At 37.9% G+C, this 129,292-nt stretch overlaps 1 protein-coding gene and 1 pseudogene across 2 annotated transcripts; both read right to left on the reverse strand.

The window, feature by feature from the left end:
• Positions 1 to 45,834: 45,834 nt before the first annotated feature.
• On the reverse strand, positions 45,835 to 46,828 carry LOC141495121 (putative E3 ubiquitin-protein ligase TRIML1; annotated as a pseudogene).
• A 6,499-nt stretch (positions 46,829 to 53,327) lies between these two features.
• Positions 53,328 to 112,694, reverse strand: TEKT5 (tektin 5). 2 transcript variants are annotated; one of them, XM_074195927.1, is made up of 7 exons: positions 112,084 to 112,694; positions 108,818 to 108,901; positions 105,977 to 106,047; positions 102,825 to 102,968; positions 94,177 to 94,399; positions 57,720 to 57,814; positions 53,328 to 53,743 (listed from the first exon to the last, which is right to left on the reverse strand). In XM_074195927.1, exons 1-7 carry the CDS (start codon positions 112,648 to 112,650, stop codon positions 53,527 to 53,529), a joined length of 1,401 nt encoding a protein of 466 aa, XP_074052028.1. In that variant the 5' UTR covers positions 112,651 to 112,694; the 3' UTR covers positions 53,328 to 53,526. The 2 variants fall into 2 exon arrangements, with proteins under 2 accessions (XP_074052028.1, XP_074052027.1); XM_074195926.1 differs by having other exon boundaries at positions 57,660 to 57,814.
• Positions 112,695 to 129,292: the final 16,598 nt, after the last annotated feature.

Genomic DNA, 129,292 nt, shown 5'->3' on the forward strand with positions numbered 1-129,292 from the left:
GTCCGTGTTACCTTACAGAAGAGAACACTAGTAGCTGGGAAACAAGGTAAAATCTAATGCAAAAGATGGTGTTTAAGCAGAGACTTGCAGAAAGACAGAGATTCCAGAAGGTGGGAAGTGACAGAAGAGGATTTCAGACATGGAGAAAAGCCTGTACCTTCTTGATTTTCACAAAAGGAAAGAGACCTAATTGCAAACTATAGGCCAATAAGCTTTCATTAAAGGGATAACTAGTGCACAACTTAAATAGGAAGCAGTAATCATAAATAACCAGTATGTCTTCATCAAGTTAGGCTAACTTTATTTCCTCTTCCGACAATGGCATTTGGCTAGCCAAGAACAGAACCTGGGTCACTTCATCAGAGATCTCTCCACTGCTAGCAACCAAGGTGGTAATAGAGCATTTTGTTTGAGGAGCAACAAGTAGACAGTATGGACAGATTAGGGGGAGTGTAGAAAGGAGTAGTATATAAAACTAGGAAGACAGGAAGGAGCCAGATTGTGAAAAAAAACCAAAGTTGTGGAATACATTGTTATATGAAGAGAGTATATACCAGAGATGTTGTGGAGACAGAAATGACAAGATCGGACAAATATGAGATGATAGAAAATCACCAAGACTGTGAACATGGGTTACTAGAAAGATTATAATGCCTTCAACAGAAGTAGAATAATTTGGAAGATGGGTGAGTTTGGGGGGGGAAGAAAATGAATTCTAATTTGACTTACTGAGCTTGAGGATGCCTATGGAGCATCTGTGTTGAGATGTCTAAATTTCATAATTTGGGACTGAAACCTCAGGAGAGAGAGCAGGGCTAGATATATAGATATTGGAGTGATCTACATAAAAATGACATATAACTGAGCCCATAGGTTCTGATTAGGTCACCAAACAAGAGAATATAAAGAAGCAGGTATAGAACAAGGACTTGGGATATAGTGACAATTAATGAGCATGGCATGGATCCATCAAAAGAAACTTAAAAGATATAGTCAGGAAAGTAGGAAGATGATCCACCAGACAGCAGTGTCACAAAAAGCTATAGAGAAGAAAATACTCCCTAGGCATTTCTTCTTAATACAGCATAATATCTGATTGTTACTTTTTGCATTATCATACATAATGCATAATGACCTTGCACTCCACTAAAATCTCAAGATGACAGCTGGTCTATGCCTACCTCATCTTGTATTTGTAAGGCTGACTTTTTAAACCCAAGTGTAAGATTTTGTTTCCCCTGCCAATTTCATCTTGTTAGATTAGTCCAACAGTTAAGAAAATTGATGTCAGCAGAGACTGAGTGACTTAAACAGAGGCTAGATTTGAACTTAAGTTTTCCTAACTCTGGGTCCATCTCTCTCCTGGACAGTGATTGGTTCAACTTTTATATCTATTTGTTCTTTCAGTACCCAATTTGCCAGGGCTTGGTGAATTGAACTCACTAAAGGCAGCTGGATTTTTTTAATGCTATCTTTTTATCTATTATCAAGTCAGACTCTTATGTCTCAATAGTTGCTTGTTGGGGCAAGAAAATTGGATCACTTACTCCTTTTTGAATGTCAACCTAATATGAGGACTGCTCTATAGCTGTATTCACACCCTGGCCCAAACCTCTGATAACTATAAAGTCTCAGATTATGGGATCTTTATCAGCTGGATGGCATCTGGAGGCAGTGGGGTGTGGTAGTGAATCCTCAAGGAATGCCAGGGAAATTTTCTGTTGACAGGCAAAGTTCCAAAAAAGGTAACAACCAATATCTATACCTTCTTAACTCCTAACTCCTCTTCTACAACCCCTGAAGGGCTAGGGGTAACCTCCAAAGTTGAGTTCAAATATTTATCTGAAGGGATGGGATGTCTGGGTTGGAATGCAAAGGTAGGTATAGCAAGTGGTGTCTGGGTAGGGACCTCAGGAATGCCACTTGCATGAGTTGTCTCCTATAGTGCCACACATAAGAGACACATAAGTTAATGCTGAATAAATGAATGATCAAGGCTCCTGGGACACATAGTCTACACAGGACAAAGTTCTGTTGCTTTTTCTTTCCTTTGACAGGCATCTGTTTTCCTTGCTCCAACCACACAGAACTGAGGGTCTACCTATACTCCCTATCCTAGCACCACATAGCTTGCCATCCAGTCTGGCTCCAGGCTTCATGACTACATTGTTCCAATACCTGGGAGTCTTGGAATTTCTCCCTTAGGAATGTGTTTACTCTCAACACTGTTTACTTTCTGTGCTGAGGTAGGGGCTCAACTCAGAATAATTCCTGAGAGTAATTCCTGTTAGACTGGAGCTAAGTGAGAAGGCAACAGAGGTGAGAAAAGCAGGGAGTATCCATGTTCTATATTCAGTGTCTTCCAAAGTGGGAACTTGGAACAGAAAAAATAGGGTGTTTGGCCATCACCACAGTGCCCAAATGGAATAGGGCTTGGTAAAGTCAGTTTCCCAGAGACCAGGTGAGAGTTGCCTTAGCATCTCTCAAGTCTGGGATGCAGCAAAACCATTAATCATTTAGAAGCCTGCAGAAACGCCCTGGGAAGAGAAAGTTTTTCAATTCCTACCCACTTGGAGCTGCATTCTGTGGGCCTGCAGCCCATCTTTCTCTCTGGTAAACTTTGTGGAACTGCCAGGAAATGAGAGGCAGCCAAATGTGTAATTCAATAAAATACTTATTAAATACTGCTAATACTAAGGGCAAAGTCAGTCATTTGATCAGTCAACCCACATTTATTAACCACTTACTATATGCTAAGTACTTGCTAATTGCTATAGGATTATAGAGTGTTGTAAGTGCCATAGAATTATAGGATAATAGATTTAGGACTAGAAGTGATGTTCAAGGCCACTTAATCCAGCCTCATGTGCAGATGAGGAAATTAAGACAAAGAGAAATTAGACAACCTGTTCAAAGTCACATAGATTACCAAATGGCAGAAGTATGAACCAAGATACTATCATTCTAAAATCTAGGGCTCAATATGGCTATTGTCTTCATTGAACTTATTATATTCTGGGGGGGATTCATACAAAAATAAATATGATACAAATTATAACCTAATAAGAACAGAAAAAGTGCAGTGTGAAGTTCTTAGAAGAAAAGTTCATTTTTTCTTTGGGGTGGGGGAAACTCAAAGAAGGTTTCGTGGAGGAGGTGATATTTGGATTGGACTGCCAAGGATATGTAGGTGTAGGTGACAGAAGAATGAATTGAATTTGAGTGATTGGCAGGATATAAAACTAGCTAGACCATCCAGAAAACAGTCACACAAGGGAGGTGGCATGGGAGGCTCCTTTAGAAAGTAGAAAGGTAAGTACTTAGGAGGAAACTGTCACCTTGGGTACAATCCAAAAGAGGATGGAGCAGCAATGTATCTTGAGCCTATTGTTTTCCCTTGGTATGGCTTCTTACAAACAGACCAAAAAGCTCTAGGGAGGGCCAGTTTTATTTCCTATTGCCAACACCCACAGCCAGTCCTACTCAATGCAACATCTGCCAGGGAACTTAGTTCCTCACCTGAGGCCATCCACATACTGTCTTGGCACAGGCCCTAGTTTCATATGTTGGTCCCTTTGATACTCCAGACTGGCAGGAATGGAGGAGGAAGGATAAATTGGAAAGAGTCCTTTGAATTCTGGAAGCCAGGCTAGAGAGATTGGCCACAAGAATCCAGGCTTGCACAGGACTTGAAAATAGCGCATCCATCCCCACCCCAAAAAATATCAGTCCTGTTTGGGGTATCAGGAATGGGTGGGTTTGGTGAAGGGAACAACAGCAGTTGGAGAGAAAACACCAGACTTGAAGTCAGGAAGATCAAGTTCTAGTCTTACCTCAGATATATACTGCCTGTTCATCCCTGAGCAAATTATTTTTCCTCTCAGATTCAGTTTCTTCATCTGTAAAATGGGGAAAATGATAACATCTACTTCCCAAGAGTTGTGAGAATAAAATCTGATGATGTTCATAAAGCTCTTTGCAAACCATAAAAGGGTATATAAATAGCAGCTATAATCTTCAAGCCCATATGTTGTTTTATTAAGTCTCTGGAGAACTTAAAACTTGTGGCAGTAAATTGAAGAGGGAAAGACTAGAGAAGAGAGAATCCTCTAGATATTGTAAGATCAGGCTAGATCCTCACACAGGAGGACAATAAAACTCTGATTGTGATAGGGAAATTTGTCTAATCCGGTCTTTCTTGGAAGAGGGGTAGAAAGTAACAATGTAATGGCTAAGAAAGAACTCCTGACCTTTAACTCAAGAAACCTAGACACTGCAACAAGGAATGTGTGTATCTCAGTCAAGGGTACAAAACAGAGTTCCTACACCACTGTCTGCAGGAGCTTTAGAGTATTTGCTATAAGGCATTTATGATGTGTCACAATATAAATACCTGCAGGCCAAGAAGGGCAACATTTTCTGGAGTTGAAAACATGTACATTTATAAAAAGTCATATTTAGATATGTCCTATATGGCATCTGACCATGTTCTGGGCTCTGCTTGTTTATTCCTAGTCCCTAATCTGTTCTTGGACCTGTGGCTGGTTTGGTTTAAGAAGGCTGCCCCACCCCATTTGGAGGCAGTTAAACAAAGAAATGTAGTTAGTGGGTGGGGGAGAAGAGGGAGCAATAGCTTCTATGTAGGAAGAGTCAATGTGGTGTCTAGGAAAAAGCAACATGTAACTCATAATTTTTTTTAAAGGAAAAGGATAATGCTATACTTGGGGTTTGAATCCCTGGGTTCCAGTACCAACTTTCCCACATACTAAGAATGTGAACTTTTCAATTTACTATACTTCTCTGGACCTCAATTTCTTTCCTGTAAAATGAGATCTCAGTGCTCTCACTCTGACTCTGTCTGGCTCTTTCTCTGTCTCTCTGTCTCTCTCTATCTCTCTGTGTCTCTGTCTGTCTCTTTGTTTCTGTCTGTCTGTCTATCTCTCTTTCTCTCTCTAGTTCTGATTTGATATTTCATAGACAATTCTATGCTCCCTAGGATGGACTTCTAGGAGGCTGGAAATGATCTTTGGGTTATGACAGAGAGGAATTTCCTCTAGAACATAAGGAGTCATGTCTTGACAATCAGTCAATTGATTAAAAAATATTCATCAGGTATTATGTGCCAGGCACTATGCATGGTTCTGGGGATAAAAAAACCCAGCAAACCAACAAACAAAAAAAAATAGTCTCTGACTTCAAGGAATTTGCATTCTGTTGGGGGATTTAGCTGAGACAATATGTGTTTACATATAAATGAATATAAATAGATGCATAAATATATACATATATTTAGTTAATACATGATTTTTTATTGATAGGAGGACAACCATAGCAATGGTTCTACAATCATGTAGAAGATGGCTTTGAACTTAGTGTTAAAGAAAATCAGGGATTCTAGTAGATGGAGGAGAGGAGAGGAGAGTACATTCTAGGCTTGGGAGATGGTCAGTGCCAAAATGCAGAAATGAGACAAGGATACAAACTTTTGATTCTGGATTAGCATTTCCAAAGAGACTTTATTACCTTTAATTAAACAAATAACTCTTTGTTTTCTACAATTACTTCCCTCTCTGTCTTTACTATAAGACTGCTTGAGTGAGATGCATACATAAACCTAGGAAAACTGAGAGAGAGGAGGAGCTGAGGGTAAAATGGGAATTAAGAGAGAGTCAACCTTAATGACATCTTCAGATCTTCTCCTTCATTGCTGTGCCCAGGGAGTGACTCTTTGGCATGAGAGAGATCACATCCACCTCACATTGACTCTGAACCTCTCGATCAAGAAGCATTAATATGCATAATAGCTGCAGTCATTCATGTTTGGGGGATTACTGAATGTTGGACTAAGTATACCAGGAAGTTTGATATTTGGGTAAAACACAATCTCACCCTCCAGAAACTTCCAATCCACAGATTGTCACCCTCTTGTATATCTGGCAACTCTTCTTTATAAATGCTACATATCTTATTCAGGTACTAATAATCTGTTTGCTTGTCTTGTCTACCCTATTCAGGATTGGGGCATGCTGAAAAATTAACTATCTGTGAGGCTATATTAATGGCATCACAAATTCAGTGACTTTCCATGAGAAGAGTGATGAAAGGAGGTGCCTTGGCTTGTCTTTGGGGAGAAAGGAATATTACTGGAAAAAAGAGAAAAAGTATTCACCTGATGTAAATGGGAGACCTGGCTGGAAAGGCAATGTCTATTCTCATGAGTGTGTTTGTGTGTGTGTGTGTGTCTGTGTGTGTGTGTGTGACTTCAAATAGAATCCCTAAAGTTGAAAGAAAGAAGCTCTGTGGAGAGTTGCCCCCCCACCTACCAACCCTGCCTCACCCAAACCTGTCTGGCAGGTGTGGAAACAGGTTCCTCACCAAAGATTGCCTGTAGCTGCAGGTGGAAGGTGGAGCCAATGGGGAAGGGAAGGGAAGGGTGGGGTAAAGAAATTGGGTGGGCAGTGGCAGTTTGAGGCTCATCCAAATAGGACTGCCTGCAGGGAAGAAAGGAGAGCCTTTCATTTGGGGGCAGAATTCTGGGGGCTCAAGGTACCTGCTACAGATATTTGGGGACTCTGGGAAGCTCTACATATGTCAGCATTAATTGCAATCACTAGGAAAAAAAACATTCTGTACATAGAGATTTCTCCAAGTTTTATAGTAATTAGGGATGAAGACTAGACCTGTGATTTCACTGATAAAAGGAAACCCTTGGTGAAGAAATCCTCTTTACCAATGCAGGTCAGCACATTCTTTGCTTGGGGGCACAGAAAGATTATGTAACTTGCTCGGGATCACATAGCCACTTAGTGACAGAGGCAGGACTTATGTCAGAGGCAGCCTCCCTCTGCCACTAAATTGTTGGTTTGAACTTGGGGAAGGGAAAAAAAACACAATGAAACAAAATGTGTTTTTATGTACATGTGTATGTATACATATATATGCATATGTATATACATAAATATATGAATCTATAGATAAGGATGTGAGCTAGAAGTAAGCTAAATAATCTTTACCTGAGCATATATATATTCCACACATAACTGGCTGAATTATATTCACTATATGATCATTTATAATAAAAGTCTATTAAATGTCAATTAAAATAAATCATAAAATGAGAAAAACTTTAACAACAACAAAAGGTTTTACTGGTCCTGAGACCATTTCTGTATCTTTTATGCTATAACATCTCTCATTCTAGTAACTAGAAAGAACTAAATCTGACTTTTTAAACTGACAGTCCCCTTCCCCTATTTGAGCTTCAGTTCCCCAACAATAAAATAAAATGAAATGACCAGATGATCTTGTGTTACAATATACTTCCCCTTCTGAGTTCATTTGACTCTATGTTTATAAAAGATCATTGAATAAAATGTATTCCAGTAGTTTCTAAACAATGTCCTATAGATAATTTTAGTTTTAGGGAATCCACAACAGTCCTCAGCTGGGATTCAGGGTCACTCTGACCTCCAAATGCTCAGCCAGTCTTTCTTATACTGTAAGAAGTTCAACTAAAAATTTAACTCATTCTCACTGTGCCAACTATGTATAAGATGTGGTGCTAGACACAAAAACCAAAAATGGTGAGGACCTCTTTGTCAAGGATTTCACATTCTATTGGAACCAGGGCAATTGGGGTGGGGGAGAGAAGGAAGGGAAGAGGGAAAGAAGGAGGGGAGAGGAAGTTAAGGAAGTAATTTAAGGATAGTGAAGACTAAAGGGAATCATTAAAAAAAAAGTTTTCATGGAAGAGGATATTCTTCAACTCAGTCTCAAAGGAAAACAGGAATTCAGAGGGATGGAGATATAGAGGGAGCAAATGGCAGGCATTGGTGTGAAGTGGGGTAGCTTGTTCAAATACCCCCACATAATCATAAAACTAAAAGGGGTTCTTCGAGATCACTAATATCAACCTCATTTTAAGGGTAAAGGAAAGAGACCCACCAGGTTCAGTTACTTGTCCAGTGTTCTGAAACTGAATCAAAGCTAGCATTTGAACACCATTCCCAATTTTAAAACTTAGGCTTTTTCTAGGATGCTTACCCATGCAATGTAAATTCCAAACTAATGAACACTGAAGAATGAAATTAATGTAACATCTCGATAAATCCCATTTGGATTTAAACTAGGACCCCTCTGGGAGCCCATCTTTAAAGAAAGTAATAGGAAGGAATCTTCCAGCTTAGTGTGTGTGTGTGTGTGTGTGTGTGTGTGTGTGTGTGTGTGTGTAGTGAGGAGGAGACACCCAGGGGAAACATGAAAAGAAAGCATTAAGGTCTCTCTTTGGTGTGGGCAGGATGTTGCTGCCCTCTGAAATGTCTATGCTAAACAACTGTTTGCAAAGTAATTGTTAAGGGTAATAGGTAAGTGCCAGTTGGAGAGACTGAATGGCTCCAAGTTCCAGGTGTACAATAGATAAAAGGAGAACCCAGGCATCTGGGTGGGAGGGAGAAGACTATAAGTAGAGTAGAGGGGGAAGAGTAGTTCTTTAGGATCTGGAAACTAGGAGAGAGCTGGGGAGGAAGGAAAGGTCAATGGAGTTAGGTCAAGGGTACAGTTTGGCCCAAGTCCCAGACCAGGTAAAACCTATTCCTTCTGAACCAAAGGAGCTCAGTGAAAGCTCTGTTTCACCTGGATAGAAGTTAGGTAACACTTGAAGGAGAATTAGAGAGAATTAGAGAGAAGGAACTAGGCTAGAAAAAATAGAACTCAGGAGTATAAATAAAATATCCAGAACTGAGTGATGTCTAAGACATATCTTGAATGAGACAGAGCAACTCTTGATATTGCTAACCCAGATCAAATTTGGATGGTTGAAATGCCCTTCCTTCAAGAGGAAAGAAGTAACATGTGTTAAATTAGTTTTTGCCATGTCCAAATGTAATGGTAGCTGAACCTCTAACCAGGTCAAATATTAAGACGTGTTAACACTTGATGTAAGTATAATGAACTCAGAGTTACATTTCCAAGTTCCCCAAGACATGCCATTATAGAATAGATTAGAAGTTAGGTTACATAGTGCCCTGCTATATCACTACATGGTTCACCCCATTTTCTACTCTACTCTTTTTTCCGGTCCACTTCATCCTTACTCAAACAAAGATTCACTCTCTTTCTACAATTAGGAAACATAGAATCACAGAATTTGAGTTAATAGGAATCTCCAAGACCATTTGGTCTGACACATACATGGACAAGAATTCCTTCTCCAATGTACTTTCTGAATGGTCACCAAGCTTCTACCTAAAGACCTCTACTGAGGAGAAACCTACTCCTTATGAACTTAACCCATTCCACTATGGAATATTTCTACTTAGTTGAAAGCATTCCACAAAATAAGCATAATTTTTCCTCTTTGTGACTTCTATTCACTGTTTCTAGCTCAAAACTCCTAAATCAAACAAACATTTTTAAAAAGTCACAAAACACATCATCCCTCTTTTGGGTGACAAACTTTAAATGCTTTAAGAAAATCATCTTTTGCTTGCATATCTTCATTTCTTCAGGACAAATATACCTAATTCTTCCAGTTAGCCTTCTTATGAAGGGGTCTCTTGAAACTAAATCAGTCATCTTTTGTGAGGACCTTTTCAGATTCTTCATTGCCCACCTCTGGAAAGTCTACCATTTATAAACAATTTTCCACAAAAGGGTCACAGTGCTGAATACGATGCTTTTGATGTGGTCTGGCTCCGGAAAAGTAGACAGGAGCTCATTTCCCTAATCTTAGACACTATGCTTTTCTTAATTTTGCTTTCACAAAGTATAAAAGGTCACCAAGCTTCAATGAGTATAGGGATTTTGAAGGAAGGGAAAGTCCTTAGACATCATTGGACCCTACATTTTGAGGAATCTGAGAGCAGGACAAGGGAAATGGTATATCCAAGCTTCCACTGTACATAATGGACAGATCTGTATCTTTTTTGGCCCACTACACTGACCTGTCTTCTAGGCTATCTTCAGTAGCCTACATTTTATTCAATTCAATGGATATTTATTTATTGAACACCTGCCAAGTATAAAACTCTTTAACAGGTGCTCTGAGGAATACAAAAATGCCCTCAAGGAGTCAGTGGGTACTCATAGACACGACTCTTGAAACATAAGTTTATGGGATCAATGAGAAATGCCTTAGATAGATGCTAATTTTTTTTACTAAATTGTTGAGTGTACAATTTAAGGTTTCAAAGGAATTATTCTTATTTAGCATGGAGAATGGTTAGAAGTCAATTATTATTAAAGTTGCAAGTTTAATGAGGGGAAAACAGTATGTGAAGAGTAGGGACAGGGTTGGCCCTGGAGGTGAGTGACCACCCATCTCATACTGTGACTTCAGAGACTGGGGAGTTAGTTCCCTATTGCTTTCAGATACCTTGAGTAGTCAAAGTAGGAAGACAGTGGTTGCTGCCAGAATAATTCCTAAGGAGAGTACCAGTTTCTTTCCAATTCTTAGTTTGTAAAATAAGAGTTAACCTAAAAGTGTAAGGCTTGAATAAGGGAAAAAGCTGTATTTAGAGATGATGTTTAAAATAAAAATTTCCCCTGGGAGAAGGAATACAGTGACTTGAATTTGTGTTAAGATGTAAATGACTGACCTTAGGATCTTTCCTAAAAGATTTTCTTATGGATAAGGGGATGGACAGAAGATGGAGGAGCTCTGGGACCAACATTGGATGTGGAGGGGACAGAAGAAAGGCAGAAATGACGAAAATGAAATGAAAGAGAACAAAAAGCAGGTAGGAGATGCCAAAGTCAAGCCTAAAGAAAGAAAAGAGGTCAATAAAGTCATCTGCTTTTCTTGGATGGGAATAATTTAAAAATGTTTTTCTCCTTGGTTAAGAACACTTACGACCTTACTCCCCCTCCCTGTCTGTGGATTGTTTTTTGAATCCAAACATCTCCGAGACCAGGCTTCCCTCCTTAACTGGCTATGTGCCTTTGAGAGATGTTGAAACTTTCCCTGGCCTACATCCCCTCAGAGAGTAAACAGAGCAGAATTCAGACCAGAAAACATCAAATCCTGGACAGCAGGATTTGACTCAGCATAGTTACAAACCTGCCCCCAACCTTAATGAAAAAAAAATTAGACTACTTACTTTTGCATCTTGTAAAACTATGTAGTGCTCAGTGAAGGAGGGAAATATTGCAGACATTCCCTTAAATGACTCTTGATTATTTTACTGTTTGTGGTAATGAAAGGAGTTTGTCCTACCAAATCATACTCCTTCTCCATCCAAACTCCCTTCCTTTTGCATCTCCAAGTCTAGACCTTTGTTTCCATCAACTCCTTAAGAATTCCCAATCCCCATCTCAACCTCCATATACCCATGCTCCCACACATTCACCTTCTTTCCCTCACATGCCACAATCTCACTTCTTCTTCCTCTCCCTTTAAGGTCCATCTTGAATTTTCCCACCAAGACAGACCCTTCTCTGACCTCTCAAATCACAGTATTTGTTCCTTCCATCATGGAAAAGCACTGCTTAGAAAGGTGGATCCTAATCCTGACTCTGTAATGTATAATCATATGACCTTAGACCATCAGTTTCCCTCTGTGGCCCTCATTTTCCTCATCTTTAAAATGAAGGAGCTGAATTAGATAATGTCTAGATACCCTTGAACTCAGAAATTCTATTAACTCTATAGGTGGTGGGCAACTGGACCATAATCTTCATTTGAATTAAGTTGTTGATTGACTCTCTTCATGTAAATTTTTAAATGATTTTTTTTATTTTTTTGATATCTTTTATTTTTATATTGCCCAGATTTCCCAACTATATCTCCTCCTACCCCATTCCAGCTGTCCAAGACTGAGAGAGAGAGAGAGAGAAAAGAGGAAGGAGAGGGAAAAATTCAACAAAATAAGAAAAATCCTGATATTTTATGCAATATTGGGCATTCAGTCTCTGCCCCTCCCCCCCACACAAAGGAACTGGGTAAGGTGCCAAGCTTTTTAAAAAATGTTTCCTAGCAATTATTTTAGAATATTTTGTGATTGTTTATATTTTTCCCCATTTACATTGTTGTAGACATTGTATACATTGCTTTCCTGGATCTGCTTATTCTGTTTTTTACAAGGGAATTTCTAATGTTTACTTCCTAGCAACAAGGCCTTGGTCCCTTGGACATTCCACCCCTAAGCTCCTTTCTGTCCTGGCTCTATATGCTCTGTGCCTATTACAATAGAATCAGTTACTTCTTAATTCCAAATTCAAGAGTCCCTGGGACATACAGTATATCTTCCTACCTCCACATCTTTACTTTTTTTTGTTGAGGTTATGTGTGACTTGCCTAGGGTCACACAGCTAGTAAGTGTCTGAGGCCGTATTTGAACTCAGGTCCTCTGTACTCTAGGGCTGGTACTCTATCCACTGTACCCTCTAGCTTTCCCCCTCACATCTTTACATTTGCAAGACTCTGCCTAAACTGTCCTCCTCAAATTATATGTATTTAAATCCTATCCATCCTTCAAGTCCTACCTTGGAACTCTATCTGTGATTTATTTGATACTTAGTGATATTTAAGTTTGTAATTGATAGACTTACCATACTCATAACATACTATGTTAGTTATTGCCTGTCTATATCAATGTCCAGGGATCACTGATTGCCATGGGTTCTATACACACACACACACACACACACACACACACACACACTCAGAAAAATAGAGAAAGGCTTTGGAAGGTACCTGGTGATGACCTTGTTACATAAAAACATTGGTGCCCTGTCCTTTAGTGTATTCAATGCTTAAGCTGTCATACAGCTACAGAACAGCCCTGATCCCTTGGAAACTAAAGACATAGGCTCAAGGAACAACAGCACAAGGACTCTGATTCCTCAGGACACTGATCTACCATCAAGAGTTTTGCTTGACTTTCCTGCTCTCCTTCCTCTCATCTGTGTGTTTTACAGACATAGTACAATGGCCAGCTTTAAGAGTGCCAGCCCAGAGGCCAAGGTTGTCTCTAATTTTATAGGGCTCAGAATGATAGAGTACCTGGTAAGCTCATTGGAACTCCTAGCAGCATCTTTTCACCACCTACTCACATAGATCAACTGACATATTTCCCAGATGGTGATAGTAGAATGCAGTTCTCTTCTCCTTTCTCTTCCCAGGGAAAGTACAGAGAAAAGTAATGCAATTTCTATCAGTAATGTGAAAATTACTTTTATGAAGCAAAATATTAAATGTATTGACATAAGTCAAACCTTAAAATAGTTTCCATTTTTTCTTTTTTTAAAATTTATTTATTTTTATTTTTGTACAAATGATGTTTTTATATATTACTAAAATATTCTTGTTTAAGAGTAAGCATAATACCCCTCCCCCAAAAAAATATAGACCCACATGAGCGATAAAGTAAAGGAAAAAGAAAAAAATTAAAATAAAAAATAATAATAATAATAATAATAATAATAGGTGCAGCCAGGTGGCGCAGCAGACAGAGCACCAGCCCTGGAGCCAGAAGCATTCGGGTCCAAATCCAGCCACAGACTAACAATCACCCAGCTGTGCAGCCCCAGGAAAGCCACACAGCCCCATGTACCCTGCAACCCCCAAAATAATAATAATGATAATAATAATAATAATAATAATAATAATAATAATAATAAATGTGCTTCAGTCTGTGTTCCAACACCTCCAGCTCTGTCATGGGTGGATCATATTCTTTATGATAAGTCCATCACAAAAGCTACTTCCATATTTTTCCACTGTTGCCATTGCTGATCATAACTCCCTCCAGTCGTACTTCCCCACTACCATGTATTATATTTTCTCTCTCTCCTTTCACTCTGTCCCTCTTCTTAAATGTGCTGTAGGGTCACTGAGTGGTGCAGCACACAGATCCCTGGCCCTGGGGCCAAGAGGCCCCAAGCCCACATACCACCCCTTAGGCCCAGCATCTACCTGGCCCTATGGTCCTGAACAGGTCATCCAATCCCAGCCCCTTGCAAGAAGTAAAAAAGAAAATGTGTTATATCTGACCACTCTCCCCCACCCCATGGTCCATCCTCTTCTCCATCACTCACATCCCCACCCCTTCCCCCTGTCCCCATTCTCTCCTTCTTACTCCAGATGTCTATACCCCATTGAGTACTTATGCTGTTTCCTCTCCTAGCCACCTCTGATGAGAGTGAAGGTTCCCTCATCCCCCCTTGCCTTCCCTCCTTCCATATCATTGTAATAGCTCACTGTAATTAAAAAAACTTATTATATGAAATATCTTAGCCTACTCTACTTCTCCTTTTTCTTTCTCCCATTACATTTCCGTTTTGGCCACTGACTCCATTTTTATACTATATTATATCTTCAAATTCAACTCTCTCCTGTGCTTCATCTATAAAAGCTCCTTCTACCTGCTCTATTAAATGAGAAGGTTCATATGAGTATTATCAGTATCATTTTTCTTTGTAGGAATACATGTAGTTCATCATCATTAAGTCCCTTATATTTTACCCTTCTTCTCTACTCTCTATGCTTCACCTGAGTCCTGTATTTGAAGATCAAACTTTCTGTTCAGCTCTGGCCATTCCAACAAGAACATTTGAAATTGCCCTGTTCATATTTTTCCCTGGAAGAGGACATTCAGTTATGCTGTGTAGTTGATTCTTGGTTGCATTCTGAGCTCTTTTGCCTTCTGGAATATTATATTCCAAGCCCTACGAGCCTTTAATGTAGTTGCTGCTAAGTCCTGTGTGATCCTGACTGCAGCTCCATATTTCAATTGTGTCCTTTTGGCTGCTTGTAATATTTTCTCTTTGATTTGGGAGTTCTGGAACTTGCCTATAATATTCCTGGGGGCTTGTGTTTTTTTGGATCTCTTTCTCAGGGAGATTGGTGGATTCTCTCAATTTCTAATTTGCCCTCTGCTTCTAGGATATTAGGGCAATTTTCCTGTAGTAATTCTTTGAAAATGATGTCCAGGCTCCTTACCTGATCATGATTTTCAGGTACTCCAATAATTTTTAAATTATCTTTCCTAAATCTGCTTTCCATATCAGTTGATTTTTCAATGACATGTTTCATATTTTCTTCTAATTTTTCATTCTTCTGGTTTTGAAGTATTGTATCTTGATTTCTCATAAAATTAGCAGCTTCCCTCAGTTCCATTCTATATCTGAAGGCTTTGTTTTCTTCAGAGAACTTTCTTATTTCTTTTTCCATCTGGCCAATTCTTCTTTTTAAAGCATTCTTCTCCTTAATAACTTTTTGAACTGTTTTATCCATTTGTTGAACTGTTTTATCCATTTGACCTATGCTGGTTTTTAAAATGTTATTTTCTTCAGTATTTTTTTGATCTCCTTGACTAAGCTACTGACTTCATTTTCATGTTTTTCTTGCATCTCTCTCTCTCTCTCTCTCTCTCTCTCTCTCTCTCTCTCTCTCTCTCTCATTTCTTTTCCCAATTTTTCTTCTATCTCCCTCACTTGATTTTCAAAGTCTTTTTTGAGCTCTGTCATAGCCTGAGCCCAATTTCTATTTTTCCTGGAGTCTTTAGATGCAGGAGTTTGTACTTCCTCATCTTCAGATTGAGTTATTTTCATCCTTCTTGGGATCACAGGCAAAGTATTTCTCAATGGTGTTCCTCTTTTTTCTCTGCTTATTCATTTCTCCAGCCTGTGCCTAGTTTTGGGGTGCTTCTTGAGATTTTTGAGTATTATTGGGAACCCCCACAAGAATCTCTGTGTGTGAGGCTCTGTCTTCCCTCCTGGTCTGTGAATGACCACAAGCGCACCCCTCTGCCATGGGACTGTGGGAAGGGCCCTGCTGTTCTATGGGGGGCCTAGACTGCAATCAGGATCTGAATGTGGTCAGAGCCCCAGAGTCCTGTTCCAGGTACAGAGGACAGACCTCGGCAGTCTCCACTCCCCCACCTAGGCTCAGCACTCATACCTGGGGGCTCCTGCTTTCTGGCTCTGACTGCTTCCAGTTCCTGATCTGGGCTGCCAGGGCCACACTGCTCACTGAGTGCCATGAGGACTGGGCTTCAGGTGTTGGCTTTGGCAGAGGTCCCTGGCTGATCATCCAAGTTATGCCCGGGGGGGGGGTCCCTGGGGTGTAGGTCAGGAAACTGCCCCTTCTGCCATGAACCATGGCTCCCAGCATCCTGGGGCTGCCTCTGGGAGGCTGAAGTTCCTTCACTCTGGCGGGTCACCCCTCCAACCCCATAGAGCAGAGCCTTTCTGCTCTTTTCCAGGTTACCTTGGGCTAGAGAATTGCCTCACTGGATCCCTCTGTAAGTTCTATCTCTTGAAGATTCAGTTAGAGTCCTTATTTTATAAGTTTAGAAATATCAGAGAGAGAGCACCTAAGAGAGGATCCTCTCCTGTCGTCATCTTGGCTCTGCCCCCCCCATAGTTTCCATTTTTGAAAACTTTCAATATATAATTTGTCCTTTTGCTACAATTTGACACTGTTTGCAAGATTTTGACACAATTTTTTGATACTTCATTATGAAACTACATTTTCATTACATTGAATATGAAATGAACCTTTGAAGAATAGCTCATTAAAATCAACTGAGTTTTCAGACCATTGAAATATGTTTGTCTCAGGGGGCGGCTAAGTGGCGTAGTGGATAAAGCACCGGTCTTGGAATCAGGAGTACCTGGGTTCAAATCTGGTCTCAAACACTTAATAATTGCCTAACTATGTGGCCTTGGGCAAGCCACTTAACCCCATTGCCCTGCAAAAACCTAAAAAAATATATATATGTTTGTCTCTATCTCTTGAATAAATTTCTTAGCCTTTTATAACCAGTAACAAAGTTCAAGATCATGCTTAAGTATTTTATCCTGATTTTGGAACTTATGTGATTGTGGAAAAATATTTTCCTTTTAGATTTATCAAAACTGATCATTACGTCAATGGAGACAAGATGCCCAAACCTACTGGAAGTAGAAACAATCTCCAAATTCTTTTCAATGGATGTTTTGAAATCTAATAAAGATGCCTAGATACTAAAGGCTAATCTGAACTCCCGAAAACAACTTTGAATGAAAAAGTTTTTTCAACCTTCAGTTCTGTAACCTTTGTACTGTCTTGTCTATGACAAATAGTTCTTCCCATAGAATTGATTAGCATTTGATTTCTTCTTGTTATTATTGTTGTTTCACTTTTCATTATTCCTCCAACTTCAAGAAGTCAACATTTCACTAAGAAATCAATAAATACCTTTCTGACTGCCAAGTCCCTCTGTTAATATTTATTTTCTGAAAATTAATTAGACTGTTTTGCAGCAATCACTTTACAGTTCTTAGCATTTAAAAAATTTTGACTACATTTATTTTGTTGAGATTAGTCCTGCTTCATTATGAATACCTGCTGCAGTATCTCTAACAGTTACAGATACTGCAGCAGGTATTCATAATGAAGCAGGACTACATTTATTTTGTTGAGATTAGTCCTGCTAATAAATAAATATACATTTATACAACAATGAAATGTATGTGGGAGGCATAAAATCTAGCAGTCAACTGACAGAACTAATCACCTGATCAAGGTCAGATTTCAGTATCGGGTATCAATAGCATCACATACATAACCTTACTGACACAAAATGAAACCATACCAAAATTACTGCTGTTTCCAAGTAATTTGCATTCCTCTAAGACCTAGAGGCAGTCAAGTGGCACAGGAATGGGCAATGAGCCTAGAATCATGGAGGTCAAATCTGGCTTCAGAACCTTACTAGCTATAAGATCTTGAATAAATCCACTTAATGGCTACCTGCCTCAGTTTCAACTGTAAAACAGGAGTGATAATAACACCTACCTCCCCAGATTGTTATGCAGATTAAAAGAAATAATGTGTTTCTTCTTTCCTTCTTTCCCTCCCTCCCTCCTTTCTTTCTTTCCCTTCCTCCCTCCTTTCTTTCCCTCCCTCCTTTCTCTCTCTCTCTCTCTCTCTCTCTCTCTCTCTCTCTCTCTCTCTCTCTCTCTCTCTCTCTCTCTCTCTCTTCTTCCTTCTTTCTTCTTTCTTTCTTTCCTTCCACTTTTGAGAATTGGCTTTTATCTGCTTGGACATTTTTCCTCTGCCATACAAAATGAACAACCAATGCAACAATGGTTATTGTTGATCCAACACTTACCAGCACTTGAGAATTCTACCATTTACCCATTTTGGCTATGTGACTTTAGGACAGAGATTTATTTATTTAGGTTTTTGCAAGGCAAACGGGGTTAACTGGCTTGCCCAAGGCCACACAACTAGGTAATTATTAAGTGTCTAAGACCGGATTTGAACCCAAGTACTCCTGATATCAGGGCAAGTGCTTTATCTACTACACCACCTAGCCGCCCCTTGGCTATGTGACTTTAGATAAATCAATTTAATTTTTCCAGGCTTCCATTTTATCAGCAAAATGAGAAGGATAACCTCTGAAGTTTCTTCCAACTTTAAAAATCTATGGTTCATATAAGAATCTATGGTTTATAGAATTTCATTTAATTACATTCCTAGCCATCATGTCATCCTTGACAAGTAATCATATAGTCTCCATTGCATCCTCAAATGACAAAAAAACTCTTCCAAGCAACCCATAATATTTTTGAACATCTCTAATTGAGCAACAAAGCCAAGTGCTATGGAGTTTAGAGTTACCAGATTGGGAGTCAGAAAGACTCATCTTCCTGAGTTCAAATATGGTCTTTGGGTAAGTCACTTAATCCTGTTTTCCTCAGTTCCCCACTTATAACATTAGCTGGAGCAGGAAATGACAAATCACTCCAGTAACTCTGCCAAGAAAACCCCCAAACTGGGTCATGAAAAGTCAAACATGACTTAAAACAACTAAACAAAATTATCCAAAAGCCTTTTTTTACATATGTTCAACTAAAGCTTCCTTCTCTACAAATTATGCTCATTTACCCCAGTTCTTCCCCTAGCCTGATTGGAACAAACCTAATATCTTTTCTGCATGACAACACTTCATATAATTTTAAGGCAATCATGTGGCTTCTATGTCTTTAACTTCCATTTCCTTTGGTCAATCATGAGATGACCCAGTAGCTCTCCCTCTGCAGCTTGGTAAATTTTGAATGAATTCAGCACAATTCAGTTATAGAATGAATTTTATTAAATGCTTACACATTGTATGTAAGACAGTGAGGATGGCTTTGGCGGTAAGGAGGGGGTTCATATCTGTGATTTTATTATTTCTGAGTATAAGAATTCCTCCAGTCCCTAAAGAATAGCAATTCACCTATACCTTATAATCAGAGAGTTAGCTGGTGACTGAGAGAAAGGTTAAATGATGTGCCCATTGTCAAATAGTCCTATTGTCAGTCAGGACTTGAACATAGATTTTTCTCATTCCAAGACCATCCAGAATTAAATACAAGATGATCAGATACAAATATGATCTAACCAAGTCAGGATACAGATGAACTATTACTTCCCTCATTTTAGTCAATATTTTTATTAAGCCTGAAGTAGAACTTGTTCTTTTGGGTTTCCACATTTATCAGACCACTGATTCATAATGAGTTTGTTGTCCACCAGCATTCAAGATCAGTTTCCCAGGAAGTATATTCTAGTCAATCTCCCCATCTCCATTCCATTCCCAAACACCAACCTTAGAGCTAGGTACAGTGCCTAGTCAGACATGGAGTCAAAAAGAATCCTACCTCAGACATGTTCTGGTTGGGTGATTCCAAGCAGGTCACTTAAGCACAGTCAGCCTCAATTTTCCCATCTGTAAAATGGAGAAAATAATATCACCTATTTCACAGGGTCATTGTAAGGATTAAATGAGATAACATATGTAAATTGCTTTTCAAACCTTAAAACACTAGAAAAATACTTAGCTATTATTATTTAGACAAATAAAATAACAAGCATTTATTAAACACCTACCATATATCAATCATTGGGAAATAAATACAAAAGAACATCATTAAATTTATCTAAATCCTGAGAGGTTAAAAAAAAGAGGTTGAACCACATAATTGTTTTAAAAGTCCTTTCAATTCCAGAGCTAAAATCTCTAATGTGGCTGAACTAAAGGTAAAGATCCTAGGAACTGAGGAGGTTGATGAACTGAGGAGCAGGGTTGAAGGGACATCAAGAAGTAACTTAAAACCCTCAGGTATGAGGGTGGTATATACAAATATAGAATCCCCCAAGTTAAGAGAGACAGCATGGTTTAGTGACTAAAGAACTGGCCTCAAAACCAAGAGGACCTGCATTCTAATCTTGTCTGACACATGCCAGCTGTGTGACCCTAGGCAAATCTCTTAACTTCTCTGTTTTTCTCAGTTCCTCATCTATAACATTAGCTGGAGCAAACTCAGATAGAAAAAAGATTCCTGCAGGCCACATATATTGCTTTTTTATTTATTTTTGTTATTCATTTCCCAATGACATTTTAATCTGGTTCTGGCCCCTCCTGGCAGTTTTGCAAGTTGTGAATCTGTCAATTCTTTAAGGCTGCAGTTTGCAAAGAAGGGGGGCAACCCAAATTAGCAATTAGCCCTGACCCAGGAGCTCCTTATGCCAATGAAATCACAGGTGCAGTCCCTGTTGCTATCCCTAAGTATAAGGGTTAGAAAGGAAGCTTATAAACCTGAGTTCCTTAAGGGGAAAAAAAGGAGAAAAAGAAGAAAAAGAGAGAGGGGAAAAATCTAGGACCTGAGAGCAAATAGATAACAGGATCTGAGTAAATAATATATCAAGAAGGAGCAAACCTCAGCGGAGAGAAATAGGGGAGGGCCTAGAAATGAGGGAAAAGAAAATTCTGTTTGGTTTGTAGATTTTTTGAACCCATATCCTACAGTTTTACAATTTATCATTTCCATGTTGGGGGGTGGGTGTTAGGAGCACAGTGCCCCCTCCCAATCTGGAAAATTCATGTAAAAATTTTTGAACCTCCCTTCATACCAGAGAACAAATCTGAATTTTTTCCTTTTCTTTTATGGGGTGTTTACAGTACCTTCTTGTAAAATTTAGGTTGATATATAATACCATACACATATTTTATGTTCTGAGTTTCCAGATTTTTTCTGTGTATCTATTGGCCTTCATGTGTGTGTGGCTTTCACAAAACTCTTCAAAAATTCCCATTTAATTTTTTATGCTGATCAGTGATTTCTTGAAACCATGGTGGGAAAAGTCATGTTGTGGAAAGGAAAGCTGTATATTTACTTCCCCTTCATGACTTTCCCTTCTCTAGGAGAAGGGACTAGAGAAAAAGAAACTATGTCTTATATCATGGTGTTACCCATAATCTTGAACAGAGATGAGCATGAAATAAACCCTAGATGTCTATTGAATAAATGAATGAATTTGCCAAGTATCTACTCTGTGTCCAGCACTGTGTCATTGTACAATAAGGTGATAAGAAAAATAGGAGTTAGTTTGAATGATCAAGGAAGGATTAGTGAATAAGTTGGGACTTCCTGAAAAATTGGGAGGATTTTAATATTCTAATAATTGTAAACCTGTAAACAAGGCAACTTTCACTTGATGGTTTCTAAGGTCTATGTCAGCTCTAAATTTATGGTTCCCTCTCCCAGGTTCTATATTAGTTGAGATCTTTGCCTTTGGTCTCTCAGGGAAATACAAGGCTTCTTCCTCCCTCCTCCCCCATTCATTTTACTGATGAAGAAAAGGTGAGTGCCCCTACGTTCAATGACTTTCTGAGGGTCACTATCATGTTAGTGGCAGAGCTGGGAATGGAGTCCATTTTTCTTGATTCTGTTCCATTTATCTCCCACTACAGAAGCTGGCAGAGTTTATTTTGTTTTGTTTTTCTCATTATAAGACAAAATTCATTTCTACATTTTCCCAAGATGTGTTCCATCCTCAGAAGTCCTCCTTTAGGAAGTTGGGCTAGACATGATAAATCTTCCCCTTTGCTTGCTCTTCCTAGAAAAGTCAAGATGAGACCCAGATCTAGGGGAAGGAGGGGGCAGGAATGCTTCAAACTTGTTCATATGTGGGGTCTTTGGCTGGCTCTTGCTCACTTCCTTCCCTCCTACTCTCTTTGGCTACTATGGAGCTAAGGACTTCATGAAGAGGGACATAGCAGAGTTTGGGAAGGGGATGGGGGGAATGAAATGTATGTGGGAGGCATGAAATCTAGCAGTCAACTGACAGAACTAATCACCTGATCAAGGTCAGATTTCAGTGTCGGGTATCAATAGCATCACATACATAACCTTACTGACACAAAATGAATTAAGGATTCTGAGCCAGAGGCTCAGGATATAGGAGAGAGAGAGAGAAAGGGGACAAATCTCTCTCTCTCCCCTCTGCCAAGAACCCCACAATCTATTGCCAGCCACTGGTGGAAGAAACTGTTGTTTAATTTTTAGTGTCTGGAACCCAGCTGTGTGAGATGGAAGGGACTGCTCTTCATCTCTATGCTGGCACCTGGTCAACCACTTGGGAAAATTAAGAGCTGTATCTCTGACTAAGTCTCAGTAGTAGTTAAGAGCCCTCATCCTGCAAGAAGGGTTAAGGGAAAAGAGGAAGGAGATGTACTGGAACTGAAGGGAGTCCAAAGAAGTTAGAGGATCTGGATTTAAGGGTGTTCTCATTCAATAGGGTCTCAGCTACTGTCTACCTGTGTGCCCCTGGGCAAGATAAACATTACAGAGTACTGAAATTTTTCTATTTATGGATTAATAACCCCTCTTTCTATTTGAGTTTGACATCACTTGTCTGGTGGATAAGACTTCAATTCAGGAAGACATGGATTCAAGTCCTGACTTTGATACTAGCTATGCAACTCTGGTCAAATTACTTAACTTCTCAGTTTCAACTTTCTCCCCTATAAAATGAGAATAATAATAGGACCTACCTCACAAGGCTATTGTAAGCACAAATGAGATAACATATATCAAGTGAATCATAACTTCAAAGTATCATATAAATATTAGTTATTATTATATTAATACTACTTGTCTGCCTATTGAATGCGTTTTATCTCCTCAAAGTTATCTCCTTGGCACACCTCTAGCATTCAGAGGACTTGGCAATCTGTTTTGCTTTGTGATTGGCAAAGAGCAAAAGCAGCCCCTTCTGAAAGTTGTACTAGGAGGATTCCCATTCTAAGACACCTCCTAAGGGAATCATTGCACAAGACTCCTGGAATCCAAATTTGAATCCCTTCTCCAAATGGGTGTAAGACAAAGGAAACTCTTCCTGAAGCTACGTCTCTGAAGGGACTGCTTGGGTAGTGATAAGACACGATATTCAGAGGCTGAAGAATATAGTCACATCAAAGGTCATTTCAACTCAGCAAAAATATTATTTATATGTAACACTATACTAAGGAAAAACCAACCCCTCTTTCCCCCTCAAAAAAATGTTCCTACTCATGAAGTAGAAACTAAAGGGGGATACAACGTGCAAAAAAGACCCTGTAAGCAAGCTAGCAATAGGATAAATTAGGAGTGATTATAAGGAGAAGGGGGGCTGTGGAAAGCTTCTTGTAAAAGGTTGGACATTAGTTGAGACTTGTGGAAAACCAGGAATGAGTAAAGAGAACTTTTCAGGTGTGGAGAACAGTCAGTGAAAATATTCAAGTTTAAAAGGTGGGGGGCAGTGGTGGGGAAGCTAAGTGAAACAGTGTCTAGAGCACTGTATCAGGAGGATTGAGTTCAAATCCAACCTCAGACATTTAATACTTACTAGCTATGTGACCCTGGGCATGTCAATTAACCCCAATCCCCTCACCAAAAAAGAAAAAGAAAGAAAATATCTATAGTCCTGAGTATGTGTCTGAGAGAGAGAGAGAGAGAGAGAGAGAGAGAGAGATTGAAAGAGATTGAGAGAGTCATTTTAAAGGAATAGCATGGGAACTAGTATCATTGAACTGCAGAGTATGTCACAGAGAAAGAGGAGGGGAAATAAAGTTTAGGAGGACTGGAAAGGTAGGAAGGAAAGTGTCATGAAAAGCTTAAGTCAAACTGGAGGTTTGATATTGAGTATTAAAGATAATAGGGAGTCATTGGAATTGATTTAATAATAGGATGACATGGTCAGACTTGCTCTTTCAGAAGATCAATTTACAGCTGAGTAGAAGATTGGATAACAGTGGGTAGAGACCTGTAGTAGGGAGACCCACCAACTGTCTATAGCAATAGTCATGTAATGAGGAAATGAGGACCTGAGTCAGTTTGGCACCACTGTCAGAGGAGAAAAGAAGGGATGATGGATTATATACATGTGGTTATATGTCTATAGTTTGAGAGCTAGAAAGGACCTATAGTACTCTTCATTTTATTGATGAGAAAACCGAGACCCAGGAAGGTTGGAGGAGATAATCAGCATATAATCTGTCTGAAAATGTGGCTCAGAATCAAACTGTAAAGAATTTTAAATGCCAGACAAAAGTTTAAATTTTATTCTAAAGGAAATGGGGAACAATTGAAGTTCATTGAGTGATAGTGGGGTGAGGTGGGAAAGGAAAAGAGGTGTTGATATGGTTAGAGTTCATCTATGCAAAAAATCACTTTTGCAACTATGAAGAGGATAGACTAAAATGGAAAGAGGTTTAAGAAAGGGAGAACAAGTAAAAGACTGTTGCATTAACCCACATGAGAGGAAATGAGAGTTTTCAGTTAAGCAGAAAAAAAGTTTTGTGAATGCAGAGGAGGAGATGGATATGAGAGATGCTATTTGGGTCAGAGCAATGAAACTTAGCAACTGATTGCAGACAGAATAGGTGAGAGTGAAGTGAGTGTGACTCAGACATGGCAAGCTGGGTAAATGGAATGATGGTGGTGCTCTCAACAGAAATAAAGAGATTGGGGAAGAAAAGAGATTGAGAAAGAAAGAGATTGAGCTCTGTTTTAGAGAATTCAGGTTTGAGATGTCATAACTGAGATTTTAATTCCCCTCAGACAATAATTCTTTTTTTATCTTTTTATTTTATAGAAAGATTTTATTTTATTTTTGAATTTTATACTTTTTCCCCCATTCTTGCTTCCCTCCCCCCACCCACCCACTACAGAAGGCAGTCTGTTAGTCTTTACATTGTTTTCATGGTGTACAATGATCTTAGTTGAATGTGATGAGAGAGAAATCATATCCTTAAGGAAGAAAAATAAAGTATGAAAGATAACAAAATTACATAATAAGATAACAGGTTTTTTTCTAAATTGAAGGTAATAGTCTTTGGTCTTTGTTCAAACTCCACAATTCTTTTTTCTGGATATAGATGGTATTCCCCATCACAGATAGCCCAGAATTGTCCTGGATTGTTGCACTGATGGAATGAGCAAGTCTATCAAGGTTGATATCACCCCCATGTTGCTGTTAGGGTGTACAATGTTCTTCTGGTTCTGCTCATCTTGCTCAGCATCAGTTCATGCAAATCCTTCCATGCGTCCCTGAATTCCCATCCCTTCTGGTTTCTAATAAAATAGTTTGTTAAGCCATTCCTCAATTGAAGGACATTCACTTAATTTCCAATTCTTTGCCACCACAAACTGCTATGAATATTTTTGTACAAGTGATGTTTTTGTCCTTTTTCATAATCTCTTTAGGGTACAGACCCAGTAGTGGTATTATTGGATCAAAGGGTATGCACATTTTTGTTGCCCTTTGGGCATAATTCCAAATTGCTCTCCAGAAAGGTTGGATGAGTTCACAGCTCCACCAACAATGCATTAGTGTCCCAGATTTCCCACATTCCTTCCAACATTGATCATTGTCGTTTCTAGTCATATTGGCCAGTCTGAGAGATGTGAGATGGTATCTCAGAGATGCTTTAATTTGCATTTCTCTAATAAGTAATGATTTAGAGCAATTTTTCATGACTATGGATTGCTTTGATTTCCTCATCTGTAAATTGCCTTTGCATATCCTTTGACTATTTGGCAATTGAGGAATGGCTTGTTTTTTTTTTCAAAATTTGACTCAGTTCTCTGTATCTTTTAGAAATGATTAGACAAGTAATTCCAATGATGAAATTTCAGTCACTTTAGGAACCTGTTGAAGTTTCTGTTTCAGGAAAAGGAACCTTTCATAATTCTTCAATTCATACAAGATAGGTGGCTACTTACTGTCTATGCATGAGGCTGGCTCTGAGCTAAAAAATATACATGCATCCAAAAGGAATCAAAGACAGCAGGACAGCTTTAAAAGCCACATGTCAACTTATTAAACATTTTTTTAAAAGCAAGCTATATTTCATGTACAATCATATTTTTCTTCTATTATGTACAAATAAATGTTCATTTTAGTTGGGATGCATTAATGTCAGAATTTTTAAAAACACAAAGTATCAAAATCTAAGTACAATATATCTCTGAACAACACTGTGTTATTTCCCCCTATACATTCAGTTATCTTCCTCTTTGTCCACTCCTATCAGTTCTCTGGTGCCCCCAGGTGAGATGAGTGGAGATCATTAAACTTACACTTTAACCTAATTTCTTGTCCCTGAGAATGGTTAAGTTCTTGTTCTCTTGAACCAGTGCTAGGATAGACTACCTCAAACCAAAGTTCTTCTTTTCCCCTCCACCCTGCCCCGCTATCTACTGGGAAAAGTAGACTAAGAGGGCAGATTTCTTTCTCTCCCTCTCCTCTCCCCCATCAACTCTGGACAATTTTATCCTGTAACCTAGAAGCCCAAGTTGGCTTTCTACCAAAAGAGGAAGGGAGGGAGGGAGGAAGGAAGTAAGGATGCCAACTGGGAGAAGACATTGCAGGCACAAATGGTTGTTTACAAACAAAAGTCTCTCCTTCCTTGGCATCTAAAGTCATTTCCAAAAGAGTGAAATCATTCCTTAAAGTAGGTTCTACAGGACCTAAGTTAGCAAAAGCTGCAGGGGCAGCCAAGGATGGTCCCAAGAGGGCCTTTCCTGCTTTGCTCTCAGTGCCCACAAATAACCCTGAGCCTACCCTGTCCCTCCCACAGAGCAGGCAGAAAGCATACTGTGGAAGGGTGTAGGGTCAGGGGAGGTTTTTCTAACAAAGTTTGGTAGCTGTTGAAGGTCTGTTGACATTGGCAAGGTAGCCACTGAGGCTTTGAGTAGATATGCATAAGCCTATATCATTATGGCCTAGATTTTCCTTCAGGTTGGACTCTGTACCATTTTCTGTTTGAGCCTCACAAGGGTTAGAGAAGCCTCTGAAATAGGGTATTTCAAGGTCCTTAAACAGCTCTTTGTATACAAAGAGCCTTCAGAAATCCTTTAGCCCCCTCTGGTCAAACAGATCCATACCCTGCCACTTTTCCATGCTTGAAAAAAAAAGGAAGGAAGGAAGGAAGACTAGGAAAGTTTCCTGAAGGACAGATTGATAATAGTACTGCTTAACAAGAAGGCAGACGTGACTTCTGACTGAGTGATCTCTGAGCCTATGAGTAAATATGGGGAAACTGGAGAAACTGGAGAGAACAGGAGCTCAAGGGAGATGAGGCAAGAAAAGTCATGACATTTTAAATGTCTAACAGGAAATATCTCCATAGGAAAAGCTGCCCCCCACCCCCAACACATCCCTTGATTTTTAGTGCCTGAGCCTTCAAAAAGAGCATTATTTCTCACTTTTCATTTCTGGAGAAGACCAATGATATCACAGGATTGATGTCTTGACATGCATGAATTGGATTTAAGTGAAACAGAGTTGCACAAAGTCATCGATCCCACACTCCCAGAATCATCAAAGTCCAGTGGCAGGACAAAAATCAGGATGATAGTGATGGCCCAGGATGCAGAGGATGACCTTTGTGCCTTTGATATCTGACCAAACTTCAAGAGCTCCTCAGCACTTGCTTCAGCTACCTTAATGGCAGTTGGAACACATTGTTTTCATCTGTGTTTGAGGTACCCCTGCCTAATTCACTAATAGGTTAGAGACCTGTTGGTTTAGCCTATATAAGAGCAAATATATGCAAACTAGATTTTATAATAAATGCAAGGTAATTTTTCCAGGGAAGGAGGCACTGCCACAGCAATTGAGGAGAATTACGAAAGATGGATTTCCATAGAAGGTATCACTTAATGTAGAATTGGAAGGAAACAAGGAATTTTTAGAGGCAGGGGTGAAGGGTAATGCATTCTAAATCTAAGGAACAACCAGAGTTGAGTGGAAAGGTTCAGAAATATGTCAGAAAGACTATGCTAGCTGGATTATAGAGTGTGGGAAACAGAGTCAAGAATGTTAGAAGATTGGAAAGCTATATTGGAAAGTTGTATTTCCAAGCAAGCTTGGGAAGAGATTTAATAGCTAAACTGAATTTACTTTTGATCCTAGAGGCAATAGGGAGACATTGGATCTTATTAAGGGAGTAAAATGGTCAGATCTGAACTTAAGAGAGTGGAAGGAGTCAAAATGTTTACTGAGTCAATGAGGCTTTGCTGCAGGATGACAAAATTCCTTCCCTGCAACAGCCAACAGCCTCTCATGACAATCTACCTAACTGTACCACAGCTGTCACTGCACCCCTTTACTGAGATTTATCTTCTTCCCCAGTCTCAGCACAACTGTAGTTATAGCAATACATTCCCTTGGGACACTGATGCCCTACCCTCAAGTGATATTGTCCTAAGTATAATTTCTATTCATGACCCTGTGCCCACTTTCTTTGGTGCCCTCTGATGAGATATTTATAAAACCTTCAGAAGAGTAGGCTTTTAATATTTATTTCTTCCCTCCCTAAGTCTGTAGTCTTGTCCATAACTACTGAAAATGTGTCCTGTCCGGGATTTCAGAAAAGCCTGGAAAGCCTTGGATGAATTGATGCTGAATGAGATGAGCAGAACCAGAAGAACACTGTACACCCTAACAGCAACATGGGGTGGTGATCAACCTTGATGGACTTGCTCATTCCATCAGTGCAATAATCAAGGACTATTTTAGGGGATTTGTGATGGAGAATATCATCTGTATCCAGAGAAGGAACTGTGGAGATTAAACAAAGACTAAAGTTTATTATCTTCAATTGTTAAAAGTTGTCTTAGGTATTACATAATTTTTCTATCTCTAATTCTTTTCTTCCTTTTGGATCTGATTCTTCCCTCACAACACGTTCAATTTCTATATATGCTTATCATGGTTGCAAAATGTAAAACTTATTATCAGATTGCCTTCTGTTTGGGGGAGATAGGAGGGGAGGGAGGGAGAAAAAATTATAACTCATAACCTTGCAAAAAATGATTGGTGGAAATACCATTGCATGTAATTGAAAAAAAATTGAAATATTTGTATAATAAAAAAGTGTCCTGTCTCAGCTATGGGTCAGGTATATACTAGGGGGTAAGGTTAGAGGAGGAAGATAGGGAAGTATGGAAGTCAGTCCCATCTATTTTTCTATTCACAATCACCCATGAAAAAAAAACAGATTATGAACCTAGTTCCCACCTAGGATTATGGCTTTTATTGTCCTCTGAGGGCACTTGGGTTCTTCCTCCTCCACATACAAAAGTATCAATACTACCCTGTTTCTTAGAAGGGATGTTTTAGATGAGGAGAGTTGAGGAGTTAGAGTCTAAGGGAAGATGTAAGCCACTAGCATCTTTTGATAGATCCTGCAGTTAAACAGCCTGTTGTGAAAAAGATTTTGGGTAGGAGCCCAGAGAACAATCCTGTCACTATGGGCTGCAGCTCCCACACCCCTCCCACTCACTGTGTCCTCAGAACAGGGCCAGGCCTGTTTCCTTGAAAAGTGATTAACCCCTTAGGGTTCCACACTGCCTCTATCTGAACCTCCCCATCCCTTTCCTGAAGCCCATTCCATAGATGAGCAAAAGAAGGGGTTGGGACAAGGAGTCAATGTTAGGATAGAAAGTTGGTTGGGTTCTCCCTTGATTTCCTCCTTTCTCCTTGGAGCATAAAGAATAGAAGGGGAGTGAGGGTGGTAAAGGGGTAGAACAGAACCCTGGGCCTGAGTAGGGCAGACTCCACTTTGTAGCTGGAAGTGATAAAGCTTCAGGGTGGTTTGGGGGAATAAATGGGGGCTGCCTGGGGTTTGGCCAGGACTGCGAGTTCAGGCCTCAGCATGTGAGCTGTGTTAGTTTATGATCTGAGAGAGATATAGGGGGCCCTGGTGCTGGGAGGGGGTTAAGACAACTCTACACCCCCACTTTTTTTCCTCCTCTCCCCCCTTCCCCTCTTTTATGAGAAACTCAGGACTCTTGCCAAGCTCAGAATCCTGAGAAACAAGTAGCAGCCTGTCTTGGATCCAAGGTGCAATGATCCTGGGAATTGAGACTGTCTTGGGGCAAAAACCGCTTAACTTTGAGATGGACCTTTATCTCTCTGTGTCTTCTGTGTCATCCTTTGCTGTTCTAAGGCAAGAATAGAGGGAATGACAGTTGTGGGAAGTGGAGATGGATAAGGACCTAGAATGTGGGCTTGGGATTACTTGGTGCTATGGGAGAGTAGCCTTAGCAGGATCTTCAGTTACTCAACTACCCTTCCCACCCACTCCCACACCCAACTTTTGCTTCTATACTTTGTTTTCCCCATGTGTAGGGAATGTGATATAATGGCTAAATAGCTGACCTCTGAATCAGGAAGATATATCCCAAATCTGCCTGCTTAGTGGTTGTATGACCTTGGGCAAATAATTTAATCTTTTTGGTACCCCAGGCAACTCCCAAGGCCAAAAGAAGTTACTCAGCATTGATAAAGGGAATTCTTCCCCATTGGGAGCTCCCTGGTCAAGACCTGGTCAAAAATAATTAATAAAAATAATTAATAAAATTATTAATAATTAATAAATTATTAATAATTAATAAAAATTGGATACCTATGAAACCTCCTCTTCCTCTAACTTGGAGCCATATCCACCTTGCTTAGCAAAGTCCTTATTTGTTGCCTGCTTTGCCTCGGGGGTAAAGAACCCCCCTCAAGGAAGGGAGATGGAATTTGGATACTTTACAGCAGATCTTTAGGTTCTTAATATGGGGGAGGAGGTGGAGTCCATAAACCTAAAAAAAAATTCTGTTTCAATTCATAAAGATTGATTTCTTTTTTGTTAATTTTAGGTATTTTACTTATGTATTTAGAAATATTTTTTTCAGATGAAGGCATTAGATTCCTAAAGAGATGTATGACCCCCCCCCCAAAGTGGGGAGGTTGCTTTGAACATGTTTTCTGCCATAAAAAGAGTCTCTTCTGTTTGTACCTTCTGGATTTTGACCCAACAAATTCAACCAGGAGAAAAATCTAGTATAGGTCACCCAAATATCATTTAATATTTGGAATGGGAGGCTGGTGGGGGTAAGGAAGAGGCTAATCAAAACCCAGAATGATCCTTACCTCAGAGGAGATAAATTTCTCATTGATAAGGTCTCTAGCAGGAAATACAAGATGATACCTATAGTAGTAGTAAATTAATAAAATAATAGCATTTATAGAGTACTTAACTACGTGCTAAGTATTTAATAGTATCTCATTAGATCCTTACAACCCTGGGAGGTAGATACTATTATTAACAATTACAGGTGAGGAACCTGAGGCAACCAGCAGTTAAGGTATTTGCCCAAGGTCACATAGCTAATAAACTGAGGCTATATTTGAATTCAGGTCATCCTGACTCCAGTCTCATCCACTGTTCCACTTAGCTGCTTCTGTATAATACCTTTCCACTTTCCTCAGGATGGCCTGAATAAGTCCCCAATAACTCTACAAACTTATCATGCTTAACATTCCCTGTCCTGATCTTTCACTATGTAGAGAAAATGCAATAACTGCAAGACTCCTCCTGAAATTTTCTTGTATTTTAATCTATTTTGTACATATTTATCTTGTCTTCCCCATAGAAGGTAAACTCTTTGAAGATAAAGACATTTGTATCTCCAATGTCTGGCAATATTTGTTGATCAACTGATATGTTAAGGCACAGTCATCCTTCAAGATCCAGATTGAGTATCACCTCTTCCAGAAAGACTTCCTTCAGTCAACCCAATTCCACAGGTTGATAAAATTCCATCTCATAATGACTGACATGGTTCCATGTTTTCTTTTCTAAATAAGATTTCAAGCTGAGATCGGGGCCATCTCTTACAGTTCCCTATCCCATCAGCAGCCCCACAGTGCCAACACAATGCACCCAATAGTAGCTCAAGCTACTCTGGGGTGGGGGGAAGCTGGTTGGACTGAGGTTGAACATAGTTTAGAGCAGTGCATGGCCTCCCACCTCCACCCAAGGCTTAGACAGGAAACCCTGGGCAGGGTTTTGTTGTGTTTTCACTCTCAGTGCTGAGATCACCATCTTAAACACCTCATAATTCATAGCTGGGTTGGGAGCAGGAGCAGGATGGCAAAGATCTCCCCAGAATGCCAAAACCAGACCTGGTGTCCAATCTATGGGCATGCCAGAAAGCCTCGAGAGAAATTCCACTCTCAACCCATCTTCTTTCTTTCATTTCCCCATTTCCTTTCCCCTCCCCCAAACCAGACAGGCTCCAGCCCACCCAGTCACCTGTGACAAATCCTGGCGTGTGGTGCTGCCAGCCAGGGACATGAGGACTGCCAGAAATTCCAGACCCCTCACGTCTGCCTCTCGACCTAATTTCTTTACCAGATTTAGACCTACTTTTTCCACATTCTCTTAGCACTAGAGAGAGGAGTGAATGTGTATATAGGGGAAGAGGAATGATTCTTGGTATATAATGAACCAAACCCACTTTTTTATTTTAAATCAGGATTGGGAAGGGATTTAACACTGGATCTTCAATTACCTATGAATTGTAATCTTGCAACATCCTTGCAGCCAGTCAGAACTGATCACCAGTGCCAATTGAACAGAGGGCTGGCTGCCAACTCTGGAGCACCTGGTCAATGTTATCGGCATAGTAAGACAGCAGGCATTTTAGTTCTAAATCGCCAGGGCACAGGCAGGAGACTGATAAGCATTTTCTCCATAGACCAAGCCCATTTCAAATTGTAGGAGTGGGGGGAAAAAATCTGTATAATAAAAAACACTTGAAGTCAGAAGACCTGGGTTTGAGTTCTAGCCCTGCTGTTTACTAGCATAACATTTTTTTTACTTAACATTTACATAACATTTTTTTGACCTGGAAGTCTTCAGAGATGATCTAATCCAACTCTCTTATTTCAGATGAGGAAAATATTAGCTATTCCCTAATCATGCAACATTAGTAAGTCACCTAACCTCCACTGCAGTGCCCAAGGCAACATTCTAAAATGAATGATCCTACAAGTACCAATAAAGGCAGTTCCACACAGGGAGTTCCCCACACCAATAAAATCATAGGTCCAGAAACTTCCCTTCTCTCTCATTTCTTTCTCTTCCAAAAGACATCTCAGTTATTTCTGCTCCCTGCACTTCAATTTCTTTTTATGTAAAACAAAGGAATTAGGATACATAATTTATAAAGTCCCACAGAGTTTTAGTATTCTGTAATTTTAGATGGTGAGTTAGCAGTAAAAGACATGGAGCTCTAGGGACTGGCAATTTGTCCCATGTTGGTGCCCTCAATAGAAGGGAATCATTGTACATAGTATAGCAAAAAGAGCACTCAGTCAGAATACCTGCCTTCAAATCCATCTTTTTTTATTTTTAATTAATTAATTAATTAATTTTTGAATTTTGCAATTTTCCCCACCCCCACAGATGGCAATCTGGTTAGTCTTTATGTTGTTTCCATGCTACACTGATCTAATATGTTGAATGTGTTGAGAGAGAAATCATATTCTTAAGGAAAAAAATAAAATATAAGAGATAGCAAAATTACATAATAAGATTACATTTTTGAAAGTTAAAGGTAATAGTCTTTGGTATTTGTTCAAACTCCATGATTCTTTCTCTGGATACATATGATGTTATCCATCGCAGATACCTCAAAATTGTCCCTGATTGTTGCACTGATGGAATGATTGATCATCAACCCCATGTTGCTGTTATGGTGTAGGATGTTCTTCTGGTTCTATTTGTATCGCTCAGCATCAGTTCATGCAAATCCCTCCAGGCTTCTCTGAATTCCCATTCCTCCTGGTTTCTAATAGAACAATAGTGTTCCATAATGTACATATACCACAATTTATTCAGCCATTCCCCAATTGATGGACATTCACTCAATTTCCAATTCTTTGCCACCACAAACAGAGCTGCTATGAATATTTTTGTACAAGTGATGTTTTTTTATTTTTATTTTTTTGGAAGGCAGTGGGGTTAAGTGGCTTGCCCAAGGTCACACAGCTAGGTAATTATTAAGTGTCTGAGGCCACATTTGAACTCAGGTACTCCTGACTCCAGGGCCTGTGCTCTATCTACTGCACCACCTAGCTGCTCACAAAGTGATGTTTTTACCCTTTTTCATGATCTCTTCAGGGTATAGACCCAGTAGTGGGATTGCTGGATCAAAGGGTATGTACATTTTCATTGCCCTTTTGGTATAATTCCAAATTGCTCTCCAGAAAGGCTGGATGAGTTCACAGCTCCACCAACAATGTAATAGTGTCCCAGACTTCCCACATCCTTTCCAACATTAATCATTGTCCTTTCTGGTCATATTGGCCAGTCTGAGAGGTGTGAGGTGGTATCTCAGAGATGCTTTAATTTTCATTTCTCTAATAAGTAATGATTTAGAGCAATTTTTCATATGATTATGGATTGCTTTGATTTCCTCATCTGTAAATTGCCTTTGCATATCCTTTGACCATTTGTTAATAGGGGAATGGCTTATTTTTTTTTTATAAATTTGACTTATTTTTAGAAATGAGTCCTTTGTCAGAAATACTAGTTGTAAAAATTGTTTCCCAGTTTACTATATTTCTTTTGATCTTGGTTTCAGTTGTATTGTCTGTGCAAAAGCTTTTTTAATTTAATGTAATCAAAATTATCTAGTTTGTTTTTAATGATGTTCTCCATATCTTCTTGATCATAAACTGCTTCCTTTTCCATAGATCTGACAGGTAAACTATTCCTTGATCTCCTAGTTTGCTTATAATATTCTCTTTTATGTCTAAATCTTGTATCCATTTTGATCTTATCTTGGCATAGGGTATAAGGTGTTGGTCTAATCCAAGTTTCTGCTATGCTAACTTCCAATTTTCCCAACAGTTTTTATCGAAGAGAGTTTTTATTCCAGAAGCTGGACTCTCTATCAAACAGCAGATTACTACTCATTTGCTGCTATTGCACCTAGTCTATTCCACTGATCCACCACTCTATTCCTTAGCCAATACAAGACGGTTTTGATGACTGATGCTTTATAATTTTAGATCTGGTAGGGCTAAGCCACCTTCTTTTGCACTTTTTTTTTCATTAAATCCCTGGAAATTCTTGACTTTTTATTTCTCCATCAAATCCATCTAACTTGGTGGATCCCCAACCTCTCTTGGCAACCACCTACTCCCCCTAAACCCCATATACTTAATCTAAGATCCAGGACTACTGGCATCCTTGCTGTTTCTCATACAAGACACTACTTCATCTCTAGACCCTGGAATTTCCACCATCTCTCCCCCCTGTCTGGTGTACTCTCCCTCTTCTCCTTCCTGGCTTCTTTGACATCCTTCAAGTACCAGCTAAAATCCCACCAATATAAGGCTTTTCCTGATTCCCCCTTAATGCCAATGCCTTCCCTCCGTGATTTTTTTTCCAATTTGTGTTCATTGTTTAATCATTTCTAACTCATAACCCAATTTGGTGTTTTCTTGGCAAAGATACTAGTGTGGTTTGCCATTTCCTCCTCCAGATTATACATATGAGGAAACTGAGGCAAACAGAGTTAAGTGACTTGCCTAGAGTCACACAACTAGTTTGATGACAAATTTGAATTCAGGTCTTCCAGACTTCAGGCTCAGCACTATCCATTACACCACCTTCTGTTTTTGTACATAGTTGTTTATGTAGCATCTGTCCCATTAGATTGTGAGCTCCTTGAAAGCAGGGACTGTCTTTTGTCTTTATTTGTTTCTCCAGTGCTCAGCACAATGTCCAGCAAATAGTATATAGGCACTAGATAAATGCTGAATGGATTGACAGGGGTCACACTTAAGACTCTTCTTCCATAAACTAAATGAATTTCTTCACTGCTTAGATTGCAATCCTGGACAGAACTCTTAGGTGTGCAAAAGTCTAGTAACAAGAAAGAATTGTGGGGGAGTAAGGAAGAGAGGACTCTTCCTGGAATCTGGAGGCAGAGAAAGTAGGAGGTAGGAAACACAATTACTTTCCCCTGGGGGCAGCTGCAGAAAGGGAAAAGATGCCTTCTAGGAGGCTCTTTCTGGGAATAGTAACCTGACTTGGGATTTATGAGAAATGTGAATGTTGGGAATGGAATGAAGAATCCTGGTTCCCAGACAGTCCCATGTGTCAATACAAGCTTCCCATCTCCTGGAATTATTCTTTAAAAATAAGTTTTTAATATCTTTTGTTTTTATATTACCTTAATTTTCTCCCACATCCCTCTCATTCTCCTCTCCCAGAAAGCCATCCCTTATGTTTTTAAAAAGAAAACAATTCAGAAAAACTGTTCAATAAAGTGAAAATATCTGATAAAATGCTCCCTGTCTATGGACTGCCTAACTTTTGCTATGGGGGAAGAGACATCTCAGAGTTGATGAGATTTACTTATCCTCATCTACCACAAGAGATAGGAGATAGAATGAAAAGTTAGTTTTCCTCAATCAATTAATTCCCTCTTTCTAAACAGATGCTACACAATAACTGAATCTTGGAGCAAGAAGGTACTGGATGTAGAAACACTAGGTCATTATATTCTATTTCCTACCCACAGGTAAGAGTGCAAGGAATCCATCAATGGTTAATAGTTCTTAGTCCTAAATTCAAAAATTTTGTTGCTATCTTTTATTTTTATATAATTTTTAAAAGCATTTATTCAGGAATCACTATATGCAAGCTTTGTAATAGGTACTGAGACAAAGAAAAAAAAAGAATGGCACTTGCATTCTTTTTTCAACTTAGGATATATTTCTCCTTTTATCAGTCAGTGCATCATCTCCCACAACAGTGAATGACAAAGAACTAGAATTTGGGGGTGGGGGGAGAAGAGAAGTAATTCAAACTAATCAACACAGTAACTGAGTTAGACATTTTTCACTTCCATTTTTTTTTTAGGTTTTTGCAAGGCAAATGGGGTTAAGTGGCTTGCCCAAGGTCACACAGCTAGGTCATTATTAAGTGTCTGAGATCAGATTTGAACTCAGGGACTCCTGACTCCAGGGCTGGTGCTTTTATCCCCTAGGCCACCTAGCTTCCCCTTCACTTCCATTTTTAAAGACCTTCCAATCACCTCCATCTCCAAAGAGACAAATTTCATAGTCTTCCTGGTTCCAGTCCTCATCAGATTAAATCACTTGCCCAGGTTTAAACAGATGTGTTTGAGGACAGATTTGAACTCAGGTCCTGCTGACTCTAGGATTGGGGCTCTATCTGTTGTACAACTAACTTACAACTTGTCCTGCCTTGGTTTTTTGCCCCACCTCAGTAGGTTATTTTAAACTTTAAAGTACAAGACAGAATGGTCAAATTTTACAAATAAAGGACTAATGAACTTTCCTCTTTAAAGTTACCAGACATTGAATATATAAATCTTGCATGAACCTTTTTAAATATGACTCTCCCTCCCCCTCATTAGAATGTAAGTTTTTTGAGCACATGGACTACATTTGGTTGTTTTTTCTTTCTATACAATGCACACAGAATGAGGCCTGGCAGACAACAATAAATACTCATTAATGGACTAGTAGTTATGGACTATTTAAGAAGATGTTATCTAAGATACCAGGGCAGCTAAAGTAGTGGATAAGAGTACTCATCTTCCTGAGTTCAAAAGTAGTCTCAGTGTGACTCTGAGCAAGTCACTTAACTCTGCCTCAGTTTCCTCATCTGTTAAATGAGCTGGAGACATGACAAATCATTCACTGGAAGCTTTGCCAAGAAAAATAGCATGACCCAAATACAAAATGTCAGATACAACTTAACAACCAGCTCTCAGAGACCAGCTTCTTAAGAGATAAAGGTGGTTGGGATGGGGTGCTGTCAGAGAACAATGCCAAAAAGTGGGCAGATTAGAAAGGCTTTCATTACTTTTCTGACATCCATCCTCCCTCATTCCCTTCTCTGATGCTGTCTATGGCTTAATATCCCTAGAAATATTAATCCTGATCTTATGCAATCAGTCCCAGGGAAAAGGATCTCAGTCCTAAAGCCCAATTTGGGATGCAGCCTGTATGGGGTGAGGTTAGGCAGGTCACATGTTTTCCAGATGGAAGCTCCCCTTGCATACCCCACTCTAGACAACAGTCAGCCAGACAAGGAGCTCACGTGTGAGCGCCAGCCAGTGCCAACACCCTGAGTCGTTCTTTGGGAGGGGAGGGAATTCCAAGCAACTTGTTAGGGAGCAGTTTGACAGTACATAGAGGATTTTGTTCTTCTATCACAATCTGGGATGCATGACCCAAAGGGAGAGGGGACAGGCAAGAAAACAGGAGTGCTTGTGGGAGGGTCCCATAAAGCCCAATATAGAGAGATACCAACTCAGCTAAGGTCAAAGAATGTTCTGTATGTTTGGGGGGGGGCAGTCCTCAAAATAGTCGATTAGGAATTTTAATTGCATGTTTTGCACCTGCCTCTCCCATGCTCTTCAAGACATCCCTCCCTCCTGCCCCCCTCTCCTAACCCTTCCCCTCTCTCCTGCCTCTGTGTGTGAGGGGAGACTTGTTCAGCATGCTCTGGGAACGCATGAGAACAAACAGCCAGTACTTTGTTTGCTGTGGATGGGCTGACATTTCTGAGCAAGGCCAAAAATGCAGCCGTCTCATGCTGGACTTTCTGTCGCCCTGTCCTGGCTAGGCTGGAAAAGGAGGAGTTATTTTAGCTCAATGAGGCGGATACCCTAGCCCTGTCTACCCTTCCTCCCCCCCCCACCCCCGCCCTCCAGAGCCATTTCAATCAACATCTAAAAACAGCAGGAGACTCCCCACCTTTGAACTAACTTGGTGGGGGAGAGGGGGCAGTGGTATATGGTGGCAGGAAGAGAGGTGGAAAAATTACTCTTGAGCAAGGGCAGCCTAAATCTTGGCCCCCTCATGTGGCTGCAGGTCTTTTGAGGTGCCATCCCAACAAATTCTCCTGACTTCCCAGTCTACAACTTTCCATTATTTTTCTTCTTTCTTCCTCCTCTCCCTCCTCCTTTCTTCTTTTCCTCCTTTCTTCTTGTTATCATATATATTATTATTTCTTTTATTTCTTACTGCCTTATTCTCCTCCATAGCATTCTTTAGGAGAACTCATTTGGATAAAATTCAATTAAACAAAAATTGTGTTAAGTATTTACTATAGGATTGATACAATGAAGCACTAGGGTTATAAAAAAAAAGAAACAGTTCCTACCCTCCCAGGGCTAGGGGAGGGAAAGGAGTTAGACAATATGTGAAAAGATAAGCAAATACAAATAAACACAAAGTAAAGAAACTCAAATGCCATCTGGTCCAATCCCTTCATTCTGCAAATGGGGAAACTGAGATCTAGGAGTGACTTTTTCAAGGTCACACCAGCAGTAGGTAACAGCTGGAATTTGAACCATGTCTTGTGCTTTCAAGTTCAATACTCTTTTCACTGTACAGTGGTAGTAGAAAGATTAGGGGAGGAACCTCTCAAAATGATAGACTGTACCCCATAGAGGAAGTGTAGACAATGGGCTTTCCTCCTGGGCCCTTCCAGCTGGCCCTCAAAGGGAGCCATTATGAAACTCTAACTGAATGGAGAAGGCACTATACCATCTTCCCAATCTCTCAACCTCATCCTGGATTTCTCTCTCTCTCTCTCTCTCTCTCTCTCTCTCTCTCTCTCTCTCTCTCTCTCTCTCTCTCTCTCTCTCTCTCTCTCTGTCTCTCTCTCCCCCCTCCATCCCATATCCAAGTTGCTACCAAGACTTGTAGCATCTCTCAAATATTTCCCCCTTCCTCCTCTGACACTGCCATCCCTCTAGTGCAGACCCTCCTCATCTCAATTATTGCAATAGCATGCTGGTGGTGGGTCTAGCTGCCTCAAGTCTCTCTCCACTCCAATTCATCCTCCCTGTAGCCACTAAAGTACATTTCCTAAAATATAAGTCTGATCATGTCAATTCTCTACTCAGTCAACTCTAGTGGTTCCATATCATCTCCAGGAGCAAATACAAAAATATTCTGTTGGGTTTTCAAAGTCTTTCACAACGTAGCCCTTTTTTAATTTTTTCAGTCATCTTGCACCTTACACCCTAACATGTTCTCTTCTATCAGTGATATTGACCTGATTGTTCTATAACTCAGGCTCCATTCTCTCTGATTGTTTCCAATATCTGGAATGCTATCCTTTTCCACCTACTGACCTCCCTGACTTTTTGAAGTTCCAACTAAAACCTCAATTCCTTCCCTGACTCCACTTAATTCCATCACTTTCCTTTTTAAAAATTATTTCTCTTGTATATAGCCTGCTTTGTATATATTTGTTGTCATGTTGTTTTCCCCCATTAGATTATAAGTTCCTTGAAAGCAGGGACTAGATTTTTTCCCTTCTTTTTGTATTCCTAGTACTTAGTGCAGTTCCTAGCCCCTAGTAAGAACTTTAAATGTTTATTAAATTTAATTGAATTAATAAAGGGGAATCAGGAAAGGCTTATTGTATATTTGTACTTGCGGGTTTATATATGTATACACATTAAAACCCATATATTATAATGTACATATATGTTTATATGTGTGTGTATTCATCTTCCCTGTTAGAACAAGAATAAAGATTGTTTAATTCTTTGTATTTGTATCCCTAGTACCTAATATTGTAACTGTCAAACTGATTAAATGTAAATACTTGTTGACTGATGGATTGTGGGAGACGGCACTTGAGTTGAGCCTTGGTCCATATTAGATTTGCCAGGACATTGAATAGGTTAAAGTGCCATAATGGAGGAGAGTGAACTCTGGCTACAAATGGCTGCATGACTTTGGATAAGTCCCTTTTCCATCTCTGGGCCTAGTTTTCTCATCTGAAAAATGAAGAAATCATTTCAGAGGTTCTTAATTCTATGTGTGTATGTTTGTGTGTGATGGCTGCCTGTGTGTGTGTGAGTGTGTGTATTTATGTGTGTGTGTACACATGTGATGGTTGCCTGTGGCAGTCTGATGAAGCCTATAAAACTCTTCTCTGAAGAATGTTTTTGAATGTACAGAAGAAATAGGAATATAAAAAGGAAACCAAGCATATTAAAATATGATTATCAAAATATATTTAAGGAAAAGCATTTATATAGAGGCTATTATGTGCTAGGCCCTGTGCTAAGTTCTTTAAAAAACAAAAACAAACAAAAAGTCAAACATGATATAAATATAAGTATAATATATTATAATATTAAAAATTAAATATTATCAATAATTGTTGATCCTTACAAGTCTTCAAAGTAAATATTAGTATTATCCTTATTATCAATTGAGGAACTGAAGCAAAAAGGTTCAGAAATAGTAATAATGATAGTTAACATTATAGAATACCTACTATATGCCAGGCCCTGTGTTTAGTCCTTGACAATTATTATTTCATTTAATTCTTTTAGCAATCCTCCAAGATTGGTGCTCTTATTATCCCCATTTCATGATGAAGAAACTGAGTCAAACTTGTGTGTAAGTGTGCATGTGAGTGAGTGAGTGTGTGGTATGTATGTATGTATGTATGAATGTATGTGATCATGTATGTAAGTGAGTATATTGTGAGAGTATGTGTGGTAGTGTATTTGAGTGCATGTGATAGTGTGTCTGAATGTGGTGTATGTGAGTGATGCATGTATGATGTGCATGTGAGTGTGTGTGAATGTGTTGTGTAAGAGTGTATGTGAATAGTATGTATGTGGTAGAGTTGTGATGTGTGTGAGTGTAACTGAAAGGTTCTGTGAGTGTATGTGTATGTGTTTTGTGTGAGAGTGTGTGGTGTGTGAATGTGTGTGGTAGAATGTGTGAATATGGTGTATCTGAATGTGCTGAGTGGTCTGTATGTTTGTGTACATGCATTCAGTGGGGGTGTGTGAATGTAGTGTGTAAAATGCCATATATATGGCAGAGTGTGCATGATATGTGTGAGTGTGTGTATGTGTGTGCAAATGTGGTGTGTGTGTAATTGTGTGTTGTATGTTGAGTAGTATGTGGTAATGTACATGATGTGATTGTGAGTGTGTGTGGTATGTGGGTGTGTGAGATATGTGTGTGGTAGTGTATGGTATGTTGTAGCAGTGTGTTTGAGATAATGTGTAGGTGTTTGTGTGTGAGAGATGTGTGTGGTAATTATGTATGAGTGGTGTGTATGTGGTATTATGTCAGTGTGGGTGAATGTGAGTGTGACTGTGTGGTGTATGAGACTGTGTTTGTATGTGGTAGTGTGTGGTGTGTAGGAGTGTGATAGAATGTGATGAGTGTGTGGTAGTATGTGATGAATGTGTGGTGTGTGTGCATGTATGTGTGGTGTGTGGTGTATGTATGACAAATTATGTGGTTGTGTGTATGTCTGGTATATGTGAGTGTGTGTGGTAGTGTGTGTGATGAGTATGGGGTAGTGTGTGTGTGAGTTTATGTGAGTATATGTGGTATGGGTTAGTGTATGATATTGTGTATTTGTACTGTATTGAGTGTGTGTGTGTGTGTGTGTGTGTGTGTGTGTGTGAGAGAGAGAGAGAGAGAGAGAGAGAGAGAGGGAGAGAGAGAGAGAGAGAGTGATGTGTGTGTGGTTATGTATGTGGACCTGGACATGGACCTTTCCCCTTAGCCAAGCAGAAGCAACCAAAAGAGTCATAAACTCATGGACTGAGCCCCAATTCCCAATGTGTTTTCCATTAGCCTGAGTTGGTGACCCAACCCTAGCAAGCCCTGCCAGGCTATTTTCAGTGAGAATTCAACCTTCTCCCTTGAGCCAAGGTGCTCTGTGGCTGCTAGAATGCTCAGGCAGCCCATCACTCCACTAGTTCTGGGAACTTGGATCCTGGGAGATAGAGAATGTGAGATTTAGAAGAAATTTTAGAGATCATGTAATTCAATCCTATACATGAGGAAACTGAGGCCCTGAGGCATAAGGCGATTAGCCTTAGTTCATGCAGGACTCCTCTCCTCCCCTCTTCTCTCCTCCTCTCTTTGCTCTCCTTTTCTCTCCTTTATTCTCCTCTCTCCTTTTTCCCTCCAATTCCCTTCTTTTCTCTCCTTTCTGTTTGTCTGTCTCTTTTTCCTCTCTCCACCCCCGCCCCCCACTAACATCACCAGCCCTGGTATCAGGAACATACACATACAAATCCAGCCTCAGACACGTGACACTTAGTAGCTATGTGACCTTGGGAAAGTCATTTAACCCTGACTGCCTCATATCCAGGGGCATCTCCAGTCATCCTGATCCATATCGGCCAATGGACCCAAATAGCTCCAGAGAAGAAAGTGAATGACTTAGCACCACACTGCCTCACTCAAATCCAATTCATTTGTCTGTCATGGACTTCTTGAAGAATGAAGGACAAACATCAACATCATCATCATCATCATTGGTCACATCATTTCATATAGATTTTCACCCATAGGATTCCTATTTATCATTTTTATGACACTATAATATTCTGTTACATGAAAATATTATGCTTTAATGTTTTCAATTGTTTCAATTGTAATATATATCATACATGTATATTATTCCAGTTTTTAATGCTAAGATTTTTTGGAATTTTTTCAACAATTGTCAAAATTGGAAAGGAATTTCACGGAAGAAGAGAATCTCAAAGTTAGAAGAACCTCCTAGGTTATCTAGTCCAACTTGTATCTGAATCATTTAGATTCTGTGCTTTGTGCTGAAGTTACAAGTATAAAGAATAAAGCAATTCCTACTTGCAGGGAACATTTATTCTAATGGGAGAGACAACATCAACAATTACAATAGCTGGTATTTACTTTGGCATTTGTGTAACATTTTTTTTTAGGTTTTTGCAAGGCAAATGAGGTTAAGTGGCTTGCCCAAGGCCACACAGCTAGGTAATTTATTAAGTGTCCAAGACAGGATTTGAACCCAGGTACTCCTGACTCCAGGGCCTGTGCTTTATCCACTGCGCCACCTAGCCACCCCTATTTATGTAACATTTTAAGATTTGTAAATGGCTTTATATGTATTATCTCATTTAGTCTTCCTAGCAGCAGATGAGGAAACTCAGGCAAAGTGAGGTTAAGTGATTTGTCCCAGGATCACACAGCTAGTATGCATCCAAGGCAGGATTTGAATCCATCATCCTGATTCCCAAGTCCACCACTGTGCCATCTTGCTGCCCATTCTCATAATCACAATTATAATATCTAACAGAAAGCTGTAAGATTTTCAAGCTGGGGATAAAGCAAGTCAAAGAATGTAATAATCCATACTTCTAGAAGCTTACATTCTAATGGAAGGAGACAACAATAACAATAGCTGACACTTATGTAACACTTTAAGGTTCACAAAGTTATTTATTCACTCTCTCATTTGATCCTCACAAGTCTGGGAGATAGGAGCTACTTTTTATCCCCAGTTTACAGATGAGGAAACAGAGGCAGATTGAGATAGCTACTAAGTACCGCAGGCAAATTCAAATCTTACTGTCTCCAAATCTGACACTCTATCCACTAATGACTACTCATAAAAACTTATATAAAATAAATATTAAGTTAATAAAAAATAAAATCTACAAAGTTAATAAAAAATAAAATCTACAAACAAGCTAATTTGAAAGGATGGGCACTACCAGTGAGGGAAAACTAGAAAGGATTCAAGAAAAAAAAATTGTGCTTCAGCTGCAAACTAAAGGAAGAGAGGGACTCTATGGAGTAGAAAAAGGGGAAGTATAATATCTTGCACCTTTTACTTTTGTATGCTAAATCACATTTTTATTGGTTCTCAATTGCATAATTCAGAGAAATATTCTCATAGGAAAAGCAAATTTAACAGTCATCAAGATCCCAGAACATTTTTTTCCAAAATCATTAACATACCATTTTTAGATATAGCAGCTGATAAAATGTTCAGATAAAGAACAAAATGGTAAATTGTAGTATATCAAATAATAGATTGCACACCCACACAGTACAATTTGCTTAACAGATGCTTTTTCAGAGGTCCAATATGAAGATTTTTTATTCACAAACTCCAAAAGATTCCAGGAGGAATCAAGGTCTCTGAGATGGTTTTTGTCAGTCCTCAAATGGAAAAAAAACAGAAAGGTCTCAAGAGCTTCACCCTTTTATAAGACAACAGAATTGGATCTTCTGATAAATATCCATCCTTCTAAGAGTCAAAGTCAACTGTTTCAAGTGGGGGGTTGGAAGAAGCACCAGTCCACGAATCATCCCAATCTCCACAGCAAGGCTTCTAAATCTTTTTGTGTATTGGAACTCATTAGTCATAAACACTTCCTCAGAATGGACTGTATAATGCACAAATAGCATTTTAAGAAAATGAAATATATTAAAGTTATCAAAATATTAAAAAAGTTTACAGATACTAGAAATGTTCCAAATAAAAACTAAATTGATTAGAAAACTCCTTTCATCAGGAACAAAACTTTTACAGAAAGGCTCAATTCCTGATAAAATCGTGAATACTCAGCAAAGGGACTCTAGACCTAGTACTCTACCTAAGAACCCAAGATACTTTGAGATAAATAGAAATAAGCAATCCCTTGAGGAGGATGGGCCTGATTTCACTTAGTGAAGGTGGTTGCCAGTACTATATGAGGTTGAAGCAATTGTTAGAGTTTAAATAAGGTCTACTTCGACATTTAAATCTCAAGTTCTTTATGGGTCAATTCAGCTTAAGATTCCAATTTGTGGAAAGAAAATCATTTCACCACTTGTTTTCAGTTACCTGTAATTGAATCTCTTGGACAAATATTATCATCATTCTTAGCTCTTTGTTAGTCATAGGCCTTTAAATGAACCAGCCAAGAAATGGGGACACATGGGCAAATGACAAGAGATCTGGAGGTGTTATCTTCATTATAAAAACAGAAAGAGAAGACTAAAGAGGTCCTTTGAAGGCAATAGTTGACACTATAGATAAGCAATCCATCTGTTAACATTGTAAAATGATACAAGTTCACTTTCATAATCAAGGAAAATGCCAGTGTATTCTATGGGTTTCTCTATGTGAAAGTTATCTGTAATGTGTGAGATTTCAAGGCAGAAGTTATATCCAACTTTGAAAGTTTTCGGTTTAGTTACTAGTTAAGGTAATAATGAGGGGGTTCCCCTTCCTGCTAATAGAATACTTACTGATTCTCACTTCTCATTCAGTCATGCCTGCCACCTTCAGTAGGGCATATCTGATATGAAAACTTTGAACACTCAACACAGTGGCAGATTAATTAAATCTCTCTGAATGGTCTTGGGGTATACACTTGTGTTTCATGCTCTTCAGATCAAGATGCATAATGAGATAAGAATTGGCTATTTCAGGATCCAGTGTTATATCTCTCCAGAAGGTCATCATCATATCTCTCAGCTCAGTGATGTGGCATGCTTGTCCAATTGGGAAAATCATCTTATGGATAGTGAAGTAGTGTATCATTTTATTCAACTTATCTTTTACATCCAGGATCATTTTTAAATTTAGCTTTTTAAAATCCAGTCCTAATTGTATAGCCATCCTTTATAGGTATTGAACTAATCTTCTTTAATTTTCCCAAGTTTTTTCTTTCTTTCTTGTTCAGCCTTCTAAGGTACTGTAATTCTTCCTTCCTCAAGAACAGGTACAGTCTACTATATTTTGATACAACAACCTGTTTCATAATCTGCACATTTGCCTTATGCCATGCATATTTATCTTTCTCCTTAGTACAATTTCATTCTCATTTCCCCCCAAAATCATTTAACATTTTTTAACTTGTTCAGATCATTCTTAGTAGTCATTTCCAAGGGAAAGACTTAGTGTTCCATAAGTTCTAAGACTGAGAGATAGTTGCCAAAGACAGGACTGAGGTGGTCTGCACAGAACAAGTTGGTCACAGTTGGTCAGGCTTCTGATATGCTTCAAGAAAGGTGTTGTTCAATGCAGTTCTTGATCTTTTTTTTTTTAAATCAATTATCTGAAGCAAGCAAGGTACCTTACAACCTCCTAAGAAAGAGAGCTCACATCTCAAAACCAACTGTTTGCCTTTTAGGTCACTTAAATTATTAGAAAATTACATACAGAAAAATCCTTACATTTTTTCTCATCTTATCTCTCTGCAATTTCTAGGCATTGATCCCAGTTCTGACCTCTAGAGGCAAGAACAACAAATCAAATCTCTCTTCTATATGACAACCCTACAAATATATGAAGATAGTTATCATGTATGTCCCCAATAAGTCTTCTGCAGGCTAAAGATCTCTAATTCCTTCAGATCCTTGTATTGGATTGAGTGAAAATTCACCTAACCCATTATAGTTAATGCTTCATCTTCCAGCCACCTACCTACCAGGAAACCAGAGACTATCCAATGCAAGAATCTTCTCATTTTTCCTGCTTCAACCAACTCCAGTACTTTCCCTGACTCCCAGCTTTCCACAGCCTGTTCTTGCTCTGGGAATAGTAATCAAATCGATATTAGCATTGCTTTTAGAAAAGGTGTGAAGGAATGGTTGTTCCCACTCACAGGCCTAACAAAAGCCTTATATTTTCATGAAGACCTTCTTTGTGTCCATAGAGCAAAAGAGAAAACTTTGGTCTAATTTCATACTTAAGTCTAGGGCTATGAAAAAAAGTCCTGAAGAAAAGGGTTCATGGTTTTCTTTTGCCTTTCTTCAATTGCATGGTCAACTCCTTGATAGAAAAACTCTGGCAAAGAAAATCAGGTTATCCTCATCAGGAGAAAAAAATTCCATCATAAAAGCACAGAAGCAAATAAATCAGATTTAAGGGTAAATGATTCCAATTTGTCAAGCTGTGATGATACAGGATAGGGGAAGAATAACAAAGAAGCTACATTTTTCTGGTCCCAGTGCAGCAGCAAATTCTGGTAAGTCACATGTTAATGAATTGGGTTAATAAGCAACATAAATCTACATCTATTTATGATTACATTCAGTTCTTGACTTCTTGAAGCATTGGCCCCACAGGGCTCCAAAGTTACCCACTTTGATCATCATTGCTTCTATCTCCATGATCCTTTGTTCCTCTTCCAGGTCAGAAAAAACCTGTAAATCCCATCATATTAAAGGGGAATTATAGTTTTACATTTAATTTTTAAAGTTTTCCTAATTACATGCAAGAAAAAAATTTCATATTTTTTTTGAAATTTGAATTCCATAGTCTTTCCTCCTTCCCCTCTCTCCTTGAGAAGGCAATCAATGTGATATAGATTATACATGTGTAATCCTGAAAAACATTTTTATATTAGTCATATTGCTTCAAAAAAGAAGGAGGCAACTGGGTGGTGAAGTGGATAGAACACCGGCCTTGGAGTCAGGAAGATGTGAGTTCAAATCCAGTCTCATACACTTGATACTAGTTGTGAAATCTTGGGCAAGTCACTTAACCCTTTTGCCTTGGTCCCCCCACAAAAAAAGACATAAAAAACAAGAATACTAAGAAAAGCGGTTTTTTTTTAGATTTTTCAAGGCAATGGGGTTAAGTGGCTTGCCCATAGGCCACACGGCTAGGTAATTATTAAGTGTCTGAGGTCGGATTTGAACCCAGGTACTCCTGACTACAAGGCCGGTGCTCTATCCACTGTGCACCTAGCCACCCCACAGAAAAGCTTCTTAAAAGTGTATTTTGATCTATTTTTTTCTTATCAGTTCTTTCTCTGGAGGTGAAAAGCATTTTTCATCATAAATTCTTTGGAATTATGTGGTTGAGAATAGCTAAGTCATTCACAGTTGATCATCATACAATATTTCTATTACTGTCTACAGGGCCCTTTTGATTATCCTCATTTTACTTCAAATCAATTCAAATAAGTTTTCTCAGGTTTTCTGAGCATATTGCTCATCATGTCTTATAGCACAATAGGGTTCCATTACAATCATAATACCACAACTAGTTTAATCATTTCCCAATTGATGAGTATATGGAAATTACATTGTTTTCAGGGATATATACAAGCATATAAATGTAGCTCATTATTAATAAGTTAGATACCCTGTAATGGGTTATATTTGTATGCCTGTATATAGCAATAAAAACACGAAAAAATACTGCTTCTATGTCTATAAGGATATCATGAAAAATCACTAAATGCTCAAAATCTATATGTGCATTCAAACTACACATATACTTATATGCATTTATGTATATGCTTATATACATATATGTATGCATATGTGTATTGTATGTGTTTCTATATGTTTCATACATATACATACATGCATGCAACATAAAACACTCCCCTTGAATCCATCAGTCGAGGAAAGGAAGTCAATCTGGGTCTCTATAATTGTTTTTTAAAAATATTTTATTGATACCTTTTGTTTTTATATCAAAATCCTTTCTGTAGTTCTCCTGTCCACCTAACTTCCAGTTAAACTCTCTCTTGAAACAAAGAAAATGATATAATAACCACATCTAACAATATAAAGCTTAAAACTGCACGGTGACTTTGGGGATACCAAGTGTTCTTCTGTTTCTCTTCTGTAAAGAGGGAAGTATGTTTCATTATCCAGATTCTTTAATGATTTTTTCATTTATTCAGAGTTTGACTTCATTGGAGTGATATTTTCATTTTTTATTTGTTGCATATATCATTCTTTTTATTCTGTTTACTTCACTCTGAATCAGTTCATACAGATCTGATATTTCTCTGAGTTTCTATTTATTTTTACTACACATAATCATGTTCACAAGCTTTTGAAAAAGATCTTACATTTAATTTCTCCAGTCATCTTCCAAGTGATAGGTACCAATTTTATTTCATTCTTTGCTACCCCACAGGGTGATTCTATGAATATTTGTGTACAAATTTGACCTCTGTTTCTGTCTTTGATCTTGGTCAATTTTTAATTAGATTGATTGGACCAATCTGCAACTTCACCAACAATGTATCAGTTTGTCTTTCCATAACCCTTCCAATACTGATTTTTCCTGCTTTGTTTTATTTTGTTTTGTTATCATTGCCAATTTGTAGGGCAAAGAGTTGAAATTACATTGCATGACTTTTTCTTAATGAAGTAATGGTATCTTTTAGCAATCACCAAATCCTTTTCTAATTGTTAACAAATCATCCTTTTAATTATACAGTTTAGAATTTTGTTAAGAATTACAGCCAACATCAGCATCTTATGGTTTACTAATTCTTAACTCATTCCTTTTCTGAAAAATTAGCATGTTTGCCCACTTACAGTCTTATAGCAGTTCTTCTGTTCTTTGGAATTTTGAAGATCACCAGCCACAATGATCTTTGAGATAACTGCTAATCAGAATACTTAACTAGACATATTGACAACTCCTAACTCCTTAAATATTGTCATTATTCAAGATTTGCTATCATATCATAAACTGATTTTTACTATCATTGTTGACAATGATGTTATTGTTCAGTCTTTTTTCCCATTCTTTGTAACCCCATTTGAAGTTTCTTAGCAAAGCTAATGGAGTGGTTCACCATTTCCTTCTCCAGTTCATTTTACAGATGAGGAACAGAGGCAAACCAGGTTAAGTAACTTGTCTAGGATAACACAGTTATTAGGTGTCTAAGACCAGATTTGAACTCAGAAAGATGAATTTTCCTGACTCCTTAGCTGGAACTCTGACAAATTGTTAACTTCATTGCCAGTGGATGAACTTTATTGAATGAATATTCAAAAGGATTCAAAAGGAAAAGGAAATTTCTAAGTCACTCTTTTTGTCAAGAAAATTCCAAAGGGGTTCATAAAGAGTCTGAAGTAACTGAACAACAACAAATAAAAATCACTACTAAGTAAATATAAGGCAGCTTTAGTAGGGAGGCAATAACAGCAGGAAGGCTCCTGAAAGAACTCCCACAGGTTGAGTTAGTCAGAGGTGAGGAAGATAAGCATTTCAGGTATGAGGTACAGGCTGTGTAAAGACATGACAAGAGATGGAATGTCTCATATAAGAGAACCTAGAGGCCAGAAATGCTGCAACGCAGAGTTTGGGGGAGGGAGGAGAAATACATGATAAGCCTAGAAAGTTAAGACTAGAGTCAGATCATGGAGGACTCTCTTTAAATGTTAAACCAAAAAGGTTGACTTTTATTAAACCTTGGAATATTTTGAGCAAAAGAGTGACATGATATACCCCTATGCTTTAGGAATATCACTTGGGCAGTTAGGTACAGCAAGAATTTGGAGAGATATTGGAGAATTGTCCCAGAAAGACTCCCTTCCCTTTAACCAAGAAACAGCTTGGTCCCCAAAGCATGAGAGAAAGAATCTTAGTTGAGTCAAATGAGCAGTCAAGTCATCTGGGAAATTCTCCATTGTCTCCCCATTTATTTTCTGTCCTGGAAGTACAACAAAACTCGATTGTCTCTAGGATTTCCTTTTATCAACTTTTTCCCCTCTGAAAAGACAGAGGAGATTATAATGAGCATTCCATACCTCAAGGATTTCCTAAGAGGGAAGGTAGAGCATGAATATGTCCCAGACTGGAAATACAGAATAACTTCCCATCTCTGTTTCTTTCTTCCTTTGTTCCCAGACTTCTACTTCTCAGTTCCCCAAATTAGGGAATTATTTTCAATCCAATATTCCCTAAGGAAATAATCCCTTGAATTCAAATTCATTCAAATCCTGAAAGTGCTAACCCTAGGGGAAGTGGAGAGGATTATATTTGTGGGATACAGAAGAAATACAAAACACAGGCCTTAGCTTCCAAGAGTTTCATTACAGTTGGAAAATCAAGACTAACACACATCAAATAATAAAATTGAAAAACAAGTAAATATGAAATTAAGTGTCAGAATAGATGATATATTGTAGACAATAAAGGCTATTAGGAAAGGGTACAATGCTCTACTTTGGTCTCCCATCAGTTTCTCAAACCAGTCTGAAGAATTAACAAAAAGTCATGATGTCCCTTAGAACATCAGTGGGAATAGACCAGTGGGTCAACTTCTGATTCCATAATATTGGATAAATAAGCCTACAGCAAATACATACAGAGTTTGTTTAAGCTATTAAAGTTGAAAGCTGCACTAAGAGTTTGGGGATAATCTATTGCAAAACACTTTACATGTTATCTCATTTGATCTTCATACCAACTCTGTGAAGTAAGTACTAAGATTTCCCCCCTTTTTTTCAGATAAGCAAACTGAGTATAAGAGATATTGAAAGACTCACCCAAGGTCATAGGGCTGGTAAATGTCTAAAAGAAGATTCAGATTTCAGGTCTTCCTTTCTTCAGGTATGACTATGCACCTCACTGCCTCAAACTGAATATCTTTAATGGGTTTTGGGAAAAACTTACCAGTTTCTTTTCCCTAGTAACTCATGGCAGAATGTAGAATGCATCCATCCTACATCTGCAACAGATAAGGACAGGACCAATGCCAGCAAAACTGTGATATAGGTAACGTTTTTTTTTTTTTCTTTGCGTTGTCTCTAGGAAGCCATCTGGAAGATAGGGAAGGCTGACAACTACTTGAATTGTAGATTTCTAAGATGGAGTAGACCATTTTCATCTGAGGGTTATAATGAACTCCTGCTCAGAGACAATGGAATGTTCAGGATAATTTTTTACATTCTTTTTGTGATTAGGCTCTGTTTTTATTTTACTTGTCAATTAACTTATATTTTCTCTCCCACTTCCCTAACCATTGGGGAAGTAGGCAAAGAAGGAAAAAACAAAACTTTGTACCAACTTTGTATCAAGCAAAACAAATTTCCTCATTGACCCTTTCCTAAAATATATGTTCCACTCTGCATCTTGAGTCCATCCCTATGGATGATGGGATGAGGGAGGTTTGTATACTTCATCATTGTCCCTCTGAAAGTGTGATTGGTTCTTAAGTCTTCCAAAGTTGAATATTTTACAATCTCAGCGACTTTAATCCAAAGACTGAAGTCTATGCTAATTACTTTTTCAATGGATCACCATAGTATTTAGGATTTACTACCCCAAACTGACTTCAATTTAATTTCCAATCTGAGTCCATCCCCCACTTCTCTACATCACCTTCCATTCCAGGTCTAAACTCATCCTTTTCCTATCATCCTCCCCACCTCCACCCCAAGCATCCTTACAAATAAAAAACTTGTACTTTTCAAAACCCTGCCCCACCTCCCACATATCATTCCCTCTCTCCTTGTCCCCTTCTACCTGTAAACTGCTATGATTGATTATATGACTGAGGGAGGTCCCTTCTATCTTTGGAACTGTGCAAATCCTGACAAAATCTTTGTGGAGACATTGCCCTCTCTCTTGGCCTGCCAGGAAGCTGACTCTTTAGCAAGGAACAAACTCCAAAAATGTGGTTTTGGTATATTTATTTGACTCAATAAATATTTTTATAATGAGAAAAAAGGGAGTAAGTGAAGATTTCTTTTTTTTCTGATTTTCAATTTTATGTCACATCCTGACAAGGTGTAGCAAGGAGTGGAACACTATTCAGGTGCAGTAAGGAAGGGAGAAGGAAAATCAAATTAGGAGTACCGGTGGGCTCATAGATTCAAGAATAGCCTACCAGGCGAGGGGTGCTGGGAAAAGTCTTTCGCATTGTCATACATTTTTCCTTGTCAAGGAAGAGAGAATTGGCCTTGACAGAAAGGTCATGTTCCAACCGAGTCTTGGAAAGGACCAGAAGTTGCAGGGTGTCCTGTGCCTCACACAGTCGAAGCTTCAGAGTCTGCAAGGTGTCATCAATGGTGAATGATTCATTTACTAATCTATGGCAAGGAATAGAGAACAGGGAGTGAGTGAGCCAGGCAGTGTAGGGGGAGTGGAAAGAACATTGACTCAGGGTTCTTCTAATCTTGTTTGATATCTGTCATCTTGGACATCACACAATCTCCTTGCAACTTAATTAAGGCTCCACATTTGTAAAGCTGTAGGAGAGCATAAGTAAAAGAAAGAGTTGACTAGAGTCTTTGAGAATCACTTCCAACTCTAAATCTATTCTTCTATGAATCTGATGCTCTCCATCCCCCAGATAAGAGGAAAATATACTTATGGGGATTTGAGTTAATTTCTCCCCTGTGCCCCGATCATGTATCTCCATTGGAATGAGGTGACTGAGGCTGGGGATTCTCCAACCTTGTGAATCACTAAATACCTGGCAAAATTTTACCTATTGGGAATAGTTTGGACAAAATCTCATTTGGAGACTGGGGAATGAGCAAGGGTTGGGGAGTGGAGAGTGGGAACCTAAGATAAGGCACTATTGAGTTGGCATGGAATCATGGATCTAAGCCTCAGAATAGGGAAGACCTAGGTCTAAGTATCACCTCTGATACATCCTGGTAGAGTGACTATGAACAGTGTTTAACTTTCCCAGATCCTAACTTTAGAGCTATAGAGCAGATTTCAATCTACCTTGGTTCTGGGAGTTTCCCCATCAGTAGTTTTCTCTTATACCAGTGATAATACAAGAATGGTTCCCCCCAAAAGTGATAGGGGCTGATGCAGATGTCTGTGCAGTTTGACTGAGGTAAGTTGAGATGGAGGAAGAAAAGAAGGGTGGGAGTCCTGTGATGTTCATTCAAAACAAAATGGCAGGGGTGGCTAGGTGGCGCAGTGGATAAAGCACTGGCCCTGGAGTCAGGAGTACCTGGGTTCAAATCCAGTCTCAGACACTTAATAATTACCTAGCTGTGTGGCCTTGGGCAAGCCACTTAACCCCATTTGCCTTGCAAACACCTAAAAAAATGGCAAAAGACGGGAAGCAGAGTAAACCTTAACTCCTGGATGATACAAAGAATGATCAATTCAACTGATATATCATCTTGACTTTTGACCTCATCTGTCTCAGTCATATTGTATCCCATAAGGACACTGGTAACAGAAACTCTCCTCCACCCCCACCCCAGGAGTGTCCCATAGCAATTTCTATGTCCTAGAGTAGAATCCATCAGGGATTCCTGAAGCAAGGACTTTATTTTCTATCTTCTCCCCTTCCCCAGCTCTTGCTGCCCTCTACCCCCTTGTTTATATCTCTCCCATGTATCCAATCTTTTGTTAAAGTCTGTTGGTTTTACCTTTGCAATGGCTTTTAAATATACTGCCTTTCCTCTTCTGATATTGCCATCATTCTAGTACCATCACCTCAAGCCTGATTATTGCAATAGTCTGCTGGTGAATTGGTCTGTCTTAAATCTCTTCCCACTCCAATCTATTCTTCATTCGGTCATCATTTAGGAATTTCCTAAAACTCAAGTTTGATAGCCCCTATTCAATAAACTGTTGCCTACAGAAACAAATACAAAATGCTCAGTTTGGAATTCAAAGTCCTTCATAACCTAGCCCCCTCCAAACTTTCCAGTCTTTTTACACCTTCCTCCAGGACATGTACTCTTCAATTTAGTGACACTGGCCTCCTGGATGTTCCCTGAACCTGATACCTCATCTCTTGGTTCCAGAATTCTCTCTGGTTGTGTCCCATGTCTGGAAGGCTCTCCCTCCTCCTTTCTACCAATTGATCTTGCTGGCTCCCTTGAATCAGTCCCAACTAAAATCATACCTCCTATAGGAGACCTTATCCAATATCTCAATTCTACTGCCTTATTCTGTTAATTATTTCCTATTTATCCTACATATAGCTTGTTTTGAATATAAAATATCCATGTTGGCATGTTGTCTCTCCCCTTAGATTATAAACTCTTTGAGGGCAGGGACTATCTCCTCTTTCTGTCTCTCCAGTACTTAACACACAGAGTAGGTGTTTAATAAATGTTTACTGAATTGAATTGAATTCTGCACCCTCTAATAAACCATATAATGCTTGCCAAGTCTCTTTCCACAACTTCAATCGAGTCCTTCCTTTAATTTAACTAAATGTCCTCTGCCCATTTCCTTTTGGCCTATAATTGGCAAGCTTCAGAGATAGGAGAGTTCAGCCAATAGCAGCACTTCCTTTGGAACAAACAGCAGAAAAACTCTGATAAAATTTCTGTGAAAAACCTGCCAGCTGATCTACTATAGGAAATTTGTCCCAACCATCACTGAGACCCCCTACTCTATTTTCCTGCACAGTAGGCAGTGAACTATGCCCTCAGGCAACACAGTGGATTGCGGAAACAGATCATGAGACAATGGAAGAAAGCTCAGAGAGGGATTACATTCTTCCCTCTCACAAATTTACCCCTACATGGGTCTAATTTAAGAAGGGGTCCCCAGGGCACTTACCCTCAGAAGGCCAAACTGCTGACCCCTTCTAGACATGTCTGGGAAGGGCAGAGACCACTGAGGACAAATCAAACACTAATCAAAAAGGCCCTGTGGAGCCCTTTCATTAATGACTTTCCAGCTTTCCATCTGGGCAGGTACACACCACCACCCAAAATGTTAAGATTTTTCCATTTCCCACTGTGATTAAACCTTTGGCAGGAAATAGCCAAAACACTGCTAAGGATTATCTCTTCAGGCATCACTCCTATCAGGGCAGCACAAAGTATTTTCTTTTAGAATCTCTTTATGTGGCCCCATTTATTTCTCCATGACGCTCCCTGTTCTCTGACTCTCAAACTGCCTCATTCCTGCTACTCTTGCTCCTGTCCTGAAATCTACAGAATGAGGAAAAGAAATACAATGAATCTGATCTCCTGAGATCTGTGAGCTTATGAACAGTCCCTGTCTGGAAGGAAGATGATAGCTCTGAAGATAGGAGAGATGGAGGATTCCTTAGTCTAGTTCTAGACCGATCTCAAGAACCTGGGCTCTTTGTCCAAGTCTGACCCTAACTTAGTACTAGAATCCAGATCATAGACACAGAGCTGGAGTGGACCTTAGAGAATCCAATTCCCTCATACTATGGATGAGGAATACAAGATACAGTGTGATTAATCAATCAAAGACTACACAATCTATTTTTTTTTACAATACATAAAAAGAAATTGAAATGCAGGAGGGGAAGGATAAAGGTACCCCCAGGACCATCAGGTATTGTATGGATATTAAGGGGTAGTGGTTAGGATCTGAACCTAGATCCTGTGACTCCCAAAGCAGCATTCATTCCCCTGAAGTACTCTCAACATCTCTGGAAATCAATTTCTCCCAGAGACCCAAAATGGTAATATATGGATCTTCAAAGAGCTTAATGAAATTAATGTGTTATAGAACATTTCTTCTTTTTAAAATCAAAGCAATAGTCCTCCCCACTTTAGACCAACATGATTTACTTCAATCACTGAAGAAAAGAGAAGGATCTAGAAAAACTGACTTCTAGTTTCCTTTACTCCTATCTACTCTTCCCCACAACCCCACCTAGTTCTCTCAGTTCTGTTTTCAGGTTAGTAGCAACTGTTTTTAAAGTCCTTCCATCAATAAAAATAGTCTTTCTCTGGTAGGGAAAGGAGCACACCCATTGGGGAAATATTTGGATTATTTGAAGCACTCACAATTACAAACATCCACATTTTTGTGGATCTGAAAATTTTCAGCAGAAACCAGAGTTTAGTGAATAGATAACTGATCTCATCTGGAAGATTCTCACTTTCTATGAAGTTCCCAGGATTCACTACTACCTTGACAAGAGTTATTACCTACCTTTGTGTTGCCAAAAATTCTAGTAGTGCTTTTACCTTCCTAATGGTCATGTTCCTCTTCCCTCCATACAGTCAGTCCCCACAACCACCCATTGCCACTCACTTGAAATGAGCAATATCCCGGCAGTGTTCCACATTAGGGCGCCGTGTCCTGTGCTCTAACCTTGTCTGAGCCACCTTCAATGGACACTCCTTGGCCATGATGGCCCTCTCCAAAAGCATGATGGTGTTCTCTGTCTGGAAAATTTCCTGCATTGTCTGAACAACCAACAAAGACTCATTAGCACAAAGACTCATTAGCAACAGTGGTCTCCCCCCACTTTATCTTACTTCTATTATCACCTCTCCTTTGCCTCTAATCATGAAGTACATAATAAATAAAAAAAAACCTCATTTGTTTTTACACAACACATTTACTGTTAAATGTTTTTGTTTTGTTTCTTACACAACTAAAGATTTTATTTATTTCTTTTTTCTCCACTGGTCATTTCTTGATATACCCATCTTCTCACTCCTACCCCTCCCTCTGGGTGTCATCACCAGTCATCCTGACCTATGGCTTGCCTTTGGACCCCATGATTCTGGAGCAGAGAGTGAGACTGATGACTTTGCACATCTCTGTCTCACTTTAAATACAATTCCCTTGCAAATCAAGATATCACCCTCCTGATATTGGTCTCCTTCAAGAATGAAGAACAAACAACCCACCCTCTTTCCACAAATGCTCCTTTACTTGAAACAAAGGAAAACCATTATGCAAAACCAATTGACACATCACTTCTGTATGACCACATATGCAACATTCCTTACCCATAGGCCTCCATCTTTCCAACAAAAAGAGGGTGATACATTTCCTCTTTTCCTTCCCTAGGGCAAGATTAGTCATTATAATAGCACAACCATAGGACTTCGCTTAATTTTTTTCTTTTTATCTCCATTATTGAAATAATTCCATAGTTATTTTTGAAGCAGTTAACTAAGACTTAATTTTCTTCCCTAGGAGTAGTTACTTTGGACATTTGACTTGTGAGTCATTCTGCTATTTTGAAACAACACAGCTGAAGGCAAGGTGGTAATAGGATTATCTTCTCTTCACAGAAAAAGACACAAGACTCCATGGGGTAATTTCATTCCTCTGTGACCTTTATCCACCAAGCAGATCTCATTGAGATACATTTAAAAATAAAACAAGATTATAGTATCTAGTTTTTTTTGAAAAGGTGAAAATGCTATAAAAATGTGAAGTATTTAAGCAAAATATATTATTTATATCCACACCAAGAAATGCTTCATTTTCTTGGCCTGTTCCAGTTCAGACTTGGAACCTCTTGAGTCCTGAGCTAGAATTCCAAATGGCTTTATATTTTCCCTCTCTGATTACAGATCTTTCCCATCTGATGAGGATCTTTCTTGGTGAGGGTCAATCTGAGGAGATGAAGGGAAAAATTAGGAAGTTTCCTGGAAACAAACAACCATTGAGCTAATGTGAGAGAGAAATGTTTCCCAACACCATTTCAGGAGAATGATGAATGGAGGACTGAATTAGAGACCAAAAGTCAAGCTGTTAAAGATCTAACACAAAGGGTTTTTAGGGAAGAATTGATCAGAGGGGAAGCACAGACTGGCTTTGTCAATGAGTCAAAAAAGCAAAGATGCTGAATTCCAGCCCCAGGTCAACATAAAAGGCAAAATTGTTTCATTTATTCTCAATGGTCCCTGACTTTCTCCCCTTCCTCTTGCCTATGGTCCCTCCCAACAGACTCTTCAGCTGGGAACTGGTTGTTTGAGTCCCAAACCTTTCCTGGGTAATACTCTTTACCTCAGTTTCTTTCCCCTTCCTGTAACCATTAAAAATATCCTGTTTTAACTTTCATTTATTTGCCCTATTCTGGTCTTGAGTTTTCTCATCTATAAATTTAAGAGCTGGACTAGGGTAAGGGTACTTACCCTGTTGTCTATGAAATTTAAAAAAAAATTATATTTGAATTCTAATCTTATTGATTTCTTTTTGATAACACTGTAGTTTAATACATTTAAAAACCTTATTCAAAAAGGCTTCATTAGACTCTTGAAGGGGTTCAAGACAAAAGAAGTTTAAGGACTCCTAGCCTAGAAAATCTTTCCTGTCCCTTTCAGTTTTCTATCCCCTAAATAACAGAGAACTGAACTCAAGAGTCAGGAAGACTCAAATTCAAATCCCCTCTTATAGCTGGGAGAGCTTGGTTAAGTCATTGAAATGTCATCATCTCAGTTTCCTCATCTGTAAAATAAGAGTGTTGAACTCAATGGCCTTTCAGGTCTCTAAATCTATGACATTATGATAGCACAAAAAGATCTAATAAATTCATTCAACATAAAGTATCCTAATAAATTTCCCCTCCCCAGGGCACTTATATTTTAACAGTCCTAATACTTTATCAAATGAGTGAATCTTTTATAATGGAAGTTCAGGTTGTTAGGGAAAATGTCTCCTGAGTAAGGCACTTTTCCAGACTTCTTCAAATCATACCTGCATATATAGTTGGATATTCATTCAATTAAAATAACTTTACAAACCTTTACTGAGTACCTACTAGATGTTAGGTCATATAGCAGTCAGTGAAGGGGTCAGATGCAAGGGTCAAATGCAGAGATAAATAAGATAAAAAACAAGATAAGATGCCTATACTCAAAGGTCCTATAATCTAGTGGGGGCCAAAAAAAATCTGTACAAAAATAACTATAGTACCTGATAGAATGTGTTAAGTGTTTAAAAGAAGTATACAGTGCTAGGAGAAATTCCTTCTGTGCTAGTGGCACAGAAGCTAGACTTCTTGAAGGAGGTAGCATTTTATTAAATTCAAAAGCATTACAAATGTGGAACTGGTCAGGACCTCATCAAGTCCCACCTTTTCCTTTTATGATTATAGAACTAGAGACCAAGGGAGGTTAAGTAACTTGTCCAGATTCACACAGGGTATCTCAGTGATAAAACTAAGATTTGAACCTCATGTCCTTTGTCCACTGTACCATGATGAATAGATAAATGGATTTCAACCATCTTAGGAGAGGCATTCCTCAATACTTTAATTCAGGTTATTCATTAGAAGGTCAAATACTAAAGTGGGCTACATAATTAAATATGTGGGCAACATAATTAGAAGACAGAACTCATTGGGAAAGAGCCTGATGTTGGGAAAGATTGAGGATAAAAGGAAAAGAGGATGGTACAGGATGTGATAGATAGATAGTATCAAGGAAACAAGAAACATAAATTTGTATAGACTTCAATAGATAGTGGAGGATAGAAGGGCCTGACATGCTATGATTTGTGGGGTCACAAAGAATTGGACATGACTGAACAATTTAACAATAACAACAGAGGCATTCCTCCCTACTCAATAAACTCTCACGGTCCCTATCACCTCCAGAATCAAATAAAAAATTCTCTCTTTGATAGTCAAAGTCCTTCAAAACCAGTCTTTCCAGTCTTTACTACTCCAAGAACTCTGATCGAGCGACACTGTTCTACTTGCTATTCCTCACACAAAACTCCAAGGCATTTTCATTGTGTCTCCAGAATTGGAAAACTCTACCTCTTCATTTCCCCTATTGTACCTTCTACAGGAAGCTTTTCCCCAATTTCCTTAAGACTAGCATATTCCTTCTGTACTAACTTTCAATTTATCCTGAATGTGTCTTTGTTTACAAATAGTTGTTTGCATCTCATCTCCTCCATTAAACTATTGGTTCATTGAGAATAGGACCTGTCTTCTGTCTTTTTTTTGTATCCCTATGACTTAGCAAAGTGTGTGGCACATCATAGGCACTTAAAGATTTCTGAATGACTTTCTTTGGCAGAATGGGTAGGTAAGAAAAATTTGTTCCAACAGGTGCTATATCAAAAGCATAGAGCTTGGATATACATTGAGGATGCCAAGGTAATACAATGCATCCAGGTCATTGCCATTTGTTTTGACTTTTGTCTTTCTACTGGACTTCCATGACTCTGAAGGAGAGAGCCTGATAACCTCATAGATCTGCCTCACTTAAATCTAATTCATTTGCAAGTCAAGACATCACCATAATATGTCATTGGTCCTCTTTGAAATGAAGGATGAATGACAACTGACTGAATGCATTAATAAAATGATAAAATATAGTTTGACTAGATCATTAATAGGAAAAGAAACTTTAGGAGCAGGAGCACCTTTCAAAGAAATGATGAAGAGTTCCATTTTGGACATATATAAGTTTGAGATACTGGCAAAACATTCACGTACAAATGCTCAAAAGGAAAAAAAGAAATATAATCTTTAAAAGATTAACTTTTAGGGGTGGCTAGGTGGTGCAGTGGATAGAGCACCAGCCCTGGAGTCAGGGGTACCTGAGTTCAAATCCCGCCTCAGACACTTAATAATTACCTAGCTGTGTGGCCTTGGGCAAGACACTTAATCCCATTGCCTTGCAAAAACTAAAAGATTAACTTTTGATAACCTAGAGCACAAACAGAGGAAGATGACCAAAGCAGAAAGGAAATTCAAAACTATGTAATTTGTAGGAAACTAAGATTGTTCAGCCTAAAGAAGACTTAAATATGATAAATATCTGTAAAGCCTATTGTGTTGAAAGGTTGTTGTGATCTTTCTGATAACTGGAAGGTATGGGAAGTAAGACTGCTGGATCTGGGATCACAAAGATTTGAGTTCTAACCTGACCTCAAACACAGATTACATGACCCTGGATAAATCACTTCACCTCTATCTGCCTCAATTTCTTCATCTGTTAAATGACAATAATAATAGCACCCACTCCCCAAGATTGTTATGAAGATCAAATGAGATTCTGTAAAGTACCTTAAAAACCTTAAAATGATGCATAAATGTAGCTATCATCATCATTATTATGAAAATGTCAGCAAATTAGATTCCAACTCAATGTAAGGGAAGAACATCCCAACAGCAAGAACTGTTTCAATAATGTTTCAATAATAAATACCACTGTCTCATGCAGTAGTATTTACTAACATTGAAGATGTGGACCATTTATAAAGGATGATGTAGGTAGATTTATTGATCAAGGAAGATGATCTCTGAGATATCTTCTAATCCTAAAATTCTGTGCACATAGGACAGAGATTAAGGCTAGGAACAGGTGATAAATGAAACTGTAGGAGAGTATTTCATGAGAAGAAAAGAGGACCTAGAGCAGAACCTTGGAGAAATACTCACATATAAAGAATGAGATAAAGAAGAAAGGTTAGAGGAGTGTCAGAGAAAGATCAGGATTGCTCAGTGAGATGTGAGTTTGGTCCCTGTTTCTTGCTTTCTGTCTTCTCTTGATGCACAACCAACACACTCAAACATATGAGTTCCCCTTTGATGGGGGCCTCAGCTGCTCTGCATAGGGGAGGGGAGAAAAATCTCTAATAGTTTGGTTGTTTTTCATTGGAAAAACAACACAAAAACCACTGTCCCAGAGTCTAGGGGGAGAGGAGGTAAGGAGTGGTGGAGATGAGATTACACAGACCAACATCATTATTCATCCCAACTGGGAGGTAGTGGGTGGACTGTTCTCTTTCCTCTACCCATCCATTCCATGTCTGCCAGATCATAGTTCAGAAACTAGAACCTTTTCAGCTAGGTTGGAGGTATTTATACCTAATGTAAGATGGATACCTAATTGAAAGATGGGAGGTACTGGACATGCTAGTCAAGGGCTATGGGAATCAATCAATCAATTGACAATCATTTATCAATTCCCTAAGTGCTATACTAGTCATTGGGAATACAAAGGCAAAAATGAAATGACCCTTGCCCTCAAGGAGTTTGGGAATTTGGGGAAGACAGTCTATATAAATATTAGTATACATAAAAAGATACAAGAAAATATGAAGGGGGACACTAGTATTTGGAAAGATCAGTAAAAGATGGAGTTGAGCTAAATTTTGAAAGTAATTAGATATTCCAAGATGCACATGTGAGGAAAAGTAGATTACTGGCTTATAAAATGGTTAGTACAGCCACAGAGATGGAACATGTTATGAGGATTATCAAGAAAACCAGTCTGTCAAGTGCAGAAAGAGGAGTAATACATAAGTTTGGAAAGATGTGTCAAATTCGGGTTTTGAAGGGCTTTAAAAAACCAGAGAAGTTTACATTTGATTCTTATGTTAATAGTCATTAGAGTTTATTGAGTGAGGTAGTGGCATGGTCAAGAATAGAGCTTCAGGAAAATCACATTCGACACCTGTGTAGACAATGGATTGGAATGGAGTGAGACTTAAGGCAGGAAAGGCTATGAGGAAGCTATTGAATTAACCCAGGTATCTGATGAGTACCTGAACTGGGAATGGCATAAGAGAGTTTAGGGTGATTGGAAGGACAAGATTTTACTACTTGGATATGTGGGGTAAGGGAGAATGAGGAGTTAAAGATAATGTCAAGGTTGTGAATCAGCATGACTTGTAAGGATGCCTTTATCCTTAATTGAAATACATAAGTTCATAGGAGGGGCAGGTTCTGAGGCAAAGATCATGTAACCTCCTAAATCAAGGAAAGAGAAGGGATGGCAATGAGATACCTAAAATTGTTCACATGTCTTTACCCCAACATTACCTTTGAAGAGAAAGATCATTCTCCAATCAAGGCTGAAACCTGCAGCTAATTAAAGACCTTAGGATCCTAAGAGTTCAAGTCTTCTCCCAATATATAGATTGGCAAACAGGATTGGGAGGTGTAGAGAGGTGGGTGTGAATTACCCAAAATCATTGGAAGATCTAAGCCTAGAGAACCCAGGTCTCCTGATTCCCAGGGTAATATTCTTTCCACTTCACCATTTAAAGTAATTTATTTTCAGAGATCTCCCTGAAACTCTTCTGTACATTTCTTGCATACCGTTAGCCCACTTTTCTTGCATACCAAAGCCTTGTAAGGATGCCTTTATCCTTAATTGAAATACATAAGTTCATGGGAGGGGCAGGTTCTGAGGCAAAGATCGTGTAACCTCCTAAATCAAGGAAAGAGAAGGGATGACAATGAGATACCTAAAATTGTTCACATGTCTTTACCCCAACATTACCTTTGAAGAGAAAGATCATTCTCCAATCAAGGCTGAAACCTGCAGCTAATTAAAGACCTTAGGATCCTAAGAGTTCAAGTCTTCTCCCAATATATAGATTGGCAAACAGGATTGGGAGGTGTAGAGAGGTGGGTGTGAATTACCCAAAATCATTGGAAGATCTAAGCCTAGAGAACCCAGGTCTCCTGATTCCCAGGGTAATATTCTTTCTACTTCACCATTTAAAGTAGTTTATTTTCAGAGATCTCCCTGAAACTCTTCTGTACATTTCTTGCATGCTGTTAGCCCACTTTTCTTGCATACCAAAGCCCCTAGCACTCCTACAGCACTCACCCAGCCCTTCCTGGGTAATATTTGTTCTCTGAAAAATTCAGTCCTTGATCATAGGCATTGCTTATCTTTGTCAGATAGTCACTGAGGTTGGGGACCTAATCTTTGGCCACCTTTTATTATTTTCCAAATCACTGATCACTGACTGAATCTAAACTCAAAGCCCCTCTTGATCCTTCATTCTCCTTGGCTTCCTGGGTTTGGTGATTCACTACAAGAGAGTCTTTGTCTTTTTTTCCTCCATTATAACTTGATGCCTGAGCACAATCCAATAAAATAAAATAAATTATTAAATACTTATTATATATAAAAGGCATTAAAGAAACAAAGACAAAAAAAGACAGTTCTTGCCCTCTTACATTCTTTCCCAGGATATATATTATACACATAAATAAGTATATGGCTTTTTTTAAGGAGAGAAAAAGTACTTTCAAACCTGGGAGTATTAGAACAGGCTCCATGGAAAACAGTTAAGTCTTGAAGGAAGAACCCTCTTTCTCTCCTTACACTTGCATAATGCACACTGCAGGTTATCACAATAAGTTAGAAAACCTTCTGGTGATTTTTTTTATTTACAAAGGAAAGAAAGTCTAAATTTAGAAACATTACCCCAGGGTAAAATAATAAACCTTGTTTGATCTTCTCAGCAATGCTAGGAGTTAGATGCTGTTATTATTCCTATAATACAGTTAAGGAAACTGAGAAAGACAGAGGTTAAAGTGACTCACTCAGAGTCATATAGTTTGCATCTGAGCTGGTAATTGAACTTAGGTCTTTCTGATTTTAGGTCTAGAGCTTTATTGACTGTACACCTATTAGCTTCTAAATTAATTGATCAACTGGATAAAATTAATGCTATATTTCTCTTGAGGGCATTTATGTTTAAGAATGAGGCATCTGAAGAAAATGGATTTTCACAGAGAATCTGGGGGGCAGTGTGTGGGAAAAATTTTTTTCTTTGGGGTTAGAAGATGGGAGAGGTCTGTTTTATGGGCCCTTCAGATTATAATTGACCATTAGGATGGTGATTGAGTTCCTTTTATTCCACCATCGCACAAACAAGGTTGAACTCATGCCACTTGGAGCCTAGGCTGCTGGTTAAAGATTTCTCAGTCAAGAATGCTCATGTCAAGGATGCTAGGTGAATTGGCAAATACTTGGTGGGCACACCCTCACATTCCCCAGGAAGTCTCCCTAAAACAACTCTAGGTGAGGGGAGGGAGCATGAGGCTCATTCAGCAGAAAGCACTCCTCCCCAACAGCCCTAATATAGAAGAAATATGCATCTATCTGTGTGTTGCTGTCCAGTGTTTGTTCTGTCAATGGGCGGGCAAACCCTTGACTGAGCCATCAAAGTGGAAAAGAGAAAAATGATATTGACACCTTGAGGAAAAGCATCTTTGCTAAAGTACTGCTAAGGGTATGGCCCATGATAAGACTAGATTTGCTTCTCCCCACAGATGGGCAGGGTTGCCTGGGGAATCCCAGAGAACTCCAATTCCAAGAAGGGGATAAGGGAGGGGTGATCCAACAGCTGGGCCCTGAGCTCCTAAGGGAAATTAAGAGTCCCTCCTATCTTTTCTCAAATCAACAATCTTAATAAAAAATACTTATTAAAGACTTATTATACACCAGGCATATGTGCATAGAAATAAATAAAAACAAATACAGAGCAAAAGGAAAGTAATTTGGGGGCAGGGGCTATATGGGGATAGAGGCTATATGGGAATAGAGAGACAGATCTCTTTTCTTTCATTTCCTTTTTGTTTTCTTTTTGGTCTTAGTTCATCCAGCTTCAGGCTTGCTTTTTGACCTACTCAATTTTTGATTGCTCAGTTCCTTCAAGAGACTCTGAGGGGATAGATAGGTTAATGGTTTCATTGACAAGTTTTCAGTATCTAGACTCCAAAATAAGGCAGACAAGATGTCCCAAAGGTAAATATGGAACTGAGGATGACATTCATTCATTCATTCATTCACTCTATCATTAGAACCCAATCTATAGATAAGGCTTCAATGTTTCCAAAGCATGGTCATATAACTTACAATTATTATGAGATCTCATAGCACTCTGTATGCTTCTTATATAATTACAATTTTCTAAAATATATTATATTCATCTGAGGATATCTAATCAACCACATCAGATTAAGTTCAGCACAAGTGGTGCTTATAAATGTTAGGTAAGAAAATATGATCATCTCCATTTTATAGATAATGAAACAGGTTTAGAAAATCAAACTGATTCTCCTAGGTTTGCACAACCATCAAGAGATGGAGTTGGTTGTAAACCCAGGTTTCTTGATTCCTCTTCTTGTTCTTCCACTATACTATGGTGATGCCTACATTAAGATGCCCTCTTGGCTTGGATGGTTATCAGAATGACTCAATTTCAGTCTTTGGAACATTAAACAAGTACACATACCACTGATGCTCAGCTTCACCCCACCTTCTCATACTTTCTCTCCCTCCCTCCAATTCTTGCCAGTTTATTTATTCCCCTTGACTATGAATATTATGATTCAGTCCTTGGCAGTGTGTGGAATGCTGTTCCCAAGTTCTTGCCACACAGAGCCCAATGCAAGAGCTGTCCACTGATAATGGGTATGATGAGAAGACCTGGGAGGAGGAGGCGGCAGTATTTGATCTTGACTTGAAGGAGTAAAGAGTTAGTTCAATGGACACAAAAATTCCAAGCCCCAATCTGAAAAATCTTAAATTTTGATCTTGACAAACAACCCTTAGCAGAATCCTTCCCCTGAGTTCTTTGGGATCTAGTAGGTTTGAGTTGTGAGGTGGGTCTGAAAAGATATCTTTTTCCTTGATACTTTGATGACAAGAGCAACAATAAAATCTTGTAGGAAATTCTCATGCAATTTAGATCCAGGATAATGCACAAAATCATATATTTAGAGCTGGAAAAGTCCCTTAGAGGTCATGTTCAATGGCCTCACTTTACAGGTAAAGAAACTCAAATCAGAGAGCTGAACTTAAATGTCCAAAATCACACAGATTGCCAATAATAGAGCCAGAACTCAGTCCAGGTCATCCAGCTTCAAATTCACTTTTTTCATTATGTCAGACTAGGGAGATACTATATATAAGGCACAGTGAATGACACAGATCCTGCTATCACAGAACTTAAAATCTAATGGGGAAAAAGGACAAATTTTAAATCCTGCCTCAACTGATTAGGTTGTATGACCCTGAGTAATAAGAACAATTTTATTAATAATAATAGTTAGAATTTTATATAGCACTTTGAGGTTTACAAAGCACTTTACAAATATTATTTCATTACATTGTTACAACAGTTCTGGAAAGTAATTACTATTTATTATTCCTATTTAACAGATGAGGAAACTGAGTAATTTCCATATACCTTAAATTTTCTCGTCTGTAAAATGAGTTTCCTCAGATTCCCTCCAGTTATAACACAAGGGCAAGTAGGATAGGTTACAAAAAAAAATCAAGTCATTTCAATCACATCTGATTCTTTGTGACCCCGTTTGGGTTTTTCTTGACAAAGATACTGGAATGGTTTGACATTGCCTTCTACAATCCATTTTACAGATGAGGAAACTGAGGCAAACAGGATTAAGTGACTTCCCCAGGTCACACAGCTAATAAGTATATGAGGTCATATTCAAATGCAGGTCTTCCTGACTCCAGGGGCAGTTCTATCTATTGCATTACCTATATGTCTGTAATACAAAAAAAGGGAGGGAGACAGAGTGGAGAACAGAGAGAGAGAGAGAGAGAGAGAGAGAGAGAGAGAAGCAAAATGCTATGAAAAAAATGTAAATATGGAGAGATCACCAGATTTCAATTGATAGATTTTTATTTGGAGCTTACTTTATGAATAGCACTGTATTATGCATTAAGGAACTTGCAAAACAGAGTTTCAAAGAGGTTACTGGAAATGTGAGGCAATGTAGGATAATGGTCAAATGAAAGGCAGAGACAACAAATATGAGAGGAATTCAGAGTAGAGGGAGTTTACTTCCACTGAAGATGGTCAGGGGAAGCTTCATATAGTAACAATGTTTATTTATATACTGTTTTTTTAGGTTTTTGCAGGGCAAATGGGGTTAAGTGGCTTGCCCAAGGCCACAGAGCTACGTAATTATTAAGTGTCTGAGGCCGAATTTGAACTCAGGTACTCCTGACTCCAGGGCTGGTGCTCTATCCACCACGCCACCTATCCACCCCTATTTATATACTTTTTTAAGGTTTACAAAGTTCTTTATAAATATTACCTCATTTGGTCTTCACAACAACCCTGAGAAGTTAGTACTATTTCTCCTTATATGTATCAGAAAAGTGAATCGGGCTGAGGTTTTGTGACTAGCCCAAGGTCACACATCTGGCAAATGTTTGAGGTCAGATCTGAACTAAGTTTACCTGATTCCAGGACTAGCATCATCTGACTTAGAGCTGGCCATGAAAACCAGGTAGGATTTCAATAGGTAAAGAGAGGCATTCTGCAGGCAAAGGAAATAGGAATAGTTCAGGAACACATAACATATAAGGTGTGTTATGGGGATAGCTAATGAACTAGTTTATTTGGGGGAGTGGGGAGAGATAAAGTTGGAAAGATAAATTGAGGCTAGATTGAAGCTAAAGTCAGGTTAAGGATTTGGGGGCAGCTAGGTAGTACAGTGGATAGAACACTGGGTCTAGAGTCAGGAAGACTCATCTTCCTGAATTCAAATCTGGCCTCAGACACTTACTAGCTGTGTGACCTTGGGCAAGTCACATAACCTGTTTGCCCTAATTTCCCCATCTGTAAAATGAACTGGAGAGGAAAATGGCAAACCACTCCAGCACCTTTGTCAAGAAAGCTCTAAATGGGATCATGAAGAGTCAGATTGGACTGAACAGCAATAACAATGATTGGAGGTTTGTGCTATATTATAGTAATAGCTATATATTACAGTTATATATTTTACATATACATATATATTATAGTTATATATTATAGTGATAATACAATTGGATTTGGATTAAAACAGAGGTATCAACAACAGCTGCATTTATTTTACAACACTCCCTGCACAGGAATCAGATTAAAATGTAATTGGAAAATATTTGAATGAATTATAATTAAAACAAATAAAAACACAATAACAATATTAAGATAATGTTAGCAATATCAGTTGCAGAGATCTTCAGTTTTACACCACTGGATTATAAGACTTGGGTTCACCTTTCAGTTCTTCTACTTGCTACCTGTTTGATCTTAGGTAAGTTATTTTTACTCAATTTCCTTTTTTTGTAAAAAAGATGGAATTAGACTACTTGACCTCTGAGATCCCTTCCAGCTCTAAGTCTATGATATAAATAGATAATCTCTGAGGTCCCTTCCTAGACCTATGAGTCTGAGAGGGGGATAGAGGGGTGGAGTAAGGGAGAGGAACATCATCTTGAAAAAATTAGATTTGGTCATGAGAGGGTGATACAAGTAAACAGTTCAAACTAGAGAAGGTAAAACTTCAAAAGGGAGTAAAATGTGCAAAGTTATAGGGTTTTCTTACTGTACTAGTCAAAAAACCTTGAATCAGGGGAAAGCTTGTGGTGTCAAAGCATAGAAATCCTTTGCTAGTGCATCAGTTCCTAGGTCCTCCTTAGATGCCACTCAGGGTACTGTTCTCTGCCTCCTAATCAACCCTGGCTGCTCTGGGTTGTGCACAGAGAAATCTGAAGGGCTGTGGTTCCAGACAAGTGCCCACATGCCTGGCAAACCCACAAGCAGGTTCAGAACTGGGCTGTTTGCCTTCCTTTCTTCTATGTCCTTAATACACACACATTTGTCCCCATGGAGTTACACATCAATTCCAGTGTCTGCTCTGCCCCCAACAAAGCATGTACCCCCTTCAACACTGCTTCCTTCCATCTGAGAGCACCCCCATTTATCCTGTGTATCTCTTGCTTGATTGCATGTTGTCTCCCCATTAAATTCTGAGTTCTTTGAAGGCAAGGATCAATTACTGGACTTTATAAGCCCAGCACTTAGCTTCATGACACATAGTTATAGTTGAATAAATCCTTGCTGACTTCACACACACACACACACACACACACACACACACACAGACTTGTGTTTTTTACAACATACACACACATGACACACACAGAAACCTGTAATGTTTTTCACATGTGCACACACACATATCACACAGAGACCTGTGATGTTTTTCACAACACACACACACACACACACACACACACACACACACACACACATACACACCTTCTATTTTGTATAACCTACTGTCCCTGCTAGAATACAGGTTTCCACCTGGAAGCATGCAGCCCAGTCCTCCCCAGACCTCAGGTGATGTGTTTCCAGGGATGTGGTTAAGCTAATTCTGTAACTCCTGGCTCAGGTCCCCATGTCTTTCGAAACATTGTCTTTCAGAGACACACAAAGAAAATGAGAGTTTTTTAAAAAAAAAAAAGAAAGAAAAGTCTTGAGGGTAAGCACCTCGGGAAGCAAAGCAGAAACCTTTTTATAAGTCACTGGTTCCCCTGGCACGTGCTTCTTCCTTGCTGGCAGGGGCAGGGCCCTGCTGTGGTTGTTGGGCCTGGATTGGTAGAGGGGATCACCCGATGGGAGGAGCACTACCTTCACCCACACCAGACTCCTGCACAGACAGAGACCCAGGACCTGGCCTGGAGAAGTACTCACAGCGTGGAGGCCCTGGGCTCCTGGAACTGAGAGACAGGGACATCTGAGGGAGGCCTGTAGCCAACACTGGCAACCTGCCCTTCCAGGAAACAGACAGGAGTTTGTACAGCACAGTTTTCTCATTTGCCCTACCCAGCCCAAGCAGAGGGCATACTCAACTCCTGGAGAGGGTGGCCCACCAATCTTAACCCTTTCACTAGGATCAGGTCACATTGTATTAAAATAAACCTCTGTAACTGCTTAAAATTTTTCCCCCATTTTTTTCTGCGAATTTAACCTTTTTTTTTCTCATGCACAATGCTCCTTCCCCTAGCAAATAGCCAACCTGCCTTAAAATAAACAGCATCTCCCTCCATCCCACCCCCAAGGATAGTTTGTGAGAGGCAAGCTCTTTTGCACTGATCAGACACCCAAAGGTCTGAGACCACCAGTTTGCCCCTTTTGGGGAGAAATTGTTTTCTATTCTTTCTCCCTAATTCATTGTGTGTTTGAAGCTGAAGATCTATGAGCTCAACGGATTGTAGAGACTGCATCTTGGAAAAAAATCATAATCACTCACCAGCATAACGTAGTGCTGAGGTTAAGGCTCTTTGATTTGGGGTTTGTTAATTTATATTTTAATAAATGTTATTTCAATTGAACAGTTTTCTTTTATAATCTTATGCACTTTATATTATAAATTGAAAGATATCATTCTGAGAAGAGATCCATTGGCTTCCCCAGGCTCCCAAAGGGTCCATTACCCTAAAAAGGTTAAAACCCATTGGTCTGGTGTTGGGATAAATTTATGTAGAGAGGGCATTTTTTCCTTTTTTCAAGTCTACCCAGCTTGTGCCTTGCAAGTAAATGCATTTTCTTGTATTTCAGCCTTGTACCAGCTGCCACAAAAAAGGTTCAGAAACCAGTGCTGTCACCAGAATCAATTCATAAGCAATGATTTTGCCTTTCTTTGTATTTCTAGCACTTAGCCCATACCTGGTTTATATTCCTAAATAAATAAATGCTTGCTGATTGATGAACATTTATTAAATGCCTATTCTATATAGCTAGATAGATAGAAAGATAGATAGATAGATAGATAGATAGATAGATAGATAGATAGATAGATAGAAAAATCAGGCATTTTGCCCCAGGATAGGAATACAAAGACAAGAATGAAAAATTCTCACATTCTATGGGGGGTGAGGGTGGGAATAGATACAATTTGTTATTGGAAAATACACAGTATGAGGGTACTAGTACCTAGAGAAATCAAGAAAGGCAGATTAAAGGAGGGAGAGGCACTTGAGCTGAACTCTGAAGGAAACCAGAGTCTGAGAAACTGAGGTGAACAGGGAGCCTGGGCAAAGGCAGGAGACAGAAGATCCTCTCAGGAAATAGCAGGTCAGCCAGCTTGGCTGGTACATAGGAGTGCGTGAGGTAGATTAATGCATCATCAGATTGTAAAGATAGGCTAGAGTCAGATTGTGAATGGTTTTAAATGTCAGTCAGAAGAGTCTGAGTTTTCTCCTAAGGGCAATGGAGTAACCCTGAAGATCCTTGGGGAAGTGAGTGATTGGTCAGATCTATGCTTTAAAGCTATCAATTTGAGAACGGTTTGAAGGGGGAAAGAGAAAACACCTCATCTGTAAGGGGCACTAAGTCTCCTTTTTTAAGTATCAGGTGAGGTTCAGTAATGTTCCTCACATACAGATAAGGGAAGTGTTCAGTATCTTCCCTGCCTATGTGTCAAATTTGATAAGAAGGAAAAAGTTTGTAACCCTCACTTTCTTTTGACTTAAAAAAAACCCCACACATTTATTAAATACTTCTTGCTACAGAGTACTGGAAAAAATACAAATTTAGAGAAAACACAGTCCTGGTCTTCATAGAAATCATTGTCGGGAAAGAAAATAAAACCCAAATACAGATAATTGTAATGCGTAATATAACATGCTAAATGTTAATTTATATTTTAATAAATGTTATTTCAATTGAACAGTTTTCTTTTATAATCTTATGCACTTTATATTATGAATTGAAAGATATCATTCTGAGAAGAGATCCATTGGCTTCCCCAGGCTCCCAAAGGGTCCATTACCCTAAAAAGGTTAAAACCCATTGTTCTGGTGTTGGGATAAATTTATGTAGAGAGGGCATGTTTTTCCTTTTTTCAAGTCTACCCAGCTTGTGCCTTGCAAGTAAATGCATTTTCTTGTATTTCAGCCTTGTACCAGTGAAAGTAAGTAGAGAGGTGAAATAACAAAACATTATGTGAGGTTTGGATGGGAAAGTTTATCACCACATGGGTTTGGGAGGAGGAATCAAAGACTTTATAGGAGTTGAGAGCATTTGAGTTGAGTTTTAAGGCTAGATATCAACACAAAAAAGGAAAGGGGCATTTCCAGTATGGATAATCTTAGCATGTCATTTTTTAAAGGTTACCAAATTCTGTTACAGCTAAAGAATATAGTGGCTACATGTGATAGTACAATTCATCTCTATTAGACATTGTAAAAAGCTGGAGGAGGGTAATTCATTCTTAGTAATGGAACACGGAGCATGGAGAAATTCTTTAGAGTGATGATTAAGGCTAAGGAGAGATGAAGGAAGGTTGCCAGATTATGACATGGCAAAATTATGAGAATTAGCATAGAATCTCAAAGAGATGATCTTCAGTAAAGCTTAGGCAAGATATAGTTAAATCCTGAAAGTGCTGCAAAAGTAATTCCAATACTGTAACATTTAAAGTACCATGGAGCTGGACCATACTTTAACCTTTTTTCTTGTCCATGTGTTTTTTTCTTAAAGGATCTTATTTCCCATTTTTTTATAACAGATGTCAGGGGAAAAAATAGGATGAATTTTACAGAAATCTACTCTGCATCCAACTCTGTTGAAATAAGTAAATTCCATGAGGCAAGAATAAAATCCTTAGGTCTAAAATTCTTCCCTATCAAACTCAAAACTCATTCAGCATTTAGCCCAGCACATAGTAAATAATTCATAAATATTAACTGACTCAGCTGCAAATACGGGAGTTGTAGGCAGGATAGTACTAATGTTAAAAGTAGTCAAATCATTTCTGGTCCTGCTCCAACCTGGTACTAGACCCCAAGTGTCAAGTTAGGAAAGGTTGCCTAGACCCTATGTTTGGCTTCTCCACATCCAGTTGAAGAGAGGGATGGGGGGGGCAGCTCTTGCCAGACTCCAACAATGTAAGATGACCACTTTTGGCAATAAAGTGCAGAAAAGCAGCAAATCCTCATGTAGCCATGTCTCATAAGATGCTTTCTTCTGCATTTATAAACCAATACTTCTCCATCAAAAGGACAAAGTCATGCATGCATGACTGTCCATTTCCCAAAGACAGTATTAATCCTTGCCCTCCTCTGAGTTCTGATGTCTTTCAACATTGTCTTCCTTTATACTATCTGGGTGATTGTACATAACATCTTCCTAAGTCTGCTCCTTTCACTCTAGATTATATTATCTTCCCAAATCCTTCATTGACATAAGATTTAAAGTCAAAAGAGACTTACAGTGAAATTTCACTTTAGAGATGAGAAGACTGAAGCCAGATAGACTGAATGATTTGCATAAGATCACACAGGTAGTAAATGACAGAACTCAATTTGAATCCAGATCCTCTGACTCCATTAACTATTGTTGTTTTCAGTGAAATATTGCATTGAATTCATATACATCAATTTGTTTGACCATTCCCCAATCAATGAACAACTACATTATTTTCAAGTCTAGCAGAAAAAGTACTGCTCTAAATATTTTTGTTTATACAGGACCTTTATGTCTTTGACCTCCTTGGTGTATGTGCCAAAAGTTTTAAGTGGGTCAAAGAGAATATGCAGTTTGCTGACTTTTTAAAATATAATTTGCAATTGTTTTCTGGTCCAATTCTCTTCTTTTTAAATAATGCATTAGAATGCCTGCATTCTGACAGCTTCTTCTACATTTACCATCTTTACCTCTTGATATCTTTGCTAATTTGACTCTTTTTTTATTTATATATCTCTTAAGTTTTAGTAATTTAGAGGATTCTTTTAAATGGTTGTAACTTAATTGTATTTCTTCATTTGAAAAGTTCATAACTGATGCTGAATGAAGTGAGAACTAGGAGAACATTGTACACATTAATAGTAATGCTGTGTGGTTATCACCTATAATAGATATAGCTCCTCTCAGTTATTCAGTGAGAAAGACAATTCTAAAAGACTTGTAATGGAAAATAATATTCACATTCAAAGAAAGAAGTATGGAGTCTGAATGCAAACCAAAGCATACTATTTTCATTTTTTAAAATTTGCTTTATTTTTTTCATTTTTCATAGCTTTTCCCCCCTTTAGTTCTGATTCTACTTTCACAACATGATTAATATGGAAATATGTTTAACATGATTATACATGTGTAGCCCATATTAAATTACTCGCTTTCATGGGGAGGGGGGGAGGGAAAGAAGGGAGGTGGAAAAATGTGGAACTCAAAATCTTACAAAAAAATGAATGCTGAAGACTATCTTTATGTGTAATTGGAAAAATAAAATAAAAATAAAATAATTTGTAAAAAATAAAATTTTAAAAAAGATTACTTATCCCCCAAAGAGAAAAGTATAATTTTTAAGGAATGAATCATTCCTATTTCATGTTTTTATATAATTAAAATTATCTATACTAGATTTTATGATCATCTTTCCCCTTTTTTAGTTAAAACCTTTTCCCCTTAGACAACACTTCTTAGGAATGAATGAAGGAAATGAGCATTTCTCATATATATGCTAGGCCCTGTACTTAGGACTTTACAAGTACAGTTGATTCTTGTCATTCATGGTAGTTGTTTTCTATAAAGCCAAATGAACAACGTTTCAGTGGATGCTGTATCACTACTCCTTGGGGAAATACAGGTTTAGGTTCTTATGGTCCTCTGTTCACATTTACTTTAGCTCTTCCCACAATGGCCTCCTATTCAGTTAGGTAGATTTCTTCTCCCTTTTTTCTGGATGTACCATATTGTTGGTTCATTAACGCTGATTTTACAGTCAACAGAATTGAAACTCATACCTGAAAGAAGTTTATTTAACACATATATTTTCTCTGTAATGCATATCACTGCCTTCTTGGGCATGTCCAGAATTAGCTAGGTGGAACAATGTGTGGAATATTGGACTTGGAGTCAGGAAGACTTGAATTCAAATTATGCCATGTATATTTGCTAGATGTGTGACCCTGGGCAAGTCATTTAACTCTTCTAGTCTTAGTTTCCTTATCTGAAAAATGGGGATAATAATAAAACCTAACTCATACTGTTGTTAGGGGGCTCAATAAGATAATAAATGCAAAGCACTTTGCAAACTTTAAAGTACTATATAAATTCTAATTTACATTACCTATTTGATCTTCACAACAACCTTGTGAGAGAGTGTCTATAATTATTCCCATTTTATAAATGAGAAAATGAGGTCTGAGATGCTATGTACAACAATAGAAAAATATTCTTATCAATGAGATCATAGATCCATCAAAATATCATAGAATTATAGACCTATTATTATCTCATTATTTTATAGAAGTAAATTTCCAGGGAAGTTAAACAATTCTCCAGAGTAACAACAAACTTTAGAGGTAGGCTTCAAACTCAGAGCATTTAACTCCAAAGAAAGTGCTCTTCCCCCACTGCCATTTAATAAGAAAAATATCATGGATTTATGAAGCCATCTAGGTGCCAATGACCCTAGGGTTGTGATTCTGGCAGATAATCTATCAATTATCATACTCCAGAAGTATGCTAAGCTTGATCAGGTCATTAATGTACTAAATAACTTTGGACAAATCACTCTCATATCTGTTACCTTCTTTCTAAAATGGGCATAGCACAGTATTCTCTCATATGAATATATTACAAAATGTTTCATAGATACCTAATATTTCACTTGAACCTCACAACCATACTATGAGATATATAATGCAATATTATTACCTCCAATTTATGGATGAAGAAATTAAGAAACAGAGAGAGTCAGTGACTTCTCAGAGATCACATAGTTAATAAAAACTTGTACTGAAACCCTGGTCTTCTCAGTCTAGAGGTATTCCTACTGAAACAGGTCTGAGTACTTCTTTACCTGGTCTAACTTATAGAGTGATGCTCTGAGGACTGAATTAAGTTAATGGATATGAACATACTTTGAAAAGGAGAAAGTGCTATATAAACATATGGAATGATTATTTCTGTTAGCATTAAAAGGGACAAAAGCATAACTGACTGTACATTAGGGCTAAATCCAGAGTCGATCAGTAATATTTGGTATTTTTCAGTCACCCCTAGGACAGATAGGGAGGTTCCAGAGCAGAGATATACTCTGTGTACATGTAAAGATCATAGAATCACAGAAGGGATCTTGGACATAATTTGATCCAATCTTCTAATTTTACAGGTGAAGAAACTGAAGCCTAGAGAGACAGAGTGACTTTCCCAACATCACACAAGTAGTAATTGGCAACCAAGTGTCTGTTGAAGAGCATCATGGTGGTTCTCCAAGAGAATTTCAACTTCCCATCATTTTTTGTGCCAATCTTTCTTTGAGGCCATCAGCTAACAATAAACATTACTTTGGGAAAATCCAAATATAAACAATCTAAACTATAAGCCACAAGCAATTAGAGAAGGTTTTTTTTTTTTTGTTTAGGAAATGACAGTTTCAAAAAAGCAGTTTTCCCCATAGTCGTATTCCTATACATCATTAATTGCTGCATTGAATAGCTAGCAATTGGTATATATTTGTTAATGGATTTCTTGACTAAGATAGGAGAAACTTTAAGCTCAAGAATTAAGAGCCAGGAGTAATTAAAGACCGATCAGTGATGAATCATAATATTCTCTGTAACACTTTAAGGTCTACAAAAGCTTTTTTTCATAATAATCCTGTGTACAAATAATAAACCCATTACAGTTAAGGGTTCTGAGGTTCAGAAGTATGAGTTGGGGGGCTTACCCAGAGTCACCAAGCTAGGAAGTGTTGGGGACAGGAATTAAGTCCAGGTCCTTCACCCCCAATGGTTGTATTCAAATATATTAGGAAAGAGAACCAAGATCAATGGGAAAATATTCTAAAGTCATAGTTGAGAATCTTATAGACTGAAAGGAACATTAGAGATTATCTTATTTATTATTCAATACTTCATTATCTCATTATCACCATTACCATAAAAGTAAGAAACTTCAAACTATGAGAATTATAAAAAATTGACTTCCCTTCAACTTTTCAGGATATCTACTTTGAAAAATGAATAATAATTCTAATGACTAACATTTCCATAGCTGTTGAAAGCTTACAAAGTTCCTTTCCTCAGAATAGCAGGTAATATATTATTTTACCTCTTTTTATAGATTAGTAAACTAGGGTTCATAAATGTCAAATGAATTAATTGGGATCACACAGTGTCAAAGAGAATACTTGAATCCAGATTTGTCCAGACTTCAAATCTGACACAATCTATGAGCCGTATTATAAAAAGTACCTTTATATACCTATAAATTACTTGGGATCATTTTTTAAATGGACTATAACTGTCTACTAGATTTATTATGGAGGATGGCCAACCAACAAACTGAGTTGAAATGAAAGATAGGGTTTAAATCTGTTTTTATAACCCCACTCCATTCTCCTTTTGACCTGACAGGTTCTTAGTAGGGTCAGGACTGAAGGAGACATGGTAAATTTTCCTCTTCCTACCTTCCAATATCTAATACAGTCTGCAGTAATAACTCATTTAGTCCCTGACTAGGTAACCATCCTAGTCACCCCCACCCCAAGGTAGAACAAGGCCTTTGTAAGCTCCCCATCTGATCAGACCCCATGCATCTAATCCTAAAATGGGCAATTTCTTTTTGCCAGAAGAAATTTCCCTTCTGTGAATCAAAGGCCTAGCTCTGAAACTGTGTGACTGTGACTGTTTTAAAAATGCTTAATTTTGATTATATCTTTTTTCATATCACCTTTATTTCTGAATATATCCCTCCCCCTCTCTTTGCTTACTGAGTAATTATTTATAATAATTTTTAAATGAGGAAAAACAAATCATTTTTTACAAAAGTAACTTATCATTGAAGTCTAACAATATAGGTGATAAAACATTCTCACATCTGTATTCTTCACCTTTGCAAAGAAAGGCAAGATTCATCTCTTTTTCAAAGATGAATTATATTTGGTAAGTATAATTTCTTGTATTCCTATTCCTTCTCTTCCTCTTTCTCATCCTCTACAGCTTCTTAGCTTTCCAGTTTTTAAAAATGCATTTTCATTTCATTAATTCCTTTTCTATTTGACTAACATTCATTTATAGAGATAGGATTTTTCTTCAGAGGACTGCCTTAGCTGCATCTCAGAAATTTTGTTATGTTGCTTCATTATTATTATTATTATTTTCTTATACACAATTACTGTTTCAATGATTTACTCTTTGACTCAGTCCTTAAGTAGGATTTTTTTTGTTAAAGTCTCTACTTGGGTGTTTGTCCTTTTTTGTGTGTTCTTCAGTAACTTTTAAATCATAAAGCCTGTCTCCCTACACAGAAATGCTTTCAAAGACAAATTTAAAAGCATTCTACAGATGTCAGAGGTCATTCTACTCATTCCCACTATAAGAAACACATCACCATTGTCCAATGAGGTAACTTGGTTGTACTGTAGTGGAGGTGGAATTTTTTTCTCCCATGAGGCATTCAGCCTGTGAATCTTCAATTTGATAGGAGCTCTCTGTCTCCATTTCAGAAAAATATTGTTTTGATCTTGGAGAGGCAATAGACTATTACAATAAGAGATACAGTTATAATTCCCCTGAAGCAGGCTCATCTCACACAAGCCAGATGCTCTTCAGCGATCTATAGCATAGGAAGAGGAGGGAAGAGTTAACTGTGTGCGGGATTGGGGGTTTGGATCTCTTAACATGAGATCCATAGGCTTCCAGGGAGTCTGTGGATGTATTTTAAGACAGTGTTGAACTTAAAACGGGGGAAAAAAGACATCTTTATCTTGACATAGTAGATTTTCTATGCAATTCAATGTATTTTATTTTTTGCATTTAAAGAATCTGCTGAGAAGAGGTCCATAGGCTTCACCAAGATACTAAAAGGGTCCACGACACAAACAAGTTTAAAAACCCTTAGTGTAGGGGGGGAAAATGAAAGGAAAGAAGTAGGAAAGAAGAGAGATGACTCTATTCAGTCTGACCAGAAGTTACTGGGGTTTTGGCAGCATATTCTTGAGAGTCTTCATCGTAGTAAAAAAATCTCAAAGATTGTTTTTTATTGTTCAAGTTGTTTCAGACTCTTCATGACCCAATTGGGTTTTCTTGGCAAGCATGCTGAAGTGGTTTGCGATTTTATTCTCCAGCTCATTTTAGAGCTGAGGAAATTGAGGCAAAAAAGATCAGATGATAGCTATTAAGTGTTTGAGGTCTAATCTGAATTCTTGACTCTAAGATGGGCATTCTATGCCATCTACCAGTCGATAAGTAGAGAGATAAGGAGAGAGAGAGAGAGAGAGAGAGAGAGAGAGAGAGAGAGAGAGAGAGAGAGAGAGAGAAGGAGGGAGGGAGAGAGAGAGAAAGAAAGAGAAATGAAAAGGAAAAAAGAAAAAATCTGATCCCCCCAAAAAACCCAAGATGACTCCAAGAATTTTAGAGAGATAGAAGGAATTCAGAGATCATTCTCTTATCCAAGAATTAAGGCAACTTTTTTCTTCTGATCTGAACGAACCTTAAAGGTAAATTTTAGTCAATGGGTTGATTTCACTTATTTCACTTCCTAAGAAGCTGAAATTCTTGTTAACTTTCTCAAGAATTGAGCTCCCTGAAGTCATGGGCTTCTTCTTGTGTTATTCCTTCTCCCTCTTTCTCCTCCTCCTCCTTTTCTTCCCTCCTCTCTTCTTCTGCCTCCATCTCTTTCCCTCAACAGAGCCCAGTCCAGACTCTGTACACATTAGTGGTACAAGAATGGGTGATGACTGCCCAGCAAACTGCTTCAATTGTCTGTGGGTTTCACAGTGATTTTTTTAAAAGTCAAAATCTTTTCTGAATCAATGGTTCTCGCAGCAGCTGATTAACAGAGAACAAACCCATACCTCCTGGGGAAAGGATAAGCCAAGCCAGAAAGTCAGGGCTGTGAAGTGTCTGTCTACTCTGCACCCGCTGACATATGGGGGAAAAGAAGGAGGGGAGAGGAAAGAGAGGGAAGCAATTTCCAGATTTGCTTCAGATGAAATTAATCTCAGCTCAGCAAAAAAGATCTTTGCATATTCCAGATCATTGCTTGGATGGAATAGAAATTAGCCTAAAGGTTTTATAAGGAAAAATGTGCTGGCAGAGTTATCTGCCCTGTAAAACAATCTGCCTACGTGTTGTCTTGTGACTAAAGATTGAGAGCCCTTAATGCCGCTGAATTATTTTTGATGTGGAAAAAAGGACAGAGTGGTGCCAGCGGGGTTTAGACTTCTGGATTCTTTGTGCAAACTTGCATATTTATTGTTTTCCAAAAATGCATAAAGCCAAGAGGTTTCCAAGGAGATGCCTGGCTCAGCATCACTTTCCCGGGAGCTTCTTTGATGTCCAAAAAAGACCAGTTGGAAGTCTAAGTTCTTTTTAGTGGATCAAATGCTAAGGGACTATGTAGTATCAAAAGACTATAAGTATAGGTGTAGGTCTAGAGACAGTTGGGAAACAGAGCTTCAGAGAAGGTGGAGAAGAATAGCCAGAGATATTTCACCAAAGAGTTAGAAAACTAAGTTAGAACTTCTGGTCAAATGCCAAGTGACAAATGCAAATGAGGATCATCAAGCTCAGCTCTAGATGGTTCCTCCTCAGAATTGTCCCAGCTGTCTCCAGAGATGAAGTCTTCAGGGTCATGGTTGCCTGAGGAAGTCCTTTCCCTGACTTCTCAAATGCATTGATTGTCTAGGATAGGAAATATGTACTCTAGATTTGAAAGCAGGTACTTCTCTCCTCCCAGACACTGAGCATTGGGAATAATTTGGGTTCAAGAAGGATCCTTAGAAGTCACCAAGCTACTCATTTCACAGATAATAAAGGAAGCAGAGGGGTTAGCCCAGGCTAGTAAGCAAAGCCAAGATTTGAAATCCAAACTAGTGCTTTTTCTGTTACACTGTTGTGAAAGAGTGGTAGAGAAGGGAAAGAACCTAAGAGAGCAAACTGATACCCTTTGCTTGCCTTTCTATGACTGTTAACACCAAACCATGAATGTTGATGAATTATAGAGCCTGAGCAGGAAACTGAGACCCAAAGAACTTTTGAATATGCCAAAATTAGGATCAACTCAAGACTAGTGAACAGGTTGACAAACTCAGCCAGATGTGTTCAGATGTAAATATGAATTAAATGGCAAGATGGAAAGGGGAATCAGAAAATAGGCAGCACATAAAGTCAGGATAGATATGGGATAACTGGGGGTTATGATTGCATCAGAAACCAAGATAGTGTACAGTAAGATTATCCAAGAGAAGACAAGATATAGGCAATGACCAAAGGTCAGTCAAGGGAATAAGGAACCAGGAGAGAGAAAGGATAGCAAAAAATGGGTGGAGTATGTTTAAGACATCAGCCTCAGAGAGATTTTAATCCCAAGGCAATCTTCTGCCATAGAACCCCAGAATCTCAGAGCTGGAAGGAAACATTAGAGGCCACCTAATACATACATACATACATATATATATATATATATATATATATATATGTATGTATGTATGTATATATATGACAGTCAAGAAAACACTGGATTTGAAATCTAAAGGCCTAAATCCTAGCTCTGCTACTTTAGGCAAGTCTCTTATGGCTAGACTTTGTTTCCTCCTTTGTGAAATGAAAGTGATAATACTTGAACTTCCTTTAGCATTGTTGTAAGGAAAAAATTTTAAGCTTTAAAGCACTCCACCATAAATGTGAATTCATATTGCTCTCTGATCCAACCAATAACTGAACAGGAATTTCTTTTTATGGCATCTATGCTAAGCAGTCAACCAGTCCAGAGAGTGTAAGTAAAAAAGTGGTGTAGTAGAAAGAGCAATTAGCCTGGAGTCAAGATGACTTGAGTTCAAATGTGTCTTCAGGTACTTATTAGCTATGTGACCCTGTACAAGTCATTTAACATGTGTTGACCTCAGTTTCTTCATTTCTAAAGTGAGTATAATAATTCCATTTTTGAAGAGTAACAATTGATAAAAAGTTTTTTCTTATATTGAACTAAAGTATACCTTACTATTTACCCCCCTCCCTACCCAGATTACTTTAATTCTGAGGTCATGTAGAACAAAATCCAACTACTTCTACTTGACAATACTTTGAATAATTGATGACAGTGGTAATTTCTGGTCCTTTTCCTGGTCTTCTTTTCTCCAAGCTAAATATCCTATGTTCTTAAATGGATTATCCTATTGGATAATCAAGACCCCTTATCATTTTAGTTCTCCTCTTCTGGACAGTGTCCTGCTGGTGAATGCCCCTTGTAAAATGTGGCATCCAGAAACTAGGTATAATATTCTGGATGGAATTTGGCTAGGACAGATTACTTTGAAAATATTGACTCTTTTAATCTATACATTCTGTTTCTATTCTTGTAGTCTTTTTGTTTTTTTGGCTGCTACATCACACTGTTGACTTAGATTAAATTTGTGGTCTATACTCTCCCCTCTACCAGGTCTTTTATACATTGACTGCTACTGGCTAAATCATTTCTACCCTTTATTGAAATGGTTTTATTAGGATCCCAAGCCTATAATAGAGGTTCACTTAAGAAGGTCAACCAGGAAAATCTCAAAAGGTGCTGACAATGACTAAGCACCACTGGTCATTTGACGTGTATTTGCCACAACCACATTTTTAGAGGTTCATTGCACCCAGAATTTTAGGCAGCTCAGTTAATACAAGACTTCTGTAGTGCCACATGTAATACAAGGAATACAGGGGAAACAGTCCAGTCCCTGATTTCTCCCATGTCTGAATTATTTTGCTAGGAAGAAGTCTCATCTGGTTTACAACCTCACTGCCCTTGCAAGACAATTAGCATTACAATAGTGGTATAACAAAAAGTAATTCTTAGCATGGGTCTCTCCATGATTTCTGGTCTAGACTTAAAAAGTGATAGAAGAAATCTCAATAATAATGCAGATTAAACTTAAAAGTATATTTGTTGTACATGCCTTTATCCTCCTCAGAAACCTGATTGTTAAACATTCACCAGTGCATTGCTGTCTCTAAGGTGCCTGACAGTGCTAGGATTTGACTATTTTTTGGACCATTCCAGATTTTATTGGCATAAAGGAACTGGTGAAGAGGAATTCCCTCTACCAGTTGAGGTCAATATACTTGCTCTGCGCTTGGGGCTTAAAGAGTTACCTAGGGCACTGTTCAAAGTTAAGTGACTTAGCCAAGGTCACATAGTCTAACCTAGACTTCAAGACCAACTTGGTAACCACTACCCCAAAACTGCCTTTCTATAATATTATAAATAGATTGTTCAGAGAAGACTTCTTATATGGATACCAAATGGGAGAAAAGGTAAGGACATTCCAAATGGAAGACAGAACAAGGATTTGTCCTGGTGAAGAGGAGCCAGTTTTGTATGGAGGAAGGATGTTGATTAATTTTCATTGAAAAAAAAAAAAAAGAAAAGTTAAATTGGTGAACTGGGAACAAGTAACCAAAATGGTGAATCATTTGGAGAGCCTTCAATCTCATATAGGCCATAGGCTTAAGAACACTTAGAAAACATATCTATATATATATATATATATATATATATAGATATATATATATATATAGAGAGAGAGAGAGAGAGAGAGAGAGAGAGAGAGAATTTAAATCAGCCAAGCAAGTGCTCTCATTTGGTCTTCCCCATAATACTGTGAGATAAGCATTTTTACTACCTCTTTTACAAATGAGGAAATTGAGGCTCATACAGTAAAGTTTCTTATTGAGGGTCACACTAAGAATGAGTATCTTAGGTAGAATTTGAATCCAGGTTCTCTTGACTCTAAGTCCACACCATTCTAAATATAAATGAGAGGTAATAAAGTAAAAGAGTGCTCAGAGCAGGATAGGGAGATCTTAGGGATAGCAACTGATACTTGGAGACAAGATAGAGATAGAGAAGGGAGGAAGGGGATACACTTAGCTGAGAAAAGAGCCAAAAGATAATGATACTTAATTGGGATGAAGATCAGGGTAGGGAACAGCTTAGGTGCTTCAAAGAATAGAGTGCTGGGCCTGGAGTCAGGAAAACCGAAACCAAATCTGATCTCAGATACCTACTAGCCATGTGATCCTGACCAAGTCACTTAAGCTCTGTTTCTTTGATCCACTGGAGAAGGAAATGTCAAATCACTCCAGGATCTTTCCCAAGAAAACCCGATGTACAATAAGGTTCATGGAGTCACAAAAAGTCAGACACAACTGAACAATAAAACAAGGGAAGATACCTACTATGGGGGAATACCAGACTCAAACACTCAGTTAAACCCTTGTTAACATTGTCCAAGGCTCATCAGAAGCAGAAACTGAACTCTTTGGGTTGAAATGGTATTTTAAAAAGAACTAAACAAGGATAGGAATGGTGAAGAAGAGATTATCTACCCAGGAGAAGAGACTGGATGAAGAAAACTTTTTATTTTTTCAGGATGTGACTGTTCTCATGTCAAACTGAATGCTCACATGAATAAATTAATCTATCTGACACTTGAAACAATATGAAAGACCCTAGTAGCAGGATATCCCCCAATCCTCTTTCCCAGGAGTTACTTCTTGTGCCTTTGTCTATATCCCCTAGGAGGGGATATGTCATTTTTAGAAAGAGTGGTTGAAATGAATTGGTTATACTCATGTTGTTCTGGAAGAAATCTGGCTGCTTTCAGAGCAGAAAAGACTTTCTCATTCAGAAATAGGTTCCAGACTGAGTTAAATAAATAGCCTGTGTTGGCTTTGAGAGAACAAACTGAATCTGAGGACCAGGGCCCCTCGCCCTCTCAGGCATTTTGCCTGGTTAATTATGGAGGAATTTGGCCTTCACAGGAAAGTGAAATTTTTCCTGGTGTTGATGGTCATTTGAAAATCAAAAGCTAAAATGAGCCTCCAAATAAAAAGCCTCCTTTTAAGGTTAGAATTCATGCCCTTTTGAACTCTGGATCTCATTTAGGAACTCTTAAAACTTTCTTTCCACTCCTAATTTTAAATGTTATGTTCTCCATTAATCTGTAAATCCATCCATAGTCTTAATTTGTTTATCAATATCATCAATATCATTTAGATTTTAATTTATTATTTTATTTATATTCCCTCTTCCAGGAACTTTCCTTTACTAATCAAGCAATGGGTGTTATACCTAATGTGCATTTACAGTCATATTTCATAGGATTTAACATTATATATATATAGCTAATTTTAGCCTTAATAAAGAATTAATATTGCCTAGATAATATATATATATGCAATTCAATGGGCAACCTACTGAATTAATCCTTCAGTACAAACATTATTGATAGATGATAAACTGGGACCATAAAGGAATAGAAACAGAGTGGACTGCATTACATTGGTGAATTTCTGAATTTTCAATTATCTTAAACTGCTGCTGACAAAAAAAAAGAAGAAAAGTATCATTTTAACACCAACATTCTCCTGGTTATTTGATATAACTGCTAATTATGGAATACTACACTCTCCAAAGAATTAAGGTTGTGAGTCATTCAAAAGGCAACAGAAAGATATGTGGTGGGAGGTAGAAGACAGTAACATATCATCATTTGCCAAATTTTCCTCCACTTTAGTATTTTTAAATTGTAAATCAATTATTCTTTCTTTCAGAGCTTCTACTTCACCATTATGTATTCAATTTTTCCTACTCTGATGTTTGTAATTCTGTTATAAAGAGCTCTGATTTCTCTCTTAAATTCACTTCTAAGATTTTCTTTCAAGAGCTTTCTCTTTAGAACTAGTCTTACTTTTTTTGCTATTGTCTCTATCTCAAAGAAACTCATAGGGTTTCTCTCTTTCATTGGTTAATATTCATTCTTTGCTTTTTAATATAATATTTGTTCAATATACTTTGATTTCAAATGAACATTATTCATTCTGTCTCTATCAACCTTTCTGTTTTCTCTGCTGTTGTGCTAGGTTTTTTTTTATTTAAGCTTTCTCTCTTGAACTTTTGAAATTTCAACTTTTCTTTTGTACTCAAAGCTAGTCACTCAGTTTGGAGAATTTTTTTTGGTCTCCTCTGGTTCATGGAAGTGCTGTGTAGATAGGGTCTGCCTCACGCAAGGGGATATTAGAATTGGATAGGCCTGGGATTCTATCCAGAGTAACCTCTTGGGGTAGAGGACAGTCCCCAGTAAGTTTTCCAGGATCATTTTCATATAGCCCATCAAAGTGTTCTGTTAGCTGGTAGTTCTGGGCACAATCCACTGCTAATCTTTTGCCCTTCCTGAAAATTCTGTCAGTCTTTCCTCTCCCTCTTTCTCCCTTGCTGATAGTGGCTGGAAAGAATAAGTATCTGCTACATCTTACAGAATTTAGGTGGAGTCATTACTGTGGGACAGTCCTATAGCCATGCCTATGAGTTTTAAATCTATGAGTTTGTGTGTGCAAATTGGGAGAGAGAAATTACAGAGTTCTTTAGGGGTAGGAAATCTGAATGAGAAGTTTTCCAATATTAATTCATGAGATTTTTACCTTATATATGGGTTCTATATTCTTTTCTTATGGATTACACAACTGCAATTACTCTATATCTATACATCATCTTTTTCTTTTGAGGATTTGAAATTGGAAAAAAGTTGGTAGAAAGCAACTATTTGGTCATCTTGCTGTTCACATTCAAATCACAGAAGTATAAAGGAAGCCATCAGAGAGATAAGTGATTTGAGAAGATGCAGCAGGAATAAAGAATCACTGATCAAGTGGAGAGAGGGAATGGAAACAAGATACTAAGAATTTCTAAACATCTGCTGGGCACTATGTAAAGTTTTTTACAGAAATTTTCTCAGTACATACTCAACCAGAAACTACACAATTTCAAAAAATGTAGAGGAAGAACTCCATCATGTGGGAAGATTTCTCTTGGATATCCAGGCACATGATGGAGTTCTTCCTCTTCATCTTTTGAAATTGTGTAGTGTTGGAGGAAGGACCAGCAGCAGTGAGATCACAGGTCCATCAAATATCAAGATATAATTCCATATGTTTACAAATACTAGAATATTATAATCAAGAAAGAATCAAGATATCAGGTCAATGGGGAGACTCATGATATGTGTAAGTAAGGTATGTACAGCACATTATCAGTGGTAACTTGTGCAAAAGAAGTGGCAATACATCATCAAAAAAATGTATGACAAGAAAAGGAAGTGACCTGTTACATAGTAAGGATAAAGGATAACAGATGGAAAGTCTATATACTGCAATGGCACCCATAAAATATTGTGGAAGTCTCCAGTATCCTGGATAGATCCTCTAAAGGAGGATAGAGATAAGGATCCAGAAGGGGGAAAACATACAAGAAAAATGCCCAATTTCCAACCTATGACATTCATCAGTTTATCTTGAACAGACATATAGGTAGATAATGAGGTTGAACCAGAATTGAGTAAGAGAAGATATCTGGATAACATTTTGGAACTAAATGGTGCTTTTAATGGCCCTGAACTTTCTCCAGAAATAAAATCCAATCATTTTAACATCTATGTTCAACCAATGATACTATAAAGTCATAAAATTCCACAATCTTCAATAAATAAAACTATGGCTCATTCAAAGGACAATGGAGAGATGGGTGTGAGGAGGCTGAAATGTATTACTACTGAAGAATGGAATGTCATCAAAGAGATATGGGACTAGAAAAGATGATGGGCTGATCCCTCAGTGAGAACATAGGATAATTATTGGATACAATGCATACTTCTATGGAATCCATCCATGTAATGCTAAGATATCTAAAGTAGGGTCTGTAGAATATTGGAGACAGACATAAAGAAACTGTGGAGGTAGTGTCTAGAAGACTTTAGAACACAAAATCTCTTCTAGCCTTCTGCTGAGGTATCTTCCAGCTCCAAATCTGTGATACCACAACACCCCAAAATAACTAGACTTCCATACATATAGTGCTTTAAGGTTTGCAATGTGCTTTCCATATGTTATCTTGTTTGATTTTCGCAATGATCTTGGAAGACCATTATTATACCCCATTTTACAGATGAGGAAATTGAAGCAAACAAAATTTAAGTAGCTTGCCCAGGGTCAAACAGCTGGTATGTGTCTGAGATAGTACTGAAACTCAAATCTTGCTGATTTTGAGCACCAGCCCTCTATGCCCTATGCTGGAATCAGAAGAATAGGATTCAAATTCAAGTCTACCACTCACTGATTGCACAGTAGTTCCAGCAAGTCATCATCTGTCTGAGTCATTGCTTCCTTCCTAATAAGATGAAAAAAGCAAAACTTCTACTACTGGTCTGACAGTGTTATTTTGATTAACAAAAAGATTAAATGTAAGTCATAAACTATAAAGGTTATATAAATTAATAAATTTTGTCATATAAACAACATCAATAAGCACCTAGCTATTGCCAGCTTTCCCCAAGCCCATTGGGAAGGAATGGGTTTCAAGAGTAGAGTCCATGTTTTGTTCCATTTTGGAAGAATCAATCCTATGCCAATCCCTGAATGAACATTAATTAAACATGAGTTGTGGATGACAAAGAATAAAAGAAGAAAAACATTCTGATTCTTTTCCTGGTGTCCCAGTCCTTCTCAAAGATGGGTACAAATTTTGCTGCATCTTATCTTCTCTCTTCTATTGTTTCTGACTACTTGGAACTTCAAACCACCTAGGAGGTGGGGAGTTTAGAAGATGAGAAGCTAGATTGATGTATTTGACATGATGTTAGCTAAGTTTCAGGAATGTTTATTATGATTCCCTTGTGCATGCTGTCAGGGCTTCATATTGCTAATAACAAAAGCAGGGAAATTATGATGTGATTCAGAAGAGCTGCTGAATTATAACAGAAATGAGAAAGGAGTTTGCATTTTACACAAATTGGGAAGGTGTTATACATACATATATGTATATATGTATGAATGTATGCATTTTTAAGGGAATGAGCTAACCAGATTCCTCTTAGGAAGAGACTTGGAATATTTTGTTTGGCATGTGAGTTTGGACATCAAACTCAGATCAAATTTCCTTAGAATTAGATGACTGTAAAAAAAAAAAAGAATTAGATGACTGTGAATTGCCTCTTGGAGGAAGCTTTGTTCTCTAAATAATCTGAGTGTGAGATAGGAGGGTTAGAGATAGGTTATGTTCAGGTATTAGCTAATGCCAACCCAGACTAATGCCTGTGTGTATAACTAGAAATTCATTGAAGATACCAACCTTACATGCCCTCCTCTGTGCCAAAGGACCTTGCAGCAGAGTATCCAGACTGGGTAATTAGATGCATGCGGAAGGAGCTCTCATAGATGTCCATCTGTGATCTCCACAAGCCCCAATTGTCAGGTCAGTCACTCTCCTCAAAGGCAGCAGCTCTGGTTACATACTTTGTAGTTCTGTGCTATTTTAGCCTAGAGACTTATCAGTCTTTTCCCAACAGCAGTCAAATACATTCTGAAACCCAACCCAGAGAGGCTCTGTACTGCTTGGCCTCAGTTTTATTGGAGACCACAAATGGAGGAACTATTAAAGGCCAAATGTCTTCAAGCAAAAGCCTAGTTCCAAAATGTGCCTTACAGGTACATACGCAATCCAAGAGAGCATAATAAACAGTAATTCTAGCACTTGGGGGAGAGGGCAAGTTCAGTTGAGGGAAGGTAATGGAGTGCTTTAAAGCATGACCACTTCTGTGCACATCTGGGGTAGAATGGAGACTGGGGTCAAGAGAGTTGAGGAGATTAAGCAACAGAAAGACCAGGATGTTTTAAATTTTAAAAGCAAGGAGTTGAGGTGAAGAAGTCTGTGAGGCAGAGATCAAACTTATTTGGAAAGAGGAATAATGACCGAGAGGTTCAGAGATAGCAACAACAAGGCTCTGACAGGACTAAGTGAACTTTTAAAGGACAGCCAACTGTGGACTAATGGTAGCAACGTATAGGTCAAGGAATATAAGCCTTGTATCAAGGGATGCAGTCTCATCAGAAGAAAGCAAGGTTTCAATGAGCCCCTGGGATGAAAGGAATGTAAGAAATAGTTAAGGAGAAATGTATAGAGTTTGTCAGCAATAGAAGAGAACTGAGTGGGGAGGGGGTGCAATGGAAAGAATTGCTAAGGAGTTGAGTAGCCTATAGAAATTGGACAGGAGGAGGCTACAAGGCTGTCAGATAGTAAATACTAAGCCCTTCTCTACATTCTCTTATAACACTCTGATCCTGGGTATCCTGCTTCTTCCCAGACCCTTTAGCAAATCAGGAGCAGTCCATCCTTTTGTAAACAGGAAGCCCCAGGAAAGAAACAAAATTGCTGATGCTAGGTTGTGGATGAAAACCCAGGGAAATGAGCCAGGGAGGGTTTGTTTGGTGGTCGAGGACTTCCTCTCAAATATGAGCTGCGCTGTTCAGTTGTGACTGATCCTATTTGAAGTTTTCTTGGCAAAGGTACCGGAGTGATTTGCCATTTCCTTCTCCAGCTCATTTTATAGATGAGGAATTGAGGCAAACAGGGTTAAATGACTTGCTTAGGATCACACAGCTAAGTGTCTGAGGTCAGATTTAAACACATGAACAAGAGTTTTCTTGTCTTCAGGTCTGGCAGTCTAGTCACTTTACCACTTAACTGCCCAAGTTGTAACCTAGCTCAAAGCTCTGCCTGTTCCCAGATGGTTCCAGATCTGCTGCAACATCAAATCCCTAAGACACTCATAGTTTCCATTCTACATAACCTAGCATTGAAAATCATGTTCACATCACCAGTTAGAAGCTATAAATTACTTTCCAAGACAGTGGAGGGTTGAGAGTCTATTTTTTCAGGATGTAGACAGCATTTCAGATCAATGGGAAAGGAAGAGGTGCCAATCTTAATAAAAGATACCAGTTTAAAAGAGATACTTAAAATTTCACAATAACAATGAACTGTTGAAATGACGAAACACTGAATGCATTCTCCACCCACCCACCCCACTCAATATCTTTTTTCCTTATCTAGAAGAGCAAAAAACTGATAATCATCAACAGAATGCCAAGCTGAGGCCTGAACCCTATCTTGTTTCTTTCTTTGGCAAATGGCAAACAGGTCCTGTTAGAACTTAATTTATTCACTCTGGGCACTGACTTATTAGCAAAACAGCTGGTGATTAAGTAATTGAGATTAATATCAGACCCATGAGGCAATGGGAAACTCAGTGGCGGGAGATGAGAATTTGAAATTGGAGTGGTGGAAATCTTAAAAGAAAAAAAAAAGATTGACTCAAAATATTTTTATTTCTCTCCATTAAAGGCAGACCACAGCTATATAACCAACCAAGTAAAATAGAATAAACATTAAAAAACCCCACCCAGACTTTGTGCTGTGGTAATAAATACAATATGATACTAAACCACGTTTGATGTATCAAACTAAATGCTTATTAAAACAAAAAGCACTGGTTTTATTGTCATCTTTGGCAGAGGAGTAGGGTGGGGTCCGGACCTGTGATTTCAGTGATGTTAGAAATTTCTTTTGTGGAACCCCCCTTTACTGGCACTGACCTTCAATAACTATGCAATTTAAAGTTGTCTTAGGTTTCAAAGAGGTTATGTGACCTGCCCTGTATCACGTGTCCAGTAGGTAACAGGGATTTGACTCCAAGTCTTTTCTATTCTGTGACTGTTCCCTATCCACCTCACCATGTTGGGGTTTTTTTTTTTAATTAACATGTTGTCTAAAAAAATAGAATAAATGTAATAAAAAAATTATTCCCAATCTCCCTCCTATTTCTTAATCTCAAAATCTCTCAACAAATCCATCAACCAAAATCAAAGCCATTTTCCTGGAACCTTTAAAGCCAAAAGATTATTATTTCCTAGTGTACCAACATGTGCATATCTATCTACTCAGTCCTGGTTATAGAAGCTGTGACTTGGGAGATCATAGATCTTCACTTCACCTTTATTCCTATAAACATCAAACAAGGACACCAAACGGAGAAGCAGAATAGCTTGGAATTCACCAACAAACTCTGGTGCCTTTGCTCAGTTTCTGGTATCTTTGCCCCAGAATGCCAATCTCTACATTGCATGAAGCACATTAGTAAGCAAGGGAAGATTTATAAATTAGACTTAAGGAATATGGATTAAATCAAACTATTCCAAGCAGGAGGCTCAAATATGACTCTGGATTACCAACTACCTACTTCTAGATTGTAGGAATAGAATCATAGACCTACTCTATATGGGTCGGTTTTTACATTCTCCTATCTCCAAACAGACTTTCTACTAGATGGAAGTAGAGAGATAAGGATCAGGGTTTGTTCTGTTCTGTAAGATCTCCTTAATGGTCCTAATGGTAGCTTGCTTACCTTTGCCAGTTGCAATTGAAGTTTATTTTTCACATCTGTCACCTCAGCAATTCGGGAGTTGAAGGCCAGGTTGGTATTAGTAAATTGCTTCCATATTTGATCTGATGAGCTGTCCAGTAGGTTCTCAGCTTCTTCCCGGAGCCTGATGGAGTTTGCTCTCATGTTCTGAGAATGCCTAATATTATTGTCACTATATTTGGCCCATGTCTCAGGTACTGAAACCCTGGACAAAAAACATAGAAGAAATAAAAATGAGGTTAAACAGTCAGACATCACTAAGGACCTTCCTTTCACCTCATTTTTTTCAGGAATGGAACTACGACATTATTGGGCCTTTCTGAAGTTACAAAGATAAGGTGCACCACAGGCTATCTTAGTTCTAGTTGAGCAATGTTCATTGAGTGATTATTCTGTAAAAAGCTCTAGTCTTCCTTACCCATGAGGAAAACCTGAAGAAACTGGGATGCCTCAAATTAAAGAAAAAAGAACAATTTAAGCATTACCATTGAGGATATAAGGATAATAAACAGATGTTCTCTGTTAGAACAAAAGAAAATAGGCTTAAACTTCTAAGATTTTAGAGATGGAAAGGAACATGCACATAATCTAGCTCACCCTGATAGGTTACAGGTAGAGAAACTGAGATTCTGAGAGATTAGATGACCTTCCCAAATACTTAGATGTTAAGTAGGTGAAATACAAGTGAGCCAATAGAAGGACTTATTGGCAAAGAGGATAGTCAATAGTTGAAATGGTACCCACAAGAAGCAGTGGAACTTCCTTCTCTGGCAGTTTTCAGAAAAAGGGACAGACCCACATATGATTTAGGTGCCTAGAGTTTGCTTAGATGTCCTCCCAAGTTCTCTTCCAGACTAAGGAGTCTTTAATTCATAAATAAAAGTTGATTTTCATTCTAAAGAGGAAGAGGAAAGGGGATTCAATTTCCTGAAACTCTATTGTAGGAGAAGGCTGACTTTTCTGGAGTTCCTAGAGCTTATTTATGTTTCTCAGCAAGTAGAAATTAAAATATACACAGGACTGTATTGTTAAGCTCATTCAGTAGTCATTATAAAGTAGCAGTACACTATATCATTGACCTACGAAAGACTTATAGGTCACTCAATCAAGGACTTGGAAGAGATCTTAGAGATACTTTAGCCCCACCATCATATTTTATTGATGAAGAAAAACTGAAGCCCACAGAGATAAGGTCATTTCTTCTGGGCCACAATGCTATACAGTGGCACTTATGCCACTGGGAGAAGACTGAAGGTCTAAGAAAAAAGTTTATAGGGTGGATTTTTTTTTAATCTGTCTTCAAGGCTGATGAACAGACTAAGAAATTTGTGCCTGCACTGGAGCCATTTGTGATGTCAATGAACAGTAGTGTTATTGCAACTGATTCCTAATTGGCCTCCCTTCCTCCACAGAGCTTCCAAAATAACCAAAAAACAAACAGACAAACAAAAACATGTCTGACTTTGTTCCTATTCTACCTAAGAATCTTCTATGATTTGGTGGTATTTCTAAGATAAAACAGAAACCCCTCAATTTGCTATTTAAAACCTTTCGTATTCTGGCCCTAGTCCTACTTCATCAGATTGATATCACTTCTCTCCTCATCACACACTCTAAGCTCTCTCTACTATTTCCTAAACCCAGCATTCCATTCCCAGATTTCCATGTCTTTTGCTTTTCTATATTCCTGGAATGTGCTCTCTCTCTTTACTACTACTTAGTTGTTTAGTCATTTTTTCAGTCATTTCTAACTCCTATTGATCCCATTCAAGTTTTCCTGGCAAAGATACTAGAGCTGTTTGACTTTTCTTCTCCAGGTCATTTTACCTTTGAAGAACCAGAGGAAAATAGGTTTAAGTGACTTGTCCAGAGTCACGAAGCTAGTAAGAGTCTGAGGCTCTTTGAACTCAAGAAGTCACCTTGACTCTAGGCCCTGCACTTTATCCATTTCGACACCTAGCAACTCCTAGAGTCCTTCTTTCATAATTTTTCCACCTCCTACAAGAAGCTTTTTCTTGGTCTCAATCCACATCCAATCAACAATCAATCAACAAGTCTTATTAATCTTAAATGAAAAGCACTTACAAATGCAAAAGACAGAGTTCTTACCCTTAGGGAGTTTTCTACTTATTGTTAAGGTTCTCACCTCCCTCAGATTAGATTGTTTACTTCTCTGTGCACCTGCCTATTCCCTATCAACACCTCTGTTCCCCCATCGCTCCCACTCTCATGTCCCTCACACTCCATTTTCACCTGCCTACAAGTTCCTAAAGTACATTTTCCCCTTTTAACTCTATCAAGAACTCAGCATAATGTTTTACACACAGAAAAACATTAATAGAAGTTTGAATTGAATTGCCATGAGTGGTCCCAAATCAGCTGGCCATCTCTTGAGTAAACAACCTTCAGTTATTTCATTTTGCCAATAGGTTTCCAAAAACTGGAGGCAATGTGTATGACTCAGTATTGTAGAAAATAAGGTCTAATGTGGAAACAACACTCAACTGGGAACTTAGGAAATATCGTTTGAAGTCCTGGCACCAAAAGTTATTAGCTATATAACATTCGATTTGTTGTTTGCCCGTTGTTCTTAATGAGGACTATGACAATCAGGAATGTGATGCTGTGGCACGTAAGTGCCATGGATTTAAATTAGGGACTTCTGAATTACCTCTCTAAGTTATAGGTTTCTCATCTCATCTAAAACCAAGATAATAATATTCGATCCACTTTTCACATCCAGTTGTTGTAAGGAAAATATTTTGCAAACCACAAAGTTCTAATATAAAAAGGTCTATTATTGTTGTGAATGAAGAACTCAAAATGAATTTTTTTTGCATGCAGGGCCCCAGGAGTTTGATCTGCTTCCTGGGGTATGTATCGCTAAAGATGGAAAAGAAGATGGCAAGCAAAGACCATGAAAATAAACTATAACAATGGTAATGTGGTTAAGAGAGAATACAGAGAAAATGTAATTCACTGCAATGCAATTCGGATAACCTTCATTTTTAAAAGCCTATATAGGTGGAGAAAACCCAATATACAAAAATCTGAACTTTTCAGACAAAACAGGTAAATGTGAGTAGTATGGCAGGATAGAGAGGCAGTTGAACATAGTGAATGAAATGCTGGATTTTGAGTAAAAGATCATGGTTCAAAAACCTTTCTGTTACTCACAGGCAAGTGACAACCATCTTCAGATTCAGATTTCCTCATTCATAAAATTGAGAAAATAGGATATACTTAGCAACATTGTTGGGAAGATCAAATGAATCAATGTATGTAAAGGACTGTAAATCTATATAGATATTAACTGTCATTATTATTTAATCTCTCTCAGTCTTAGTATCCTCATAGAATATAAACAACTACCTAGCTGTGTGGCCTTGGGCAAGCCACTTAACCCCATTTGCCTTGCAAAATCCTAAAAAAAAAAAAAAAGAATATAAGCAACTGAGGATAATTTTTTTCATTAAAAAGAAACACGTTTTAGTACTGTTATCCCTTTCACATCTCAGAGATTAAGGGCAAGCCAGCACTAAGTGCACCCTTCCTCCACCTCCACCCCCACCCCCACTATTCCTCTACCCCCCCTCCCAGGGATCTGGAAAATCCTGAGCAAAATTTTTGGACCCTCCCTTCAATTTGAATTTTTTTCTTTTTTCTCTTTTTCTTTTATAGAGTATTTATAGTACCTTATTGTAAAATTTGGGTTGAAATCATATGATACTATGCATGTATTTATGCATTTCTGAGTTTTAAACTTTTTTCTGTGTCATCTGTTGAACTTCTTATGTCAGCTGTGTCCTTCTGCACAACTCTAACATTCTCACTTAATTTCTTATGCTGACCTGAAATATAGCAAAATCTCAATGGGGAAACTAGCAATGTGGAAGGGGTAACTATATAATGTTTGCACTATAGTATGACATAGAGTTTGGCACTTCATTCACACTCTATAAATATTTATTGATTGATTTTAAAGTAATTTTTTTTCTTCATGAGGTTGTTGTAGGACTCAGATTTAAAATATCTTTGCAAATGCTAAATCTGCATATAAATATCAATCACTATTGTCATAGACCAAAAAAAGTGCCTTTTGAGGACTTCTAGTCCTCACTCATTTTATAAGTGTGAGAATTTACAGCAAAGAAGTGATTTGTTCAAGGTGACACACATAGTAAGTTGCAGATTTGGAATTTGAACCCAGATTCTATGATGCTAAATCCAGTCACTATAGTTATTGACATCAAAATTGATATCTTCATCTATTTTTTTTAATTCTCAGGGCAAGCTCATCCTGTGCATTTGAAATAGGATTACTGAAATTGAATTTAACATATCATCTTTCCAGAACACATCTCTTCTGTCCTTCAGTGAAGTCATGTTTTAATATCTAATTGTAGAGAGGAAGTAAGCCTGGATTTTTAAAAAGACTAAGCCCATGGAATTCACACTCTGATAAGGCTAGTGGAAAGACTGTAGGATCCAAGGAATTTTTGGCCTTGGTTAGCAAAGTGATGAATTTTTCAGCCACAACATTTTTAGTTGGAAGCCTCCCTGAATTATAGAGGTGTTTTGTTCTGCAAAGAAGAAGAAGTAGGGACACCAATGAAACTACCACTTTTTTTTAGGTTTTTGCAAGGCAAGTGGGGTTAAGTGGCTTGCCCAAGGCCACCAGCTAGGTAATTATTAAGTGTCTGAGACCAGATTTGAACCCAAGTACTCCTAACTCCAAGGCTGGTGCTTTATCCACTGCGCCACCTAGCCGCCCTGAAACTACCACTTCTTAAAACGTAGATTCTGTTCATGTGAAAAAAAAAGATAAAGAAATAACAGTAGGTTCAGGCACTTTCTTCCAACTATGGTTTTTTTTCCACCAGTTATATTCCCCTTCTATGTTTGCTCCTACCTTGCTTGGTGGGGGGTGGGGTGGTGGGGGGTGGAGTGGGGGAAGGGGAAGGGGGAAGGAAGGGGGAGGTGTTTGTCAATAATGGGTTAAAGGGGTAGAGAATTTGTAAAAGTGGCTGTGGGGAAACAACTGCAAAGATATCCTTGATCTTGGGAGAACTCAGTAAAGTGAAGAGAGTATATTTTACTAAGAGATCATGAAATCTCCAAGGTCCCTGAGAGATAGATTAGTCTTTGCCATAAATCCTCAAATGACATTCTAGTACAGGCTTTTTACTATATTATTCAGAAACTCACAATGGCAGTGTGCATAAAGGTGACCCTATCCCACTGGCCACTTCTCAGTAATTAGAATGATAGAATTTTAGATTTACAATGGTACCCAGAGAACATCTATCCGAAGTATTTACTTTCACAAGTGAGGAATAAGGTAAGTTCAGAAAAGTTAGGTGATTTGTCTCACATCACAGCTCTAACAGGTAGCAGGGTCTGTTAGAGGCTAGAATCATAGATTTCTAGCAGGAAGCTATTCCATCACCACCACCACCATTTTTACAAAGAAGGAAGTCAAAGGCCTATGGAGGATAACTGATATGTCTAAGACAAATCAGGGTGACTTAGAATCAAAGGTCTTAAAGTCAACTGACCCAACGTCTTTGGGTCTCAGTTTGTTTGTCTGCAAAATGAAGACATTGGACTAAATATAAATATCTCATAAGGTCTTTAAGGGCAGGGTCTTTGGTGGGGGTCTTTCCTAGTATTCCTAGTGATTAATAAATGCTTGTTGATTTGACTAAATGGCCTCTGAGATCCTTTCCAGCTTTACAAATTTCTAATGTATGTCCTGGATAGCAAACTAAGTTTAGACCACAGATCCCATGACCAGCACTGTTTTCCCCCTACAATCTCTTCCACTAGACAAAGTCTCCCCAGCACTCCTTTCATTATGCTAGCAAAGTTGGTTTAGGGCATGTTCTCACCCACCATTCTTGGGTGAGTGTATTTTTTGGCTGGAGTGGTTGACTTAACCACTGTTTATAACATGCCATATGGATTTATGGATTTCAAACTTGTCTTGGAGCTGATTTTCTTCCACCAAACTGGTGGGGGGAGGGGGGGAGTGAACAACTAAGACCAAATAAAAGGTACCTTCTGCAGTATGGGCTCCCTAAGGAGGGCTGGCCTTTTCCCTAAGTCCCTTGCCCTGGGACCTGGGACTGCGGGAGAATCTTCCTCTGCAGAGCTAGGGGAAGTCACTGTATCCTTTCCGCAGATGTGGTGCCACGGTTACCTCCAAAACTCCCAACTCATGGCAGCCCGCCTTTAGGGGCAGGCCCTGGGAATCCCCAGGTGCGAGCTGAGGCCTGGCAGAGACTCTAGGCGAAAGGCGTGCCCTGTCCTGTCTCTGCCCGTCCCGGCCCACCCGGCCTGTGGAGCCCTGCAGCCTGGAGCACCCTCGCCACGCTCTCCCTGGTCCGGCAGGGAAGGAGCACAGCAGGCTGCACTTTTCGTTCTCCAGCTCTGCTGCTGAACCTGAAACTCCCGGGTCTATTTGCTGAGAGTTTCACCTCTGGCTCCTCACCTCTTCTCTCTGTTCAATCCTGTCTTTGCTTCCTTTCCCCTAGACTATGGTCCCCAACACTCTCTTGGGGAGACAGTAGAAGCCCTAAGGACATAAAAACAGTGGTAGACAGGATCTGAGATGGGGGGGGTGGCTAGGATGTGTCTTGGGAAGGTTGCTCATCCCAAAACCCACCACCCACTTCCAGTCCCTCAGGGGTGTGATACTGCCTCGGGGCTGGGTGGAGGCAGAGGGATTCCCATAGGGTCGCCCAGCAAGCCTGCACAGCATCGTGGAATTTGGGGCGCCCTTGGGACGCCTCCTCCCAGTCTCCAAAGCAGACATTAGGCTGCTTAATGACAACTGCGGGCCATAAACACGAGCCCTGGCCCCCAGAATGCCGACGTCAGCACTTCGCGCTACCCATTCCTTCTCTGACCCATCACCCACAACTCTGCTTCCACTGGAGCCAGCTGGCAACTTCTACCCAGTTTGCCAGAGCCAATGGCAAACAGTGCCCTCTGTAGCCCAAGTGAATTTCTGAAGCTTGATTTTTAAAATCCAGGCCTTGATTTCTCAGGGCTGACTTTAAACTTAAATCCTCAGTGTCCGTTTTCTTTCCTTGAGAGGTCCAGATATTAGTGATTCTCATTCATATAGAATTTGACCACTCACAGAGCATTTTACATACAATCTCTCATAGGAACTCCTTAAGTCTCATATCTAGAACTATTAAACCCTTATTTTACAGATAAAGTATTAATAGTATGAAGTATTGTTTTTCATTTTATATGTTGAGATTCAGAGAGGTTGTGACTTATTCAAGGTCACACATCTAGCAGTAGTTGAGCTTCTGACCAAACCAAATATTCCAACTTCAAATCCAGTGGGGTTTTCATTATTGCCACTATTTTCCCCCTTTCCCCTTCTTTTTTGGAATTTTCTTTTATAGAAACAAACAAGAAAACAAAAAGAACCTTGGTTAGCAGTTTTTAGTTTGTGTGTGTGTGTGTGTGTGTGTGTGTGTGTGTGTGCCTGAGGTTACACAGGTAGTAACCGGCACAAATATACTTTGAATCTACATCTTTGAGAAGCTGATTTCCCAAAATCCTTAGGGAAAGTTTTTGAAGGAAAGTTTAGATTCCATGACACCATTCAGAAGCTAAACAACAACAAAACAAAACAACACAAAAAAACAAAAAGGAGGGCCAGTGGAAAACCATGCACTTTAAGTGTTAAAGGTTTGTGGACAATGAACTAGGGTGGTGTCTGCAGGTTTACCTGCTCTGAAGATATTAGGGCAGTGGACCAGGCTCTGAGATTAGAATGACCTACAGTCAGTAAGATGAGCCAAGAGCAATAAAGGGTATGTGTACCTCCCCTAACTGAAAAAGAAGACAATGGAGAATTCTCTGAACCCTTGACCACTGTGCTCAGTTAACCAGTCATCTTACAGATGATTCTGGCCTGCTCCACAACAATTCGGGGCAACATTTATTAAGTGCCTATTATACACAAGGTTCCATTCTGGGCACTTGGAATACAAACAGCACAAGTGAAATAGCTCCTGCTCTCACAACTTACATTCTACCTCCATCCTTCCCACAAAGGGGAAATATGGAAATATGGAAAGATTCATATGCTCAACCAGGACCTTACTGGAGCAGATGGTCTGTGGAAAATAGGATATTTTAAGTGCAAGATGAAGGTTGGGAAAGGGAGACATTGGAACCTTCCCATTGCCAATGTCATTACAGGCATCCTTATCCTTCTGATCCCATTGCCATATGTCCCCCAAAGCAAATACTTTTCTAAGGATTCCATCATTGTGAAATATAACCAAAAGTTTGTTTTATGAAAAGACTAATGAAATTGATAAATCCTTAGCTAATCTTAAACAAAAGGAAAGCAGAAAATTCAATAAATAACATAAAAAATGAGAAAAGCAAATTGTAAAACCAGAATAAAAAATAATCAGAATATATTATGCAAATTTATATCCTAACAAAACTGAGAATACAAAAAAAAATAGAAACAAAAAAAAAATAGAAGAATACCTTCAAATATATATAGTACCCAAATTATCAAAAGACCAGATAGAGATCTTAAATGACAGAATCTCCTATGCCCAGTCAGGTAAGAGATAGTTCACACTTACGTGCCATTTAATTTCTCCACTCCATGGAAGAAGTTGATGGAGTCTGATGTGCTTCTTAAGTTGAAGCACTTCTCATCAATAAACTGTGCAGAATTTTTATCAGCTAAGTCTCTCTCCAGTGCATGTTGGGCATCTCGGTTATCCCTATGGGGGAAAAAAAGTCATCTCACAAGGGCCTTCTCACAGCCAGCCCTAAGCAAAAGGATAAAGTCTCTGGTTTGTCTTCCATCTCCCCACTAGCCTCCCTTCTCCATTGTAACATCTCCCTATCAATCACCATGTACATTATTTCATCTCTTTTACTGTTAGTCATAGCTTAGAAAAAGGTTTATACTTATTCTGGCTAAGGTGTAAATGATGAGAATTTAAAGTGTTTACTCCTCCAAGTGATATTTCCATTTCCATAGGAGACATCCATCAAATAAAAAAAAACATTTCTAATGGCAGAATTTTAATTATTAGGGTCAAGCTAAAAAGAATGGTGAATGGGGAAGACCTTGAGTGCCCCTAATATCATAACCTCCATTAAAGTCATTCCTGAAAGAATCCTTTTACCCAATTTATCCCTGAAACTACAGAGGTAATGGGGTCTTCATCATTATAATCTTAATTCTTCAATAATACTCTTGATGTTACCCAATCTATTTGAGAGAAAAGAGAAAAGGGAAGTTCATCTAGACACTTGCAACACTATTATTAACCAGTCTTCTTTACTTTGCTCAAGGGGAGATGGAGAATGACCTTAACTTCCCACTCTCAGTTCCAGACTAATGGCCAGTTGGGAACCAAGAAACATTTTCTGGGGTCCTGCTGACCAGGGGAAACCCAAATTTAACTATCCTACAATCCTACAAACTTAACTTTCTGCTTCACTGGAAGAAGTGAGGGAATGTCAAACTCTGATAGGGACACTTCCCCATCCAGATGGGAGGCCCCAGGATTTGCCAAAAATTCTTCCAAAGTTCCCACTCTCTTCCATATGCAAATGGATAGAATGCATTGGCAAAAAGTGCTTCCCACTCTGATGATGAGGAAAGAGTGCATTCTGTTTCCTTAATTGGGCTCTGGCTCTACACTAATTAAGTTACCCCAAGATAGCATAATGTTCTCTGAAGCAAGAGATAATCACTTGACAATGATAACATTCTTCTGACACATGGGCTTTCACCTGAGAATTTAAACTGTTTTTGTTGAGGGGAAATCTACCTCAGATTTTTAATGGAGGGGAATATCTTCCTCCCACTCCCATTCCCCAAGAAATTGTCTTTCTGATATTTGTATCATATATTTATAACCAGAAGTTTCTAACTATGTGATCTACAACCAAAAAGAACTTTAAATAACCTCATCCAATCCATTTGTTTTCAGTTGAAGAAAGTAAGCCTCAGGGAGATTAAATAACTGGTCCAGGATCATAGAAACTTTAAATAATAGAAAAATTTTAAACCCAGGTCCATTTACTCCAAAATCTGGTGCCCTTTCCACTCTTCCATTCCTACTCTTTTGAAAGGCTCTCATCTTTTCCCCTGACCTCCAGAAGCCCATTACACAAACTGGTCAGTTCCCTAGTTCCAAGTTGGAATAATTGAATTAAACCTTGCCAGAACTGCCTGGTCCTTTCATGGCTACCCTCTCCCCCTGCTGGCTGTCTCCAAGTTGCAGCAGATGAATTCATGTGCAAAAATCACAAAAAAGAAGAAATGAGATCAGAAGTATGGCAATTTGGGTGATCTCAGTCTTATGTTTTTGAGGGACTCACACTCATGGAGATTAGTAGGCAAAGTGGAAAAAGATTGACACTACCAGCTGATGCTAAGAGAACATTTTCCCTAAGATTTATAAATGAGGCATAATGTAGTAGTAAGATTACTTCCACAAGCCAGAGCCATAATCTACAATTTTTGTACCTAGAGCAAGTGAGATAAAGAGTGTGTTAAATGTGTGGATGGGAGAGGGATTCAGATGGAGGTTGGAGGATAACTCCTAACCACTGCTGATATGTGGGCTGTTACTAAGCCTGGGACAATTTGGGGAGCAGCCTTTAGGGAGAGGAAGCAACTAAAGCTTCCTATTTTTTTTTTCAAATTAGTCTTGCTTTCTAGGAGTTAAGTTCAATTGTTCCTACATCTGTTGAAATAAAGCAAAGTAGTCTCTAAAGTTTGGCATCCCAAGCCCTAACCATCTGTTCCCTCTGACTTAAACCACACACAAAGAAATATCTTTATAGTATAGCATATTAGTCTACCTGCTCCACCAAGAGCTAGGCAAAGTGAACATCACTATCCTTCCTACATTTTACCCTAGACTGGATGCAGCAGCTTTGTGACTTTATTTCTTCTTTGGAATTCCTTGTCATAGTCATTCTAATCTGCTTTGACCCAAATTCAAATAAGGAAGTAAGAAAGAAGTGGTAGAGGAAACATAGTACAACTGGCCCTCAATCTAACCCTGTTTTCCAAGCATGACATGGGCGTTGGCACTAGAACACAAGTTTGTAATGTTTGTTCTACCTGCCCATCACTGTTATACCCCAAATATACAAAAAGAGTGTGTAGCTGTAGTGGAATTTCTAAGTACAGAAATTGCTGGCCCTATAATAAGTAACTATTTTTCCTAAATTAATTAAATGTCATACTGCTCACCATGAAGAATGGGACATGGTTACTTCACCAAGTAGAAGTCATGGGACTGCAGCACCTGTAGCATCAGGGACCTGTAAAGCTTGATTCTCACTTTAATTATGTCATGAGTAGTTTCCTAACTTGTCACAATGCTGGTTACATAATCATCTGAGCATCAAAGAACAAAAAGGTGATTCCTTTCTCAGACTCCTGATTCCAGACCTCTACTGACAACCCCTTGGCACCATTCCAGTCAATCCTCCCATAACCATAGGTCCTGTTTCATAATACTCCATTCTGCCATGTCTGCAGTTATAATTCTTATATACTGTTCATAGAGTAAGAGATCACTGCAGACTATCCTCCATCCTTTCATCTTTTTTAAAAAATAATAATTAGATAATCATCATCATAATAAATTAAAGAGGGTGGAGAAAGATATGGTGTCATCCTTGCAAGTTTTGTCCAACCTCAAGAAATTATATTAAGCAGAAAAGGAAAGCAGGAAAAGAAAAAAAGGCAAATACTCACCGCAGCTGAATACCACATCTCTCTGCTAGTTTTTTCATTTGATTTTGACTACATTTTAGCAAATCAATCTCCTGCAATGCAAAATGTCTGCCAGTCAGAAAGGGTAGCACTTCTCATAAACTGACTATCTTTTTGCCTGGTCTAGTCTCAGCACCCCACTCATTGAGCTGCTTGGAGGTGGAACTCGAGAGAGAGAACAAAGAACATTGGCATCCAAAATACACTTTTCTTTCTTTTAGTGGGGTAGTAATTGAAAACTTATTAACAAGAAAGTAACAGGTGATGTGCATCCAATGAATTAATGGAAATTCACTTGATCTACTCTCTTTTTGAACAGTAGAAAAATGCACTAACCATAAGCCAAAAGAAATTCCTGCAAAAGACCTGAAAAATAGAACTATCAAAAAATTGAAGTGATGGGAGGAAACTCTCTTTTGTTGGTTTTCCACTTTAGTATATTTCTGGATTTGTATGTTTTTCTGAATTTTAATAGCATGATTTATTTGGAGACATAAACCTCATGGAAATCTACCACCAATCATGGCACAACACAGAGCAAAATGATCCCTTCTATTTATGTAACACTTTTTATGAAGAAAATCCTTTACATGAACTCATTTGTTCCTATGATCACCCTATGAGATGGGCAGAGAAGGAATCACTATTTTACAGAAGAGAAACCTGAGGTCCAGATTAGTGACTTGTCCATTGTTACTGAGCAAGACAATAGCAGAACAGGGACTAACACCCAGTCTCCATACTCCCAGTCTGATGCTCTCCTGCAAAATGCTCTCTATTCTCTGATAGGAACCTAGTATAGTCAAAGGAATTCTGGATGCAAGTCAAGAGCCATGAACTCTGATGCTTATTAGCTGTTCATTGTTCCCTGGGCAAGTCTCTCAGTATTGACCACAATAACAACATACATGTAAACATGAGTAGCTGGGTGGCACAATGGATAAAGCACTAGACTTGAAGTTAGAAACACCTGAGTTCAAATCTGGTCTAAGATATTAACTAGCTGTGTGACCTGAGAAAATCACTTAACACTGTTTGTAAAATGAGCTGGAGACTAAGGAAATGACAAACCACTCCAGTATCTTTGCCATGAAAACCTCAAATGGGATTATGAAGAATCAGACACAATTGAACAAACAACAGTTATTCAGCACTTAAAAGTCTTGAAAAGCATTTTGCCTACTGATTATCATATCACTTGATTTTTTTCCACCAACCCTAAGAAGCAAGTGCAATTATTATCCTCATTTTTATTTTTTTATTTTTTTGGTTTTTTGTTTTTTGTTTTGCAAGGCAGTGGGGTTAAGTGGCTTGCTCAAGGCCACACAGCTAGGTATTATTAAGTGTCTGAGGCTGGATTTGAACTCAGGTATTCCTGACTCCAGGGCCGGTGCTCTATCCATTGTGCCACCTAGTTGCCCCCTCATTTTTATTTTTCAATTTACTATTTTATTTTTCCCAATTACATGTAAAACAAATGCTCTTTTTTAAAGATGAAGAAACTGAGACAGAGAGGTTAAGAACTCTTCCAAGGTCACCTGGCTAGTAAGCACCTAGGTTGGTCTTCTTTATACTTTCTTTACCTTGGTTTACTCATCCGTAAAATTAAGTCAATAGTGTATTATTATCCCACAAACTTTCTCTGAGAAGAGCACCTTGTGGATCTTAAAAGCATTGTAAAAATGTGTATTATGACTATTTTTTTTCTTTTTTGTGTTTTTTTCTCCTGCCCATCCATGATTTATAATGTACATTTCCCCTCCTTTTTCTCTACCTCTCCCACATGTTTCAGGCATTGAGGTTGTGCAACTCTAAAGAGGTTGTGAAATTCTTCATTATAGTATTCTATGAATATGGATGCAAGACCAGAAAGAAAATTAGATCGAGTCTAAAAGAAATAAGAAATCAGGGCAATTGAGAATTTCAGTAAAGACTTAAAACAAGTCACTCACCTGTGTATGTTCCTTTCTAATGCTAGAACTATTCCTGCCATCTCTTACATCTTTCCTTAAGTGACATAGTTATTTTTGTCTTTTGGTAGCCTGATGGACTTCTTCAAATCTTGTCTTAAATTTTGCTTATATGACAAATCTTTGCCCATCTTTCTTTCCCAAAGATGATAGAACTCATCAGATAAGGATTTAGAGCTAAAAAGAACTTACAGGTCATCCAAACATAGGATCAGACATAGAAGGGACCTGAGAGGCCTTCTTGTCAAAAGCCTTCCTTTTGTGGATGGAGAAGTGCCTTGAACAATACTACAAAGGTAATAAGGGTAACAAATGGCCTTTGAACCCAGGACCTCTTAATCCTGGGCTAGCACTCTTATTATACCCAATGCCTTTGATTCATAGGTAAGGAAATGGAAGTTAGTCCTTTGACTCCCTGTCCAGTAATCTTTTCACCCAAATGTAGCACTGATGAGAAAAAATGAGATCTAGAGAGTCAAAGGTATTTTCTGCAAGTCAGACAGCTATTTGATTGTACCCTGAGATCTCAAAGCCAGATGAACTGGTTAGCAATCTTAAGAGCTTTGCTTTGTTTTATTTTACCATATCAAACAATCACAGATCTGTAGTCTGAGTGATGTTTTATGCCTTTACAAAGTTAGGCAAATCCTGGGGAGTAATGCAATGCAATTCCTGGACAATTGCTCCAAATTTTTTTTCCAACTGATTTATTCTGCTTTCTCCTATAACCTGTAAGTTGCCCTAACCAAGCAAGATAGCCTTATTCTAGGAAACTCAACCCCAAGTTCTCAAATTGCCTGTCACCCATACAAAATCTTGTAGGAAGGATGAATAGAAGGATGAGACTTCATACCTGGATAAGATTTTTTTCAACATTGTCATGGACTAAATCAACACCTATTCTCTTTTCACGATGGTACAAGCATTCGAGGGCCACCTGCAAAGAAGGGAAAGGGAGTGATAAGACTGTGTTCTCTCTCTTACTAAATTTGGATCATTGAACACAGGGGTAACTCACACATATACTTCTGCCCCATTTGTTCTTTTTTACTTATAAAGTTATATTTTAAATTTGGGATTTGTACCTTTGGTTTCACTGGGTTTTGTAGCTGTGCCTTTGGATCCACCCTCCAGGAGTTTACATTCCCCTCCCTCCTTCTCACTTTGAAACCATGGCCTTGTCACCCACTCTGATTCTTAAAAACATAAGCATGAATATGTCCTTGGGGGCATTTGAGGACCATCGCTTTTAGCCAGATCCTTTCCATCTTTCCAAGTTCAACTCACATTCCACCTCTTTCAGGAAATCTTTGTCACACAGATTTTTCCCTCTACTAACTTTTTCACTCAGTGTTTCCATTTCTACTTGACACTCATCAAATATGAACAATAGCCCTTATGTTATTAACTTTCACTTACTGAGTCAATTAGATGTCTCAGTGGATAGAGCACTGGCCCTGGAGTAAGGAAGACGAGTTCAAATCCAGCCCCAGACACTTAATACTTAGCTGTGTGACCTCAGATGAGTCACTTAACTCCAATGTCTTGCAACCCCCCCAAAAACTTTAATTTATTGTGTATTTCTTATTCCCAATGAGCTTGCAAATTATTTGAGGTCAGGGACTGTATCTTATACTTGTTTGTATCCCTCATAGGATCCAGCACATTATGGTCTCCCATAATCCCAATACAAGCACATTCAGTAGAATAAGGAAGGACTGAGAAAAGTATTGTCATGGTTCCAAATCTCTTTGGCATTTTGACATTGTCCAATTGTCCAGCTCTTTGGAACACTCTGTATTCAATAATACCTCAGATAGTTTACAAAAGAGTCCAATCCACAAAAACTTCCCAGAAACCCAAACACAACTCTGGGGGAGCATGATTACAGGCCATGGGAAAAGCCACTGAGCAAAACAGGCTTCCATGGACATAGTCTTACCATGATGAGGCATTTGATAGGTACTTACTATGGGCTGAGGATACAAAAACAAGAATCAAATCCTTACTTTTGAGGGGTATTGGGGGAAGCACAGTGTACATTCAGGATTCTTTCCACTGTATCATGCTGCCACTCCATTATATTTTATCTTTGTACATGTTTTGTCCTTCCAATAGAACATAAGCTCATTGAGGGGAGGGACTACCTCATTTTTATCTGTAACCCCAAAACCAAGCACATGATGAGTTAAATTCACATTCCTACAGCAGCTGTGTTATGAAGAAGTTGGAGTGGAAAACCATGAAATGCAATAACTGAAAGGAAAATCAGAGTTCAATCAATAAGCATGCTAACAATTTGCTTTTTTAAAAATCTATTTTTGATAGCTGTATTTCAATAGAATTGGTTTCCTTTACAATGTTTTAAATTTTATTTTATGCAATTGCAAACTTTATTTTGAGAAAAGGTCCATAGATTTCGCCAGACTACCAAAGAATTCCATGACATACCAAAAGGTTAAGAACGCTTGCTCTAGTCTAATCCTAAACAAGGAATAAAATACTCCTTTTAACATCTCCAATGAGTGGTGTGATTATCGTGTGTGTGTGTGTGTGTGTGTGTGTGTGTGTGTTGGAATGCAGAGAAGGAGACTGGGAGTGGCTGTGGACCTTGCCCTTTAAGGGTATCAGATTATGATCTGATGCATTGGTGTTTTCCTGATAAACCTACAGAAAAACATAGTTTTAGAACATCTCAGAGATGGGTTAAGATAACTGTGGACTATAAGGAAAGTGTGAAAATTGTGCCCCCATGTGTGACTAAGACTTGAGTCTTGTAACATGTGAAAATTTCTCACAAAATGCACACTTTAAAGCTATGTCTCACTTAAGAATGTGTTCATTTATTTAAAATAACTTTTAAAAAGTATTCCTTATTGCTCCATCCCCAACCTTCTGCATGTCATACCATAGGCAGCAATGTTTCCCTTAATCTCAGCCTCCTACCATAGGCTTCTCAAAGGAGGAGATGGTCAAAAACAGTATAAAAAGGTCCTTCGAGACTCTTCCCAGGAAATCTTCACAAGACTATGACTGGAATTAAGGTTACACAGTCCTCTCAGCAATGTTTGCTTGGACAGAATGAGCTCCACAGAAGAGGCAGACAAGGGAAGGTTCTTTAATGAGATGAAGAAGGTTTTTATTAAGCCTTGGAAGGTCTGACAGGACTCAGCCTTTGGAAAGTAGGTTTAAATGGAAGCCTGCCAACCACCCATTGAAAGGAGATCTGGCTTTGAAGTTACCAAATGAAAGAACTGTTTCTGAAAACAATTAGCCACCAAGGTACACTCAGCAAACTGTTGACATATTCCTCCATGGAAGTTTTAGTCAGAAGTCATTTAAACCTCAGGGAAACTTAAATTATGGTCACATATCTCTCTAACACCAGAAGAATAATTAGGATTTTTTTTAAGTAACAGAAGTCTAAAAAGGGAATGGGACATATTAGAAGAGTTTCTGGAGGGGCAGGAGAAAATAACAGTTTTGAAAGAATAACTGCTGGTTGTCTCACTTAACTGTGATGTCATAAAGACTCAAAGAAGATAGATTTCAGTTATATAACTACACCATTCAGGGGAAGGCATTGAAATGAGAAGAGAATAAGGGAAGATAGTACAAAGGATTGTAGGGAAGAGTCTGGCTCAGATCCACATTTATACCATTCAACCCAAACTTTGATCCTATTAACCACTCAGACACACTTCTCAAATTTCAGACTTCACACATGGATTTAAATAACCAGCTTATGTAAATGCTCTTTTGACATGTTCAATTCAGTTTGGAAGAAGTGAGAATGTCAATGAACAAACACTGGCTTAACGGTTTCAGGAAACTAGACAGAATGTAAACTCCTCGAGGGTAGGCTCCCTTCTATTTTTGTCTAGGGTCTGACAGGTAGTAGCCACTCAATAAACGTTTCCTAATTTGAAAGAAATTGTAATATGAAAAAGTCAGCCTAGAGTACTGATTATTTCATAGCATTCTTTCATCTTTTCAAAGCTTTCCTCTCTCATACCAAGACAGGGGCTGAGTTGACTGAGAAAGCTACCAGCTGTCACTGGACATAAAGGAAAAATATCTTTTATGTATGTTTGGTATAGTATATTTCCATGTACTCACCTGCAGTGGACCTTCTAGCTCATCACTTGCACACTCCATTCGCTTCTTGGCATTGTCCAGTGCATGGTTCTCAGTCAATAACCTGTCTAGTTCATAGGTCAACTCTGATTTCCAGAAACCAATGTCAGATAGCCTCTGGCCCAGGTTTCGGGAAGTGCCCTCCTGCATCTGTCGGGTCAGCTGGTCTTTGTCCTGCATCAGCCTCATAGAGTCAGCTGTCATCCTGCTGGCCCACTGCCGGGAGGTTTCAGCCCCCCGTAACTGGGCTGAGGTCGCCTGGTCCCAGTCATGGCGGCTATACCGGGAGAACAGAGCAGTGCGCAGGGCAGGCAGGATAGTGGGAGGCCTCAAGGGGTTCTGGCCTATGGACCCATCATCTGGACAGCTCTGGTTGGAGGAGACTTTATAAAATAAACTAGGCCGCCATGAATTAAGGTATCGGTATCCTGGCAGATAATAAGGTTGGTAACTCTCCTGAGTGATAGTCGCAGGAGGCAACTCAGACAAAGCACAAGACTTTTTTGGGCCACAGTAACTGGCAGTCTGAGTTGTTCCAAGAAACTCCATCTTCTTCCATCAGCTCCACTCAACCAAACTCTGCAGAAGTAACAGGCATCTGGAATTATTGTGCTTGGTTCCGTAAGCTAAGGACTTTTCTATTGTAGGAACTAAAAGAACCTCTATGACTCAGAGCTGTTGTCATAAAGCCCTAGTGGAGGAGGCTTATCTTTCTCTCATTGAACTTTCAAGCAGGCTAACCTCTTGACATCCCTAAACTAAATCTTTCAAGTTATTTTATTTGGTCAAAAAGCATTTTTTAAATTTTTTTATTGACAATTTCTGTTTCTTACAATAATAGTTATTTCAAATATCTCTCTTCCTCCTCCTCCCAGAGAGCCAGCCCACATAACAAATTGTATTTTTTCAAAAGAGGGGAAAAAAACTTAATACAACTAATCAATACATTGGAAAAATCTGAAAATAAATATGTTCAATGTGTAACACCTGTGGATCCACTACCCCCCCCACAAAGGGTTAGGGTTGGGGTCTCTTTTCATAGCTTTTCATTTAAATCTGCTTGATCTTTATCATTTTGTTACATTTGTTTTTAAAACAAGCTTTAATTGATATTTTCTGTTTATGACATAATAACCCATGTTTTTCTTCTCATCCCCCTCTCACAGGGTCATTCTATATGTCAAAAATATTTTATAGAGGGGAAAAAAGGTCAACATAACTGATTAATACAACAGTACATCATTGAGAAAGTCTTCAAATGCATACAATGTGTAAAATATATATTTACTTTTGATTTTTTAAATGTGTAATTATGTCTATTGTAGTTACTATATAAGTGATGAAAACAATATATATAATGTACTTATATATTGTTTTCTTGACTCTGCTTCACTTTGCAGCAGTTCATATAGAGCTTCTATGCTTCTTTGTGCTCATTACATGTGTTGTTTCTTATAGCACAGTAATATCACATTACATTCACTTTGCTTAATTATTCCCCAATGATGGTTATCTACTTTATTTCTAATTCTAAGTTACTACAAAAATTGTTGCTATAAATATTCTGGAGTATATAGAGACTTTCTTAACTTAAGGAAGTTATCACTTCCTTAGCATATTGGCCCAATAATGTTATATGTACTTTATTTGCATAATTCATAATTTGGCAGAGGATAAGCATTTTATTTGTATAATTCTTAATGATTTTACAAAATGGTTGTTTCCATTTCACAGCTTACCAACAATGTATTAGAGTAACTATCATTCCATTATTCCTTCAACGTTGACAATTGTTAATTTTTATTCTTTTTGTCAATTTGCAAGTTGTTTTGATTTATAGGTCTTTTATTAACGATTTGGAGCATTTTTCCTTTCATGTGGTTGTGAATATTTCACTATTCTTTTGAGAACTGTTTTATCCTTTAGATAAAAATTCTTTATTTTGATAGCAAATATTTTCTTCCCATTTGACTACTTCCTTCTTAGCTGAAAAAAGATAATTTTGAAATTAACTAATTGAGTTTCAAGTAATCATAATTATTTATTTTATCCTTTCTAATTGCCTCTGTCTCTATTTGGTTAAGAATCCATTTCCTACCCTATGAGAAATATATGATTTTTTTAGTACTGTGCTCTTTATCCTTAAGTTCACATATCCATTTAGACTGTATTATGGAATACAATGTAAGGGTCTGGTGTAAATCTAATTTCTACCAGACTGCTTCCCAATTTTTCTAGCAGTTTTTATCAAATAAAGTGTTTTTACTAGATGATTTATGTTTTCCACTTTATCAAACACAGAGTTATTGAGTTCTACTGTACCTCATGATTCATGGTCTGGTCTGTTTCATTGATCTATCTCACTTTTTTAACTCAATATCAGGTGGTTTTGATGATTGTAACTTTATAATTTAGTTTGAGATCTGAAGTTTTATTACTCCTTCATTACGATTTTTTTCAACATTTCCCCAACATTCAAAATTTTTATTTTGATGAATTATTATTTTATAAAGTTCTATAAGTATTCCTTTAGTAATTTGTTTAGTGTAGTATTTAAATGTAAATTAGTTTTGATGGTATTATCATGTTATATTGGCATGGCTAAACTATGAACACTGAATATTCCTCCATGTATTTTAAGTTTTTTATTTCTTTAAGGAACACTGCAATTGAATCAAATCAAGTCTTTTGTGTGTTTTGAGAGGTAGATCCCCAGATATTTTGTAAATTTTGAACTTATTTGGAGAAAAGAATTATATAATCAAATAAAAGCAAGAGAGAGAAAAAGGAACTAATAAGTAAAGCCCCAAAGGAAAAGGACAAAAATGAAAAGAATCAGGGATGAGGTGATGAGAGCTAGTGGAAAAGGGTCACCTTAAAAAAGATGAGCATATAGTAAATGAAGGAAGTTACTACTATGTTTACAGAGGAGGGGGGTAAACATAACTTGAAAAACTATTAGACAGATGGTGGAGAATATAAAACTAACTCATAACTTTAAATGCAAACAGATTAAACAATCCAGCAAGATGAAAAAGAATAATTGATTGGCTAAAGGGAAAAATTGCAATCTGTTGCTTACAATAAACACATTTTAAAATCAAAGACATTCAGAAAATAAAGCAGGGAATATGGGGGGGAATTTACTGTGCACCAAGTGGGTGCATAGTAATCAAAAAAAGCAGTTATTGCCAACATGCTTTCAGGAAAAAAAGCAAAAATATTCAAAAATGTATAATTATATTATATTTAAAGTAACCATAGGCCAGTAAGGTGGTACAGTGGATAGAACCTGGAATCAGGAAGACTCATCTTATCTGCAAAATGAGTTGGAGAAGGAAATGGTAAACTACTGCAGTATCTTTACCAAGAGACCCCCCAAATGGGTTCACAAAGAGTAGGACACAAATGAAATGACTGAACAACAACCACAAAAAGAACCAATAATAGCAAAAAGCTCCAAATACATTAGCATCCAAATTTATGAAGAAAGTATTATCTGGGGCCGCTAGGTGGCGCAGTAGATAAAGCACGGGCCCTGGAGTCAGGAGTACCTGTGTTCAAATCCGGTCTCAGACATTTAATTACCTAGCTGTGTGGCCTTGGGCAAGCCACTTAACCCCATTTGCCTTGCAAAAAACCTAAAAAAAAAAGTATTATCTGAACTTTAAGAAGTTATGGACAATTACAGTTGTACAGTAGTGTCAGGAAACTTCAATATCCCTCTTTCAGTTTTGAATAAATCTAAGAGAAAGAAAAACAAGAAGAAAAATATGAACCTGAACAAGTTGCTTAAGAAACTTAAAGAACTTGCAAGCAAATATAAAAAAGAAAAAACAGTAATTACATCACTTACAGATCATAATGCAATAAAATTAAAAATTGGTTTAAGGACCTTTAAAAGTATAGACCCAAATGGAGACATAAAAATGAAATCCTTTATTATGAAAGGGTCAAAGAACAGATGAGAGAAACAATTCATAATTATGTAAATGAAAATTATAATAATAAAAAACAACAAAATTTCTGGGATGCAATTAAAGTAGACCTCATGGGGAAAATAATGATACTACAAAGATGTAAAAATTTTCTAATTAAACAGGAATGAGGCTCTAATTAAAAGCAGAGGAGATCGGATCTAGTTTGTTGGGCAACTGGCATGCATTGCTTAACAAATTGATAAGCTCAGAAGACCAAATCTTTACTTTCTTCAGTCATTTTGCAGCTGGGGTTGGGGAGATGGTAAGGACTGCTGTGCTTGATTTTTGTAAATGAAGAAATCACAAATGCTCTCTGACTCAGGAGGATAAAAAAAGGCATACATTTTAATTCACTGGTTATTGCAAAAACTTACAATTAATTCATAGAATACTTTAGCAAGGTTAAAAAAGTGGATTTTTTTAAGAAGGTAGTAAGTTTAAGCAAAGAAGAAACAACTACAAGCAGGGTTGGTGAGAACATAAGGAACAGCTAATAATGGGAAAGAATGAGGGGAGAAAAAAGAGGAAAAACAGCTTTAAGTAAACAGCCAGGTTGATTAGATAAAGTCAGCTAAGATCAGCAGTTTAGAGAAGAGGAGCAGAACTCTTATAGGGAATATAGCCAACCTACTGTGAAGGGAGGAATTAGGGAAGGGATTAGGATGGCACTAGGAGGGATTTAAGAGTGGTTTAATGTATGACATAAGTTTGGGTTTCTGCTCAGGTCTGCAGGTGCTAAAAATTATAGATTAACCATAAATTCTTTAAGAATTTTAAATTAGATCTGGTTACCTCTGAGAATTCTGTTCTCTTTAAGGATATGATTTCTCTCTCATCACACCCAATTTGGATCGAGGTACAACATGGAAACAAAGTAAAGACTGACGGAGTGCTATCTGTGGGATGGGGGTGGGGGGAGGGAAGCAAGATTGAGGGAAAACTGTAAAACTCAAATAATATCTTTAATAAAAATGTAAAAAATTAAAAATTAAAAAAATAAATAGAAAAAAAGAATTTTAAATTAAAGCTAAGAAATTAAAGTTTGTATTAAAGTTAAGAATTTATAGTATTTTGATATAATTTTATTATCTCTAATATTTTATTTCTTCCTCAAGGATGTGTTTTTTTTTCTCTCAACATATTCGATTTTGATCAATGCATAGCATGGAAACAATGTAAAGATGATCAGATTGTCTTCTGTAGAGGGAGTGGGAAGGAAAGGGATGATGGGGGAAAATTATAAAATTCAAAACCTTACCAAAAAATGATAGGTAGAAACTACATACTATTATTGGAAAACAAATAAAATATTTATATAATAAAAAGGAAAATTAAATTAAAAAAAGGAAAAAAATTTACAGTAGTTTGGCTGAAGTTACCAGTTTGACTGAGAGTCAGGATCTTTGTTAACTCAAGGTAGCCTTAAGGAATTTATGATGTATACCTAGGAGAGCCTGGTAAGATAACTTAGAGACACTAGTTTAGATAGGATTACATTGCAGACTAGTATAGAGTCAATATAGGGAAGGCTAACAGTTTCAAAAGATTAACTGTTTTAAAAGAGGGTCTATTAGGTATATTCGTTGCTTATAGAGGCTTGCTTGTATTACAATATTTGTTTTTTAATACAGAAAAAGGAGAAAGATTATAATATTTCTTTCTGCTTAGAGTTCCTTTACTTCATTTTCATCTTTTAACCACAACAACATTAACAAAATAGGACAAGAGAGGATTAATTAACTGAATACACATTTTAAAAATTAGAAAATTAACAAAAAAATCTAAAATAAGCACAAAGAAGGGGATATTAAAAATTAGAGGGCAAATAGCTAAGTTGAGAACAAAAGTCCTATAGAAATAATAAATAAAACCAAAAGTTTGTTTTATGAAAAGACTAAGGAAATTGATAAATCCTTAGCTAATCATAAACAAAAGGAGAGCAGAAAATTCAATAAATAAAATAGAAAATGAGAAAAGCAAATTGTAAAACCAGAATAAAAAAGAATAATCAGAATATATTATGCAAGTTTATATCCTAACAAAACTGAGAATACAAAAAAGTAGAAGAATATCTTCAAATATATATAGTACCCAAATTATCAAAAGACCAGATAGAGATCTTAAATGACAGAATCTTGGGAAAGGAAATCTAGTTGTGGAGGGAACTATCAAAGAAAAGAACTCATGAATCTGATATCCATCAGATTGTGCCCCTTTCCAAAAAGAATTTGTTTCACTCTTTTCATTATTCATATACCCTTTTTTACTTTAAACCCCTATAATTATCTGGTTTCTATTTTCTCTATATTGTTCAATCCATCAAAACTTCCAAGGTATCCATTCTATGATCTCCCCCCTCTAGACCTCATCTGGCACAAGGTCCTTATCTTTTTTTCATAAACCATTTTTTTCTTCACATTTAGGAGCATTCATCATTGGAATCTCCTCTATCCTTCCTTCCACTGCCTCTTTCAATCCTTCCCCCTCCTCCTCATCTATTCTTTTGTAGGTTCTCTTTTTGAGATTACAGGAATCACCTTATTTCATTGCTATCCTTCAGTTTGATCTGGGTATATCATACATTTTTCTTTATCCCCTTGCTTCTCACTCCCACTTCCATGTACTTTCCCACACTGTAATCTCAAAACAAAAAATTAAACAAACAAAAACAACATTGATTTTCCTTTAGACAGAATGTCACCAGATATGGCCCATAATACTACATGTCTTCCTCTTCATTGCTATTTCCATCAGATTTCTTCCTTCATCCTTCTGTACATTTAGAAAGAAGTTTCTCACTAATATCTCTGCTCTTACTCTGTTGCTCTTGATTACTATCTTTGGCATCTATATTTGCTCATTCTTCTTACATTTCTGTTGTTTTTAGGGTTTTTGAATAAAGCAAATAATATCTTTAGTTTGGGTTTTTCTTTTAAAAAATGTTTGAAATACTCTTTATTGTTGAACATAAAGATTTGCAGGGTGGGTCATTCTAAGCTACATAGCTCTTAGGAACACATTATTCTATTCCCTTCTACATTTTCTGGTGGGAAGAGAATAGACTTGTCTTTTGAATTTCTTTTCTTTTGTATTTGAAAGTCTTTCTCCTGATCACTTGCAGAATCTGTTTCTGAATTGAAGAGTATAGTTTATTACTTTGTGTCTAGAAGTTTGTACCCTTGGGTTATTGTTTTATTTTTTTTCTGAAAGTATCCAAGAATTCTTTCAAATAGTATATTTCATTTTCTTTGTATGGAAGTTCTGAGCCATTCTTTTCTATCATTTCCTATATTATAGTTTTAAAGTATCTTATTCCAACTTTTTTTCTTTTCTGGGAGAATTATGATCCTCAGGTGTATCTCTATACTTTTAATCTTCATGATTAGTATTTTTGCTTGCATAATCAGCATGTTTTCTTTTAATTTTTTTTACTTTTCTTCTAAATTGCCCTTCACTTTTTTTTGCAGATTCCCTATTTATTGTTCTTTCTTTCATTTATTTGGTGAGATTTGTCATCAGAGATTACAGTTTTTCTATTCTATCTACTACTTTTGCTATTCAGGTCATAAATTCTGTTATTATAATTCTAATTTATCTTCTGAATCACTCAAAAACTGTGTGGGTGTTTCACGTTTTCATATTCTACTAAATTCTCTGTCTCATCTAATATTGGATCATTTTCTTTTATTTTACAGTAATTATACATAGATGCCAGAACATATTTACTAGATCTGAAGAATATACTTTCTTCTGCTGTTATTGTTTTCCTGATCATTTATCTGTTTATGTTCAGGGTCTCTGAGGTTTTTTTCTTCCTGAACTCTTTGATAATTTTTTTTGCAAGGCAAATGGTGTTAAGTGGCTTGCCCAAGGCCACACAGCTAGGTAATTATTAAGTGTCTGAGGCTGGATTTGAACTCAGTACTCCTGACTCCAGGGCCAGTGCTCTATCCACTGTGTCACCTAGCCACCCCTCTTTGATAAATTTTGGTAAGTCTTTCTTTTCCATTCATTTTCCTTATCCCTTCACTTTCTGATTCCCTCTCCTCTGAATATGGTTTCCTTAGGGGTGGATCTCAAAAACTCTTGATCTCCTCCCATGTTGGGCAATTCATATTTCTCCAATCTAGGTCTTTGTCCTAAATGAATTTTTGATTGTCAAAACTGGTCTCAGGTTTCCCCCTCCACACTCACGCTATATAGTGCTATATAGAACAACTAACATCCTGCCTTTAGTATCCTACCTCTGTTCCTTAGTCCTCCAGCCCAGAATCATCCATTTAGATCTCTGTAGCACTAGGTGTGTTATGGTGTTGTGGCCACTGGCAGGTTTTGCTTGTGAAGAATTGCAAATATGCTGGCTGGTTGTCATGATGTTGAAGGAGAAATATCTGTCTAGCTTTTTTAACATTAAGAAAATATTATTTGTGTTTATCTGATATTTTTGAAGGCATCTGACCCCCTTCCCTTTTGTTCAGTGTAAACCTCTTACTCAAATTGTTCTGTATAAACCCCTCTCAGATTTAAATTCTGTCCATTGTTCAATAAAACTCTCCATTGGACTTCTTGCAAAGATGGTGGAAAGAGCCAGGCACTGCCCTAAGTTCTCCCTGGCTTTCCCTCAGAACTAATATGAATCAAGCCTCTTAACAAAATTTGGATCCATAAAACCCATAAAAAAGAACCTAGGAGAATATCTACCAACAAGACATGTCTCAGGTGAGTGAGGTTGAACAGGGGGCAGAGAGCATAGAGGCAGCACAGGGGTGGCAGGGTAGGGCCCAGGACTAACCTGAGAAGAGCCATGAAAGCTTCGGCTATGTGAGCAGCAGGTGGGAGAGCTCCAGTGAGGCTGACAGAGTACCAGCGAAGCTAGACATTAATCCAATCATCTTGGCTACTCTGGAAGACCAGGGCTAAGAGTCCCATATTTTCAGCAGAGTCCCTATGTTTCCAGGTGAGTCCCCTCCCCCCATCCCTGTGGGAGAAAGTAACTCCTCCCAGAAAAAAAAACACAGTAATGACCCCCCATACCCCCAGGTTCAGGTGTGGGGCACCAGATCTCTCTCAGTACTGAGTAAAGAATAAGGAGATTAACTATCCAGACCTAAGACTCAGTCACATTGTTTGGGGATAATTCAATCCTTGCTGCTCCCCACACCACCACCACCCAGGCCTAAGGAGTAAGCTAAAAACCAAGGTCACAAACACTCTTGAGAAAGTGTCTAGCATTCTCTACTGGCTGGCCCACTTGGAGTTACTAAGCCCAGTGAGCTAAATCTCTAGGGATTTCAACACCAAAGGTCTGAGAACCAACCCCTTCCCCAACACAAGATCCTAGAAAAGTGAAGAAAAACCCTGGAAGGGGGAGGTTCCATTGAAAGCTACCTCAAAGACAAAGATTCTAACTCAGAGAGAGCTAGAACTTCTGAAGAGAATATGAATTGGTCTCCAGCCCAGAAAGACTTTTTAGGAGAGATAAGGAAGAAGTTTAAAAATCAATTGGAAAATTTGGAAAAAGAAATGCAAGAGAAAATTAGCACCTTGCAAGAGAAAATTGACACCTTGCAACAAGAAACCAAATTCTTAGAAAATGTAATTGGACAAGTGCAAAATGAAAAAAATTCCCTCAAAAAACACAATTTGGCAAATGGAAAAATTTTTCAGAAATAGAATTGACTGATTGGAAGAACAGTTGCAATAGATAAATGAAGAAAATTCTCTAAAAAAACAGAATCTGAGGAAACTAATGACTTCATGAAACAAGAATCTGTTAAACAAAACCAAAAAATAAAAAAATAGAAGATAATGTAAAATACTTCATTGGCAAAACGACTTACCTAGAGAATAAATCTAGAAGAGACAACTTAAGAATCATTGGACTGCTTGAAAACATTGAGGATAAAAAAAGTCTGGATTAATAGTTCAGGATTTAGTGAAGGAAATTTGCCCTGCTATCATGGAACCAGAGGGCAAAATAGTTACTGAAAGAATACACAGATCCCTTCTGAAAGGGATCCCATAATGAAAATGCCAATAATATTGTGGTCAAATTCCAGAATTATCAAAATAAAAAAGAAAATCCTGGAAGCTGCCAGAAAGAAACAATTTAGATACCAAGAATTAAAAGGGGAAAGGGGGAGGGGGAAGGAAAAGAGGAACTAAAAGAAGGAAGGGAAGGAAGAAGGGGCAAACAGAAAGGGGAAAGAAAGGGGAGGGGGTTGTATATAAGGGGGTAAACACACTGAAGAAGGTGGTATTTAGAATCAAAATACTGGGTAATATGGATAGAAAAAAGGGGGAAAATACAAACAGAGGTAAGATAGCATGGAGGGCAATAAAGAGTTAGTAATTATAACTTTGAATGTGAATGGGATGACCTCTCCCATAAAACATAAGTGAAAAGTAGAGTGGATTAAAAACCAGAATCCTACAATATGCTACTTACAAGAAATTTGGAAGCAGAGAGAGATACGTATAGAGTAAAGGTAAAAGGTTGGAGCAGAATATATTTTGCTTCAGCTGAAGCAAAAAAGGCAGGGGTGGCAATCCTTATCTCAGACAAAGCAGCTGCAAAAATAGCTCTCATTAAAAGAGAGAAGGAAGGAAACTATATCCTCCTAAAAGATACCTTAGAAAATGAAGCAATTTCAATACCAAATATGTATGCACCAAGTGGTATAGCATCCATATTCTTAGAGGAGAAGCTGAATGAGTTATAGGAAGGCATAGACAGCAAAACTCTACTGGTGGGAGACCTCAACTTCCCTCTCTCAAATTTAGATATATCTACCCCTAAAATAAACAAGAAGGAAGTTAAAGAGGCAAATAGAATGTTAGAAAACCTAAACACGATAAACCTTTGGAGAAAATTGAGTAGGGATAGAAAGGAATATACTTTTTTCTGTAGTAAATGTCACTTACACAAAAAGTGACCATGCGCTAGGGCATGAAAACCTTATAATTGAAGGAAGGCAGAAACAGTGAATATTTTCTTCTCAGATCATAATGCATAAAAATCACATGCAATAATTGGCCATGGAGAAATAGATCTAAAACTAATTGGAACCTAAATAACATCATTTTAAAGAATGAGTGGATCAAACAACAAATTATAAATAGAATTAATGTTTTCATCCTAGATAATGACAGTAATGAGACAACATATCAAAACTTATGAGATACAGCCAAGGCAGTTATCAGGGGATATATCTTTAAATGCTTACATGAATAAAATAAAGAGGAAATCAATGAACTAAGCCTGCAACTAAAAAATTAGAGAAAGAACAAATTAAACCCCCCAATTAAATACCAATTTTAGAAATTCTAAAAATTAGAGGAGAAATTAATACAATCAAAGCAATAAAACTATTGAACTCATAAATAAAACCAAGCATTTATTTTATGAAAAAAAACAATCAAATTGATAAACCTTTGGTTAATTTGACTTAAAAAAAGAAAGAAGAAGATCAACTTAATAGTATCCCAAATGAAAAAGGTGAACTCACCACCAATGAGGAAATTAAAGTAATAATTTGGAATTATTTTGCCCAACTGTATGCCAATAAATTTGATCATCTAAGTGAAATAGATGAATATTTACAAAAATATAATTGGTCCAGGTTAAATGAAGATAAATTAAATACCTCTATAACCATATCTCAGAAAAAGAAATTCAACAAGGCATCATAGATCTCCCTAAGAAAAATTCTCCAGGACCAGATTGATTCACAAGTGAATTCTGTCAAACACTTAAGGAACAATTTGCCTCCAATTCTATATAAACTCTTTGGAAAAATAGGTGAAGATGGAATTCTGCCTAACTCCTTCTATGACACCAATATGGTGCTAATACCTAAACCAGGAAGAGTCAAAACAGAAAGAAAATTATAGACCAATTTCTCTAATGAATATGGATGCAAAAATCTTAAATAAAATCTTAGCAAAGTGACTACAGAAAGTAATCATTAGGATAATACACTATGACCTAGCAGGTTTTTATCCCAAGAATGCAGGGTTGGTTCAATATTAGGAAAACTGCTAGTATAATTGACTATATCAATAATAAACCCAACAGAAATCCTATGATTATCTCAATAGATGCTGAAAAAACCTTTGATAAAATACAGCACCCATTCCTACTAAAAACACTAGAAAGCATAGGAATAAGTGAACTGTTCCTTCAAATGATTAGCAGTATGTATCTGAAACCATCAACAAACATTATATGCAATGGGGATGAACTAGAGGCATTCCCAACAGGGATGGAACAAGGAAGCTCATTATCACCTCTACTATTCAATATTGTATTGGAAATTTTATCTTCAGCAATAAGAGAAGAGAAAGAAATTAATTGGGAAGGAAAAAACAAAACTCTTGTTCTTTGCAGATGACATGATGGTATACCTAGAGAATCCTAAAAAATCATCTAAAAACCTACTCAGAATAATTAGCCACTTTAGCAAAGTCACAGGATATAAAATAAAACCACATAAATCCTCAGCATTTCTATATATTACTAGCAAAATTCAGCAGCAAAAGTTAGAAAGAGAAATCCCATTTAAAGTAACCAGTAGATATAATATGCTTGGGAATCTATCTGCCAGGGTAAACTCAGGAAACTCTATGCAAACAACTATAAAACACTTTTCACACAAATAAAATTAGATTTAAATAACTAGGTAAATATCAACTGCCCATGGATAGGCCGAGTTAATATAATAAAAAAATGACAATTCTACTTAAATTAAACTACTTATTTTGTGTCTTACCAATCAAACTTCCAAAAAATTACTTTGATGAGTTAGAAAAAAAATGTAACTAAATTCATATGGAGAAACAAAAAGTCAAGAATATAGCGGGATTTAATGTAAAAAAAAGTGCAAAAGAAGGTGACTTAGCCTTACTAGATATAAAATTACATTATAAAGCAGAGGTCATCAAAATTGTCTGATACTGGCTAAGAAATAGAGTGGTGACTCAGCGGAATAGAGAAGATGCAAAAGAGACAGTAGGAAATGTTTATAGTGATCTGCTTTTGATAAATCCAAAGAGTCCAGCTTCTGGGATAAGAATTCTCTTCTTAATAAATACTATTGGGAAAACTGGAAGGTAGTATAGCAGAAACTTGGATTAGACGAACAACTCACAATCTACCAAGATAAGATCAAAATGGGTACAGGATTTAGACATAAAAGACAATATTATAAGCAAACTAGGAGATCAAGGAATAGTTTAACTGTTGGATCTATGGAAAAGGAAACAGTTTATAACCAAGGAAGAGATGGAGAACATCATCAAAAACAAACTAGATAATTTTGATTACATTAAATTAAAAAGCGTTGTAAACCATTGTAACCAAAAACCATTGTAACCAAGATCAAGAGATATGTAGTAAACTGGGAAAAAATTATTTCTAAAATATAGAGTCAAATTTATCAAAAAACAAGCCATTCCACAATTGACAAATGGTCAAAGAATATGCAAAGGCAATTTACAGATGAGGAAATCAGAGCTATCCATAGTCATACAAAAAAATTGCTCTAAATCATTACTGATTAGAGAAATGCAAATTAAAGTATCTCTGAGTTACCACCTTACACCTTTCAGACTGGCCAATGTGACCAGAAAGGTCATTGATCAATGTTGGAAGGGATGTGGGAGATCTGGGACACTAATACACTGTTGGTGGAGTTGTGAACTGATCCAAACTTCCTGCAGAGTAATTTGGAATTATGCCCAAAAAAGCAATAAAAATGTGCATGCCCTTTGATCTAGCAATACTTCTACTGGAATTATATCTTGAAGAGATCATGAAAAAGGGTTAAAAACATCATTTGTACAAAAATATTCATAGCAGCTCTGTTTGTGGTGGCAACAAATTGGAAATTGAGTGAATGTCCATCAGGGAATGACTGAACAAATTGTGGTATATGTATGTTACGGAACACTATTGTTCTCTTACAAACCAGGAGGCATAAGATTTCAGAGAGGTCTGAAAAGACTTGCATGAACTGATGCTGAGAGGGATGAGCAGAGCCAGAAGAACATTGTATACCTTAACAGCAACATGGGGTTGATGATCAATCTTGATGGACTTGTCAATGCAATAATGAGGGATAAGGACAGCTAGGTGGCACAATGGATAGAGCACTGGCCCTAGAGTCAGGAGGAACTGAGTTCAAATGCTGCCTCAGACATCTATTAATTTCCTAGCTGTGTGACCTTGGAAAAGTCACTCAACCCAATTGCCTTTAAAAAAAATTTTAAAGATATTAAAAAAATAATCGGGGACAATTTTAGGGTATCTTCAACAGAGAATACCCACCACCTGTATCAGAGAAAGAACTGGGGAGTTTAAACAAAGACCAAAAATTATTACCTTCAATTATTTTTTAAGTTGCCTTATGTACTAATATTTTATTTTTATTTTATTTTTTCCTCAAAGATATGATTTTTCTCTCATCACATTCAGTTTTGATCAGTGTATAGCATGGAAACAATGTAAAGATTATCAGACTGCCTTCTGTGGTGGGGTGGGAAGGTGGAGGTGGGGGAAAATTGTAAAACTCAAAATCTTACAAAATGATAGGTAGGAACTACTATTGTATATAATTGGAAAACAATAAAATATATAAAAATAAAACTCTCCATTGTTAAATGTAAATTTGAATTGTAAAAGAAACCTCAACCCATCTTTCTACTCCTCCTCTAGCTTCCTCATTTCAATCTTCCAAAGTGGGTGCCTGAACCCAGTCATGTAGAAGAGTGATCACTCTTTGATTCCCTTTCCCCTGTTCCTGCCCACACAGGAAGTGCACAAGATTCTATAAAAGTTTGATCCACATGCCCTTCCTTGCTGGACCACCTTGAGTCTAAGCCCTGTCATTTCTTATGACTGCTTGCTTTCCTTTCCTTTCTCTCTTTCCCTCAGGCATTCTTGTCTCAAACTTTGTTATTCAGTCTTCCTTTAAGTAGCTCACTACTCACTAGATGATTTTAATATGTGAGCTGTTTGTGTTCTAAAAATATATGAACTCTACAGGCCTATGATGAACTTGGCAGGCCTATGAATTAAAAGTCTGAGCCTTTACACCTCTGGGATCAGTCATGAGTTTTTCATGACTCTTTCTCTGATGGCACCACCCATTTCCCGTCATCAATGACCCAAGAAAATTTCTGCAGCCTGCAATCAGGTTCTCTCAGGAACCAGGGAGGGAGACCAAAGTGTGTAGGTGAATTTTGTTGTAAGCCTATGTCAGGTCCCTGAGGCTACTAGTGCAGTCCTGTTGATGGTGGTATGGGAGGTGGAGGTAGTATGGGAGGTAGTGTGGGTGTGTTGAATAAACTGAGGATTAAGTAAGAGTCAGTTTATGGGGTTTTGGGGTGGGGGTTAAAACCTTATTTTGGATTCTGGTTATCCTAGTTCTAGAATCAGCTAAAGATGTTTTATCTTTAATACAAAATGGAGAAATTTGCTTACATGACCTGGAAGTTCAATATGCATTTATTGTAAGCTTTATCATGTATGTACTGTGCTATGAGCTGGAGAAACAAAAAAAATACAAAAACATTCCCTGCCCTTAAGGTATATATGTGTGTGAGGGGGTGTTGGTGTGTTTGTATGTTTGTGTGTGTGTGTGTGTGTGTGTGGTATGTGTGTGTGCTTGCCTGTGTGTGTATGTGTGTATGTGAGAGTATTCTAATGGGAGTTGAAGAATAACATGTAAATGGATACATATAAGATCTATAAAATCAGAATGTAATTCCCTTCTATATGCATACATATATGCAATATATCAAAGATGTCTAATATTATATGCAAATCACACACCTGTTGTTCCCCACTAGTGCAAAGAAATTAAATTCATCAAGGACAATTACTCACGTTCACTCTCTCCTTTACACCTTCAGTCTTTGTGGTGAGTAACTGAAACTTAAAGGGGGATGCCGTTATGTTTTTGTGACCTCCAAGTTCCCTTCCAAAAGTAGCAGAACTTCTTTGACCAGTTATTTTTCACCTATTTATATCATTTGAGAATTGTCTAGGATCCTGACAATCTAAATGACTTGCTATATATAGTCAGTAGGCATACAAGGTGGAAGAAGAATTCAACTCTTCTTGTTTCTCAGGTTAGCTCCAAAACCTTTAGACCAGGGTGCCTCTCAGTAATGCTTCCCAATTAAGGAGTGGATAGATAGTCTTTGTATGGGAAAGCTATATAAAGTTCACCCTTTGAATGTCTTGATTAGATTACTTTAGGCAGCTAGTTCAAATCTGAGCTCAGACACTTAATAATTGCCTGGCTGTGTGACCTTGGGTAAGTCGCTTAACCCCATTGCCTTAAATAAAAAAAGAAATTAAAAAAATATTTTAAAAAGATTACTTCTCAGGTTCCTTTCACTTCAAAAGTCTAAGATCTATCTTGTGAAACTGTCAATTTTGGAGGAGGCAGAGATAAAATGAAGAGAAATTTTTTCCAACAATTTCTTCTTTGAAATAGAACAAGAAAGGTGGTGAGTGGTTTTGTTTTAGAATTGTGTGAAGTTGATTTTTCAGTGATTCTTATTAATAGATTATTGCATTAGATAACCATTGGGTTGAAATTATATATTTGAAAACTGAAAATTAGTCTGAATTTTGAAGGATTGAATCAGATACTCAGATTTAGATTAAAACTGTTGAGCCTATCATTATTTCTCAGGCTTTATCTTTGTTTTACTATGAATCTGGGTTCCAGAGCAGTATACAATCTGACTTTAGACCCACAAATACACTTGAACACATGAACTCTTTTTTTGAGGGAGAGGCAATTGGAATTAAGTGATTTGCTTAGGGTCACACAGTAAATGTCTGAAGCCAGATTTTAAACTCCAGTTCTCATGACTCTAGGTCTAGAACTCTATCTACTATGTAACCTATCTGCCTCAGGAACACATGAACTCTTGACCAATACATAGGGGGACATGAGGAACTATTATTAGTCCAACTCATCTCAGCAACTGAAACCTTCCTAGACCCTTATTTGGCTATTTATTCCCAGTGTTTCATAGACAACACACATATACAATTATGATTTTCAAAATTGATCAGTCAATTTGACATGTCTATCTACACCATCACTGATTGTATCAATGACCTGGTCTACTTCTTCTGCTACACCTAAGGTTCAGGTATACCTTCTTGGGATTCATTTTCATTACTCCAGACA

The sequence above is a fragment of the Macrotis lagotis genome, chromosome 8, assembly GCF_037893015.1.
Source record: "Macrotis lagotis isolate mMagLag1 chromosome 8, bilby.v1.9.chrom.fasta, whole genome shotgun sequence".
NCBI classification, from domain to species: domain Eukaryota; kingdom Metazoa; phylum Chordata; class Mammalia; order Peramelemorphia; family Peramelidae; genus Macrotis; species Macrotis lagotis.

Excerpts from the sequence above, each read along its gene's own strand:
- TEKT5 (XM_074195926.1), bottom strand. The coding sequence starts at position 112,650 with ATGGAGTTTCTTGGAACAACTCAGACTGCCAGTTACTGTGGCCCAAAA. Across the intron at positions 94,400-102,824 it reads GTGGAGAAATTAAATGGCAC|GGTTTCAGTACCTGAGACAT; the intron begins GTAAGTGTGAAC and ends TTTTTTGTCCAG. Across the intron at positions 53,744-57,659 it reads CGGGATATTGCTCATTTCAA|ATTAGTAAATGAATCATTCA; the intron begins GTGAGTGGCAAT and ends TCCTTGCCATAG.